Source organism: Hyalella azteca, unplaced genomic scaffold, assembly GCF_000764305.2.
Source record: "Hyalella azteca isolate HAZT.00-mixed unplaced genomic scaffold, Hazt_2.0.2 contig17967, whole genome shotgun sequence".
Lineage (NCBI taxonomy): Eukaryota > Metazoa > Arthropoda > Malacostraca > Amphipoda > Hyalellidae > Hyalella > Hyalella azteca.
This window is the reverse complement of record NW_025947728.1, coordinates 399,164-520,956: the sequence shown is the minus strand read 5'-3', so window position 1 is coordinate 520,956 and position 121,793 is coordinate 399,164. Positions and strand designations below refer to the sequence as shown.

The window sequence follows — 121,793 nt, the reverse complement described above, 5'->3', positions numbered from 1 at the left end:
CGTTAAAGAGGTGAAAAGATGGCTGCTGATTGCCTAAAAATTATTCATACCATATGCGACAAATCTGATGGATTAGTTACACCACACGATACCATGCCATCAGAAATGTAAATCATTCGAGTGTAACATAATGAAACGTTCCTATTTAAAACATTGGCCCTGCTCCATATACTCAATCGTAAATTAGTATTAAATCTCACCTTTCAGATTCAAGTAATATTAACAACGAAGCTCATAAATCACAAGTACACATAAATAGTTTCCTTATTCGTTATGGTTGAAACTCAAACTACCGCAGAGGGAATAAAAGTGTTCGTAGTACCGCTGTTTGTTGCCACAGTCGAGGCTTTAGAGCAGAAAACGTTCACTGTTTTTCAGCTGCAACAACAGTTCGTCTTCCTGGTACTTAGCAGCTCCTTCTTGAACTGCTGCACGTGGAATTATAAAAAAGGGTTGCGTACCCACCTATACATGTCTTTGTCTTTATGTTAGTACATTTCTGAATTGATCATATTGATGTTACTTTTGTCCGTGACTACAGACCCAATCCTTATCCCATTACCAGATTGTCATAACGAACTGGTGCTAATACTAGTTTAAAATTTCAAGCGAAAACAGAAGTCTATAAATTACTTGAATTATAATTGAGATAAGGGATGTAATGAGGATCTTATTTTTGAAACCTACATCATATTATTCTATCACAATTAAATCTCCCACTTGGGTGTGTTATACTGAAATATTTCAGATATAACGTCCGCTGTCATAAGGGAAATTAATAAAATTAAAATGCCGTCCGCAAGGAAATTAATAACCCGTGACGGCATGCACGGCTCTGGTTTGATATCCTGAGGAATGGTCGATCGCAAGTCAGGAGGTGGCATGAAGTTTGTGCTGACCTTGAGCGAGTCGTGGAAAGAAGAAGCGGCGGTGCAACGTAAAGGTCGGCTAGGTTCTGTAGACATGCAGGCTCGGCAACCTATAGGCACACTCGTTGCTTTAAAAGTAGCATACGCATACGTCTACGTTATTTTGATGGTTATTTTGGCGACTGTACAGATCGAGCCAACGACTACAACGAAGACAGCATGTTGCTGCTACACCCTTGAATATTTTTTGCGGTACATATAATAGTTGAAAGTTCTCGACGAATACTTCGAAAATGATGTATGCATTATGATGAGCAAATTATTCGCATTACTTATGAGATGTAATATATTTTATGGTCAGTTGATTGATCGGCACTATAAGGTGCAACATGACAGAAAAGTGTTCTGGTGCATTTCTAGAATTTTTTTTTTTTCAGAATCGCCTGAATGTTTCAAGTCTTTTTTTAGAACATCTATTATCTTACAAGAAAGATAATTTGAACGTATTCCGTTAATGAGATAATGGAAATTCAAATGATCCGCTTCATCATGTGACAAAAATAATATTTGAATCTATAGAAGGTGTGCAAATTTTATATTTATCAGGGAATTAGTTATCGACCAGCTTGAATTTTCGAAAAATTACTTCAGTATCAGATCTATTTCCTATGGGGCGGCCTTTATAAATAAAATCCGGAATCCAAGAAAGATCTCTACCTGTTCAGCGTTGAGGCTCCTAGTCCTGCATATTCGGCTTCAGCGACTTTGGCTTGAGACTGCACGATAAAATTTTCTTGAAGTAACCTCCGTTTACATATTATTATTATAATTATTCTATTAAGCAGTTATGAATTTCGAGTGCACGTTACACATAAGCTTAATAGCAAGCGAAAAATAAATAATCACGAGAGAGGATGAGAACGGATAACAATGACTAGGCACAATAACGCTCTTTTCGTATATTAAAGTTTTGCGTTCGCGATTGAAAGGCTTTACGGGGCAATAGACAAGAGATTTTCTTTCTGATTTGCGATTTTGATCTATAAACATATTGAAGTATATTGAAAAATGTTACATATATCGCACCGTACCTGTTCAGTGTTCAGTCATGTATTTCAGTCAAAACTGAAATTCTGGCCTGCAATTTTTTATCGTTATGAATTTCAGATAATGACTAAACATTTTATACTTATATCATTGAGTCCATTAGTCTGCAGCTGTGAAAAACAATAGAAATAAATCCGTGTTTTGTCAAATTAAATATTTACACAGGTTAAACATTTGCAGACTGTACTTCAACATGGATGCATATATAGAGTCATGCGAGCCTTGCTCTGTTCTTCTCAGAAGGCTTTGTGAAAAAAACGACTTTGCTGTACTGCCTAGACGCACTAGCAGCCGAGAGCAGGACGCGTACTGTAATTTTCTCGAGGCTGGAACTAGAACTCTGGACACGATGCACGGCTTTAAACACAACCGAGAAATCTAATTTTTAATGTTATAACCATACTGTGTTCAATGTTATAACACTGTGTTATAAATATTGTGATCAATGTCAATGTCACAGTTTTGAGCTGGCGCTGTGAACAACATGACTACAAACCAGTGACACAGCATATATTTGTTGGAACGATTATCATTCTAGATGCGATATCTGCTAAAAAAATTATCATAAGATTAAAATCAGAACATTTTAAAATATTTGAACGTTTCTTGCGTGAAAAAAAAATTGATCAAAATTTATTTTCGTTAAAACGTAGTGTTATTCTCTATGAGCCTACACGATTCAACCTATCGCGTCCTCTGGTTTGGGTGCATCGACCCACGAAAGTCTTGTACAATTTACAAAAGTTTCATCCTAATTAAGATGGCTGACATTCCGGTGAGTCTGCAGCAGCGTCTTCCTTGCCCTGCATAGGCAAAAAGTGTCTGCAGGCGCCGCAAGGCCGTCAGTGGCGGCCTCGTGTGGTGAATATGAGCTCTAAAGGGCACCTTCATTTCGTGGTAAAAAATTAAGAATAATAATCGATGGTACCCGTCGACTCATTAAAAGCTTGGTGGAAATATTGAATTGTAATATTTCAGTATTGATGAGTGAAAATATGGTAGCTACAACAATGAATTTGTTTTTAAACGTAAGTTAGTCGTAATTTCTTGAATGATATATGAACATTCAAAAATTGGTGCTTGAATTAATTATTAACAACGGCTTGAGCAATAATATTTTTAAATTACTCATCAGATGGTTTTTTGCCAATAAAGCACCCGTGTTAATTCACAAGTTAAAGATCCTTTCTTACTTATCGTGTAATAGAAAAAAGTGCATACACATTTTTCTTTGGTAAAAATAATAATGGCATTGACCAATCTCGGCGTCAACGGACTTAACAAGACCGTGTTCCGTTTCATCAAGACGAGAAATATTAGCTGTTTGGATTATATTGAGAGCCATTCTTATCATTATCATCTCACATTCTCAACATGAGACAGAGAAGCAGGAATATAGCCTTTCAAATAACATTTACCGTAATAAACGATATGGTATCACAAAGAATCTTACTAATAATTATCGGTAACTTTCAGCATTTAATATTTTACTTTCACAATTGAAGGATGAATTTTGCGCATTTATCCCTTTTTGCGATTAGTTTAATTTCATGCTAGTACCTATACGCAAAATAGGATAAAGCGCCATTTATTTCATAAGTATTTCTCTTATCAATTTCATTAGCTCCCCTTACATGCAGCTTGAGTTCGGCAGACAACATTTTCCACATTTTGTATTAAATTTTTACACCTAAAAAGCTAAATTCATCCTGTTATTAATTATGTCTTATTGTTTTAGGAATTAATTCGACACAGAATAGTTTAAATTTTCATTGCATCGCCCAGGCGCTTGCAGCCTTGACTCCACCACCAACTAAGTCACATGACCTTGACTCCACCACCAACCAAGTCACATGACCTTGAACCAAACAAGTTTGAGCTGAAGTTTGACTGCTCGGGTAGCGCCAGGCCTCTAGCCGTGCTATTAAATGCGGCTCAACAGCCGCTGACCGACGGTCTGTCAATTAACTACACCTCAAGTTTATGAATTTGAAGTTTAAACTTTCAGTAGAATGTTTCTTGCCCGATAATGATATTAAATTTATAGTGGTTCTACTTATCGAGAACTATTAAGGAGCTGATAATTATTTAAAATTTTTCAATATAGTAGCCGCAATAAGTATAGTAATACTGTCGTCACCAAAAATGCAAATCAAAATGAAGAATTTGCCCCAAATTGTTTATTTTCGAACGGGTTCAAAAATTTCTATGCTAGTTCTATTCCTACATATAAACGTTTGTATTCAACATGCATAACTGCATCGAGTTAGTGGTCAAATCTTCAGTCGGAAAATTTATTTGAAATTTAAAAAGATCAAATGTTTACGTGAAGTTTTGGGGGAATAACGTTGGACTGTGAATTAAAAAAAAGATTAATTCAAGTAAGTAAATTCTATTATAGTCCGTAACAAGAAACAGTTTTTGAACTTAAAACCGGAAAATGTAACAATTGCATGAAACTTCATGTAGTAGCTCAGGCGTCAATTAAGCTGTTTTCATTGAAATATATTTAAAATATATCGTTTCTATAAAGAGTGTATGCACATCTCAATACACAAGCGCCATCCTACTTCTATAATGCACCACCCAAATTATATGCAGCATAATCTCACACCCTTATCAAGATCATTAACCTCTTATCAGTCAACTGATCATAAGAGTCGCTGCACTCAAATGTTAATCAAACCACGAATTAAGAATAATGTGAAAGGATTTCATATACGCAGAACTCATCATAGCAATTTTGTTTTGGAGAGAGTTGTTTCTGACGAAGTATATGAATTTCGTGATCAAATACGGATATATAGAAATAAAAAATGAATGTTCAGATGTTTGACATAACGGTCATAATAGTAAATTTTAGAAGAAAATCAATTTTGGGAGTTTTAATTGTTATTTTTAAAGTGAAGAATGCAATAAGCAAGTTTTATTAGATGCAGCTTAAAATACACAGGAAATGTATTTCAAAATCCAATAGCCTGCACGGCATTAATGGCAATTTTTTCAGTAGAAGACATAAAACTGAATGAGGAAAATGCTTCTATATTTTGCAATGCGGCCAAACCATAAAACACGAACTACGCAATAATAACTTTGTTGAAGGACATGGAATTTTGTGGGAGAATAAAAAGTGTTGCGTTAGCCGAAGATTATATGGTTAAATGACTGAAATACTCAATCGTAGGATTGGCCATTTTGGATTGTACTTCAAAACGTTGAGGCCTATTGATATTTTGAACAGATAGTTTGCACAGTACTATGAATTTTTTAATCAACGCCTCTTCTTGACCTGTCATTTTATTATCAATCTTTATAATGTTGGACGTGAATGAATTACAATGATGCAACGAATACAAGTGGATCAACCATGAAACTTAAATCCATGATAAATGCATATTTTATTGCAATCTATTTCAATTCCACGCTGAATAATGCATACAACTAATTAATTTAAGTCCAAATTAGGACACGACATAAAAAATTTAGTTCCCGCTCTAAATACGCGAGTGCTTCTTCACTGTGATTATTCAGCCTCTACAGTGACCGCGTAAATACGCTTCGATCGGCGAGCTATTAAAAAAACATACTTCCGTCCATCACTACCCAGACACTTGATTAAGATTGAGTTAACAATGAGGTCGTGGGTTAGGTACACTTTATGGTGCGATTTAGTTACGCATTTCCGCGTTACCTTAAACATTTGAGCATCTGCGAATAAGTCGATTATAAGGCCTACTTTTAAATGTCGAGGTTCTTTGTTTACCATATCAGCACCCGGCGCTAATTTATCAGGGCCGAGGCTGTAGGATGAACTCGACGAATTCGTAATTTACGCATCCGTAGATAACTCTGCTTATTTAGGTAGGATTTTTTGCGTTCGTAGAAGTGCTATGCAATATATACAAATAAGAACTTCTGAGCTAAATATCATTATAATTTTTTAATAAAAGTTAAAAATGAACTCTGCAGAAAGCCAGCATCAACTTATTTAAGGCTATCGATTGAATTGTTGGCAAAAAAATGTATCAACTGATTATCATAAACATACTCGCTTCGCGAGTGGTACATCAGAGCATTTCACTGATACAGATTTTGATTACAGCAATTTGTTCTTTGTTGCTTATTTACTCGATCTTCCAATATTTAGTAGGAAAAAACTATTGTTTATGTGCAATATGGCAACATTAAAGATTGAAGCACCAAATGAACATTACCTTAATGTGTGACATCGAAAAAATAAAATTCTACGAAAAAATAAAATTCTTAAATTAATGTTGATTGGTTCCGAGCTAATTAAGAGACTCGGCCATCAGCAGGCAAGTCTAACAAATTAGCAAGATCTCAACAATGGGCCACGAATGCCAATTATTTTTTTATTGAACGCTGGATGCAATAATTATATACGAGACTTTTTGTATCCCGGATATCTTTATTACGTATATTGACATATGATTCGGACGCAACATATCTCCGTAACTACGCAGTCGCATTTTTCCTTGGATCCCTAAACTCAGAATTGATATTCACATAAAATAGTGCCACACTTCATGTACGTAGTACCTAACCTAATCTAACCTAACCTAGCCGAACCATACCTAACCTAGCATAACTTAACCGAACCTAATCTTACCTAATCTAGCCTAACCTAATCTAGCCTAACCTAACCTAAGCACTCTTTTACTCACTTTTACCGGTCCCTACCGGTCTGGAAAACAAACACGAGGGCAATGTGCATCGCTATTTTGACAGTCAATAAGACTTATAAGACTTAATAATATAAGACTTATTTCTCTGAGTGCACCGGTGACATCGTAAAGGGTTTATGACTCTCACGTTCATTTAATGTTCGAGTTATCAGGTGGGCGCCTCCAGGTTTCTTGCACTATTTTCGTTTTTTCAGTTAACTGAACTGCGCATAATTGATCAAAATAGATTCTCATCTTTCCTCAATGTCTTCATGAAAGAGTCAATGTCTTTTTTCAAGTCTTTCTTATTTTTACCATATCTAATAATTTTAACCGCCAGCTGTTCTTCGGTGATGTTGTATTTTATGTATTAGAAAGTTCATAGAATGAAACATGTTTTTTCGATCTGACTATAAATTAGACAGCCTTTTTTTACCAACAGGTTAGACGCACATGCATACTGACACAACTAAATTGATGCTTTTTACTGCCAGAGACGTTGAATTTTCCGGTACTTTGCCTTCTATGATACAATTTTAGATTGAGTTGATGATTTTAGACAGCTTGGCCAAATTATTGACAAAAAATACAAAAATAAAGGCTCATAAAGTTCCCCTGACGAGGGTTGAATATACATACTGTAGCTCACCGAGTGTTATTTGTTCCACCATGTGGACCTCATTTATCCATTTAGAACGCATTTTCCCCCATTATCTTCTTTTATATTTTCAATAAATTTGTTAATCTGAGATCTGATCGTGTACCCTTTGACAGAAATTAATTAAAAGTACGTTGTCATCTATGTCTATGATTATTTATGACGTCATTAACTTTTCATTAAAGCTGACTGACGAATTATGTGGACGATCAGAAACTAAAGCAAAATTAGTGAACCTGAAGTTGCCTTCCTATTTGATGTTTCAAATGAATAAATATGAGCCTCTTTCTTGAGTTACATCCTCTAAAGTCTGAACAATATTCCTCGTCAGTAAGTGCGTACGTTCCCCGGATACTGAGAGCTTACGCTTCACTCTGCCCTCGCTTCGTACAAGAAGCGGAACTGTTTCTGATGATGTCAAGCTTTTCTACGCAAACTTATCGACTCAAATTAGCTTCTCTAGGCTAGGTTTCTGAATAAAAATTCGTGATTTTTTCATTCGTGATGTTTTCCCGTTTAATAAGTAAAACTTGGAATAGTGTTATAGGTTTCCTTCATACAGACATTTTGTTTCCAGTTTGTATACCCGATTTGACAAGTAATGTTGGCATGGATGTTAAGTTTATACAAGCGACTTCCAGGATATCAGTACTCGTATTTCCTCAATCCATTTTTATGCGATGCGCATACCTAAGCGAAATGAAACATGACTTTAGTCTCGTGGGGCAACAACTAATATTAAGAAAAAAATCACTTAATTTGAATTGAATTTGGACTTAATTTGAAGCTTAATTTAAGTGATTATAGTTGAAATATATTCGCGTTGAGTAGGAGAGTGTCGGTGGCTTCTTACGTATTTTATAACAATTTGCTGAAACTTATAATTCGCCACAACAAATGCTGAAATTTCAATGATTATTGATGGAACGAATCAAAATAATAAAAAACATAAACCCAAGAACTGGCAAAACTGACACCGTTATTACGGTCATAAGAACTACGACGAAAACACGATTTTCTACGAGAACGGAGAACGAAGGTAAACGATTTGGCTGAACTGAACGGTTTGATTCTGCTGAAACTGATGTGTTGGTGAAACTAAAGACTTTCAGTCATCGTTAAATAGTTTTACCATGGTCGACTACTTTATTCGTTAATAAGGACCTGAAAGTTCATGTATACCACTGGTATTCAGAGCTGGTACAGAAATACTCGTACGTTGGAAGCCCAGCAACAATAGGTGCTCAAGTGAAGGAACCGTGTAAGCTACATACATGCGCCTCCTTCAATTTTTCTATGAATAACTTCAGTACGAATTATAACATAAAGATTTTTTCATTGTGTCCGTATAATTACTTACCGTATTTATTTACTTTTGAAGTGGAATCTTGCAATAATCTAGCACTCTTTTATAAATATCATTACATGAAGGTTGATGATGTATGGTCGTTACGATTTGAAGTATAATACCGGATATTATGAAAATGTTATAAGATAATTTATTGATCCGGAAAACCAATCGCAAAACATGTGGCTTCACGTAGAAATATGTTCGTCGCTGCGATGAGATGAACGGGGAAACTAAATTGCCAAACGAGAGGAAATATATGGCAGTAAGATAAAGAAATTAATTAAAAAAACACACAAAATCAATTGCAATAACGGGAAGAAGTGAATCGTAATAACGGAAAGAAATGGATTTTAATAACGGGAGGACATTGCTCGCTATAGCGGCGGGAGATACGCATGCTAGCTCTGCTCCTTCACCAGAATAAGAACCACGGATTTGCTGCACTCACACCGCTTCAAAGAAAGTTAATTGTGTTACTAGAACTACCAATATAATGATTTTTTTTCGTGATGACTCGAAGATGCGAACACAATTCGAATTATATGATGATAATTTCTAGATATATATTTGCATCGTTCACCGACAGGAGACAAAAAGTTTTTTGCAATAGATAGAATTTTATTCGGATATAATGAACTGTTTTCACATCATTTAGGTCTGGCCTAAGTCTGACAACACGTTTGCTTCTCCAGTGACGGAGACATAGAGAACGTCGTCTATAAACCACCTCACATGGCGACGTGCCAGTCGCAACTGACAGATCGTACGTCGCACTGCAAAGAAACACTTCCAGTGTCTGAATAATTTTACTATTCTCGGAACTGTGAAATTTATTGCACCGATCGAGTTTTTCTGAATAAACAAGTGAATTTAACGAACTACTTTGAGAAAAAGCCACGTAATTCCATCTGATAATTTTTAAAATTAATATCGTTACGATTTTAAACAAGTCATAATAATTAGCGTTGACGAATTGCAGCCCGTACATTTTTTTCGGAGATTTCTTTTCCAGCGAGAAATTTTTGCCGTATTTGTGATAGAACAAACTAATGTACTCAGGTTAATTCATTTTTCATTTTTTTTAATTAGTCGCATTAGTCTTTCAGATTGAGGTCAGCGTTTGCAATAATTTTACAATTATTAATATATATTTATCGTTTTCCTCATTTCTGAGAGAGGCTCGTTTGTTACGAAATCTTAATAAGTATTTCCGATGAAATCAGGACTGGCGGGTTCAAAAGAGCCTGGTTTTTATTTTTCTTTTTTTATCGCGCCAGAGGCAAGGAATTATACTGAATTTTTTTTTACATGGATGAAATTGGATTCTTCACTGGATTTTTCTTGCAACTTAAGTAAAAATTCTCAATGAATTCATGTACGGAAATTTTCTCATCATTAAGTAAGGAAGAGGACCGCATTGCCTGTTAATTATTACGGTCGATGCCTGCACTTGGCCTGTTAATTAATATTTTCGATGTTCGATATCGAAAGACCCAGAAAATGAAGACTCAAAATAAAATCTCGCTATTTGGCTTTGCATTTAGTTATTGACGAGGCGCTAAAGTAGCCTTCTTCCATTACAGTTTCATAGCTCAAAGCTGGTAACAATAGCAACAAAGTTGCAGGCACTAGAAATTATTTAAATACCCAGTAATATTTTATTCACAGTAAATGTTTGAAAATTAGTCTCAAACGACCGAAAATAGCCTCATAGATGCAGTACAATGAAATTACAAATTACAAATTACAATGAAAAGTAATAATTATCTCCTACAGAAATTATTTGTAAAATTTAAATGCTCTTGTTAATAATTATACAATTTCCAAAATATAATTTCAAGGTAATAGTTAGGAATTTTTACGAACATTTTATGTTTTTACAGTTTACCGATTTACCTTACATCGGTTTTGTTCCGATTTAATTTCTTTTGATCTAATTTATATTCTTGAATTTAATATACGTGTTTATGAATCACAAAAGCTATATAGTTATGTTATGATGCAGGAAAATGGATGAAAATTACTTGCTTATTTTAAATAGCCAAGATTAAACGCAAAATTAGCATTTTATTTATTTGACCTGACCACAACCACGTGGTCTATGCCAGTCCGCAATATGCGGTCTAGTTTCGATTGAATAGATTGAAATTTAGAATAATAGAACAACATTTTGTTTTAAACATTAGAACATTGATTAGAACATTGATCAATAGAACATTTATTGAATAGAACAACATTTTGTCCCTCTCTTTCAAGATCACCATTAGAATTTTTTTAACCTCAACTAATTTTTTATGTAGTACACCGTTGAAATTTTTCAAATGAAAGTGTCATTTTCTTCCGAAAGTTTTCCTCTAAATCATTAGAAACCAGAATGTGTTCCACTTCCACAATTTTGCGCAACCCTTGCCTCTTCTGTTACAGATTCTAAATCTCATCCTGAAAGACAATTAACTAGAATCTGAACTCAACATCTTTAATGATGATTTAAATGTCATTATGATGATTGCAAGAGCCCATGAGCAGATTTTGCTATCAAATTAGCACGTTAACTCTCATTGAGACTATAATGACCACTGCGGCTCGTTTAATGAGCCTAGCATCTAATCAACCCTGGCATTAATACTTCCGTGTTGATAACTGTAGAAATACTGACATTATTATCAATGTTGTGATAATGAGTTTTAAGGAATAGCAAAAACTCTCGCCTTATTTTGGCGAAATACGTCTCGTTTTTGGCAGGTTTACTCATTTCAAAAGGGCTTGTGTTTGGCAGGTTAACTCATTTCAAAAATTTTATATATATAATTAAGAATATATCTCTAATAGGCCTTACTGTAAGAATATTGCTAGGAATATGTCTCAGGAGTACAAGTAATCATCTAAATTTCTAATTTTACAGCAATTTCAGACCACGGCCCTTTTGAATCTCAGATAATTGTCAACACGCCGTGTTCTACTGAACACACGCCGTGTGCACTGAACAGTTTATTTAGCTTCTAAAGGGATATGAATTAAAAAATTTGTAAAGAAAAGAAACTAAGTTTTTTATTTAATAAAAATTGTGAATGGCTCTGTTATCCTTATTTACATCGCATGTCAAATACTTGGAAACTACGTAAATTGCCTTAAGCGATTTTCTAAGCTTAGTATTCCGAGACGTTGGAGACAAACATTTTATGCTACATCAACCAACATCTGTCGGAATACTACCAGACTAAATAAAAAAGCGTACGGATCCGCTATTAATCAAGACCCAAACTGGCATGGAAACAAAGGTAGAGTATTATTTTCTTGATATGCTCCCTCTACTAGTCGAGAGTTTTGATGGTTTTCCGACATCGCCATGATTCCGCAGTATCTCTACTAATCATTTACCTATATACGTATAACTTATTATTGTATAGTCTATGATCATTGTCGTAATATTTAAAACATTTATTGGATTGAGAAAACAGGGAACAATTAAGTATGCAGTAAACTATTCAAATTAAAAGATATGCTTAACATTAAAGAACAAACATTTACTTTAACACTATTTACATAGAGAAAAAATGTTACAATTGGTGTCAGGTTAACAGAGTCGTACAATAGATGCTCTCCTTCGTAACAAATGATGAACTCTTTGAAATGTTATCATTTCTTGGTGACAATGAAAACTCAAATCATAACCATCACACTGCCCCGGGAATGATATACTTGTACCTCCTGTATGACGGTAAATCATATGGCATTTACTGATATGAAGACAAATACTGTGGGTAATACAAATGGTCCTGTTACATGTTAAAGACTGTAATCAAGGTTAATTGTATTTATTGAGCGCGGTTTGGTAAATAAGAAGGATATGAATGTCTTTATAGTTACAGTTTTCCGGGACACGTCCACGATAATTCAGAGAACTACCGACAAAAAACTACCGTTACAATTGCTGTAGTACTATTATTATTAGAAAAAAAATCAGGTTACCATGACACTGGCTATTATGCAATATCATTCAGTAACGGATGAATAGTTAGGTTTAATTACATTTGCCCCAATCTTCAATAAATTATTAGTGGAAGGGAAAGAGCATGAATTTTTTTCATAGTGAATCAAACATTTGTCGGGTTATGACATTGCGAGGATGGCTGACCACCGGTGACATATAAACTGATATCAATCAGTTGATCAATCTCAGAACACGCAATGTGAACATTTCGATGATTTTTAGAATGTGTGAAGAAGTTAACTTTTCACAACTTTGCATTTAAATTCTATGGGATAATCTTTTTTGTGGAACACGTTAGACCACATGGCAGACGCTGTTTGAAATTTCTTGAGAATATAAATAATTGAATGAGCAGATTTCTTGAAAATTAGGATATCACATCAAATAAATAAGGAAAGCAGATAACGATATACTATAATCCATTTCTTTTTTAATATCCACAATTATCAAAACCAGATATTTAATTCCTGTTCATGCGGTAATATTCAGCACTGCAGACAGGGTACGGTGTATGCAGGCGGAGGGCGGGTGCGCAGACAACTGCTTGGCCTGCTCCCGTACTGAGAACTCAAATAATACTTTACGCCTCATTCAACCGAGATACTTTAATCCTTTTATATCTATACATTCAGCACTGCAGACACGGTACGGTGTACTCAGACGCAGGGTGGGTAAGCAGGCCTCTGCCTTCGTTGTCCACGTACAGGCACGGTACATGAACTTTGTGCAGCAGAGACCGCCGATGCTCGACATTAGCACGAACTTCTGATATCCTCGCGCCTCCGCCACCGTCCTCCCCGACGTGGAGAACCAACAACTCTACGGAGGCCCTATGACAGATTTAAGCCGAATAAATCAGTTTTGTATATTAATTTTGTGTTAAGTAGAAATGTATCGATGCGACGAAAACGATGTTTCATTTACTGATTTATAAACCGAGCGGTGCGAAATAGAGATAATTTCGAGTCATCAAGGTATTCATGAAATTATAATAATAGTATTCAAAATAGTAATTCAAATAACCCAGTTAGGCAAGAAGTTCAATACCGAAGAATTTTGAAGAAACTACAAAAAAATGCTGTAATAAATTTCATTATATATAATATTTAAACAATTTAACGATGGCTTTCATTATATTTCATCTAATTAATATCAATAAATAAATGCACTCATGACTGAATTGGTTAAAAAAAATTCATGAATGATGGTCACAGATGAATGTAATTAATTTTCATGCAATCAGATGGAAAACAAGCCAAAACTCACTCATTCGGACCAGGCTGCATGTTTAGCTGGGAGGACCGCCGACTTGGGGACGTTGATTGCTTTAATGTTACCGTTTTAAAAGCAAACTGACCTGCAGAAATTAAGAAAATGAGTTTAGCATTGAAATGAAGTTAATAATAATTATTGTGAGAAGTAGAGGTGAATGAAAATATTACTAACCATTCACTGAGCCGGTACGGTTTCATATCTTGAGTATCTAAATCTGTCCAAAATTAGAAAACATATTTACATAGAAAACAAATCCACAAACTGAACACCAATTGCTAATGATCAGCGCGAAGAGATAATTTTCATATATAAACTGGCCATCTATTGCCAGCAAGGTACAACCATTGCCTACAACACAATTTAATGAAATATACTTCTTTTTAAATTTAATTTCACGCAAATAATATTTTAGTTACTAATTTAAATTCAATAATTTAAACACGTCATTACAACAGGTAATTGCCAGTTGCTGCTTACCAATGATGCCTGTGGTGAGAGGCGACAGGACATTTTGTTAATTTAAATTTAATTACATTTTCCTCAGATAATATTTAGTTATTAACTTAAATTCAATAAGTTAAAAACATCATTACAACAGGTAATGGCAAGTTGCTGCTTACCAATGATGCCGGTGGTGAGAGGCGACAGGACGTTCTGCTCCTCAACGTAGAAGCCGAGGAAGTGTTGGTCGTGTCTGTTCTTGGTGCGCGTGATGGTAAAGTGCACCTCCAGGTCTCCCATCATGATATTCAACTTTCGGTTGTTCCGAACCCTGAATACGACGTTATCAAACCTGCAACAGCATCAGTCTGTGGTGTGAATAGTTGAATAAGGTTCGCTGGGAGCAAAATCACACTGAAATCCATAAAGTGATTCAAATAACCAAGTTGGACAAAAGGTTCAATTCGAAAGAATGCTGAAGAAGTATGCAAAATAACATTGATTTAAGTGAATTTAGTCTCAAGGAGTCATGGTTTCAACTGAGAATGAAAAATTTTCTCGAAAAATGAAAAGTGAAGCATCTTGACAGTTAGTTTTAGAAGTATCGAAAACTGGTAACAATCATATCATTATGTAATTGTTATCAATTGGGTAATAGTAGGACAACATGGGGCAGCGCCCCCCCCTCCCTTTTTTTAAACTAAAATTTTGATGAAGTTTTAATTGATACGAGGTGGTTCTTTGTATTTTTTAAAGGTACAACTAATGAGGAATGTATGATGTGAATTAGACGCCTATATGTTGATTCAATTTTTAATGAAACACTATTTTGTAAAAAGTGTCAAAATGGGCCCATTGCCTCACCCCTGGGGCAATGGGCCCAAGGGTTTGGGGCAAGGCTCCCACCCGTGGTCCCTTTACCACAAATGCATATTTTTCGTTTAAAAATGAAAAAAAACAACACTTTACAGTTAAAAATAAGGAAATGTAATAAAAAATAGGACATTAACTCATTTATCAACAAATCAAAAAATCATATCATTAACTTGAAAAAAATATACTCTTGGCTTATAAAATCTATCACTGACGTGAAGAAAAATATTTCATTGACATAAAAATATACATCCTTGACTTGAAAAATATATCCTTGCGATAAAAAATTCGTCCTTGACATGAAAAAATGTATCCTTGACTAGAAAAAATATATTTAGTTGATCAGAAAAAAACTTCGTTCTAGTTTCGTCCATAATCCAGATATTACGTGCAGAGAATTCGTACCTAATCGTGATTTCAGCCAACACCATAAAAACTCATCAACTTTTGGCTCATTGGTGTTGGCTGGAATCAACTTTTGGCAAGGCAAGAGTCAATAATTCGATAAGGGGTCATAAATAAGCATAAATAGAAACTAAACCTGCTGCCTTGAGGCGGCAAATCAAATAATCATGCAATTTGAAGTGTAATTTGTAATTCAAAAAGCTAGTCATAGTTTGAAAAGGTCATTGAGACAAATCTTATGATGTATAACACAAGACTTCACCATGGGCGATTTGCCCCGTGACACGCGTAGGCCCGTTGCCTCACTAGGTATCATTTCAATTTATATCGTGTCAACATTTTATTTTAAAAGCTAATAGTCTGAACTTGATCTCAAAATTTTCCCTATAAATATTACTGTGAAAATATAATTCACAGTAATTTCAAAAGCTTCATCTACAGTAATCGAAAAAAAATTTATTTAGCAGCAACAAAATTTTTATCTGGACTAAAACAGTTATTCACAAATAAGTTAATAACGCAAACACTTGGCAAAACGTAAATCCGTACACTTCATCACAGTGAAACTGTCGACCGGCGGTAGAGAACACGGACCAATATCTGCCATACTTAGCGAGAAACCCTCTATGGTCCCATGACCCGCAGTGGGCTCGCTGCCCCATGTTACCCTATAACCTATACGGATTATGAAATATATCGTTCAAAGCATCTCTTGCGGCAGAAATTTATGCTAACGTACGAACCCACTCATGCTAGGACCATTCCATGCTAAAATCTCTCGTTACTAGTATGCAAGCAACATTCACAACCTTTAAGATAAACAGACTCACCTTCTTCCTGATATTTCGTCCCACGTCAACTCCTGTTGACACTTTTCAACTAAGTAATCCAGAATTTTTGAGTCCTCGTCTTCAATATCGTTGTCGATAGAAGTCGAAATGTGCCGCGACATCACAGGAGAATCTGTTCGTTTATAGTGAATTTCCCCGTCAGAATAAATACTTCCTGCTTGATCATCTTCTTCGACTGAAAACTTGGCCGCATTAAGTGAATTTTTACGCTGATTTTTGTTCGGAATATGGCTTTCAGAACCCAGCTTGCCATCAAAGCGAGTGTTAATCTCATTTCTAAGCTTAAAAAGCTCTTCGTCGTTCTCGGGTTCCTCGCCTAGCTTTTCTAACACTGAAGTGAAGTTCCAAGCCCGAGAAACCATTGACGGACTGAAATAATGGAAGTGTTCAGGCACAACTGCTTCTGGATGTTCATTGTTACCAGCTGTAGGATGAACGTGTTGAGCCTTTCGTCCTTCGGATAAACGTGTTGAGCCTTTCGGAGGTTGTGAATTGCTATCCGAGGAATGAGGATGAAGCTCGAGTACTGAAATGGGTGGAGAACGATCGGTCAGCGGAGAATGTCGATCAAGTTCTGGCGTGGAAAGGGGTTCATGTTTGTTGTTCGTATGCAAGAGTGGACTGCGATTTGGGGAATAAAATTGATCGTGCTGATGCCTAGTAAAATGGGGATGGATTTCCAATTCGTCGAAATCTCCTTGCTCATCAGTCTTTGAAAAATGCGAGTCAAGTGCTGCGGCAAATTGCAACTGTGGGTGGCGATGCTCAGAAATATGTCGAGGACGGTCAACGAGGGATGATATTTTTTCATTGTGATATGCATTGGCGAAGAGAATCTGCGGGTGAGGGTTAGCGGAATAAGTGGCCGATGGAAGTGATAGGTGGCTTCTGTGGTTTCTTTTGTGTCTGCGGTGCTGGCGACGGTGACGCCGGTTGCCTGCGTGGCGAGTTCCTCGGCCACGATTTCGGGTCCTTTGGTGACGTCGACGCCGGTCGGTAGGAGCAGGATCTGATGAGACCTCCGATACCTGGGGAGTAGTGTTCATTGCGAAAAATTATGTTATGAACTAAAAGATAGGAAAAAGTTAAAGTGATGATCTTAGAGTTGAGAAAAATTGACAGTCCTGTGATGAGAACATAGTTAAAAGAGAATTTCAAGTATTTCGGTGAAATAGTTCAATTTGGTGGGTGAAATATCATTCTTCAGGTAATGGTCAACATGATGATAGTAGCCCTTGATTGAAGGTTTCGTTGTAACTTACGGTCGCGATGGAGCCGTTACGGAGGCAGTCCACGGTGACGGTATCAGGCGTCACTGTGACGTTGACATGGCCCAGAGCAACGAAAAGTTTCGTGAAGTACGTCTTGCCTTCCGACCCCACGACCGCTGTTACCACGCCGCTCACTCGGATACCTGTAACGAAATTCTCATCATGCCTAAACTTTTCTACACGAATACGAACTCAACTAAAAACTGTATGCGTACGACGCAAATACTTGTAAAAAATATGAGAAGGAATTTACTAAGGTAACGCATAGACATTAATATAAATACTTCTGATGTGCGAAAGTATGAGGGTGATCCGGAAAGTAGTACCCGTTTGGGAATTGAACAAAAGGAAGTAAATATTAACAAATGTAAACATGTTTACTGAAAAGAACATGTATTACACTTCTTCTCTGCATAATCTCCGGACAAATTTAAGCATTTGTCGTATCGTGTCACGAGTTTTTGTATACCAGTGTCATATTACTCCGCCGCCAGTGTTTCTGGGATCGGCAATGTGTACTGCTCATCGATTTCATGACTCGTGGAGACACAATCAATGCCAATGCATATTGTGTAACATTAAAAAATTACGACGGGCAATTCCAAATCGACGGCGAGGTTTGTTGTCTACTGGCGTCATTCTACTGCACGATGATGCCAGGCCGCATACGGGTTGGATAACACAACAACTTCTCCAAAAATTCAAGTGGGAAATTTTCGACCATCCAACCTACAGTCTGGACTTGGCTCCTTCAGATTTACATCTGTTTACGAAACTCAAGGACTTCGTTGCAGTGACAAAGATTCAAAATGACGAAGAACTGAAAGAACACGTGACTGCGTATTACACTGGCGGCGGAGTAATATGACACTGGTATACAAAAACTCGTGACTCGATGCGACAAATGCTTAAATTTGTCCGGAGATTATGTAGAGAAGTAGTGTTATACATGTTCTTTTCAATACATGTTCTTGTTAATATTTACTACCTTTTGCTGAATTCCCAAACGAGTACTACTTTCGGGATGACACTTTCCAGAAATGTCATCTTGAATTAGGTGTTCCTTGATAGTAAAATATGATACCATTTCTTATAAAATTCTTCACTCGTCAATGAGTTGTTGAATAGTTATTAATATTGTAAATAGTTCTCACAGTTTTTTTTAATTCAAATGCGTCAATCAAAATTGAACATTTTATTTCTCCTAGAAATTGTTAGTTAATAATTATTAATTGTAGCCCTAAATTATATTATTATATAATAATTTTATTATTTTTAGCCCTAAATTAATAAAATTCTATACAATTATGAACTTCGTTCACAACTATGGATTTGTGGTCTTTCACCATGACTGACTGCGTAACCGACAACCAACCAAAAATGAAGGTCTTCAGAAGATTGTCCAGACCAGGGGCCATCTCGACCAGACTTATTGTCGCCAACAAACAATTCAATCGGACTTTGGGTCGTGAACAACAGATGAGACTGGGTTTGTCAGAAAATGACCAGACCTGAGGTTGTCAACAAGCTGACCAGCCTTGGAGTCTCCAACAAACTGACCATAATTGAGGTCGTCAACAAACTGACCAGCCTTGGAACCTTCGACAAACTCACTAGGCTAAAGTTCGTCAACAAGCTGACTTGCCTTGGAGTCTTCAACAAACTGACCAGAATCGGGGTCGTCAACAAACTGACCAGACTTTGGGTCGTCAACAAACTGACCAGACTTTGGGTCGTCAACAAACTGACCAGACTTTGGGTCGTCAACAAACTGACCAGACTTGAGGTCGTCAACAAGCTGACCAGCCTTGGAGTCTACAACAAACTGACCAGACTTGAGGTCGTCAACAAGCTGACCAGACTTTGAGTTTTCAACATACTTACCAGACTTGAGGTCGTCAACAAGCTGACCAGCCTTGAAGTCTTTAACAAACTGACCAGACTTGAGGTCATCAACATACTGACCCAGCCTTGGAGTTTTCAACAAACTGACCAGACTTTGGGTCGTCAACTGACCAGACTTGGGGTCGTCAACAAACAGACCATACTTTGGATTGTCAACAAATTGACCAGACTTTGGGTTGTCAACAAATTGACCAGACTTTGGGTGGTCAACAAATTGACCAGACTTGGGGTCGTCAACAAACAGACCAACTTTGGGTTGTCAACAAATTGACCATACTTTGGGTTGTCAATAAACAGACCAGTCTTGGGGTCGTCAACAAACTGACCAGACTTTGGGTCGTTAATGACGCTGAGGATATCGCCATGTTGGCCATGGACGTCAAAGCAGAGTGGGAAGACGAGGCCTGGAACCTGAACTACGAAGTGGGGGTCGTTGTCGACTGCACACGAAATAGATAGATAAATTAAATAGATTAAGATCATCGTGGCAATAGATTACAAAAATTCGAATGGAAAAATAATTTATTTGCTTCATTTTGCCGCCCATTATAGTTTCGGAATTAGGAATAGAGAAATATTTTTTGGACTTAGGGAACAAACCTCATATTTGGTAGCACTATTATCAATGCAATAAAGTTCTAAGTGCAGATTCAAAAGGATACGAATAAGAAAAGTTGAACAAATTCTACTATTTTCACATTCAGAAGCCGTACCAAAAGAGAAACGCCGATTCTGCGTGGCGCCAAGAGAGGCTATGAGGCCAGACGGCAGCGAGGCAGCGAGATCCTCTTTGCTGAGCAGCGTCACGTCCCCGGCGGAGTGGGGCAGAGCTCTGCCCCCAGACTCCCCACCGTCGTGGGGATGCAGGGGTAGGGGGCGGGGAGGCAGTGGGGGAGACCTCGCGGTGGTTGTCTCCGAGGATGGTTCGTCGTTGACTGCATCGTCGCTGTCGTCGTCGTTGTCAGGAGACGACGAAGGGTGCATGGCAAGCCCCGTGAACTTCGTCACGAAGCCATTCTAAAAATTTTACGACGCATAAGAATATGGATCGAAATGGACAGCAATAATATTTGTAAGTATTCGTTTAGAAACATATTAGAGTTTAACGGATTCATGAAAAATGTTGCAGTCATAAATAAACTACACGAATACAACATTATTCTACTTAACAAGCAAGAGTTGACAGAGGACAATATCACGTCCATGTTCATTTTTGAGGACCTATTTTCTATAAGAAAACATGTATGAGTTTGAGCAAGGCAATGATGACCTAACTAAATGAATGTATAAATGAGCATTTTAGATTTTTTTGGAATTATCTCAGTAAAATTACATTTGGTAATAAATATGAATGAAAAATTGTGAGAAGGAATAAGGGTTAACCATGAGGGCGATGTGCAGAGCTCTGGCGCGCATTTCGCTGCGCAGGTTTGGGTCCTCCACAACATCCTGCGAGTCCAGGAGATCCTGCAGGGCAGGCAAACATTATAGTGTTAACAACATGGTAAGCTAATTTATTACCTGGTAAAAATGATGATTAACTTCTATCTTGAAATATTTATTAAAATCGCAAAGTTATTTTCTGAACACTAATTTTATTCTGTATCGTCTGCTAAAAATATTCACTCGTACTGTAGGTCAAGCAGGTCGTACCTGCACTGCAAGGTAGGCCCACACGCACTGCAGGTCAAGCAGGTCGTACCTGCACTGCAAGGTAGGCCCACACGCACTGCAGGTCAAGCAGGTCGTACCTGCACTGCAAGGTAGGCCCACACGCACTGCAGGTCAAGCAGGTCGTACCTGCACTGCAAGGTAGGCCCACACGCGCTGCAGGTCGGGGTTGGGGGGAGTCGGGGGGGAGGAGTGGCGGCGGGAGACTTTCAAAGTCACGGGACCGTCGGCCCCCGCCCCCTCTATGGACGGGTCCAAAATGTCCTCCTCAGAAGCGAGCTGGCCCGCGAAGACGATCTGTAAATAATTTATTTATCAATTTCGCTGAAAATTATTTTTTAATTTCACATGTCACAACTGTTCTTTATCGAAAATTTTTTGTAAATTTCAGAGGTAGTTCCTCCCACAGTCATCTTCAAAAAAGTTGAACACCTTCCATTGTGGCTTGCACGATGTCTGGCCCGCAGAAAATACAAGCAAAATTTGCAATTGCGATTTCGATGGTCAATATTGAGCTAACATGCGTCCAGGTCATATAATGGTTAAAAATTATAATGGTTATAATGGTTTAAACTTTTGCAAAACAAACAGTATGTTACGCTTTCATATTAAGGCAGTCTTATTTAAACGCCTACTGTCAATGACGTATTGGTCGCCAATCGGCAGCTAATGCACTTAACTCGCCGCTCGTCCATTAAAACCGTTTAATATGAGGAAAAAATAACAAAGAACTCAAGTTTCGGTTAACACATAACAACTACAAAGCTGCTTCGATATCGGTAGAAAATTCCCCTTCAGTTTTGTTTATGGAATTGATCGTTTTAATAAAAGACTTTGAAGGCATTTACTTACATTTCAAGTACTTTAGTGAATAGTATGTAATTATTTATATGTTAGTATCAGAAGGCAGAATAGGCTTGTTTCAACACGGGTGGTTAATGGCCAGAGAATTCGTCAATTTAATTTTTTTTTTTCAGGGACGAACAATATTCTTCAGATGACATTAGTTGATCGAAATGCAGGTTCAAGGGAGTATTATCACTTTATTAACGACGTTTCGAATGTAACAACATTCATTTTCAAGTTACAGGAAGCATTGAATACAGAAATTTTGATGGAAATAAGTACATGATACAAGTAAATAGGATACAACACGAAAATTTGGAACCATGAAAATAATTCCATTGGAATTATTTTCATGGTTCCAAATTTTCGTGTTGTATCCTATTTACTTGTATCATGTACTTATTTCCATCAAAATTTCTGTATTCAATGCTTCCTGTAACTTGAAAATGAATGTTGTTACATTCGAAACGTCGTTAATAAAGTGATAATACTCCCTTGAACCTGCATTTCGATCAACTAATGTCATCTGAAGAATATTGTTCGTCCCTGAAAAAAAAATTAAATTGACGAATTCTCTGGCCATTAACCACCCGTGTTGAAACAAATTATTTATATCTGACCTTTAGGATAGATCACCCGAGCAAGGTCATATATTTTTATAAATGATTAACCCTTCTCTTCGATAATATGCAGTTTTTGTACTGCGACATCCTCTGCACGTTGGATGTCGCATCCCGTGGTTTAGACTCGTATCGCATCTTACGTACATATAGGAAATATTATTTTAACTTGGAAAAATTAATCCGCAGACTTTCCCATAACTGAAATTTATCCTTTAATAAAGTTCTAGGTTGCATTGAACCACATGTGTGAATTACGAAAAATCAAGTAAAGTGATAACCCTTTGATTTAGAGAATTTGCTCAAGTTTAAATACCAAAATGGTAATAAAATCCCCCCCTACAGTTGAAAAATGATTATTGGTTTAGGTTCTCTGGTTCATTTCATTGTTCTCGGAATTAAGGGAGTCTTGTGAATCACTCGAGCTGGATGAACATTTGACATATTCCCCAGCTTTTCATCTTTAAATATCATGGGAAGTAGGGTGATCTGTAATTAATAATAATGATAAATCGAATATTTCCAGTTTTATCACGTGTTCCAAGCCTATAAATGACAATTTGTTCGATGTTCAATTATTAAAACGGCGTTCTAGAATTCTAGAAACCCTCGAGTCTGAAACTGAACCTGAAACACCAACTGAAAACAATCCACGACCACCAGACCTCGTCACCAGCGTAGTAGGTGTCCTGCCCCAGCTTGACAAGCGACGATTGGTTGAGTTGTCCCTCTGGGAAGCGTATGGCGACGTCAGAAAGCAGCGGCCGCGACACCTCGTCGAAGAAATCCTTGATCTGTTCTGCGGCGGTGCTGCGGTCGGTGATGCGCCGCGCAGTGCCGGTGTTGTCGGCGCAAATCTGGCGCAGGAACCTGCGCATCAATTGCATCGAGCGGTATGAACCATGGAACAATATCAAGATCAAGGATATGTATTTATATTACGACGCAGCTCAAGTAAGAATAGTTGAAATAAATAATTGTCGGTCACACCAATTGAAATATGTTACTTCTTGAAATTTTCTACTGAATTTACTTTTCTAGAATAAATCGGTGGCACCTCTAATCTATTTTTAATCTGACAGTCGATAATTAATACTTAATTTGTAACTCACTTCAGTTCAGCGTCGGGCCCAAAGGCAAGTGCAAATATAGGGAAATGGTTAACGTTGGCCTCCCTGACGTTGCGGCGGATGACGTCCGAGTTCTTCTCGCTCACCGTCGGCTTGCCGTCGGTGAGGAACACCAGCTGAACGTGAAATGATCATGAAATGAAATTCTCTTGTCTAGGCAGTGATCAACATTTTTACGACATAAATATTATCACCACTCCTTAAGTTAGTTGCCTCGCCAATGTAGCCTAAGAAAGCTCACTATTCTACAGTAATATAAATTTCCTACGTCAACATTTAATAACGTTAAAAGTGGCATTAATTTTACTTATACAAGCATGAGAACACATCGTACAGCCTATCACGGGGCACCTTATAAGTCTGGTACTATGGATAAACCAATATTATATCAGTTCCATTGCTGATCCGTACTCAGCTGGCAAAGCTGAGTATCCTATACGTATATCCTTAACCGTAACAGCTGAGTATACTATAGGACAACTGCATGGGTATCCTATATACGTACGCAGTACATCACAGTCGTATGCATACCAAAAAACATGCAGGGTTAACCTATTGAGTTGTGTTAGAGAAGTAAATTTCTGAGGTTGAGATAACTAAACAATTAAGTGTAGGAAAAAAGCTTATAAGTAGAAGATTAAGTGGATATGGCCATGCAGACGGTTGAGTGGGTTTAGAAGGATGGGTTTCACGAGGAATAAGTGGGTATGACCAGACGGTTAAGTGGGTTTAGAAGTCTTTATATTATATGATCTGGTCATGATCAGTGGTATTTAATACTTTGAACTTTATATTATATGATCTGGTCATGATCAATTGTATTTAATACTTTGAGCTCTATATTTTATGATCTGGTGCAGATCAGTAATATTTACTATTTTGAACCTATGGTCTATAAGAGCTCAGTGGTGTTTAATACTTTGAACTTAATATTAAATGATCTGAGGTAGAACAGTGTTGTTTACTACTTTGAACCTATGATCTATGAGTTCAGTGGAGCTACTTAATACTTTGAGTTTATTATCTGTTTGAATCAGTGGTATTTAATATTTCGAACCTATGATCTATAAGGGTTCAGTAATATTGAATACTTTGAGCTTATGATCTGGTGGAGATCATTAGTATTTACTATTTTGAACCAATGATCTATTAGAGTTCAGTGGTATTTATTACCTATGAGCTTATTATCAGGTGAAGATCAGCGGTATTCACTATTTTGTACATTAACTAACGGAAGAGGAGGCAGGTATTATGGTGTGGATATAAATTAACAAATGAGATGCGAAGTATCATATTTTTATAAAATTTCTTTAATTCTAAACTCGAGTCAATTCATTTGTAGATTACTATTTTTCTTTTTCTGCAATTGCAGTCAAAATTACTGAATCAACGCGTCATCTAATTAAATAACACTTATAGTGAAAAATCTATCTCATAATATAATTTCGTATTTTATCCATAAATTCTTAATTTCAAATCACACCAAATTTAAACTTAGTGCCATTGTAAATTCTACTGCGTTTTATCTGCGTGATCAACTCAACGTGGAACAATCTATATATTGATTGACAACGCGATTCACATGAGGTTTGGAAAAAGACGTGAAAAGCATATACCTGAACACGAGATATAATTGCAAACACAAGAGTGTGGTACAGAAACACGAAGGAGTTTACCTCAATTGAAAGCTAAACGTAAGCAATGAAATTGAATAATAAATGGTCAAGAATAAATGTAAAGAAGTTGAGATAAAATATTGATAAGGAGAGGTTTTATTTAATTTTCTTTTACTTTCAACGCAGCTCCTTCTAGACGTAATTTTTAGGTGACCTTTTAGAATGGGAATAAAGTCATTGTCTTGAGTCGCGTGGCTTGAAGTCATAGCGCATGAAATTCACATATATTTCTTGCCCTGTTTAAACTCGGAGCAGAGGGCTTCGACGATTGTAGCCACGGAACAGAATTTAAACCAAAATAGTACTCTATTTCGGTTTTACAAACGGTCGCCAAAAGCGACCGTTTTGCAGCATGAATTTCATTCATTAAATATATAATCCTAAAAAATGGCATGCCTGCCAAATGCCTGCTCCCTTACTGCTTCTAGCCTGCCCTGCGCTGCGCCAACCCGGCTCAAAAACTGCGTCAAATTTTAGCTGGGATGACCGACCTGGAAGGAGTCCTGAGTTTTGAAGTCATTGAGTATGGCCTTCATGGCTTCCTTGAGGTGATCCAGTTTATTGTTGTCATCCATGGAGCCTGAGATGTCGAGCACGAAGACTGTGTGCTTCGTGAGGCCGGGTAGGCCTTCGGGGGCGAAGAAAAGCACGAAATTTGTTCCTGACACCTGCACGCAGGGGATTTTGAGAACAGATTTATGCGAAACACCTCTGACAATTTGTGTCAACAGAAAGTGTTTTTCAACTCAAAATTAAACGGAATAATTAAAGATGAATTATCTTAACTTTTATTGTCGTTGGTGACCTGGAGGATTTTTAATCTGTTGTTTGAGTGATAACTGAAATATTGTTAAATGATGGAATCTATTCATACTCTTTCCATGCATCTCTCATGCAGCGATAATTTGTTTTTTTTTTTTACATTTTCAATGAGTTTTTCAAACATTTTCCGTACAGATTTCAATTATATTTAAAAATTTTCTGTGAATTTTCAGCTCATTTTCATCTATTTATCATACATTTTTATTAAATCATTACATTATTAATTCGTTTTCCATAAACTTTAAGCACGTTTTTACAGATACAATCTAACTGAAGGCATTTTAATTTCATCGAAATGCACATTTGATTTGAATCTAAAAGGAATTTAGTTTCCTTCATATTGAAAAAAAAGTTTAAAAATGATCTTTTGAAATGAATGTTCTCCATTTAAATTTGTTATAATGTTATTTCCAATATTGTTATTGATACATTAAAGGCGACTGATCGTTTCCCAGCGAAGATTAATGAAGCTCTATGTCGACGACAATGCTGGCCAAGTCCAATGATCACAGCATTCGTTCGAGTTAATTTTTCATGTTTCATGAAAACAAGAATTTCATGAGCATTCAAGTTATTTTCAAATTTACGATCAATTGTGGAGTAACGAGTCGTGATCCATAAGGTTATCCAACATCCAATAATAATATCAATATTATCTTGATTCATGTCACAAACGACTGCATGAATCGTGATGCGCCTCGTCAGAATAAGTATGTGATAACAATTTTAATTGTCATCAAATTAATAGGTTTTTTCGGCGGCAAGTAACTGTTCTCAAGTGGTCCAATTTAAGCATTTGTACCTGAAAGTCAATTGTGTTTGTTCGTTTAAAGAATATAGTATAGAACTTGATAAAAGGTGGATCACAGCACCTAGCAAGCTTTCGTAGCTCACAATATGATCAAGATATCTCCGGGATAATTTTCTTAACAAGTACACCGTTTTGTTGGCTTGCATCGTATGTAATAAAACAATAAGGTTAATTACCATCCGTCTTGAGCAAAAAGACGCGTTGTCTAAGATTGCAACCGAATAGAAATAATGAATGATAAGATTTCCTAATAACCTTCACTACAAAAATACTATTAATGTAGATTACCTGGAGTTCTCCACCATCGGGCTTGCGCTCCACGTCGTAGGAGAAGTGGAAGGGTGGCAGGTCGCGGGAGGCGCGTGTGAAGAGCGCGTCACTGGCGCTCGAGTAGGACACGAGCGCGAAGTTCGAGCCCGGGATGTGGGCCACCACAGCTGTACAAAGTGGGGACTAATATGGCTGTGGGATTGATTAGGAGGGGAAAATACAACAGACAAAATTCAGTTGGGAAAAAATGAAAACTTACGTGAATGGAAACGACGGATATGAACATTATTTATTTTCAATTTCTGAAGTTTAGGTAAAAAATTACATTCAAATTAAAAATTTTCGGAATAGTAGTCCATGAAAGAACAAGAACAGATGACGATATGAACGCGTCTTCCGGTTTCAAATCGCTAGGTCATTGATGAATTAACGATAATGTTTATCTATCCGTTGATTCATAAAATTTAGTTAGATAAAGTGATAAAACAAACTATATAATGAATAAAATTGCAACTCCTGCTGATGATGTAGAAATTTTTTACCCGAATGTCATTCCAATACAATAAGTCTATTCCAACGTAGCTTAAAAAATCTCTATAAATTGCAATAAAAAAATTCAATTTTAGTATTTTACACCTCGAACTCAACGCTCTAAAGAAGACCTACCATTCAGGAGGTTTTATAGCTTAAACTTCCAACACCGTCAAAAAATATTCAGGATTAATATTCGAAATTGATGAGGAAATTTAGATGTCTTCACTGCGGGATTGAGCTGGTCCAAAATTCCCATCTTATATCCGGTCAAATGCAAACTACTCTAAAAATTTCCCTTGCAATCAGCTTGCCAAAAAATGTACATCAGCGGGACGCAATTCTCGCGATTGGGGAATGCAAGTGTTATAGAGGGGAAGATTGAGCTTATAATTAGGGGCTGAAATACAAAAGGCAATCAGCTGCATTTATATTACACATGAGGAAGTTTAAATCGTTTGAATTATGTTAGCTCCCTTCATTTGATTGCTGAAGATTTTATCTTAGTTTCCAATGCTCCGATGTCCATTATTGTCAATAAAAATGATCAGAAATGCTATTTTATTACAAACTTTAGAGAATTTTTAAGAAAAGTCATAATTTTAAATCATGGGTAGAAATTGATGTCTAGGAATTCGAATCAAAAGTAATCATTTCAAATCAAATGGAAAAAGTACAAAATGTGTCAGTACTGTTTTTCCGTCCAATTTATGAGTTGAAAATTAATTTTTATAATATAATAGGATTAGGCATGCATGAATTATATTGGATGTATTAAATTCACAAGTTTTTAAAATATTTAAAGGCTGTAGAATGGACATCTTTGGCGTCAAATTCAAGTATTTTGATGTTAATTTAAACATAAACAAATGAAAACTTTTTGAGGGAGAATTCCGATGAAGCAAGCTGTTTAAATGTGCAAATAAAACTGCGTCGATGAATGAGAACAGTTTAATTTCGCAAGGCATAAATTAGAGGTATTTGTGAAAATGCCCACTTAAATGAAGCCTGAAATTTATTCGGTATTTCTTATTAAATGAACATTATCGACATCTTTATATAATCATGAGTTGACTCTGTAAAATGAATCATTATTGAAGAGCGATTTAATTGCAATTATTTCAAAAGAATTTATGCCCAAATCAAAGCGTTTTTTTTATTCTAGTAAGTTTTTTACTGCGTGTGTGTTTGAAACCTATAACTGTATATTAGTGGGGGCTGTTCGACCGCGCAGCCGCAATACCTATACTGTGTCGGGATAATATTTGAACCCAAAATTTAATTTTGAAAATTGGCATCGCGTCGTACAGAAGAACTACGGGTTGAATTTTTGTCCATGAAATAATTCATTTGAACGACTAAAAATATTATTGCCGCAGTTATTTATTAAATTAAATATTTTCATTCACACTGAACTCTATATATTACAATGCATTTATTGTACATTTTGTTTCAATTATCTAGCATGGACGAAAATATGTGAACACATGGGAAAATATTGCATATCGTGCAATTTAATTCACATGTTAAACTTCTAAAAATATATCCTATGTCAAGATATGAGCTTGTGTTCTAATGATTTTTCTCCCTGCTGGGTGAAAAAATGTAATTTTGCAGATTTTTTTTTTGCAGAAAATGACTAAATCGCGGGAATAAATCCCTCCGCAATTATGACTTTGCTTCATAACGAGTCCACTAGCAGAAATATATTTTTTTTTTCTGAAATAATTTGGTCGCTTCTGAAAAGCTGCCAAATTTTTCCGATCTTGATTAAAGACCGTTGTGGAGCAAGAAAAAGTCGCTCATTAAAGATATTTATACATAATTTTGCACGATTTTATGAATAAACGTTCACCATTTGTCTTTGCACTTAGTTATACTTTTGCCCTCTAAGAGCCTAGGTTGGCATTGAGACGGAATGCAGCGGTAACAGCTCGCTGAATGCCTCGATTGCCATCATTTGTCACCACGAGCAATCGGGGGACAGCTTTGAAAGTCTTCATCCGATAGCTGCCATCAGGACTAAGCCGCGCACTAACAGGGAACTCTACGGAGATTCTCTCCAATATTGGGGATTCATGCTCGCCATTTGATAAATGCTAACTTTTTGAAAAATACACGATGAATTTGTTACAACTATTTTAGTCTGTGTTGTGAGTTAAAAAGTTTTTTTAATAATGAATGCGAGTCGTCACGGTTATTCAGCATGACATTTAAAATAAAATTTAACGACTTATTTAAGATGATGATTAAGTATATACAATTTGGGTAACTGCCTAAGAAAATGCGCTATAAGCTTAATAAATTAATTAAAGGTGTGAAATTTGATACGAGTTTCTAATTTTGATATTAGTAGTAGAACTTTCTTGGCATCACGCTCAGAAAAATTGAGTAAACCATCTAGCATTCGCTTGATTTACATACCGACACTCCCAATTTTCAATAACTATAATCGATACTAATTTCGATATTAGTACCTAGTAGAACTTTCTTGGCATCGCGCTCAGAAAAATTGAGGGAACCTTCTAGCATTATCTTGATTTACATACTCACACTCCCAATTTGTAATAACTATAATCGATACCTGCCGCAGAATCGAGGGCCTGGCTGGAGGAGGCGTTGCTCGGCACGGAAAGGAGTTTGGCGAATGCCAGAGGCTCGACCTCCTTAACCATGAGACTCAGCGAAACTTCGACGACTCGCTGTAAAATAAATGCTATTAACTCTCAACTTTCCTTGCGAGCAAATTCTACCTGACTTCAAAATCCTCCCTATTACCATAATTTTAAACAAGCCGTTCACGGTCTCGCAGCTAAATTTCCAAATTCCTGCTTAAAATCTAATGAAATGAAATGAATAATTTTTATGGACGTTAAACTCGAATTTTATTAACTTTATCAACGCCGTCAAAAAACCCTCTTGGAGTTTGAGGATGGCAAAAGGCTCGACCTCCACGACCACGAAACTCAGCGAAACTTCGTCAACGTTCAGCAAAATGAAGCGTCCTCAAGAACTTTTACGCTTACTGATTGAATCTCACAGGAACGTCAGCGAGATATTGGATTTCTTCTAGGTTGGTCAGGCAAGCTTTAAGAGCTGGGTGTAAAAATTAGACGTCACTTCTGCAGCGGCACTAAAATAAAGTGAGGAGATCGGGAACTTGGAAATAAATGATCCTGTAGGAGTTGAAAATGGCAACGCATTTAGCGTCGCTTCAGAAGAATTATTGATCCTATACTATTTGATGTGAAAATCGGAAAATTGCAGGAAGTTGAATTAGCAATTTTAGAAATTTATACATCGATTTATATGTATTTGTATCCTACAACTCGAACGGATGAGCATTTTCCAGAATGTGTAATTAGCGTATTCAATGTCCTTATCAACTGACAGATTTAAATCTTTTAATTGAGTAAAACAGGATATGAGTAATGACCAATGAACATAACCAATAGCACCTATAAATCCATGTATGAGAAAATACTAACTTTCCTAGAAAACAATATTATTATTTCTAATAAAAAAGAATGTGCAAACAATCATACATTGACTGCTGTAAATATGCCTATTGCAAATAAATCGGACCACCTCAAAGCAGTTCTAGTCAGGAGAAACGCCAATATATTGAGCAAAATATTTCATTACAATTTTTTTTTGCTTCTGCATAAAGGAAATTGAAATCTACAAGACTGGGGGGGGGGGCATAGTAACATTTTTCAGTCGAAACTGGAAGCTATAAAGCATAAATTTTTTTAATCAGTTTTTCATGACCAATCTGCGTTGCGTATAATCTTATTGAATTCAAAGCATAAGCAAGTAAAAAAAATCTCGGACAAGAATGACAAATGTTAATCAGTGTTAAAATTTCACTGAGTAATACATAAATAATAGTGAAACACATGCCTTCAATGTTTTCAGTTATGGTTATTCATATGAGAACATAGAATAAATTTGAACAATATTGAAGCAGAAAGATAACAACACTCCTTTCAAGTCACAAATCTCTATACAATGTAGAACTCGTAAGAATGTACTCGAAATTTCAATTTGACTAATTGAGAATTAAGATGGTCCCTCATAGCATTTGATTCGGATGAACAATCCTGCGACGGGGATGAGTACAAGCTTGTAGGGGTGTAGGCGCTCTTGTTCCTCTTCAGAACTCCCTGGTGGTACAAACCTGCACCGGTGGGAAGAAAAAGGTTGGGGCGTAGGCGCCCTTTTGTTCCTCTTCAGAACTTCCATGTGGGTACTAACCTGGGACGGTTGGAAGAAAAAGGTTGGGGCGTAGGCACCAGTGTTACTCCTCAGAACTTCCATGTGGGTACAAACCTGGGACGGTGTGAAGAAAAAAATTGGCGTGTAGGCGCCCTTGTTCCTCTTCAGAACTTCCTGGTGGTACAAACCTGGGACGGTGGGAAGAAAAAAGTTGGGGTGTAGGCACCCTTGTTCCTCTTCAGAACTTCCTGGTGGTACAAACCTGGGACGGTGGGAAGAAAAAGGTTGGGTTGTAGGCACCTTTGTTCCTCTTCAGAACTTCCTCGTATGTGAGGTAGAACTTCACCTCAGACTTGCCAGCCACGGTAGCAGTTGCACGAAACCGTTGCAGTCCACCCTCACTGTAAAAACGAATAACAATTTCTCAAATTCAATTTAACCAATTAAAAAAATTACGTTTTGTCCTGGATCGTCTGGAAAAGACATGCTCAAAACCTTTGAAGCCAACTTTATTGCAATCGTTTGGCGCCCTAGAAAAATTCACCCTAATTCAGACTTAAGTCTAGAGCTAACTCTGTCCAAAGTGACTAGCACTCACACTGATGACTTAAATGACTAGCGCACATCTATCGTAAGTTACTGATGTTAACTCTATAGCTAAAGTAACTAACAATAACTCTGAACAATGTGACTAAAGATAACTTTGAGTAATGCGAATAACAATTACTCTGACTAAAGCCACTAACGATAAATATGACGGAAGTGATTAACGTTTACGATGTCCCTTATATGCAAGGTCATGGTAAACAGGTTCCTAAAATCTATTTCAAGAAAGTTTTGCCAAAAAAACACCTACTGGGTTAAAGTTATCAATGAAGAATTTCTTAATTTAACTGTTATTAGCACCGAAAATTTCTGTCTTCAAAATTAGACTGCCAGCATAAGTGTCTTCAAAAATTCGCCAAGCTCTTTTCGTAAAAACACAAAACTAATTTTTAAGTCGCTGCAGCAGCTTCATTTGTGAGGGAAGAAGCCATTATTGGGAATAAAGTCAGCTCGCAAAAAGTCAGTAGAAAACACTGAGACCAAGGTTAGGAGGAGATCACAAAACACTGCGCAACAGACATCACATCAATTGACATTTTTACAAGGTTAGGCTACCTTCACTCTATCACATATCTTAGGAACAGGAGCTTAGACAATAAAATAGTTGTGAGGGAACAAACGGCTTTTCGTTGGTTTATGTTCGGCCGCCCCTGATTAGCGAATAACTTTAATTAGGGTCGTAAACTGCTGCCGTATACGCAAAGTTACTGCGTCGTAGCAAGTATATGTGCATCAAGTAAGGACAGCAAGCAGTGAAGGAATTTGCATCATGCAATACTCGGTTCTTATTATCGTCGGACGGACGCGATTGCCATCTCAATCATTGGAATGCAAGACTAGTTTATGTTCTTCAGGGATTATTATAAAGAGTGCTTTAGACTTTAGTTTAAGTACTACGATTTTGATGGTAATTTTTGGCCCTAGAAAATAATGTTCTGATTTGATACTGGATTCAGATCAAATTTGAAATTCTAATTTGAAAATTGAATTAGTGGTATAGTTAGAAATGGATGCACTTTATTCCTATGGCCTGTAGCACCATTTCGATTAGATAACAGATCAATTAACGATAAAAAGACCTGAGACCCACAAATATTTTCTGGCGGCACAGTTAAGTGATTTTTTATCGATGTTTGGACGAAGTTTTGGAGGGAAGTTTTAGGCGAAGTTTTCTTACCGTTTACGGATGGAAAAATAATTGGCGAGTGAAGCCTCGGGCTGCGTGCTCCCGATGCGCTTGCTGCGACGCCCGCGCTTCTGCACGGAACTCGTGTGATTCCTGCCGCCGACATCGCTGCGAAAAGCGGTCGGAAAACGATAAATTATTTGATCAATGATATTGATGTCGGAAAATTATGAGATTAGTGACAGCGACACGGAAAGTGATAATATAAAAATGATTATCCATGATTATCTATTGATTATCTTTGAATAAATTAAAATAAATAAGAAACCGAATCTGTCTATAGTATCGAACAAATTAATAACATGCTAGAGTTCGAGTTCGTAATTAAGGGGCATTAAGAATTGTGATAGCTGCATCTAAGCCGAATTGAAGTCACTGTATTAACGTTCTTACAAACAAGTTCAATTAATTTTACATACCATTGATTCAGATGCAGAAAAAACCGTTTTCAGAAACGTTCGTCGAATAGAACGAAGGAAATATGGATGAGTTTTGTATGTTCAAATTATCGATGAGTTAAAATTGAAATACGTTTAATATTACAGTAAGGTTTACGGTTTAGTTCTTTGAAATACATATGAGCTAATGTGATGTGGCCGAATTCATTTAGGGTATAAAATGATGAAATGTTAATCGCGGCTTTGAAGTTTGCAATAACTTTGATTGACGATTTTTTTGAGTTTATACATTTAAACACATTATAAGATTATTCGAAACAGAAAATAAAGCATGGCGTAAATAGTATCTGTATACATGAAAACTGAGGGGCATTACCATCATTAATAACTCGCCTAACCTAGTAACCTTTTCAACGCATGACTGGCGTGACCTTGATGACCCGAATAACCTACAAAGTAATTTACACAAAATATTTATAACAAAATATATAATATATAATATAATCGCGATATTATAAATTTAATATACCCTATCGAAACTTTTATTCCTGTCAGCCGCTGGCACAAGGACGCCCCAAATTCTTGTTACGGTGTAAATTAGAAGCTCTATGTCCGCTTTAGGTTCCGGTTGCCGGAGCGAAATAAGCGCCGAAATGGAATCTTGTGAAATACCCGTCGAGCTTGGGGCGATCGTGGGGCGCGCGTATTTGGTACCTGATACGTTCGGGACAGACACGGCCGAATATGAAAAATGCGTTAAAAAAATGCCCCCTCCCTTCCCCCCTTATGGGGGGAAGGGAGGGGGCATTTCAATCTATGTACGTTATATATATGTGCGGTATATATAGTACTACTCGCTTAGTTTTAAGATCAGAGCACAGTCTATCAGAGGCTCAATTTCATGCAAAGACGTTTACAGCTAGTAACTATTATGACTGTCTCTTATACACATCTAGATGTGTATAAGAGACAGGGGTAAGCCAATGGTGGCCTGACCAGCCACTGATTTCGTGTGTCATTTGACCCTTATATTTTTTCCACGAAACTACTCAAAATAGCTCCTATTTGGCGGCTAAATAGAAGAGGCGGCCATTTCGCATCTGATTCATCTCTAATCCGAGAGTCGCAACCGAAATCGGAAGGATAGCCGCGCGTAAATTTTGACAGGGTAGTCCCGCATAACCATGAACACTTTGATTTGTCTCGAATAATCGTTAAAAGTACAAAATACTCTATGCCTCACATAAGATTCGTAACATGGGCTCGAATGGGCAGATCTATTACCCTAAGATCTCTCTTTCTCAAATAATATTAGAAAAAAATCATATAATGCGTAATAATATATGCCTCACATAACATTCGTAACATGGGTTCGGATCGGATGGGCAGATCTATAACCCTATTAGTTATTTTTTCTCAAATAAGATTAGAAACAAATGCATATAACGAGCAATAACATATGCCTCACATAACAAGATTTGTGACGTAGGCTCGGGAAGGCAGGTCCAGCCGGCAGACAAGCTCCTGTTCTGCCTCGCCAGGGTTGACGAGGGTGGCGGTGACGGTGGTGGTCAGATGGCGAGAATTGACTGTCGTCATCACTTCCACGAGACGTAGCTCGTCACCCCGAGTCTGGGGGTGGACAAATTGAAAAATAATAAATATTTTATCAGTATTACTCCTTACAACTAAAAAATAAAAATTCATTGGAATTGTATATTCAATTCCCGGCTTTGGATTAACTGAATAATTATGATTGTACTTAATGTGTGATTATATTTGTCTGTACGGACTTGTGACTTAGCTCCATAAATGGCTTCATAAGTGAACTTCGCATGGATGCATCAATCACGCAAAATATTCTTTAGGTATTGCATTCAACAGCTTCTGCTACATTTTTATTAGTAAAAATTCTGTTAAAAACCGTATTCTTGCTCGATATGAACACAATAATAAAGACTCCAAGATTTATCTGGCCACAAAAACTCCAATTTAAAGTCTTGCCTTTACAGAGTCCAAGTTTTAATGACAGCAGATAAGTTTGGCGGAGTAAGACAAGACATTCAAAGGGCTTAATCAAGAAGAGAATGACTGTTTAACTTGCGTGGACGTACAAAACTGAAATAAATAAAATTTAAGCGAAATTCGTAATTATATTTGTGGGAATTTTTGAAAACAGCTCGTGCAAATTTTTTATACACATTGACGCTTTATAGCTAAAAATAAAAATGTAATTTATCGCCAAAAATATAAAACGTGGCAGATATGGAATACAAACTGTGCAATCATTTCATCTCATTTTAAATTGAAGTCTGACTGTGTTTGGTGTTTTCTGTATTGTTTGTGTGTGGTTACTTTCTATCCAAGTGTGCTGGGCAATTACAAGAGATCGTTACAAAATTTACATCTGTCGATTTAAAAAATCAACGATCTCCGAAATTAAATCTGCCGAAAAAATAAATCATTTATCATTTACATTATCAGGCATAGACTAATGGATAATAAGTAAACATTACTAACGAAATGAATCACTCGGTTCTCATAGCAAATCGAATTAATCTATTGTGATTGATCTCGATAAAATACCTGGTATAAAATTATCTTCGGCCAATCGTCGGCCATTCAAAATTCGAAGCTTTCCTCTGACTATTTCATGCCATAGTCAGTACTGATTATTCAGACGCCATTGATTTGCATAGGTCTTATTGAGATTAAAAAATATTATTCATCAGAGCAGGGAGTGCATGTCACTTGAGTAGGGCGCTTCATGTGATCGCACTACGAAGCTTCCTTCAAGGCGTCTCAATATGCATAGAGTATCAATGATGAAACAACAAAAATTATGTTCAATTGATTTCATTTTATAATTATGATGAAGTTTTAAAATTTTAACTTTTTAATTTCATCTTGCCAAGATGATAATGTGTAGTCATTTTACTTTGTAGTATATGATGCAATGTTGTATTTAACACATAATAATCTTCTGATCTTCTGTTTAAATATTAAGAAATTTATAATTTCTGCAGATGGCAAATAATCATCAGTAGTTGCAGGTATAAAAATTATTACTACTGATGTGAATAATTGGGTATAACGGAAATAATCCGAGGAAGTGGTTTTTCGGATAGATATCCGAGGAATTGGATATGACATACCATCCACATACTCCAATATCCACTTACTCGGATAGTTCCTAACCGATAAAGTGGATATAACGGTAAATATTCAAGGAAGTGGATATTACTTGAGCTCCCTAAGGTGTTAGTAGTTAAGGATACTACAAGAACTCTGCGCTGAAGTGGATATATTGCGGAAACTATTAGAGGAAGTTGAATTTATAAGCCAAATAATTTACATTTATTCAAGTAGATTATTTGTCACTTCATCTCAGAATGTGCTGAACTTGATTCGATATATATCTGTAGCAATTTTTCAATTGTAAATAAGGATGTTGCTCTACTGTATGTAGAAATTTAGTCTCCTTGCCATCTGTGTAAAGCTTTTAGAATGAATTCCATGGTTGAATAAAATTTTTTTAGATCCCTCAATGAGATTCGCGTCTAAAGCCATTTTATTGGAAGATGCTCATCTTAATTCATATCATTTATCAAAAACATATCAATCAATATGCTATCTGGACAAATGGGAAATTTAACGAATAAATATTTCAACACGTAATAGTTAAGATTGTTAGTCGATATTTTGCTCCATCCGACATTTCTCACCAATAAAACTTGAGAATTTTGAATGTATCAAAAAATCAGCTTGAGCTTAATAATTGGTCCAATTTTTGTTATCACGAGGATATATCTCTAGGCTGACGAAGGAGATTCAATTCCTCCCTTAGAATTGTTCCCTATCAATGTTACGAAAACTGTTCAAGTCGGATCTATATATATATATATTACTATAAGATAGCAGAATAAGCTAATTTAAGCACGAGTAGTTAATGACCAGAGAAATCATTGATTTAAATTTTCACGATCGAACAATATTCTTCAGTGGACGTTGGTTGATAAAAATTCAGGTTCAAGGAAGTAATTTAATTTATTAACGACGTTTCGAATGTGACTTTAGCGGAAATAAGTACATGATACACGTAAATATGATACAACACGAAAATTTGGAACCGCGAAAATAATTCCGAAACAATCTCAAAGTTCAGAAAATCCGGTAGTTATGAGACGAGTAGCAAGTCCAATCCGTAGAGATGAGGGCTTCAGCTATCGTCGGTCGAATCTGGTTTCTGAACTTTGAGATTGTTTCGGAATTATTTTCGCGGTTCCAAATTTTCGTGTTGTATCATATTTACGTGTATCATGTACTTATTTCCGCTAAAATTTCAGTATTCAATGCTTCCTATAACTTGAAAATGAATGATGTCACATTCGAAACGTCGTTAATAAATTAAATTACTTCCTTGAACCTGAATTTTTATCAACCAACGTCCACTGAAGAATATTGTTCGTTCGTGAAAATTTAAATCAATGATTTCTCTGGTCATTAACTACTCGTGCTTAAATATATATATATATACATGTATATTGTTCTGTACGAACAATGTCAACATTTGATTTCGATAAAATATCGGCTAAAAAATGTATGACAATATTGTTTTTTTTTCCTGATTGGTTCATTTAAAATCGACGGTTGTTTTATAATATAAATAACTGAACCAGGCCATAAAATAACAGATTTTTGACAAGCAACAAACAACGGAACAATAAATCGAACTCGATATTTCTAAGTGACTACCAATAAATGTTCAGTGCCTCGTTCTATACTGTGTGAAACTTGCTTCGAGTAAAGAAGCTGCGTTCTTTATTTACTAATGATATGATTTTTCTTCTAATCATTCGATTTACCCCCTTCTATAATTGAGAAATTGGGGAGGAATTGAATTGCTTTAATTCCTATATGGATGAAAAGTTATAGGGGAAAGAAAGCAAGTTGCTTTGAAAATCGAGCTGAGGCATTTAAACTTGTACAACGTTTTAAATGCGTAAAACGTCTTAGAAGTTTGATTTATTTTAAATAATGCTGATGTGTTTACATAAAAATCAAAATTATCATTCGTGATAGCAATATTTTTCTGTTATTTCAAATGTAATGAAGATCATCGTATCAGAAAGACAATAAGTTGTTCAAATCCACAATCAAGATATTGTTAAGAAATTGTACTACATATAGTGAAAGGCATACTCGTGCGTACTGGAATTCACTTTGATTGGAATATTTAGAATTATTTTGCTAGCTGAAAAATTGCTTAAATTACGTAAATATTCTTTAGTTTATATAGTTTAGTTAATATCAAGGTGGAAAATTTCCAGTAACTATAATGAAAAATGTTAGAGTTACGAATGAAAATTCCGTACTTTTCAGTGTTATTTTAATCAAGATATGTACAATATGCGCAACATAATATCATCACATGTATGAGTAATGGCAATATTTTTCATTTATTTTCAGTAAAAATCAACATATACAAATATTTACACGCTTGTTTATAACCTCTCTGGAGCATCAACATTTCAGGATTTCTTTATTCATCTCTCAGAGTCGAGATTAATTTCTTTCAAGAGAAAAATTGCTCATCAAAGCGCACACCCTCGGCAATATATATTTTGCCAGCGGTTCAAAACCTTATATTTTCAAATAAATTATTCAATTTTGATCATGAAAGGTTTTACGCGTTCTTTGTAGTGCTCGCGTCTTTGACCTCTAGCTTCTCTGATGAAAATTTTTGTTTGAAATAATATCGACAAGGAAAGATGATAATCTCCAGATTGATGAAACGATATAAATTGCGTCCCGTTCGTTGATATTTTATTTTATTCATATTAAAGCATTCGGCTAAAAATAGTATAGTCCAAACGAAGAATAGGCTCTTTTTAATCCAATAAGCATTTCTACAATTTTCACATTTTTAATACATTTTTACCTGTAATGTGCCAATAATTATCGAATAATTAAATCTACTTCTTTTTTTACTGCATGTTATCGCGCGGTAAAATTAATATAAGAAATAACGAAGCATGTGTCACTACATGTTTCCTCGATCGCGGTCTATGAGAAAAAAAGATAAAGGAGTGTCACAAATCTAATGTATATATCAACAAATAGATTTCTACTCCGCCCTAATTAAGAAAGATAAATGCTTGTATTTTAGGGGTATCTTGCGTGCAAGCGTTCTTTCAGCAGTAGGCGGCATCTCATTATCAGGGACTAAACATTTTATGTCTTATGAAGAATGTTCATCCTGCTTTCTGGCGCCCTCTTTAAATACTTGTAAACATTCCGCATCGAGCCACGTCGTTATTAAGCCCTAGAAAAGAGCGGTCATTATCATGCCGGCTATCTCAAGTAAGTTATCGAGTTCCGGAAACTTCAATACATTCGCCCACAGGCAAGTCGCTGAACTATGTTAAGTTGTGGTACAGGGCCGCCGTTGCGCGAGTGATGACAGTAAAAAATTCTTAATAGTTCGCAATAGATGTAGAGCATCATATTTTTTTGATCGTTTAAATTGCACTATACAGCTTCTTTTTTACGTCGAGTGTCGTAAAAATTACAAAAAATTAATTTAAAAATAAATTATGTTAAAAATTTTTGATTAACTTATATGTTGTTGATTTGTAAGTGAAAATCTGATTCAACAAATTTTTCCTAAATTCAATCTCCTTCTATGATTATAACCGAACCAACCCTGCTCACAGGATTGTTGAAATTTATATCCCATATAGTGTTGAAAGTTATATTTTTCGTATTTTAGTGATAAAGGAAGTAAAATTGCTCCATCTTACGGCCCATGACTTAAGGATTACCACATTTCAACAAAATGTCTTTGAATATATACCGCTGTCAAAACTTGCTGCTTTGATGTAAGAAACTCCGAATTATGGATGGCTAACCTTTGCGCGCTCAAAAATCATTGTTAAAATCAAATGATCGATAAAACCCAAAATTACCTAAGAGGATGACGGCAATAAGAAGCCTGAAAAATGTACAAACTTTAATTTTAAACAAAAATTTTGAGTCGTAATGAAATTTGTGTGAAATGGACGTTTCAATTACAATTTGATGAATTTTCATGGCATTTTCTTTGCTTTTGAATTATTATATAACCTATATAACCCATGCACTATACGTACCATCAAGCCATCGTAATGAAAAAAAAGTAAAAAAAGTAAGTGACTGTAAGTACAGTCACTTTGTTTCCGTAAACAACAATGTTTGAATTGAAGCTCGTCTTCGAAGCACTTGTGAATTACATAAAAGGGAATATTTGCTACCTGAATGTGAAGCATGGAATTTCGGCCATCAAGAGTTAGTTTCCGTTGTCAGGTATAAAGTTTAGTGTCCGTTGGTATGAGAAGTTCCCCCACTAGGAACTTCTCGAGTGCGGAACACCGGCTGCAGCTGCAGGATACCGCCGCTCTCGACATTGCCTGCTGGAGCCCGCGGCACGTAATATATCGACGTCTCCCAGACACGGTCCAATTAGAACACCTCATCTCTGATCGCGGACTGGCCACGAATCAAGTCTTGCACAAGCTGAGGGAATTGTTATTTTCGCTTCCGTTGTTTGCGTTTAAACGCAAATGTTGGGCGTATATACAGTGGCTTCTCGAAGAAAAGTAGTGAAAATTACAGTTATCCCTCGCTATATCGCGCTTAACATAACGTGGATTCGTTTCATCGCAGATTTTAAGAAACGAGAAAATACGCAGATCTTCGCTGGGTCGCGGGTTTCTGAGGAAGTCTATCGGCAGGTTCTTCAAAAATCATTCATATAATTATATGAAAACAGGTTTCATTGAAGACCAGAGAATTTGTTTTATTCGCAATTTTCTTATTAGTTTTTTCAATATATCGAACAATATTTTTAGTTTGAACTGGCAAATCGAAAATCAGGTTACCGATGGACATTTTATTACTACGTTTTTCTTAGCTCGCTTTCGTGTCTGTGATGATCAAATCTTGTAATCGATATTTCACCAACTTTCCCATTAGCTAGCGCTCTGAAACTTTTAGGGAAGCTCAGCTCCCGATAACAATACAATAATCAATAATTTGTTGCACGTTTCCAGGCGTATAAACTCTAAAGGAACTCACAAGCAGGGGTTGGAACCTTTAATGCACGTCATCCTCGAGAAGATATTCGTGTTTAGACTGCGTATATCGATGATACGCTTCGTATCATCGATATCTAATAAGAAAATTGCGAATAAAACAAATTCTCTGGTCTTCAATGAAACCTGCTTGAAAGAAGAAATTCTGTCAACCTATACTAATTATATGATAACATGGACATTTTTAAAACGTACAATTTAATCCATTCTTTAAAAACACTGAAAATTTTTCGTTAATATTTTAAAAGTTAAGAAAAATGTGGGCAACCTAAACCAAAAGAATTCAAGCACAATTAGTGGATAATATTTGCATAGAAATTTATTTCAAAACTGATGAAGTTTAACGGACGAACGAAAAATTAGGCTGCATTTTTTCGGTCAATGTTACAAATTTTACAACCGTTACAAAAATTGACGCGTTCAAATACTTGATAATGCGACATCAAACTTAGTAGTATAGTATAGTATAGTATAGTATCGTATAGTATAGTATAGTATAGTATAGTATAGTATAGTATAGTATAGTATAGTATGGTATAGTATAGTATAGTATAGTATAGTATAGTATAGTATAGTAAAGTATAGTATAGTATAGTATGGTACATAATAGTATAGTATAGTATAGTATAGTATAGTATAGTATAGTATAGTAAAGTATAGTATAGTATAGTATGGTATATAATAGTATAGTATAGTATAGTATAGTATCTTTGGCAATGAAGAATAGGCCTGGATAGGCTTGTCGCTGATTCTTGTATTTTTCTTGACCAGACTGGCCTTTTGATCCAATCTTTTCAACGGACGGTAGATTCAAAATCGTTTCTAGGTTTCAGTTGTTCCGTAGTATACGACGGATTTCAAGACTAAACATATGCTCCTGCATGGCCTTGTCTATAGTCTGTTCATAAACGCGTTCATATGCATACTCGGAGCGTCAACAGTATCTTCAGGGAAACTTATTGATGGTGCTCGAACATTTTTATTTGTATTTAACATGAGCACATTTTTTAATTAAAAGCGAACATATTTTCAATTTCTCAAAAGAAAATTGTAAGTAAAATATTGTAGATTATTCTCAAGGAATCATCACTTTTTTCAGGACTAATGAAAACGTCAAATCTCCAACAACGACTTAAAGATGGAGATCAAGATTTTTACACTTAATACAGACCTAAATGCTGTTTTAGGGCAACTTTTATCTGCTGTTGGGCCACATGGTAGAGAATTTCAATAAACATTTTGAATAAAAAGATTTTGTAAACTCGACATTATTTTGAATTGGCATGCTAAAGAAACATCTACGGTACTCAGAATAACATTTTGACGATAATGAACGAAAAATATGAAGGGAGTAGTAAGTTTCAGTTGGAAATAAATCGAAAACAGTGTTGCGTGCTACAGCACAACGCCCCAGCAATTAGCGTACCTCGTTAGCGAGAACCAATACAAGCATAATATCTTGTGCAACATTAACATGGCTCGCAGAACCGAGTTAGTAATTACGCCAATATTGTAATTACTGGATATGTGCCACCCTTGCAGAACTTCGAAAAGATCTTAAGCACCTCGCAGAAATTAATTACTTTAACGAACAGTACAAATCTAAAGAGTTTTTAAATTTTTAATTTGGGTTTGTGCATGGGTCCGTATTGCGAGTTAATCATGTTCATGAGCTATAGGTCCTATAAAAATGTAATCAAGTTCTTGTATTAACTTTTTCGTGCCATACTCCTATTTAGTAGAGCTAGTGAAGTTGATCCAAGTTCTTGTATTATTTTTTTTTTCATACCATACTCCTATTTAGTAGAGCTAGTGAAGTTGAAACAACTTGCTGTTGAAGCACTAAAACGACGAGTGCAAATTATATTTAGATCCAGTTTCAAATGCAGAACATCACAATGTCAAATAGAATTTTTAATAGTTGATAATTAATTGCACTCGAGTACGGTTCGCTCCTGGTCGTGAACGCAAGGGAGAGATTATTTCTGCAAAACGAACAGAACATGCAAGTGCCATAAATGTTAAACATGGGGAGAGTGTTTTACATGTTCAGAATCTGGAAAGGTTGTACAGGTTCGTGTCATACACTTATTCTTTCTTGACTGTATTGTAGATCTTCTACCATCCACGACTCTGGAAATTCACTTGTCAAATCATATACATATCCTGCAAAATTCTTGCTTCGCATAACAAAAAAAGCTTTCGGAATTCTCAATTCTATCTGCAGACGGAGAAGCTGAATTGTAAGGCTCTCAGAAGTCCGTTTCGCCTTGCTCAGACATGCGATGCTAAATTCGGGCGACAGCTTTTTGATTCCCATCTGCATCAGTCGTGTATGGAACCCAGGTATTTCTGGGCAATATATTTGAACGAGGCTTCATGATGAATTACCTACAAATACGAGCCGACGTATCTGAAGATGATATATCTTACATCATGATGCAACGGCACTGAAGTGTGAATCGCAGTTATCAGATATGAGATACTGAAATAAGGTGTTTGATGATTCATTCTTGATAAATTATTGATGCTCATAGGTTTTTTCATATCAACGTATTGCAGCAGAAAGCACGACATTATTAAAAGATCTTGATACTCGGTATAAAGCTTCGAATGAAAAATTTCTTCCCCTCGTGCTCTTTAATTGATTGATTTCTTTTATATCGAAAGAAAATGCAATTTGGTTTGATACGAATGATTCGTCTATATGCCTACGTACGTGTGTGCGTGTGCTTTGCTTGCAACGGAAGAAATTGAAATTTCCACAGTAACAATTTTATTGTTTAAATTACTATTTTGTGCATAATATTTTAATGTTCACTTGCCTCTCTTGCCACGAGAAGCATTAGCAACAGAACTGCTGCCCTAACAGATGCACGACGGAGCAGCAGATGTAGCATCTTGGCTAGCAGAGGAGCGCAATCGGTCATGCGATCTGTAAAGCAATAAAAAACATCATGTTATCGCTAGAATCAGTAAGGCAAACATTGCGATACAATCAGTAGAAGAAAACTTGGATAGACTATTGATCTAGGAGCAAAATAACCCCTTCTATAAATACACACTCTTCGCCGGACAAGATTGAAAAAATTAAATAAAGGAGACTGCGGTATAAAATGTAAATCAATGCACAGATGGGCAGGTCTTCGTATTAGTTCATAGAAAAGTCATTCAAAAGGAAACGTTATAGGTTCAAAAGAATTCGATATATAAAAAAATAACACAGTATATCAATGGAATAAATTGCGCTTCTGCTAGACTCTGGATCCGTGGGAGTCTACGTTACATTTACAGCGGGGCTATGAAAATAGGCGGTCGGAGATTAATGTCTCACTGACTGGGCCGGCCAAATTGATGGAAAAAAGTGAGGAATTGCTTACGTTAAGTGGGATGAATGAGTACTTTAAGGTAGGCATTTTTTTCATGCACACAGGAACGAAACAAAATAGAGATTTTATTGAAGGCGAAGTGGAAATATAAAACACTGGTGATTTGGTGATGTTATTAGTTACATATGGTGGTGAGTAGATTGCTTGATAATTTATAAAATATAATCGACGGAATACCATGTGCGATTAAATGCGTATAAATAGTTTTTTACACGCGGCTTATACTGTAGAAGTCTTAAATTAAACGTTGTTTATTTTTTAGGTATTAGGCTATTACTAAATATTTGGTTTAACCATTTATTATTAATTAGGATTAGAGTGTTAGAATGTTTTATAGAGTATGGAAACCGTGGTAGATTGGCAATGGCAGGTAGATAGGCAAAGCAGTAGTAGGAACGTTTACTTCAATATAGCGTTTTGTGTCTCGCGTGAAGCTTGTTTCCAGTTAGCTAATCTCTGCCCATTTGTCAAGCCATGATCGAATGTGATCATGTGCAAAAGTTCTAATATTTGAGCGAACTCTTAATATAATGTAATGTCGCGTGCAATAAAGCAGTTTAATGGAGCCGTGGTTTAATGAGCACCGAACCTGCCACGACAATACAGTAAATTAATTCGGAATAATGCACGTGTAAGGATACTCGGGAAGTACGGGATGGTTCTCCAAACCATCAGATCGAACCATTTCTTGTGGAGTATATTGAACCGCAATTGTACCCGATGTCCAAACCCAATTAAATGAAGCAGCCCATTTAGGACTGTTAGCGCGTAAACCGATGGGGAATTTTTGTTCGTAGTAAATTATGGCGTTATATTAACGTTGCCTTTGCAATCTTCTTATTTCCGTGCACGTTAGTGCGACAGTAATGGGACATCGTGGAACTTTCTTCGTTTTAAAAATTTTTCCTCGTACACGTTTAAAGATACCAAGTATACCAGCAAAGTCACCAATCAATGTTACTGTATTTTTTATTTCATTGAATATTTCCACCACTTTCATGATTTTTGACTTGATATTAGAATATATTCGGTATGTGATACTGGTTTTTAATCTCCTCTATAAACTCACAATCTTATGATGCATATTCGAAATAAGAAATTAATAAATAATGTGCATAAAAATTACTTTAAGAATACAACACATCTAAAGAGGCCAGTGTCTCCGATGTCACACATGTAAGATGAAATTCTTATCGTATTTTTAAATATTAAAAAAAATCTTTATAATTTTTTGTTTATCATTCATTCTGTCAATTGATTCATTCATTGTCTCCGACTTTTCGCATGTGTGCAAAATTTCAAATCGATTGGACAGGTAGAAGTGTGTTAAATATCGATTATAAGATTTGTAGCAGACAAAGAAACAAACCACAAGAAGTGAAGTTAAAGAAAAGTGTTGTAATAGACCAAAAATTCACAAAAAATAATGCAGTTCCCCGCTGTCAAAAAAATTAATATAAATTGAATTGAAAGCTTAGAGCTGCAAACTCCAGGTCAACTGAGATCAAATCTCAAGCCAGATTGGACCTCGATAAAAAAATTCATGGAAATCATAAGCGGATTAGCTGTGGCCACCCAATATTCGATGGCCGGCCGTTCATGACGCAACGCTGCATTTCGTGTGGTTCTGTTTTCAGCGTCTGAACAATATAGGATTAGTTGAACACCATCGGAAAAGCCGATTGGAGGCAACAAAGTTAAAAAAAGTAATGCCTTCTGAGCTTGATTGATTGTAAACTATTTTCTTAGGAACAGCACTTACCATCATTTGAGTCTCGTATGAAAAGTGAACCAGAAAATAATTAGAACACAGACATTCAAATGCCAAAATTAAGGCAAACAATTGCTTTCTGCTCAGTAAATATATAATAATAACCAAAATAAATGAGTGCCCTGGATATTCGAAGACGATTTACGCCTTTGCACGCTCAGTACGCTATATGTAGGCTGAGTTTGGGATAGGCACAATCTATGAGTAACGATAAGACATTATCAGCATTGGACCTCCCACAGTTTGGCAAATGACAGCGAAGAAATGGAGTTAAAACTGGGATATTGCTGATAAATTTTAACAGGAAACTTTTCCCCAGACTGACCATTCATTAGTACACGTAAATTAAAAAAAAATTCATATTCATGAAGCCACCTTGTCAGCCCTTAAATAATACACTAGTTTTTTTCTTACATGGGTGATAAAGAACGTAAGTGGTTTCATAAATTCAGAGTATGACTATTCCAGCCAGATACAAAAATTGAAACCAGCTTGTTGAATGCAGATAACCGTCTACTGAACTCGAGATCGTTATCGCTCTTAGAGATGTGATCGATATTCGCCTTGGAACTCTTCGTTTGCATATGGTAATGAGACGACGTTTTGCATACAGATTGATCATCGAATCGTCACATTTTTTATCACTGGCTTTTAAGTATATACTGTCAAGCGTATTGAACGTATGGCAGCCAATTTTTTTCCAGCCAAGAAATCGAACGACACCTGTGATTAGCGCACAAATTAGAAATCGCTAATGTGCACGGAACTTTTAAATTACAATGAACTATTTCAAATTGAGAGGTAATTACTTAGTATTGGATGCTTAGGTACTGATTTAAGACTAGTTACTCTAATCGACGAGCCACCATTTCCCATTCAAATTGTAAAAGCCAAATCTTGGAAAATTATTCTAGCCTGAGATGCTATTAAATTTGCATGAAAAAATTGGTACAACCTCAAATTATTGGGTGTACTAAACTGATCAGGAATTAAAAATCATTCCGAATAGTAGCCCATAACTGCTCAATATCTTAGGAGCGTTTACGTATTGACATGTTAATTTCTGCTAGAACTTTGTACGTGCTAGTAGCAGTATAGAAAAACCGACACAACGACCATTGTTTGATGTCCTATATAGTACGTACTTGTTGGACTATAGGAACCCCTATATAAATTCCCCTATTTCGTTTATGAGTAATTGGGAAACTGTCGATTTTTAAATTGAAAATAAAAAATACTTTGATAGTAGAAACTGAATTCATTTTTAGCAGGACTTCTTCCTTCACACCATGCACAGCAGCTGTTGAAGTAAATCCTTCTTTGAACTTCAGCGCTTTTCACTCCGTGGAATTTACATTTTAGGTGTGCAAGCCCAGAAAATTTGGGAGCACGATGTTGTTGTTGTTGAAGCTTCAGCAAAGTATTCGCTGGCGTCTCCTCACAAAGATCTGAAATATATTTTATGCAACGCATAGTTTTAGCATGGTAAAAATACTTGTACGGCCGCCGATAATCCAATCATGATTTTAATTTTATTTTATCAGAAGCGCAATTAGTAGGAATAGTTAATTGAGAGAAGTATTCATAATAATTCCGTTACAAAGTCTATGGCGATAAATGGTATATTAATAATAAGGAAAATCATGCGCATTTAAATTTGAGTTGACTACTGTTTTGCAAGATTATACTTTATGTACATGGAAATATACTATCTTAATTAGATGTCAATAGTAACTTACATTTTAAATTATAAGCTATACAATACAATAAGCGTTATATTTTGAATTATGATGACTGAAGTAAAATATTTTGACTTTGATGATATTGGGAGCTTCCTACATAGCCATCAAACTTCTTAAATTTTCTGTGAACAATTTAGTGTCCACTATTCAATTATGACGTATATTAGCAAGTGCGATGAACAGTGATGACTTGGTTGCGTTTTTCATTTGATTTATATTCTGTTATTTGAGTGTTTTGAGCAAGAAAATCACGAATGCATCCCAATCGCTGCCACTAAAAACACACGACTATCCAATCTCGAGCAGCAGCCTTCCCGCCATCTTGATTGGATGAAATCTGTGCGGGGCAAAGAATTTGTTTTCGCAAAATTCTTTGGCGAGACCGCGTGGTCTTGTGGCAGCAGCTCATCTATATCACCTAACCCTGCCCAGCTTGACTTTATTGAAAGCTGAATAAATGGCCTAGCTGGCCACCAACACAAAATAATGAACCATGAGTGCAGGAATGATCGGTGAAAAAGATCGAGGGAGTGATGGTCACTTATGAAAACTCTGTTTACTCGTCAAGCACTTAGAAGAATTGAATTTGAATGAAGAGGTTTATAGCAATCACCATTTTTTAGGTGCACATTTTTTTCTTTCAATAAGCACAGTATTAATATCTACTGAATTAAATGAATTAACAATTTTCCACACCGGATCACAGTACACATCTGGTCCTCAAATCTGACTCACCAATTTTCACATGGAGAGTCAACTTTTACGTGGAAAAATACTATTCCTTTTGACTCGCTGGTAAAATACTTGATTTGCGTACAAATATCGGTCTGCCACCCAGTATTTTCGTTGAAACTTTTACGCACGCTTTTATTGCCACCAGTCATAACGTTCTGGGTCACGAAGCCCTGAAACTTGAAAATAAAAGACCTTTGTGTTCTCAAACTTATAGCGTGGCCAATCTCTGTCATATCCGACTGAGGATTGCAGATAAAATCGTTAATAATTGATCTGTGACTTGATGAAAAACATTCATTTGTTTAAGAGTCTTTCTTTCCTATTTTATCGTGGTTCTGTTTTTCTGGTTTATGTTATGTGGGAACGAAATAAAAACGCTTTTATGCTAACGCAAACTCAAAATTCTGGACTTTTTTTTAATTCTTCATGCCATTAGGACGCATGCACAATTTTTCAAAAGAGTCAGTGGCAATATCTAAATCGCGTCACTATGAATTAATAATACGTATCAATTTCTGCGTACCTAATCTGTGAAATGCTGTCAAGATCAAAATATATCCGATGTAAGGCCCACTGCTTCGACGCCTTGGTCGTCGATACCTACTTCACTTTTCAAATCCTTTTAAGCAGCGCTGCCATTATTAAAATCTTAGTTCTTGAGGAATAGAATTGATAAGCATCTTCGTGTGAACCCCCAATCAACTTATTATTATAGTGAACAACAAATACACAGGATTATCAATCATATCAAATACGAGTCTCTTACATAGACTGTATTCGCTAAATTATTGAAAAAACGTGGGGATTTTCGGTCTGTTCAGTAACTATGAAGAACGTGACTGCTATTTGACTGCTCAGAAAGCTGATGGTTTACTATTTGGGATTTGTAAAAAAGTATTGAAAAACGGCTGCCATGAAATTCTGAAAAAATCTTCAGTAGTTAAAATTGAAGCCGAATTGATACAGAATTGTAACAACTACTCAATTAAGTTGTGGTATCGAAGTTATGTGTTTAGGTGTTGAATTCCGAGGCTCGATCTCAAGGAATACGACAAAATTAATAATGTCTTGGCAACAAGTAAATCGTATGAAATCAGTGAAAAGCGTAGAATAATTTGGTCCCGAGAATAAACTTCGAATCATACGCAAGCCAACATTTTTTCATTATGTACATTCAATCCGATTCATGCATCCCACATAACTTAAGAATACAACTTATCCGTGAATTCTGTCATAAAATTTGATTTTGCCAATCAAAAATCAAATTATTACACAAATTTTAGGAATAAATCGCAAATTTTAGAAAATAAAATAAACAAACAATGAATGTTATTTTTTTTGTCCCTTGCTTCAAAATTTATTGTTGCACCATCGGGTGATGGTGCAACAGCGGCCTCCGCTATCACTCAAGATATAAAAGAATTTACTATCGTCAAATTGGCATGATAATCTTTATAGATAATAATTATTACCACGTTTATTGAAATTTATTTTAAGTTCATGGGGAGCTAGAATAGCTCCACTAACTGCTGAATTATGGATTGAGGGGAAAAAATAACGTCAACGAACGCATCAAGTTCAGTCGAGTTTCCATTTGCTGAAAAAATACCTTTTTACAGGTTCAGATATGGCAAAGCAGGTAGAAGTAAAACCGCTCAATTCCAATTATTTACCATCATCTTACTTTCCATGTGGTTCAATAGGCAAGATCCTGCTCATACCTCGTTCTTGAGAATTAACGTGTCGGTTAGATTTGTGTTAGAAAAATTCAATTCGCAGTATTCGAAATACCGAAACTATTATATGCTCTGACACTTTGATTCGTTCTCTTTGAGCTGGCGATGAGCTGCTATAGCGAGACTAGTGCAGACGGTAGCAATAGTAACTACAGATGGACTTGAGTGAAATAATATACGTTTAAAAATTACTTTTTAAAGACTACACTTCCAAAGAATCCAGTGTCTCCAATCTTACAGATGTACAATGAATTTCTCATTTAATTTTCAAATATTAAAAAAATTAATTTTTCATTTTTTTAATATATAAAATTTTTGAATATGTATATAAATTTTTTTCAAAATTATTTATTCTGTTAATTGATTCATGCATTGCCTCTGACTTCACACAAGTGTGCAAAATTTCGGATCAATTAGACAGGTAAAAGTGTGTCAAATATCAGTTATAAGATTTGTAGCTGACAAAATCATTTATTTAATTTTTTTAATATTGAAAAAAATGTTATTTTTTATTATTTGAATAATTTATTTTGAAATTTGATTCATGCATTGTCTCCAACTTTACACTAGTGTGCAAAATGTCAGATCGATAGGATAAGTAGAAGTATATTAAATTTCGATTACAAGATTTGTAGCAGACAAACAACAAGAAGTGAAGTCCAAGAGAAGTGTTGTAAAAATGACCAAACAACGATCAGTTCAAAAACATTTCTAATACTGAATATTAATCAGTTCTAAAAAGAGCATAGATCATAATATATTTTCAGAAATAACCGACAGTCCTTATTTGGGATTTCGAAATGGAGCTCACATTATTAAAAATATTTTACAATCATGATGATGTCGATGAGGTTGATGGCGAAGAATAATTTACTGGAGGTAATGGAATGAATATTTTCTCTATCATCTGCCATATTGCATATGCTTAAGCTTCTGTGTCGACCGCAAATGCATTTTTAATCCTTAAACTGGTCCAGACTATTGAATAGCCGAAAATCCAGTAGTGATGATGGTATCGACGAAATCCGGCGTAACAGGACAATTCGCAATCTTTTGTTAGGTCATGCCGTTTGTTTCGCACTTTTGAAATGCTTAGATTTCTGATAGAGAGATGAATAACAAAATCAAATTAATAAATTTGGTGAATCTTTAGAATTCCAAGCTGGAACAATCTTTTTGGACGTTACGATGAATTCTTAAGCACTCAATAAAAATAAAAGTCTTTATAGTGAGCTGAGCTAAAAAATCCTCCGTCATTGTTCTACCTTCTAGTGTGACGAAGGGACATGGAAAAAGGAAATCCTCACATGCAGTGGCGTTGATTTAGTAGCCTATTGATGTTGGCCATCTACAGTAACGAAGAAGAAGACAGCCCTGTTTATAACATGTTAAATGGTCGCCATTTATTAACTACCGGCTAAATTACCGATCTGGACCAAAATTTTCACAACTAGTCGTGGGTTGTGAAAGGCGGGGCTTCCACCTTTCTGCACCAATCTTGGTCATCTTAACCACTTGGCCATAGCGAGCTATGAGCAAGCATCCGCATTGCATAGAAAGAGACGCGTTCCGATATAAGAAGAGAGGCGTTCCGATATAAGAAGAGAGGCGTTGCGATATAAGAAGAGAGGCGTTCCGATATGAGAAGAGAGGCGTTCCGATACAAGAAGAGAGGCGTTCCAAGAGAGGCGTTCCGATATAAGAAGAGAGGCGTTCCGATATAAGAAGAGAGGTGTTCCGATATGAGAAGAGAGGCGTTCCGATATAAGAGGCTCGATGTCTTTAGCAAACAGTTTGGGACATGATTGGTTATATATGAAAATACCTTGCATGTCACTGACAACTGAGGCAATGGACCTCAACATATTGAAGTTCAATCAATGGCGCAATTAAAGATCGAGGGCCCTGTAGTGTGGGTCTCTGTTTAAACCTTGGCCAAACTTTATCTCGTCCTAACTCTTTATCACAAAGAGTTAAACAATGGTAAATTTATTCATACTACTAATGATAGTCTCGTGAACGAAATAAATTATTCAATATTATTTTCGTCTTTTATGGAGGTTGGAATATCTCACTCAAGAAGTATAAGAAGCAAACGATAAGGCCTTATGCATAAAGTCTAAACTGGGTCTAAGGATAAATTCTGGCCACAGCACAAATATATCAAGGAGGTCAATAAACAATGGATGCAATAGCAGCAAACATTTTCGCAATTAGCACCATAAGTCCCTCGTTTCCAGCAGGCTGAACACTAACAATAGAAACTTAAAGTATAGGTATTGGGCATCAAGCTTGTACACGATCCGACCAATATAACCTCCTAATAATTTCAGCCAACCTCATATATACGTGTTGAACACCATACGAATGTACTTAATGTTCTGACATTAAAGAACATTACAACATTGAATTGCAATATAGTACACACCTGGTCACGGTGGTGTCGCAGGCCACATTCAGGCTCTATAGTGTTAACCGTTCCGCACTGCTGGCGCACTCTGGCAATTATGTATTATTACTCGCTCAGTCATTTAATTTATTGTCATTTTATGCCTGAAACCCAACTTATCTATGAACCATCTACAACAAAAGAATCGATTGGCTTGTGAAAAATTGTCGACACGTTTTGTTATGGCTGCAACTTATGGGCGCGATAGAGGAAAACTAAAAAACTGTCTAACATGACGAAGAATTTATTTACTATGTGAAATTGCACTCTTATATTAGAACTGGAAAATAAGAATTCATAAGAAGATACGTGGTATTCATTGTTTACAGCAATCTTTTTCTAAGGAGCAAAAAAAGATTCCCATTTTCAGAACCAATCAATTAGGCCACGTCAAAGTCACGGTCCTTTAAAAATTCGGGAAAATTTTCCGTTTCTACGGAGGAGTTTACTTTTTCCGAGGAGTCTCCTTCGTCGGATGGTAAGGATTTGTCTTCTTACCTCACAAGAGATCAGATTGCTTCCAGTTAAACTTCGTACAGCTTTCATTAAAGCTGTTTCTTAATTCGGAAATCTATATTTACTATAGTCCTATAATTGCTATAGTTATCAAGCCGTTGCTTCTCCTTAGTAAGTTACTTTCCGTTGTATATATGAATGATACCGTTCTGCAGAGAACAGTATGATTGTTCACAAAAGATCGGATTGCCTCTTGTTAAACTTCGTACAGTTTCATTAAAGTTGTTTCTCGATTCGGATATTCTATATTTGCTGTCGTTCCATAATTACTATAGTTATCAAGCCGTTGATTTTCCTTAGTGCGAGTAAGTTCATTTCTCTTGTATATATGAATGAAAACGTTCTGCAGAGAACAGTATTATGCTTGTTCCTTTTAAACTACTTATAAGATTCTCACAGTATGAGGATATGTATTCTAGATAATCATTGGTTTCTTCTTCATAACATTTGATTGTTTCCAATCAAAACATCATCAAGAAGTCAGAGTTTATGTCGGAAACTAAACTTTCGAGCGCTGCAACTGGTCTAACGATAACAATGTTAATAAAGAAATATTATGGAAACCTTTACCTAAGCTTGACCTTTTTAAATCAGCAAACTTGATTAGACATTACATATGAAGAAATATTTAATTAAAAACAATGGATTTAAGACGTTGCTAAGCCTAAGACTCCTCTGATTATTTTACCGCTCGAATGAAATGAATATTACTCTGAAATTAACAGGAATACAACAACTGTATACTTTCAAATAGAGAGTTACCAATCTCAAACAGTTAGTTGCACAATTTCTTCAATAGATCGACACCTTGTAAAACAAATAACATTCAGCCGACGTCTCACGCCTCAGCGGGACACTTGATCAACAAAAGAAAGCTGAACCTCCCAGCCTCAGTACGTTTCAGGTGTACAGAATGGTTCAAAATCCGGACATTTACGTTGAATTCTCGATTGATTTCCGTTAAAATCTTTTTACTTCACCGACAAAATAGCTGATCGGATATTTATTTCAAGAAACCGTTTGCATGCCGATGTTCTGCAATATATTTTTGTATTTCAGTGGTATTTTTACGCGTGCAATGAGTTAAAGAAGATTGAAGTTAAACACCTGGCCTGATGGTGATTCCTTTTCGTAACCGTTCATTTTCTTATTATTTCAACTCAACAACTATTCAGTGCCGTACTAACTACCTAATGAGATCTGTCCCTTTTATATACATGTAAGTCTAAATAGTTTTAATTTAATAATTTTATTAATAATTTTTTTCATTTTAATTAAAGCAAAAAAATAAAATTACCATTTTCATTTATAAGCACTCTGTTCTTAAATGTCATTTTCATTTGTATCGATAATTTTCAGCAATAAAATGAATGTGAAATAATTACAGTGCTCTTACTTATTTGGTTTATTTCGAGGACTTACACGCATTACGGCTTTAATGAATCGTCAAACTTTTGACAACGACGATGAAGCTTAAAAATAGTATCAATCTTAAAGCATGAATACCTGTGGAACCTGAATATCCGCTTGAATAATTTTCTGCAATGGCCTACACAAGTATTAGTTACTTATATTACTCAAGTAATAGTACTTATATGACTCAAGTGCGAAAGCCTAATCTCAATTTTATTTATTGCTCAAATACGATTAAACTTTTCATATAGACTAGCAGGTAAAACTAGAGCTAAATGATATGGCATACGATGCTGTAGGTCCATTAGGTGAGGGTGTCAGCTAGAGAATTATTATGGTGATCAAATACTCTAAATAAGCATGGGAGTCACGACGAGCGTCCTGTAATGGGCAGCACTTAGGCAAGCGTTGTTCTACATACAACACCTCGGCGTCGATATAAAAGCTACCAGAGGGTATACATGCACGACCGGTTCCGATTCCTCCCACAAAGGCCATTATGAGCTCAGGAAATTGCATCGCGGCACTCCATTGGTTTACAAGACCATTTTCTGAAGTTTATAGCTCATGATAAGTCAAGTTGAGTACACGTGGGTACGTGTGACCATAAGTATAAAGCCTGTGAAAGATATTAGCCCGGGTATCGGTAGAAACATGCATCGGCCTTCAGTCGGCCACCGAAACCTTCATTGTAATAACTTATTAGGAATGAATGTTTGTATCTTCTCGAGCTAGCTGGTGGGTGGTCAATGGTATTTACAAAGCGAGTTTAGCAGAGATCTGTTGAGCTCATCTAGAACAATTGTTTGTATTCATTAACAGCAAGGTGATTAAGTATTTAGAAGAGTTTTTGACACTTATAACCATATCAAATGCAACTACAAGAACTAAAAGTTCTTACTTCATACAAATGAATTTGAACATAATCACAAATAAACATCAAATTGTATTCCTCTATTTCTTTAACCAACTTTGATAAAATTTGGCGTCATTGTTCAACAGAATCCACAGAAAATAACACAGAAACGCTTTTTATTTAGGGAAGAATAAATTTAACTACAATTCACCTCAACTAATTATAGCATACACACATTACACGTACAGCTCTATGTGTAATAGTTCAAAACTCAGCTCACGTCTCAACAGAACTCTTTACATATTATGTTCATGTATTGTTCAACGCTATTTTCGCGTTTGAATACATTTGTCGACTAAATAATATTGTTTTTTTTTGGTCACTTATGACATATGACAGAGACAATATAATCATCGTACATAGGTAAAAAAATTGAAGCGTATTATGACTAAAATTTCCTTCCATTTTTAATAGGCAGATTACAAGGTGTACAAACAGAACACAGCCGAATTAATGGGCCTTCACCCCCTTTAGTATTTGTCAAAATATTCTCCAAGCCTTGAGCATGAATTCACGTACCAGAAATTATGATTGTCTGGTTTTACTTTAACAAGAAATTGAAGGTTCAATAGTCCTGAGAATGCCTGCTTTCCCTTGGTAGCCACAACCAGCTCTCACTAACCGAGGTTCTATAAAGAACGGCCGACCTTTCATTCTCAAATCAGCTCAGATCTGATGACAAACTTAGCAGTTGAAGCACGACCTGCACACGAGGCCGATCGAATACCAACTTGAAGCGTTCATTGAGTCACACAAGCTGTCTGACGTGCACATTCGGAAGCTCTATAAGGTGACGCTATAAGTGGTCACATCACACAGAAGGATGTCGTTTATAAGCTAGGCATGACTAGCAACGCCGGGCTCAATTGATTTAAAATTCGCAACCACCTTAAGAGACATCGAGAGTACATAAGCCCAGATGGAGAACGGTCTCTTGTTCATAGATTCTGATGCGGAAGAGATAAGACGTCTCTTTGTCAGGCAGAGAGTTAAAAGCAGGCGAAAGGTGCAATGGAATTCGCGGAAGTTCATAAGCGTCGACATCAGAATATCAATGCTAGTCAATGTTTAGATTTCAGAAGTAGTATGGGACTTAACACCTGAGTGAACCACAGTTTCTCCGATCTAAAAAAACATCCAATTGAATTACCATACCTGAGGGCATAGATATTATTCAGATTTTTTAATAGACTGTCTTCAGCGCTGGAGACATTGCACAATTTCAGCTATGAAATTTATTTAATTTCAGTAAAAAACGATTTACCAATATAATCAATCTTAATTTAGTTTTGAGAGACTTATTTCGCTACACGAGACTAATTTCATTTCAAGTGAGTAATTTAAAAACAGGAGACCGATTTTATCGTCATGAACTTTCTGTAGATTATGAATACTAAATATATAACTGTTGTGTCATAAGACCATTATTTTGTTGAGGCTAATATTACGTATTTTCCATAATACGTGTTCCAATTAAGAGACGGTCTTGTTGAGATTGTTTATGTTACTTGAATAAGTGAATTACAGCCCTAATGCAAATTACCATTACGCTCTGACTCCCAAATTAAGAAAGTCAAAGCATCAAAATTCGACACTTTGTTACACGAGTTTCCATCTAATTACGACTTTCTTGTTAACTTTATCGCTCATTATAAACGACGTCCCTTCAGACCTGTCAGAGTTGGCCTCTCCATCACAACTCTTGAGAGCTAACCGCGTCCCGAGATTTAATAAAGTGACTCAGGCCTGCTGGAGATGGCACAAGCCTTGCCGCGCAGACTGCCACTGCGGCCCGGTATATGCAATAACGCAGGCACAACTGCGATGGGAAGTAACGCAGGCACAACTGCGGTAGGAAGTAACGCAGGCACAACTGCGGTAGGAAGTAACGCCGGCACAACTGCGGTAGGAAGTAACGCAGGCACAACTGCGATGGGAAGTAACGCAGGCACAACTGCGGTAGGAAGTAACGCAGGCACAACTGCGGTAGGAAGTAACGCCGGCACAACTGCGGTAGGAAGTAACGCAGGCACAACTGCGGTAGGAAGTAACGCAGGCACAACTGCAGTAGGAAGTAACGCCGGCACAAGTGCCATAGAAGCGTCTGGACTTTCCCAGCATCGATCACAAGTAGCTGGGGAATTTCAAACAAGGGAATTAAGGCAGTCTGGGCTTAATTGAGACGTAAAGAGGGATAATCAATTTAAGTGACGTAGAGTTGGAATATTCAATTTAAGTGACGTAGAGTTGGAATAATCAATTCAAGTGCCGTAGAGTTGGAATAATAAATTTTACTGACGTGGAGTAGGAATAATCAATTCAAGGGACGTAGAGTTCGAATAATCAATTCAAGTGCCGTAGAGTTGGAATAATAAATTTTACTGACGTGGAGTAGGAATAATCAATTCAAGGGACGTAGAGTTCGAATAATCAATTCAAGTGCCGTAGAGTTGGAATAATAAATTTTACTGACGTGGAGTAGGAATAATCAATTCAAGGGACGTAGAGTTCGAATAATCAATTCAAGTGACGTAGAGTTGGAATAATCAATTCAAGTAACGTAGAGTGAGATAACCAATTCGCAACTACAAAGCTCTGTTCATACGTTGAATTACACAATAGTGAAGAGTGGTAGCTACAAAAAATAAACGCTACGTGTTAAATTATTCGAATAATCTTCTTGCACTGAAATATTAAAAAACAAGTATTTATTACCAAGCAAATTATCATTATGATTTATGATTATTCTGAAGAATTACATGCATGTGCATGAACTATGAAATGTTCCAAAATAAAACTAATAATTCTAAATTCCATATATTGTTGTAGGCCAAGAACCATAATATACTGATGAGACAAAATAATTGTAATGAACGGACGCCTCAGAATTCATTTAAATTCTGCTATGTATTTTGAGCCTAGAGCTTCAAAATATTCAAAATTAAAACACATTATTATCGTGCCATATGAAATTAAATCACTTTTTAATAACATAAACTCAAACATTTTTAATGGTATACACAGCCATTTTAAAAATACAAGAGACGAATAAAAGCATTTCAAATCTTCATTATCAAAACACCTTCATTTCCGCGAGTTTTCATTCATTCATGCAGAAGCAGCCGAGAAAAGTCGCATTTCCAAGTCCGCATTAGAAGCTCATATACATGCAGAACCTCATAATTCACGGCGTCCGAAAAAGACGCGGATTCGCTTTTACGGCGCTTTAATGAGGAGGCTTAAGGGGAATATTCTGGCAGACCCAGGAATAAAAAATTGCTTCAGTCCACACATTGTTAAAGATCCCGAATAAAATCTAGTATTTTTGAAAATGGGTACAGTTATTGCGAAGACTTTTGGGAATAGAGCAGCTGCCCGTGTCATTTAGAGCGAGCGAAACAAGCCCAATTCTTCGTGAGCACGATGCTTAAAGTCCATTATTCACCTGACATTTGAACCATTGGCTACAGAAACTCAAAAAATACTAAATAATGATTTATCGCCCTAAAAATGTTGCCGTGAAAAATCATAAAAAAAAACTTAAAATATGACAGTGAATGCTGGATAATAATTGGTTCAGAATAGTGAAAGCCATTTTATGGTGACAGATTAAATACGGTTTTGCAAGAAGCGACTTGTGTGCCGCAGCACATAAAATGCGCTGTTTAGAAAAATATCATATCAGAAAAAATCTTTTCAGTTAGGTCTCCAAAATTTGTTCGAGTCATTGAATGTTTAAAGTTTGCGAAAAGTACACCACAGCAAATTAGTTGCTCGAGATGCAAAAACTTTTGCAGGTGCATGAATAGGAACTCCAAATGCAACTCCGCACACAACTTGGCAAACGCCAAATAAATTATGTCCCTATTTCGGAGAGTTTTCTTTTCGGCAAATAACTTTGCACGTAGAATAAATTTTAGGAGCGGGAGCGCTTCCTTGAACATTGCAAAGAATGCCGAGTTGCGGCTTTCAGGGATATTTCCGGCTATTGGGTGAGGTTCTACGTGACGTGATCTTGCGGTGAGAGCTGCAAAATATCGTGAGAAACTCTTCACAAAGACATGAAGTATGGACGCGGTACAAGAAATATAGCGAATTACGATTAGAAATGTTGTTGCTAAAGATACAAGACATGGATGTATAGTACCTATATATCGCTCACTCACATTGCTCGCTCACACTCGTTATATCCCACCTTATTGTTCACGAATTTAGATAAAGATTAACTTCTACAGTGAGTGATGTTAATTTTACACGTGAATGCGTTTTTTCAGGTCACTACCTCGAAAAATCAGACTAGAGCTTCCAATAAAACGTTCTACTGAGCATAAGCGATGAGGCCCGATTTTTTAACAAGAATTAATTGCTGCCTGCAAAATGTATGAAAAAAGATTATATTCTCAGGTGACGGAAAATCCATAAAGTAAACGCAGTAGATATTAGAATAGAATGGTTATAATATTATTCACGAACATGAAAACATATTTTCCAGGAATGCTATTTGCACCTGATATAACAAATGGATTTACCAATACAGTGCGTGTTGGTAAATCCATAGTATCGTATCTCACGAATAGTATTTCGAATCTGGAAAGACCAAGAAATCTTCAGGAAATAATTTTTCTGAGGAAGAAAGGGAGTTCGAAAATTCACAAGCTGTTCACTAAAGACGGCATCTTTTAATTGCAGGTAATTCTTTTTATAATTGTGATTATTGCTTCGTAATTATTGCGGAGAGATTCATTATTGAATGAAAATGAATTCATTATTGATACTACAGATTTCAAACCAAAATCTGGAAGCACTTATATGTAAATGAACTCCAAAACTGAGCAACGTTACTCTATCATACTGCATTATAGTTACCAAATTTCCACGCAGGTCCTATGAAAAGATTATATTAGCGCAAGTATTGGCACATTCAACGAATAGGCGCTGATTTCTTATTCATTCTTTCGTTTTGAATCTTTATGACGCACTCGGCAATCTTATAGCTGCTTCACAATGCTTTGCGATAATTTGAAACTGAGAAGAAAAACATAATCTGCGGTGATGTTTTAGTTGTATATAAAGGAACGTTAAAAAATAAAATTCATACTTTCAGCAGTGCAATTTTTCTCAGTGAGATGAGATTTTACTTCATCCGCTCCTGCTTTTGAGTTGATTTTTGAGACTCGCAGGCACTCGGGCCGACATTCCGCAGTTTAAAATTTGAGTTCTTAGTTACAAGGTCAATTCTCAGGAATTAAGGGCGGTTTATTTAGTGATCAGCATTCATTCGCGGGACCTAAATAACAATATGTTTTTTTATGTAAAGTATGAACATAATTTCTGAAAATCACGAGCATGGATCGCATGAGTTTTAATAATTCGCATTAGTATTTTTTTCCAACAAATAATTCTTACCGAGTTTTAATAACGCAAATGTTGGGATGTACACAAATCTATACAAACTTTTGTTTATGGCTTTTTAATGTTTGAATGTCAAACTCATCGCAAACCTGATAACTTGAAGTCAAGATCAAAATTAGAATTTACTGAAAACCTCTCACGTACTCTTCCCAACGCTTCTTGTACTCTTCCCAACGCCTCTCGTATTCTTCCTATCATCCTTCTTACTCTTCTCAACGTCTCACGTGCTCTTCTCAACGTCTCACGTCCCCTTCCCAACATCCATCGTATTCTTCCCAACGCACAATCGCAAGCTTCTCATAAAATCGCTTTGTACGTAAACAAAGTTCTTCTCTTCGGACAGAGTAGACGGAAGTGAGACCGCAAGATCCCTTACAAGGAACTGCTGCACCGGTTGCTTAATCCCTCATTGTAAATCGTCGACTGATTAAGGACGGCCAACATTGCCGGCCTGAGAGCCGTGGATAAAACTGCAAGTTTTTGAGCGAGTTCAACACGGAAACACTTGATGTTCTCATCTGCAGCAGCATTAGATGAGATGAATGTATGGGTGTCGAAAATGGGTTGGAATGGTACGGTCTGCAACGGTAACTTGGTCAGTACATGGAACGGCTTTAGACAAGTATTCATGTATCGCTATGATACTCTAGGAAAGACCAATTGAGAAACAGATGACACACTCAGAGATTTCTTCATAAATGTACAAATTTAATTAAAATTAAAACTGGGACGAAATTCGCCAGTTAATCATTACACTTGCTGTCAGAAGTGAGGTTAGGGAAATGGTAAACTAGAATAAGGCTCTAGTGACGATGTAGCAGATCGCCTTGACTCATTTATTAAAGACAAATAATTTTACGAAACAAGCACTGACGCTTCCTTGCCACATGATGGGGAAGATTGGAAAAATATCCAAAATTCGATTGAATTTAATAGTAAAATGCAAAGGAAATTACACAAAAATTCACCGTATCTTCTCAGAAAAAGATTAAACTAACGTTTTCTTGCTCATTTATCCTGTGAATATTAGTAAATTTCCCACTGTAGTTAACATGTCTGGACTGTATTAACTAACCCAGTATGTATATATGAAGACTAAATAGGCTAGACATGAGAATTTTATACAACATTATAATGAAGTGAATAGGAGCCACATTATAAAGTTAATGAAAACAATTTTGAAATGATGAACAAATAAGATTGACATTGTTAGTTAGGATCACAATTCTAAATTAATTAAGAAAACTGTCAGTTGTAGCAACTGAAATTTATGTGAAACCTTGTTTATAATTCAATTATTATTCGAACTTTAATACAAATAATTCACATTGGGACCTTGCCAAATTCCTTCTACATAATTAGTGACATGACTGAGATTTGAATAGAGACTTGAAATGATTATTATTTCTTGAAAAGAGTTAGTGAGAACAAATCGACTGTCGTTCAATTAAAAATTTAGGCAAACCATAATCTCTCTTTTAGCAAATAATCATAATCTAACAAATAAACAAAGATGTTTAAAAAATTTTCAACACTTCAATTGCTATCCCCTCAATATGCAGGGATTATTGCGCATATCAAATCCTGTACCGTACATAATTAACTTTATTTAAATAATGAAATTCAGTTAAATGCATTTTGAGCAAAATGAAAATAATTATAACGCGTGCCCATTGAAAAATCAATAAAATTCCTCTTAAAATAGTGGGAAAAGGAATCCAATTAGTAGCGGGAATCCTGCTCAACTGAAGAAATTGCATTGAGAACAACGGACCTCGTTGATATCGATTATTCATTCAGTTGACTATCTGAAAGTTGAATCTCTTGATAACATGCATAAACTCCAAAGGTCCTAAGCCCAAAACTTTTATGAAAACTGATGCTGACTTTTTTTGAAAATTGTAGTACTTAAAACGTTCTTTTTTCACTCTTAGGCAATATTTCATACCAATGTCGATTGTAATTATATTTAGAATTTTTCGAATAACACGAGTAAAATAAGTTAACAAATATTATAGAATGATCTGATTAATTGCATGTGTCCTCTCATATATAGATTGAATATTCAAGCGACATTTGCACCACGAGTTGTGGGAACAAGCGCTTGAAAGCTGTGAGAATCCTGCAATATTTCGCTTACAAGCATCGGTCGAGGGTAGCACTGAAAATGTGGACGAGGACGTGGAGTCTAAAATGAATCCTAAAATCCCAGGAACGGCTGGCTCTGCTTAATCAGGAACCTTAATTGGAACAAAACGACACGATCTAAAATTATGGTAGAGTTAATTTTTTTCCGGTTTATAAGTTTTGTAAAATTACATTTTATGTAAAATGATATAAATATAAATTACATTTTACAATCATTCACATAGCGTTCATTCCTTTCTGTGTCTTATCCAAGAAGAAATTCATTTTAGACAGGACCTGGGAAACAATAAAGTTAAATGACGTACTACACAATTGCCTCAAACAAGCATAATTATGTTACGGCAACAATAAGGGTTGATTTATAGAGCAAATATCAGCAAATTTCTATCTAAATGTCACCATGTGATTTTCTCTAGTAATGAAAGCTACTCTATAAAATACTCATAACAGCGATTGACTGAATAAGATCAACACTCTGTCTTCACTTAAAATAATTAGGCAATCATGAACAAACGCAATAGTTTTCAAATCATCAAGTTTACGAAATCACGACACAAGCACGAGCGGATGACGTCAGCGTATTTGCATGAAAAGTAACCTCCCTGCCAGAGATGAATATAATTAAACAATGCCACCCACCAGCAGTCCTGGCAGTTTGATCTCGCACAGACGGAATTACAAATTACTTAGAGAATAATCTGCGTCTAATTCTGAATTCATCACTGTTAATCGTAAGAATAATCGTAAGTAAGAATAGAATCGTATTGTTAATCGTAAGTAAGAATAGAATTCGCAATTTGCACAGTCAATTGTGTCTTCAATTCTATATCATTGGATTCACCTCATGCATGGCCAACAATGTTTAGCTCAGACAACTAATAACCGTCAATAAAACCAGGCAAGCAATACGACATTGAATGTTCTATTTATAGCCTATAACTTTTTGAACGTTACGCACGTAACGCTCGCACGATCGTAATTCATTCAAAGCTTCTGATTAGAAATACCTGATGAAAAATATCCCAGAGAACAGTCAATGTTGAGTAAAAATAACGCAACTTTTAAATAAAAGTTGCCTCAATGATGAGATTTTCAAAATTAAATTTGGCGAGGTCTTGATCGGAGCGGACAAGCTGTCACGGTAAAGCCGCTTACTCGCCTACTTTAGAAAGCAAATGCGCTTTGCATCTTGAAGAATTTAAAGAACGGGAAGCACTTCAAGCAGGGTTATCCTTAGCGACATCGTCAACGCAGGTCCTTAAATTGAATTTGGAGGATTAACGCGAACTGAATCAACTGAATTATTACGACTTGAAGCTATAGTTACGGAACAACAATTGTCTCATAAAATTTAGACGATGAGATGCTTAGTAGAAAACTTCAAACATGACTAATCTAAATTTATTGCAACAATACACACAAATCTGAATGAATCTTAAAAATGTGCGCCCAAATTACGAAAAAAATTGAGATTTGTTTGCATTGTGGTGTCGGTTGTTAGCAATATTCGGTGCGGCAGTATAAGTATTAGACAATTAACAATGGTTTTAATGAGTGCTTTTATTATTATCATGATAATTATTTCAATACTGAACTGTGTAGGAAACTTTTCAATTCAAAAGTGACCAAAAGTCCGATTTTGAATATAATAGGAAAAGATAAGAACTGTCTTCACGATAATAGTAAATCAGAGAATTTTGTTCAGCCACCTATTAAGGAAGGGAAGGTTCTGCTGAACAGCGGATATCTATCTCTAAAATCCTTTAAAGTAATGTAGAGATTATATTTCTTTATATATATGTCCGTTAAACTCAACCTCTGATTTATGCTCTAAATAAATACACATATACTATATATGATCATGTTCTTCTAATTTTTATTAAAAAAGATCAATTCGTATGTCCATTTAAAATTTTACGTCATTTCTATGACTTTTAAAGTCGTTTTTATAGGAATAATTACAAAATAGTTCATTCGGTAAATGCTACCTTCGTTCAATACTACAGCGATTGCCTTCAGCAGATCTTATAACTAACTGACAATTTATCCTTTTTGATCATTTGATTGCGAGTGAACCCTGCAAATCCCAGCAATGATTGTTCCCTTCATGTTCCAGAGTTACAAATAATCTATCCACATTTTACACTGATTTATATATACAGGGTGCGGCGCGGGAACTTACTTATTTGAATTGCGCGCCACGTGGCGGCCATTAGTCCTAGGAAGGTGGCGCCATGCGCAATATGGTGCGCGGGCTATGAAGTTTTTCGTCCACTCAGTTCAGTTGCGACCATGCAGTGGTCGAGAGAGGAGCGCGCGTTCTACAGCATGGAGGTCACCTACAAGATGTAATATTCAAGAATTAAACTTGTAAGTAAACCCAACGAAACTTTAAATGTAGCTCTTTGTAAAAAAGAAAGAATTAAAACGCTATCTTTAATACTTTTTACTTTGTGATTTTTTTAAAAGAGTAAGTTCCCACGCCGCACCCTGTACATGAAACGATGAAACGCTTTCTGCACAAAAAGTATTCTATATATTGTGTCGAGTTGTAAATCGATTTCAACTCGAATTCAAATTGATTCCAAAGTTTTTCATATTAATTTTCGCAAGTCAGTTCGTAACGCTGCAGGCGACCTTCGCTATTGCATAATATCAATTAATATCGCTCTGCATTCACTCGAGGATGGAGCTTTGCAGAAATATTTCGTTCGTCTGCTGTGCTACTGACTATGAAGCTGGTAGTAATTGTAGCATTATAGCAACTCCATCACTTTATATACAATTAGACAATCAATTGGACGAACTAATCTCAGTTAGTATTAGAACCATCATATATATATAAATGAATTCTAGACAAATATTTCGTCTAGTTGACGTATGACTGTTTATTTCTTTTGACCAATCGAAGGCTTCTCGAGGTGGATGGACATTTTCAATTTTATAGCCAACCATGCCGCACTCAGCCTCTCGGTCAACTTTGAATTGGTAATTCAAATGTTTGAATGCTTCTGAGGCATATATGCCAGGAGGAAATAATATATAATGCATTTTGTGCTCGAACTTCAGAGCTTTGCCGTAAATTATAGGTCTCCGTAGCACAGTTCGGCACCTACATATGAAACAAAATCCTGCCGTCCTGACTACGTAATTGACATCGTCACCCCGACTTATGGGTGCAGCTGTTTGGCTTGGCAGCAAAATACGAGACATCCGTAAACTGAGCCCACTTCCAAACACCAAGTAAATTTGATAATAAAACTTAATTATGAGAGTTCACCTGCGTCTTTCTTTCATGCAGGTCCCATAGCCGTCTTCTTTATAGATGTTCATCGAAGGGTGGAACGACCGAACCGTCCACCATATCTTTTAGAGGGTTTACATTTGCATTAATTAATCGTGGGTGCTAGCTAGCTTTATCGTTATGCTCTCAACGAACGCAGGCGCGGTGTTTGTTTCATGCTCGAGCTTTGGCAAGTTTTGGTGCAATCAAGACAGGTTATAAGCGCCTTATGGTGCATGCCCAATGGCACGTTATGCATAACGTGGAATTATCCCTCACCTTCTAAGGGTTTATTGACAGACGGGCAGACGATCTCCGCCAAAACAAAGAGTCGCTCACAGGGATCGTCGCGCCGACGGCGGCGGAATAAATCCTAGCTTACGTCGGCCGGAATTTAGGGTTAGTTTATTAGTCTGCATTGCGATGGTGGGTAGTGATTTTCAGACTATGATTAAACAAATAAAGGATGAAAAGTTTAAGAAGAATTGATTAGCGAACATATAAGAAAATTAGATCACAGATAAGATATGAGGGCATGAATTTTATTATTGAATAAATAGTAGGAGGCCATGGCATGGATGTTTTAAAAATACCATATATTCAAATTGAAATATAAATATTTGACAGACCAGGTTCTGCATTTATAATTGCTCACATCTTTAATACTGAAAGAATGTGCAATTATAAATGTAAGAGACTAAATATTCAGCAAACTTCCTTTTACATTCACTTGCTACTGAAACTAATTTCATTATTGTAGAATCACAAGATTTTTCACTCTAATGTTCAATGTAAAACATTAGGTACAACATTTAATATGTATGTCCACATTAAATGCGCACAAAACTAAAGCTGAACCAATGTTTTCATAAGCTTAGTATGTAAGGTATAATTAAGCCATCGCTGATCCTAATTCGGCTTCGTAAATTGTCACTTATTATTAAAGCGACAATAAATTTAGAGGAGGATTTCTTCATTATGCAGATCACATCAAGACCAATTATTTTTTATTTCGCTCACAGACGCTTGAGCTATTAAATTCCACGCATAAATCGGGCATAAATTAAGAAGGCTTAAATACTCATTATAACAATTAATGTTCTTCAGTCGTGCGTATTTTGCGAGAGAAAAGATTGCATTTGTTCTCGTTCTGTAATTGCGCCGATTCTTTTCAAATGGTAACAATGCAGATAGTAAATTCTTGACAGGACACAAGTTTAAACTCATATTCAGGTTCTGAATGCCTAAATTGTGAAGTGACATTCGAAAAATATTAGGAGAGGAAACGCTATAGCATCTCGTCCAACGCAAATGATCCAGAATCCTTCTTACAATTTATTTTTAAAAAATACTAGTCCTGAAGCGCGTGGTTCTGCTCGACGCGGTAATACGTACATTCGCAAGCTAATTGGCTGGTGGTTCTAATTAGAAGAAGCCACAAATTTGGTTTTCCGAATAGGACTTACAATGCTACAGTGACCAGGGCCAGACAACGCATGCAAAGCAGGTCACAATTATTTCAAGTCAGTGTAGCGACAGCTAATTGAGTTCGCAACAAATGGACCTCGATAGCTTGTTCGTCCGCTCCCAGATAACTTTATTGATATGTAAAGAATTTAGGCAACACAATTAACGGTGTTCAATGTTCATACATTTGCCCTCATGGACTAGAAGGTTTATTGCTTTTGCATTTTTCTGCCGCTAATTTTATCAATTTAATTTTTGAGTATATAGATGCCTTGATGGTAAATCACTTATCAATCAAAATATAGTGCTTAGACTAAACAAATACAGGTTTTACAAGTGGGTAATATTTAATTAGCATGAACAATTTTTAACAAATAAGATCGGCAGCTTTTGTATGACATTTGATTTTCATGACGCGTGACTTGTTTGAAACCACTTAGCAGTTTGAACATGGCCGAATGGTTCCCTGTTTTAGGCAGCAGACTATTTTGATTTCAAGGAAATTCTGCCTGAGCCATGATTCTCATTTAATTATGGCTCTGAAACGCAGTGAGCTGTCATTAAACCTTTTAACTATGCGGGCTCCATCGAACAACCGAAATTATTGGCGTCATAAAGATTTTAGGTAATACAAATTAAATAAGGAGCGCAATACAAAGCTCTTTTTTTACACTGCACTTTATCTTGGAACAGTGTTAGCTAAAGAGACCAGAGCTCTTTAATCTATGTGAATGATTGTTGAAGTTGTGTTGTGATGTTTTCATCGTCATTCAGTTATTATAAAGAAATAATTTGGACTAATGTGGTGCGATAATTTTAATTTTTTCCGTGTCACGAAATTGTTCGATTTTCAATGTAAATAATATACTTATGAAAAAAATTTAGACGTTTTGTACGATGAATATGATGCCATCGTGGACAATTTCAGAGGTTTTTGATGAAATAAAAACATATAACAATATTGCTTGAGAATTTCGCCCTGTTCCTTGAAAAAAAGTTCGGCAAATTAGAATAAGAAAGAAGCAAAATAAATGCCGTGATTGGGAATACAAGTGATCTCATCAGTAAAACTTGTCGCGGATCTGTTACTTTTTCTAGAGCCAGCGTCCGTGGGTTGTGGGGTACGACTTATCGCTTTATATAGCGAAGCGGCTAATAATAACTCGGCTAATTTCTTGTCACTGCAATAATTATAATGAGAGAGTTTTGGCTTTACAAATGCGTAGACAACTCTGCTAATTTCTTGTCACTGCAATAATTATAATGATAGTTTTTTTGGCTTTAATATTGCGTAGACAAAACTGCTAATTTCTTGTCACTGCAATAATTATAATGAGAGAGTTTATGCATTGACAACTCAGCTAATTTCTTGTCACTGCAATAATTATATTGAGAAAGTTTTGGCATCACTATTGCGTAGACAACGCTGCTAATTTCTTATCATTTCATAAATAAATTGTATTAAGAGAGACGCAGCGACAAAATTTTGAATTCTAGGTTGAACGTGACGAGCTACCTGAAAACCTAGAATTTAGTTAGACGTATTTTTTAGGATCTTTTTGACAATACGGTATGGAAGATACGATGCGAGTATTTCGTATGATTCAATATATAGCATGAAGAATACCGAATATAAATAAACATCATGTTATGAGGCATATACATTTGGAGTGTTTAATTGTAACAGTTGCTGTACAAAATTTCGCAGCTATATATGATGAGTAATAAATTCCGAATAGACTGGAAAATGGTAGAGTTTTTTTTATAGATTTTCCTGCTTATTGCCTGTAAAATATACACTATCAAATTGACTTCTCGTCCAATACACGCGAGCAGCAAGGCAGAACACACGACAAATATTGATAATGGACACACGAGGGATTGCGGGCGTACAGATTTGTATACTCGCAATCTAAAGCAACGGCAGTTCAGACAAGACCCACTGGTGCCCACGCACCAAATCCGTCAGTTCCACGGTAAACTTGAATTCGGAGCGCCCGTCCGTCTCCCAATTAACAGCAAGGAAATTGAATTACTTAATTGACATCGCGAGTGCAACCTCCCACAATGCACTGCATTGGATATCTGTCACTCGTACTGATATCGAAATGCATTTGTGAAAGGCGGGTAATTTTGAGGTTTAAATTGTAATACCCTTATTTCAGAGCTGAAATATATTTACAGCACTTATATATTTTAGTTACTCACCGAGTTAGTAAACTTTTCAATCTGTAACCCGAAAGCCTCGTAAATAGTAGGATGCAAGGAACCAAAGTAATTTTGGTTAGTTGAGCTATTCCCTTTACTGATTAGTAGAATTTTGCCCAGCGATTGTGACATGAAGTCTTCAAATAACGTATAGCGCAAATTACATGTACTGAATCTGCATTTCCAAAACACTTTTCTTGTAAAATTTTAGTCAGACTCAAGTTCATGTTAAAGAAATTAATGCAAAAAAATGAAGTCATCATGTGGACGTGAAATAAAAAATAAAACCTCGAAAATATAAATACAGCCTCATGTCCGGATCTGCCTTGAATTAGTCATAAATGGACTTATTATCAGCAGATCACAACATTGCATGAATTTAATGTCACTGAATTTTCTGCATTTCATGAAACTTGCACTTAATTGGGTGGTTAATTTCGTGCACATTTGAAGTTACATCACATTAATTTATATTCTAAAGTATCTTCTCAATGATATCAAGCGACACAATTGATAGGGTTTCAAATAATGAGCGAAATTAGAATCAAGGTTGTCAGATATAAAGTTCGGCGCAGCAAACGAAATGCGTCAGAATTAGCGCCCAAAAAACTCTGGGGAAACCAATGCCTGGAAGTGCAGAGACAATTATTGGCCTTGTACAGCCTCGGCCTAATCCTGAAACGTGAGTTGGCAGCCAATCGCTTGACAATAACAGGCTCAAAATTGGCGCTGAAATGCGGCGAAATCTCTTGTGTGCTTCATAGAACCGAGTCTCGACTTTCCGCCTCGGGGACAAATTCGATCGCGGTTGTACAGGGTGTTTCAGAATTAAGTAACCCTTTTAATTTGTTAATAAATAAAAAACTAAGAACGTTATGAAGTTGAAACTTGTTTTATTTAAAAGAAGAACATTTTCATGGTAATATTGTATCATAGTTACGTCATTATCCTGTATAGCTTGCTAAATTTGTGTTTAATTATCAAGCCTTAAATTTTCATCATGATTCGCTACAGCAAAGAAGAAAGAACGAAAATTCTGCAAACCTACATCAGGACGATGTCAATAACAGAAGTTCAACGCGATTACAGGATCCATTTCAAAACAAGAATCAGTCCTTCAAAAAAAACAATTAAATCTCTTTATCGAAAATTTGCGGATACCGGGAAATTACTAATGAAGGTTATGAAAGCAACGAAGAGAAGAGCCCTATTTTGTCAAAACAATTGTGGTGGGCATTTAAAATATATTATATTTAAAAACTAGGACACAATATTACCATAAAAATGTTCTTCTTTTAAATAAAACAGGTTTCAACTTCATAACGTTCTTAGTTTTTTATTTATGAACAAATTAAAAGGGTTACTTGATTCTGAAACACCCTGTAGAACCAGCACAACCTACACTCTGAAAAATTAATCGGTAATATTATGCAAATACTGACATACTTTCCGCATATATCACTGAAACGTTATCTTTGAAGGGAAAAACTGGGTCAGGATGGAACACATATAGGCAAGAAGCGCATCGCAATTTGGGCAAGGTCTTAATTTCTTTGATTGCACGTTTCCCAGTGCAAGCGGCTTCGAGGAAAAATGACCTACAGTCGGCAGCGCAGTAGAATCACAGTCGACGAGAAGTGAACCAAGTCTTGAGCAACGCCTCTTCTACTGACGTTGATGTCATTGCCAAACATTTTTCCTTATAACTCATAAATAATACTCGTGCTATATTGAAGGATCTTCGCTCAGACTTATTTTAAATGAGATTTACTTTTATTCTGAGACTTCAACTGTTTCTTGTGACTTCTTCTTTAAAAGTTTGCCTTAACTTCAGACTTCTTCAAAAATATTCATTTCGGTTGACGGTATTAGACTTTTTAATATAATGCTAAATAATCAGAATAGATATAAGGAAGCATTGATCTTGGAACTAGACTCCAGTCTTTGGTAATTTTTCAATTCGAGACGAGACGAGACAACAGGTAATAATAAATAAATAAGCAAGCTATTAAATCAAACAAATTTCTTGGAGGGATCACACGCTCTTACGAGTTCCTAGATGCGGAAGCGATGATGCAGTTGTTTGTTGCTGTCGTGCGTCCGAACCTAGAGTTTGCAAACGCATTGCGGTTACCCAGACTTGAAAAGGACAAAAATTTAATAGAGAGTGTTCAAAGACGTGCAACAAGGATAATTCCAGGCTTGAAGGGCAAATCCTATGAAGAAAGATTGAAGATTACGAAGCTTCCAATTAAGCCTCTGTTATCGACGTTTGCGTGGGGACCTCATTGAAGTATACAAGTACTCTCATGGTTTATACAAGGCCCTAGAAGGATTACTAGAATTTGAAACAAGAACCAACACAGGGGTCACGGCTATAGACTAAAACAACTGCGTTACAATACATCCACGCGACAACATTTCTTCTCGCTTCGAACCACCGACATGTGGAACAGCCTCCCCGATTACATCGTTGACGCTCCGAGTAGAAACGCGTTCAAGAACAGACTAGATAAAGCTACGGAAAAAAATATTTGCCGACTTGAAATGCCTAGCATCATATCTAACCCGGTTTAATTAAGTCTAGTAGCCATTTAAAACTATCGTCAGTTTAGAAAAGATCCAGTAGAAGGACATGATTTTAGATCTCCTACATGTGGACAAGCCACAAAAAGTACAAGAATCGGCGACAGGCCACATCAGGTCTACTCTTTAGCGCCGACATCACTATATGTTATGTTATGTTATTTATGTTATGTTATGCTATGTTATGTTATGTTATATTATGTTATGTTATGATAACAGGATTTGTCGCAATTAGCGATAAAAAGCAGAACGATTTCCAGCACTCCATGGGAATTCCGGGACAATTCCGGGATGAGACGTCCCGGTTAAAATAGGAGTTTTAAAATTTCCAGGAATCTAGCGAGACATAAGGAGATACACACTACTTAATCTAGACACTAGTTAATTCTTAATTTGTAATTAGAATAGTAAATTGTTTCATATATTATCTGATCAACATTTTGTCTTACAACGTTTCAGGTATATTACTATGTAAAATGACATCGCTAATACCCATCTAGCAAATTTGAAGGGCCAGAGTGAGATAATTGTTACAAATGCGCAGCGGGAAGAATTATTACAGATCTCTACGTCATTTCGTTTTCGATTATAATGAAAAGTAAAAAAAAATTCACGCAACTGATAGGCTCACAAGTCCGTCAGTTCTGAACGGATCTACATGAGATTTAAAACATTTAATTAATAACCAGACTCGGCGGTAGGAATCGACGCAAATTTTTGCGTTGCAACTTAAACTAAGGTCAGTAATAATCGTCATTAGTTACTAGGCTAGTGGCCTTGTGTATTGCATATGTTATAGGGGTTAATAGCGAGTAGCGGCCAGTAGCTCTGCCCGTTGTTAGCCAACTTCGAGCCAACAAGTTTTTACAAGATATATGCCAGGGAGACAATAATGCTTATTTTCAACAATCTATGGTGTAAAATTAAATGTCCGAGAGGTCATACGAGCAAGCTCAGAGAGCGATAGGTTGTACGTTTTCCCCTTGGTTGGGACCAATTACTCTCATCAGCGGTAGCCTACAAATGGTGATGGCATTGCTTTGCTTGGGCGTAAGCTTTGTCTTTGGTTAACCGGCATAAAAACTTACGATGTATGCATCTATTATTCTCATGTAAGTATTGACTTTTAAAATTGAATGAAGCCTCATCTTCATTGTAGATGTTCATTCGTCATTCGTTCATTTAGACCGGCATTATATTTCTAAAGCCTTTGAGCTAAGCAGCTTCGGCACGGAAAAGGTGTCTACCTATGCCCGGTCTGTGGCCATCATTGAACTTGTAAATATCGCCTTGTAAATATCGTCTGAACTTGTAAATATCTTTGTTGAACTTGTAAATATATATAAAAGTTTGTGATGACTTTTGGCGTGGTTAATACTTCGGCCTTCATGGGTCTCGCCTGTTCTTTGCTCCTCAAAATAATTCCAGTTACCACTTCTGATTCGTGGAATCTTGAAGGGCTTGAGAAAGCCCTTCCGCATTATTCTAAGCGGCTGAGCGATCGACACTGCGTCACCGACTCTAAACACTGCGTCACCGACGATGATATCAATCATATCACTAAAGCGTGATGAACTCGTATGTTTATCGTGGCGCGTGATTAAAAGCTCAACAAAAACATCATTCCCTAAATGTTCAGTCATACATCGGCAAGTCTGCCCTCTAATTTATAAGCCAAATTAGTTTCGCAGCCAAATGTAACCGAATCTGCCCATCAAAAATCATGAGTTAACTTGACATTGCTAAACCGCGCATTCGGAATGTTCAGTTTTTTTGTTCGTATAGGAAGGAATATCTTGTTTTGCCTTGAATATGTAAGACACGTTACGGCTCGTTTTGTGTCTCTCTACCTAAAATCTTTTAATAATTATCGGGACACAAGTTCTGAAGTCTGGGATACAAGTCTTGTCCCGATTCATACGCTAATTCTGGGACAAATTTTATTCTCTGTCCCGTTATTTTTTTCCCGGTAATTTCTCATCTCTCCCGGTTGTCTTGGTTCATTTCGAGAAAATTATTCTGTGAAACGGGAGTCTGGTTGGAACAATTCTTTCAAAAGCCGGAACATGTTGCTTATATATTTTTCCAAAACTTGTTTGGTGCCGCCGGTTTTCAATAAACTTCACATTTGTGTTTGAAATAGTAATAAGAATACCTTAGAGCAAGAAATCCAACTTGGCTCTCTTCAGTGCGTGAACAGTGAGAAAGCTTCTACACACTCACAGCCCATCATGAAATTTTTCATGTCAGGATGCTTCGGCCAAGAGGGCGCACCAATAAAGAAGTCATAACAATTGTTTCTGATGACACACGAGGTTACATTCGCCCCGCAATCTTAACGGGAATCACTAGTAATTATAGATTTTGAAGTATCAATGGAAAATGTTCATGAATATTTAAAAGCCAATTGTTGATTAGCAAAAAAAAAGATGTAATGAATCACATGCCAGAAAAACACGGAAACCATATTTTTCAAATCTTAACTTGATTTATTTTAATACTTGACGCTGCAAGATATCGATCATCTATTAATTTTGCCCTAAAAAAGAACCGTGGGCAGATTTATTATAATTCATGCTGCCGCTAAAGAACAAAATCAACGAAATAGAATCAAGTAAGTGTCGGTTAATAGACACAAAAAAGATAACTCAGTACTCACTGCAGTGAGTGACAGAGAGCGCATTTTCTCGTCGACGAAAACGTGAAGTCAAGACAGACAGACGGACGGACAGACGGACATGGCGAGCACAATACTGAATTTTTCTATAAATGAGAAAATGTGCTAAAAACAGATAGTAGCAGAAAAGGTATTATGCGAATTACACATAACTAGCAAACAGTGCTATTCAATCATGGAGAAGAATTTTATTGTGATAATCATTCTATACTACATGAAAACAATTCCTATAAATTATACAGGTTACTAACCTCAGTAGCACGAAGCATTGAAAAGCCGCATAGTGAAAGAGTCCATTCTTCCGTACGTTCTTCTATCCAGTTTATTGTCAAATAATATTCTAGTGGAGCTAAATGATTGATGGTTTGAACTTATCACCTTAAACCGAAAGTCACGAAGATGTCAAAACTTTCACTTCAAAATTGTTTTTCAAACAGGTTCAAGTCGAAAACCAAGTATTTATTTTGCACTGGAAGTTTTCAATCCGGAAATAGTATAAATATTTGAAAACAAGGTTAACAAGCTATTCACGTGTTCAGTTCATTAAAAGTCCAACACACCAATACCTTTAGAAATTTTCTAAGATACGTAATATGTATAGTTTTAAAAAGATAGAAATTTTCACAGAAATGGTTCGATTTTTCAGCATTTAGTTTACACAATCTGTTCCATTTATAATAACCAGCGCATGTTAATTAACTTGCTAATAAACTTTTCAGCAACAGCGCATAGAAACTCTCTAACTACAGCTCATCATTTGACGATGCTAGGTTCACAACTCATTTAAATCTTAAAATTTTCTATTTCCTTGAACGAATTTCAAAACTTCGCGGGTCGGTTTCAGATTTAGTGGATGAAACTGGGAAAGACACACACAACCTTCTTTCCTCAGTGCCGACGCAGGACTGAGACTCCTAAGTCGAAGGGAGTCCTGAGAGACTCTGTACTCTGACGCGCACACTCGGCTTGGTGTGCGGTGCTCAATGGCGACGTCATCTGCCAGACAAACTGGATCATTGATACCCTTGCATTTGCACTTTGTTGAGGAATACCTAAAAAGTATTTAAAATAATTAATATGAGATAATTTTGACCGATGAATGGTCGAATGAAAACGTTTTTGAAATTTATAAATCAATATACGATTTAATTTTCGCTGTTGATATTGTGTCGTAGCCATTTCCTGTAGGAGAAAGCGCAGTTTTAAATGGAAATCACTTCAATATGGAGGACATTCAATAAATGTTAGGTCAATTCATTAATTTTAAACGGAAATAATGCTAGCCTTCTGCCACCTTTCATAAACCCGAAATCCTCGAAAAATAAAACTAAAAAAGTTACACAAAATTATGGCTACAAAAAAACTAAATTACGAAAAATTTCATTCGTCTCGCGCGACGCCACAAGGACATGATTGCAATGGAATGGCATTGACAAAGACTTACGGAAGAGTATCGCCGACACGAACCTTACTGAGTAGTGTTCAGTTACGGTGCCCATTGCCGATTTACTGCGCGTTAATTGGGACACTGTGCAGGTCAACTGGTATCGCGCCTAGTCGAATGTAAGGGAGAGCTGTGAATTCGATAGATCTATTATTTAGTGATAACCTTGTCATGGGTGAAATAAATTGTTGGCGTTAGATCTAGTGCGTATTAAGAAATCGTTCATATGTTGACGGATTCAACTGTTGAGATGGGTAGTACTGAAGGAGTTGCCTGGTAATAGATGTTTATATCGGTGTAAGATAGCCTATTACAGCAAATTTTTCACAGACAAGGTGAAAATATTTATTTGCGTAAGGCGCCGATCAGGCTAATATTCGATTGGCAGTCAGGCCGTCCAGGTTTGGCTATACTAATAGCTCCACATGCAGTCGACACCTGGATAAAAAGCGTTGTAGTTCACCGAAATATTAAAATGCAGAGGCCTGCGTCCTTCTCAATACAAATATAATGATCGTATACTATTTAAACGAATATGTGCTGTATTCTTCAGAGTTGTAATAATCATATCTTGATAATTTGTGAACTTTCATTTTGTCTTTTCAAGTTGCCCCCTCCGTACGGGGATATTTAATATTTGTGCAAGATTGTCTACAATGGAATACAATGCTCGTGAACCAGCTTCGAGAACCTCCGAGTACGGATTTAGAGAGTCTGCTTGGGCGGCGGAAGACGAGAGGGACTGCCGGACGTGTGATATTTTGCTTGTGATTTTACTCTTCTCGCTGGTTGGGACGATCGGCCTGGGGCTGATATTCTACATCTTCGGTACCTTCGCTGGTAAGACTGATTTGCAATAGCATCAGAATCTCATTAATATAATCACAATACGCGTACACGTTTTTAAAATAATCTTATCGTATCACATTAATAGTTCTAAGAAACTAGTGCGGTGCTATTTCTACAAGACTCCTGAATCATTTCAGGAACTAATTGCAGTGCATGCACGGACAGTTAGTTCATCAGATGAAACTAGTTTGATAGGTTGATATTTGTACATCTATTGTCTAAACCTTTTCAGCATGCCGAAATAACTTGACTATATATTTTCCAGACATGAACGAAATGGCAAGATTTCGTCTATCATTCATGATGAACTGCGTTTTGATTATCATCGGAATCCAGTTCATGTTCAGTATAGTTGGACTAATAATCCTTCTACTTGCAAGAATCCTGAAGCGCGACCAGAAGCAAAAGTTTCGTTCAGAAAATATTCGGCACACCCTACCAAGAGTAGCGACAACTTCGACGCTATGTTCTGAATGCCAATGCACACAAACTCATGAAGTGCGTAATTTTCCTAAGATTTCTCAGATTGATCTGGAGGCAACTGCCAGAAGTCCTGATATTCGGATAGTGTACCTCAAGGAAGATTGCACCCAAACTGCATCTGAACCTGACGACGAACTGCCGGAACTTGCGACGGTTGATACAGAATTAGCAGTTAACAGCAGCGCGCCAGAGGAGATTGTTCCTTCTGAATTAGTGTAACTTGCAGGTCCTTGATTATGAACCTCTATTCATTTTAACTAGAATGTTAAGAAATTCCCTCTGTAATTTCTTGAACTGTAGGAGCAGTTACCGTTATCGTGTGAAGTTCATCAATCATCAACTCTAACATATTTGGCGGTAACTGTTTAGTACAATTCCCACAAGTCTCTTTTCCGTCAAAACGCGTCGAAATGGGTATGACTACCTTACGGCCTCAATCTTAATTGGAAAATATTAGTAAAGGTTGTGATATCTTCTGAAGAATTTTAAATTTAGGTTATGCATTTATTTGTGATTAAAGTAGATATTTTTAACCGTTTTTAGACTATCATTCAATAGTTGCCCTCGAGGAGGGTTTTTAATTGTAATTTGAACAAGCGCACCTGTGCTCTGATGCCATGAATTGTGCTTAATAATTTTATTAGTAATCGTGTGATGATTAATCCTACATCAGTTTTGTGCTGTGCACGTGTATCTCCTAAAATACCGAGATGTTCACCGGCTGAAGAAAATAAAGCCGCAATTAGCCGAAGTAAATAAGTTGCATGCCGGAAGAATAGCAAGATTATGATAATGGTTCACTGGCAGCAATGTATTGGCACTGACCATGCATCGAATGGAATAAATCTGGTAGATTTGGCGTACAATGAATTTTCTCTAGAAGGCAATTCATGGTAAAAAGGTTCATGAACATGATATAGCCGTAACAGAGGACACAGAGTTCAGTGCTGTGGTAGTGGCGTGGTGAGAGTCTGTCTCTCGCACCCAGCGCCCGGGTATAGAGTCCCACTGATGACAAGTTCTACCGGGAAGCTCGGCTCATGGTCAACTCAGCCATTCATCCAACTCTGGCTGATAAATGAGTACCTGGCTTGTCCAGAGTGTTGTGTAATGCAATCAAATGGTTCTGGCGTGTCAGCGAGCCAGTGATGGTCGTAGAACTACCAGTGACACCCGAGTGCCCGGAAAAACTGACCTATCACCCCTCCTCCCTAGTCGCCACTGCCAGGATGGGCAATTACAACAACTACAACACAGAGTTCAAATACCTCCTGAAGAGTCTTCAGTTGGAAATTAATTTAACCCGTTTGAGAAATCTGATAGAGGATGGAAAAAAGACTATTACCTAAATATGCGGTCATCCAATATACTGAGAAATGGGGTTTAATCAGCTCGGTAAAATGATGAACAATCTGATGGATCTTTGAAACTGCTGAATGAACCGTTCCGTAACAGACTTGGAAGGTTGAACCGTAATCACCCAGAAGTTTAGCATCGGCCTAATCCTGATCGTATGCATTATTGTCCCAAAATTTAATTCGTTGATCGTCTAAGTTCTTATTCTGTGGCTAAATGAAGTATTCTTACGCTGCTATGAACCGAATTTAGACAAGAGATCGTACAACAATTAGGGGTGGAAGTCGGATGCCCCGAACTTTAGATCAGTTTTTTGTGTTCTACGAAGATTTCGTAGCATTGCATGTAGAATTGGTTAAACCTTGAATGTATTTCTTTTGAATTTCGATGACTGTACTTTTTCACGTTGCCTAAAATTCATGATTGAAAATTTTAGTGGTCCTGATTATAAGTAAATTTTTGAGTTTTCGAGAAGTCTTGCATATATATTTTATTAAATGAAATTCAAGTCTGCTGTACCAAACGTTCTGAACATCGCAAAGCTTGCATGTGGGCAGCAGCGCATGACCTGCAGCAACACCCATTATATTTCCACGTAATAACCAAGCGACTTTATACTATATCGTCTATCGCTGACTGGAGACGGAGACAATGTTACTTCCTCCAGCGCATGCCCAGACCACCGTCTGCACGCGACCAGGCTTAGAATCTCAGGGTTGCACCAGATCTATTTTACTCTCGGTTGACATAATTGAACAGAAAAATTTTGCTCGCAGTTGACTTTGATGAACAATTGAAATTCGCTCGCAGCTTACGCTTTTGAGCAAAGAAGCCACCACTACCAATTAAGTCTGTAAACGTGCACCTATCTAATAAAATTATTGCTGGTTAATTATCAAAGCATTTAATATTACCATAGGATCACTAGTAATTGGAGGTTGTCTAGGTGCCTACAGGCTGAAGATTAATTTGAAGATTAATAATGAAGAGTTTCTTATGCGACAAAGGCTCAGTAGCTGTAAGTAAGATTATATGTCAGAGCGATCATAATATATGAAGTAATCATTCGTTCATGGAAGCGGACTGTACTTCTCCAAACTTTCCCTTTTCCCAATAAAATTCAGCGCATAGACTCAATATTATTCAGCTTGGTAAGTAGAGCATATTATCGAAAAGTTGTTTGAAAAGCTTTCGATAAACGAAAATTCAGTCGTAGGATAAATGATAGTTTAAAATAATTCATTTCGTGATGCCGGCCACAAACAATCTACCGTTTGCCTGTGGCTTATTTAGGGACGAGCGAAGCCCCTCAGCGAGGCACTTCTCATGCACTTGAGACGTGGAAATATTTGCCATGAAATGTTTACCTTCACGCCGTACGGCCCCACAATTCCCATTTTATTATAAGCTAAATGCCAGCCGCGGACACAAATATTGTCCAGGCTGTGAGACAAATTCGAAAACCCTTAACCCTCTACCGCCGAATGTCACTCTCCACGAGCATAACTTTCAACTTGAATCATACGTAAACTATTGAGTGTAGCAACTTGAGGACGTTTGTACGCAACAGAACATCTTCGAGTTGTCGTACGTGGCCACAACCATCAGTGCAAGTCATTTTGTGCTCACTAACGTATCCTTTTTGTGAAGTAGGCTTGTGACAATATTGCTCCGGTTGCTCATGTCAGGCGGTAGTTAAAAGAGAATTCAATTACAAGCGCTTCATGAAAAATTGCCGATGCATTCATATTTACAAGGATTCTGCATGACAATAGTTTCTCTTTGTTAAGATTATAATCTGATTCGCTCATTATAGAAATTTCTTTTTCCTATGTAGTATTATTGCGTCGATTTTGAGATTTTCTCAGTTTTTTTTTCAAATCAATCATTGTTGCATGATCGACTCAATCCGGCACTGAATTTTTTCCTAAAAGGAAAGCAGTAATTATGCAGTGGGAAAATCTTGTGAAATTTTTCTAATAAGTGAGCTGAAGCAAGATTTCTGTGCCAGTTTGTTACTCAAATTATTGGTGACTGGGAATTACTTGATTATTTATTAATCGTGTAATTTTATTGTGATTGCGATTACTCTTTGATTAATGATCTTGCTATCATCCCTTTTTTGTCCGTTAAATTCCTGTTAAAATGAATGAACATTTTCATCATGAACATTGCATGAAGTTTTCAGCTGTCATATATTTTCTGAGATCTTGAATGCTCAGCGCTCAATCCTTTCTTCTAATCTAATGCGTTATTTCCTAAGCGCCTTTTTTGATGTTGCATGCCGCCATTCCATAATGACTGCGATGTTACAAAAAGCATGATGTACTGGCCGCCTGTTTTGTTCTTACCTCGCAGTGAATTTTGTTTCGTCTACGCATATATAACGGAAGAAAAAAGCGGCATTTTATACCAGCTAAACTATGGGTTGGTTTTTCCCCGCCTGCCACTCATCAGTGCAGCTTGGCTGCTTATTAGTTTATCCCGCGTTCCCAGTTTCGTAGATCCTAAAACTGTAGGTTAGCAGGCATCGAATAACAAGTTATTTTTTTCATCGGCACCCAAAGCCAGACTGGAAATCGTAAGCAGTAAATCGGAGTCCGCTGAATATCGATAGACTGGGGCAATCAAACTGCGAGAGGTGTGCATACGGTCGGCCGCCGATGATACACGCTTGAATATTAATACGTAATTGTGGTAGGCCTCGTACGGTCGGCCGTCGATCACACGCGCTTGAATATTAATACGCAATTGTGGTAGGCGTCATACGGTCGGCCGCCGATGATACACGCTTGAATATTAATACGTAATTGTGGTTGGCGCCATACGGTCGACCGCCGATGATGCACGCTTGAATATTAATACGCAATTGTGGTAGGCGTCATACGGTCGGCCGCCGATGATACACACTTGAATATTAATACGTAATTGTGGTAGACGTCATACGGTCGGCCGTCGATCACACGCACTTAAATATTAATACGTAATTGTGGTAGGCGCCACACGGTCGCCCGCCAATCACACGCGCTTGAATATTAATATGTAATTTTGGTGGGCGTCATACGGTCGGCCGTCGATCACACGCGCTTGAATATTAATACGTAATTTTCGCCGAGCTGGCCGTTGGCGGCGCCCTCACCCTGCCATTATCTGGCGGCGGCGGCGGCGGCGGCGGCGGCGGCGGGGAGAGGCTCGCTGATCTCACCTCGGCGCCAAGTGTTCGTTTCCTCCGACGCGACGACGACGAATGCGCGCATAAACAGGGCGTGATGCGTGCGCTCCTTCACGCATAGCTATTCTTGTGGATCTTGTGTTGATTATCCAGTCATTTATTTTCATGTACGAATATTCCTACAAGAGAAATTCATAATAAATTTATACAAGGAATTTTCCTACAGGGGAAATGTGAGGATCATTTTTTCTCAGATCGACGGGAATTGTTTTTAAAGTCTTCAACAATTATCTCTGTTTTGTTCCAGCTCAATTTCCGCCACGGCTGCGCAGCAAAAAGAGAGCTGTTGCACCAGGGCTCTACCGTATGCGAAAATTGTGATGAACTATTCAGAACGTGAGGACAGGGATACCTTGATTTCTTACTCTCTATTTTAGACTTAAAATCAACATTCTCCTTTAAAAATTGTCTTCCTTATTCTGAAACTTTGTTATCTAAATCCTGATGCAAACTATCGAGTGAAGGGAATAATTTTCTCAGCCTTGTACCAAAAATATTAAAAAAAGCTCCGTCGAAGCAAATATTGCTACTAAACAACGGCAATGAACCGTTCACGCTTTAATTTCCAGTTCATTATCAGCTTTACGTCTGTTACGTATCATGAAACTGAAGCATAATTAAACCGAATCAAAGGATGAAGGCGCATTTATTTAGCTCCCCATTGTGAAGGTATTTACAATATTTGTTATAAATTAAGCAATATAAGGCTACGCTCTAGCCTTCAAGGCCATAAAGACATTTCTTCATCCTTGATAGCTTCAGCTTTTGTGGGTTGAATGAATGCACAGGAAATTCATCGTGACGCAGAGGTGCGAGCATCAGTGAAGTGCATTGAAGGGCGATGAAGAAAGCCCGATATTTCGTAAGACCCTGGCCATTGAAGTGTGAAGTGAGCGATTTCTCGGACTATTTTTTATGCATAATTAATTATTCATGCAATTTGCAGCATTGATCTTGATTCTCACTACAAACTAGCTGGTTAAGTCAGCTAAAATGATTGAATGCTATGACATTTTATGCTAACTTATTATATTTACTTCAGTTTTCCATTAGGCTGAATTTTTTTGTTTTTAAAATTTAATTAAGTGTATTAGGTAGCGCATTGTTCAAAATATTAGAGACGATAGAGCTGGATGTGGGCATAACAACACAACTGGTAAATTTATTGGCAAACATGACTAATTTGCACACTCAATTATCCCATGATGATAGTGTAATTAAATTAATGTGTGATAGCGATGCATCTGTACACTGACGATCTCAAGCTGCATCTGTACTCTGATGATCTCAAGCTGCATCTGTACTCTGATGATCTCAAGCTGCATCTGTACACTGATGATCTCAAGCTGCATCTGTACACTGACGATCTCAAGCTGCATCTGTACACTGACGATCTCAAGCTGCATCTGTACACTGACGATCTCAAGCTGCTTCTGTACCTGATGATCTCAAGCTGCATCTGTACACTGATCTCAAGCTGCATCTGTACACTGATGATCTCAAGCTGCATCTGTACACTGACGATCTCAAGCTGCATCTGTACACTGACGATCTCAAGCTGCATCTGTACTCTGATGATCTCAAGCTGAATCTGTACCTGATGATCTCAAGCTGAATCTGAACTCTGAAGATCGATCGTTAAGTAATATCGTTAAGTAATAGGGTTTGTTCGTCCGAGTATTGTAGATATGCCGCATCCGTCGACCTGGGACACTGTGGTACGCGTTATTTTATGATACCATCGCCATATATGTCATGATCTTTTTCTGATTTTTTAAGGATATTTTTATTATTTTTCACGATATATTCTTATGATATTGTATGATTTTACGATACCCGCGCAAACACGGAGCAAGAAACGATCGAAGCTGCTGAAGCGTGTAACGTTGTGCCCTGAAACGATGTAATCTACCGCGGCAAATTTGGGGCTATTTTCATCACTTAGAAGTAAAATATCCGTCTTTACCTCTTATGAGATTCATAAAAAATCCTCGAGAGTTTTTAGTGCCCCAAGGAAACTTATGGATGACTTGATCGTAGATCAGGCGTTTTTATGGTCGTAAATTGTACAGTGATGCGCAAGATCATTTGCATGTGCACTTGCATTTAAAAGCTGCACATCTGCATCGCATTGCGCAAGGCATGTTGTTACTTATGTTTGAGAAATTTTTGTCCAAAATTATGACATCAGTTGTTGGGAGTGGAATAATAAGTTCATGGATTATGCAGAACTATGACTTTTAAAATTTGTGACTTTGTAGGCAGGAGAAACCTAGAGCAATAATATTTTGCATTTCATCGATCAGTACCTCAATTGATAGATCCATTCGTGCATATTCCGTTTTTTTTCGGTCAAAGATCCAACGAAAGAACTATTACCGCAAAGATTATTTATGGGCCATTTGGACAGTGTATCGTATTGTTGAATTGAAACTTGGAGAAAAATACATTTAAGATACCTATATAGTCAATAGCGTTCCGAAAAATGGATGGATGAATGTTGAGTTTGGGATATTTTTCTAACTACAATGAACTCATATTGCTTATTCACTCTCAAATTGTTAGTGTTCTGCTGCATTAAGAATTTATTCTCGCCTATTCTACAAACTCATTTATATTTTTTCCTATGAGCCTAGTGTTAGAAAATTTCTAAGCTCATAATTGACTCTAAATGTTCATACCCGACCAGTCAAACCCAGCCTTCGATCAAGCCTTCTTTCCAAGACATTTTTTATCCCATGAATTATCGCTCAAGTGTAGGCGTATCTTCCAGGAAGAACAATTTAGAGTGGCGAGCTTATGCTCATTGGGCATTATTGCTATAGACTTCTCTTTCTGGAGACTGTCCTTTCCTGGCACATATAACGTAGAATATTTATTGCAAATTTCATGGAATTTCTGGAGAACCTATATCGTGCAAATTTTTTTGTGTTTTAGCCTCAACCCATACCTGCTTCGGACTATACGCCAGAACTAGATAGATCGATACACCAGAACTGTGATCGATACACCAGAACTGTGATCGATACACCAGAACTGTGATCGATACACCAGAACTGTGATCGATACACCAGAACTGAGATCGATACACCAGAACTGAGATCGATATATCAGAACTGGGACAGATACACCAGAACTGAGTCACATGCGCCCAAGTGAATCAGTTTTCTCACAGAAAAACATGTAAATGCTGTCTGTCCTTCCTCATTTCGTATTCTTCGCTACCTTTATTATGGCGTTCACAATTCTCCTTACTCTATCATTAATACATTAATACTTGCATCAGTGTTGTTATAGTTTCTTATATTTGTGTCAAAACTTTCGATTTAATTGAACATAATTATTGAAATGATTGATACGAGTGTCAGGCGAGCAACATCTCTCAAACTCGCATGACTAATTAACAAACTCCCGTGAAATGCAAAAAAGGCTCATGCCTCTCTACTGAAAATCTACAAAAATCGTACAATGGCATGGTTAATACGCGGTGCCGAATATATCTATCACAAATATTTGTAGCTACACTACTTAACTTAAATCTCACTCTTCCATTCAAACGTGTGCAGCCAAGGCACAAGAATTTACAGAACCTAGGATAAAAATAACCTACTAACGTATTTTTATGGTATTTTCATTTCGAATCAAGTGAATATGAGGGCTTTGAAACACGATTTAAATGAGATATGATAATTTTTTTATATTACAATAATTAGACCATCAAACTCAAGCATAGACAATACAGCAGATGTTTTTCGTTCAGCCGTGGTCGAGAGTGGACGCACTTGTTTGTGGTTCCAAATATTCAACTTTTACTGTACCGTTTCGGAGCTCTTTTCGCATTTTTTTATGATCCGTGTCAGTGAATGATTGAATTCCAGTGAAGTAAGTAAATGAGAGTGCGATTAGAAGGAACAAATTTTAAATAACGCGGGCATTAAGAGTCGGCGCGGGAAGCTTGCTGCAGCAAGTGAGGGTAACGTACGTGTGCACTGCCTCACCAGCGCAGACAATACAGCCTATGTTTCTTGTCCATGCTCTTCCTATCTCTCCCCTGAACACCTTACCGCCGCTGGCATCGCTGCTTTCTGAAAGCCGCTTACTCTCAAGTCTGTCACCGAGTTTTGTTTACAGCACTTTGGAAATCTGTACAATTTTTGCTCAACTGGATTTCGGTTTTTAACTCGTGTTTTTTTAGCTCTTGTATTTCATGATGGCTTGTCAGAGAGGAAAAAGATTAATTGGTAAGGCCTCCAGTTCTGTTAAACCGAATGCGAAAATCAAATCGCAAAATAAGCGAGGGGAAATTTGTAAATTTTGCAAGCTGGTTTCGCTTAACGCCAATGGCGCTACAGTGGCCTGTGATCGTTGCGGAGATATCATCTGCAACAATTGGGCAAAGTTGAGCAAGACAGATTGCTCGGTTAAATATATATATATATAAATATAACTCAGTACTCACTGCAGTGAGTGACAGAGAGCGCATTTTCTCCTCGACGAAAACTTGAGGTCACGGACAGACGGACGGACAGACAGACGGACGGACGGACGGACATGGCGAGCACAACAGTGCATTTTTTTCATAAATGAGAAAATGCGCTAAAAAGACTACACTGGTATAGCCAGGACTGCCAACAACCTGCGCTAAGCGCTGTAAAAAGCGAATAGATGGTGGAAGAGAAGTACTCTTCTATGTTCTCTGTCTTTAAGGCCGAAATGGAAGAAACCAACAAGAAAGAGTTGAGAAAGAGAGCCGAAATGGAAGGGAACCACAAGAAAAAATTGAGCTTGTTGCGTAGCGAAGTAAACGCGTTACGAAACGAGCTGGTGGAAATGAAAGCTAATCTACACAAAACAGAAAATAGCGATAACACTGAAGGTAAAGGCCGCAAAGAGGTTATCTGATCTTGCGAGAGCACTCGTGAACTGCTGGATAGAGAGAGAAGAAGAAGACTTGACCTTAAACCTTGTTTGGTTTAACGTTCGCGAAGGCAATGCTTCGGACGCTGAGTTTATTACTGATTGTTGTGTCAAAGCACTTAACGTCGATGTGAAAAAATAACGGCATGCAAGAGGCTGCGATTGAAAGACGCTACCACCAGTAGACCGCTGCTGGTGACTGCAGGATACAGCCCAGGTCGGACATGGGCTTAACTAAATGAATTTCCAGAGTTTAATTCAGTCGTTGTTAAGACGAATGCTACCTCTTTAGAGAGAGCGAATTTCGCAAGAAATGTCAAGAGAGAATCAGGCGGAAAAGCACGGAAACCAAGGTCAACCTCTCTCACGATGTCAAGACAACACCGGCCGCTCACGGTCAGTCAGCGGAGCTGGAAGACAAGTAAGAAGTCATGTCCATAGATCCAAGCCTGTGAATAATGTAAGAACTGAACGCATGCATCAAAGTAGAGGTGCAAAAAATGTTTTAAAATGTTTTTACATGAACTCGGATTCCGTTTCGAACAAAAAAAGTGAACTGTTAACTGTGATCGCAAACGATTGAGTGCATAGACATTATTGGTATTACAGAAACACTCCCTAAAAATCACGGGGGGAGGGGGGAAATTGTACCTGTTGAATTTCAGTTGGCATGTTTTCATTGTTTTCATAACTTAAAAAAGAGCAGTGCAGTAGAGGTGTAGTTTTGTGGGTTAGAACCTCTTATTAAACACAGCAAGTCAAGTTATCTGCAGAGCATCAATCAGCTAGAGAGTCAGTGTGGTGCGAACTTTCTCTCACCACATAGGCGTCGTGTATTAGATCGACAAACAGTTCCTTTGAGAACGATAAAGTACCAAATAATTTTTTTACCGAGAATTACTTTCCGGTCACACACGTTGATCGTTGGTGATTTCAATCATCCAGAGCTAGACTGGACAGATGGATCCTCTTCAAGGGATGGGAATCACCCAGCATCCTTGTTCATGGAGTCTGTGAGAGACTCCTTCCTAGTTCAGCACGTTACCAAGACAACCCATTAGAGAAGAAAAAAGACTCCCATATTCTAGACCTGGTGTTTAATAGTGATGAATCAATGTTAGATGAGCTTTGTCACGAGGCTCCATAGGGCAAAAGCCATCACCAATCATTGTTTTTCCGTCTTAAATGCTGTACAGGAAAGACTCGAAAGCGTGAGCCTTTGAATTTTGCGAAAGGCGACTATGATAAACTCCGTGAAGCAGTGAATATTTTGAACTGTATTATTTACATGAATGTAGCTGAGTCACGGTCATTTCTCAAGGACACGCTTATGTCTACAGTTGATGCGTGTGTACCTAAAATTGAGCTCGATGGAGCCAAAAAAACTCATTGAATGAACAGTACAGTTCTAGCTAAGCTGAAAACAACGTAGGATGCCTACTTGCGTTATTTACAGACTCGTAGCGACGCTGACTATAACCTATACGCAAGAGCTCGAAATCAAGCTAAATTAAGCTGTCGCACCGCAGTAAAAACCCTAAAAAAAGATTGCTAAAAGATGCAAAAAAGAACCCGAAAGCCTTCTTTTTGTATTCTAGCTAGAAGTGCAAGATAAAGGACGGTATTTCTGATTTGAGAGTAGATCAATGAAAGATATCCTCTGATTAGGGCAAAGCAGTATTCCAGCTATTGAGGAGCGCGCAGTCGGCTCTGAATTAACAAGTTTTGAACTACAAGGAGAAGAGGTCCTCAAGCGCCTGTTTGCTCTATATCCAAACAAGACATATGGACCGGACGCCTTCCATCCCAGAATCCACCCCAAAGACTTAGCAACTGTCCTACCCGGCCTTTTGACGTCATTTTTTCGAAAAACTTGATCGAAGGGATCTTGCCGGCTGACTGGAAAGCTCAAGTGACACCATTATTAAAAAAAAGTGACAAAAGCTGCCCGGGCAACTATCGCCCTGTCAGTTCGACATGTGTCGTTTACAAGGTAATGGAATCTGTTGTGACGGATCCATTGATCGATCAATTGAATGCTATTAATCTCCTTTCAAACTGTCAACATGGCTTTATTGCCAGTAGATCCTGCATCACTAACCTCTTGTCTACTCTGAATGAATGGACCCGCTTGCTGGAAGAAAGGGAGCCAGTAGATGCAGTGTACCTCGATTTTGCCAAGGCATTAGAGTGATTTGACAGTGTCCCAGATGAGCGGCTGTTGCGTAAATTGAAGTTTTTGGGAATTGAGAGTAATGTACTCAAATGGATCAGAGATTTTCTGGTAGGGAGACGACAACGTGTCAGTATTAATGGGTCCGTATCAGACCGGGCTTCAGTGCGCAACGGCGTACCACAAGGAAGCGTTCTCGGGTCTGTATTATTCGTTGCGTTTATAAACGATCTGCCAGAAGATGTGCCTACCCAGTTAAAATTTTGAGCCGAGACCGGCACCGGGTTAAGCCGGGCTGGTCGCGCTTTAGCAGGATGGAGCCGTGAAACTATAACCGGCCATCTATCCCTAAAACGGCGCTGCTCCATGGCTAATATAGAGACAACTTCTATACAGCTCGGCAGGGCCGGAACTCTGCGCTGTTGCAGCGCTGGTACTTGGATTGCCCGGCAGGGAGCCGAACAGAGCAGCTAAGCAGGCCGTGCATGGGGGGGGGGTTGAGAGAGGGAGGAGGGGTTAGGGTTGGTAACAGTGGCGGGAGAATGAACTTCATCCATCATCTAGTTCATTCGCATAGTACGATATTTTGGGTCAATTTCTGGTTGCAGTTATGATATTTATTTCACGTCAGTATTATAATACTTTGAATTACGTAAGAATTTTGTATGCTCTTCCAGTTTTAACACGCAAACAGAAACATTTACGGTCATTCACGCGTTGCCAAAGCAAGATATCAATCAGTTTATCATGAGAAAGTTTTCTAACTTGGATTTACAGAAAACGCGTTAATAACAGTAAATGTTAGAGCAAAGAAAATACCAAGGAAATTCACCATTTTTTCAATGAAAATGTGTAAGCCGGCACCATCATCAGTTTATAAAATTGATCGAATTTCCCTGCGTTTCGGTGCTGATTTCCGAAACGTTTTCATTGAAGACATGGTGAATTTATTTGGCGCTTTCTTTGCATTAAAACTCTTAGAGAACTTGCTATTTCAGCAGATTAATGATTTGAGTGCGTTGTTAATTTTCCTATCAAACTATCGAATGACATGAAGCTAATGCAATAAGATAATTTACTAAACAAATTTAGCTCTAATACTCACTTATATCTACATAACTGACGGGATCATACGAATGGATACTTTGTTCATTTTTTTGAAATTAGTTCATTATGAATAATATCTATCAAGTTGAACCACAAAGATAGCTATTCCTCGATTTGCTAGATGATGGCGAATCATTTGTTCCGTATTATAGTTAAGTAGTTCATAGAGCCTAGGCTGGTAAGGTGTTCGCGTGGCCGAGCTGGTACAGGCGTGGACTACGACGATGAGGGTCTGCGTTCGAGTCTCGGAGCAGCCATCGACGTTTTCAGATAGTTCATAGCGGTGAGTAGTTTGATATGTATATTTCCCCGATAATTGAATGTGTTAGTTTCTAAATACCGTTGCTAATGTCAATACGATATGAATGTCAAAAACCAATGCCCATACAACCTGTCATTGCAAGAGAAAAGTCTAGATGATCTCAGAGAGAAGGTAAAATTTTTTAAATCGTTGACAAACGGTAACGTGTACTGCCGCGTACACTGCCAGAGCCGCCCCAGAGCAGGCGTTGGGCTGGTTTGAGCAGGCGGTGCTCAGTGAGGGCTGCGTGTTGGCAGGACAGAGCATGCCTGGGCAGGTACTCTACTCAGAGGTGAATTAGCGCTACTACGCGGCTGGCGATATCGTCTCTAATGCGGACATTTCTGCTCTATCGCGACCCTGTCGCGTCCCTACGGCGGCTCTACAGCCGGCGACGGCCTGCTCTATTCCCTGCCCTAAATTTTAACTGGGTAGCGTGTGCTCGATGTATGCTGACGAATGAAAAGTTTTTATACAGTGAAGAATACGTCGCAAAAAGTACAGTTGCAAGGTGGTCTTGACAGGTTGGTTGACTGGGCTGATAAATGGCAGCTGCGTTTTAACGCTGACAAATGTAAAGTATCCCACCTTGGCAGGAATAATGAACAGCAAGATTACAGTATGAGAAGACACGGGTGCAATGACAGAGTGATGATGTCGAAGTCGACAATGGAAAAAGTTAATGTCGACAATGAGTAGAAATTTTCTAAGCATATTGAAGCTCAAGTTAATAAAGTTAATAAACGACGTGGACTGATCAGACGCTCTTACGAGTACATAGATGCTGAAGCGATGAAACTATTGTTTGTTGCTGTCGTGCGTCCGAACCTAGATTTGAGAAAAGCCGTGTGGTTACCAAAACTATAAAATGACAAAAATTTAGTCGAGAGTGTTCAAAGACGTGAAACCAGGATAATTAAAAGGCAAGCCAAATGAAGAAGGGCTAAAGATTATGAAGCTTCCAAGCCTCAGTTATCGACGTCTGCGTGGTTAGTTTAGTGACGCTATGATTACTAGCGCTTCAGCTGCTAAGCTATCTCGCGCCGACGTCTGCGTGGTGACCTCATTGAAGTATACAAGTATACTCACGGTTTGTACAAGGTACCAGAAGGACTACTAGAATTTGGTGCTAGGCATTTCATTTCGCTATTATTTTTTTTAACTGAGGTATTAATTTTGGTGATAAGCAATGGTTTCAAATACCGATTCCCCATCGAATCTACATCTGTTTACGTGATTTTAAAATGCCTCCACCTGGTAAGAATCCTGCCGACTGCAAAGTGCATGCGTATGTCTGTGTTCAAGGCTTTAAATCAGTTGACAGTCTGACACTTATAGCCAAATCAGTTAAGTGTATGGTGTAAAAATTAAGAGTAATGGATTGCTGCAAAAAAAATGAATTTTGGCTTATACATGTTTAGATGGCCGCACAAACATTCACGATGAGGAACGAATTGGGAGACCTTCAGTCATTACCGATGATCTGATTCAAAAAGTGGATATGATTATTTAATCAGGCAGCAAGTTTTTGATAATGGTATACAAAAGCTGGTCTTAATCTGTGATAAATGCCCAAATATTGTAAGAATTGTATAGCAAAGTTGAGTGAAGTAAGATCTTTAAAGTGAATAAACTATTTCTGAAGAATTACTTGATGTTTATTATATCATAATTGTATTTACTTTGCATACACGCTACGCATTACCTCGTGGAATAAATATATGCGATCTTAATGCAGTATGTACGAATTCTATTACTACAGTATCGTAATAATGACCAACTTTAGTTGATTAGAAAGTTATCATATTTTGAAATTCAGTATCCTGTAGTAATTGAACACATACTGCATTAAGATAGCATGCAATTAATCTGCGAGGTCTTACCTATCATGGCCAGTTGGCCCCACCGAGCAATTATTTCCTCGTCTTTTTGAGAGTAGCAGGAGGCCTCAGCAGGAAGATGAGATTGTAGTCTCCTCGCGCTTGTCCCGCCTTTGTAAAATATAATTTCGATCACGCAGAGACTGGTCAACTTAGGGAATGTTCCTTTATACCGTTATACGATATCATGCATGGCGATTATGATATTTTGTCATCTACTGAACGCATTGACGACGACGTCTAAAAACAGGCCCTTCGATCAAATCTTTTCCAAACTGACGATAGACAATTTGAAATAGCTACTAGACTTCCACCGGGTTTGATATGGTGCTAGGCATTTCAACTCTGAACATATGTTTCTCAATAGCTTTATATAGTCAGTTCTTGAACGCGTTCATACTCGGAGCGTCAACGATGTAATCGGGGAGTCTGTTCCACATGTCGGGGATTCGAAGCGAGTAGAAATGTTGTCGCGTGGATGAGTTGCAACACAGTTTTTTAGTTTATAGCCGTGGCCCCTGGTGTTGTTCTTGGTTCAAATTCTAGTAATCCTTCCGGGACTTTGTTTAAACCATGAGTATACTTGTATACTTCAATGAGGTCCCCACGCAGACGTCGATAACAGAGGCTTGGAAGCTTCATAATCTTTAATCTTTCTTCATAGGGCATGCCCTTCAAGCCGAGAATTATCCCAGTTGCAAGTCTATGAACACTCTCCACTAAATTTTTATCCTTTTCAAGTTTCGGTGACCACATGGAGTTTCCATACTCTAGGTTCGGGCGCACGACAGCAACAAGCAACAGCTTCATAGCTTCTGCATCTAGGAACTCGTAGGAACGTCTGATCAGTCCAAGAAGTTTGCTGGATTTATTAGCTTAAGTTTCAATATGCTTAGAAATTTCAGCTCGTTGTCGACATAAACTCCCAAATCTTTTTCCACTCTAGACTTTTCAATCGTTACTCTCTTGCTGCAACCTTGTCTTCTCCCACTGTAATCTTGCTGTTCATTGTTTTTCCCGAGGTGAAGAACTTTACACTTGTCAGCATTGAAACGCAGCTGCCACGTATCAGCCCAGCTAACTAAACTGTCAAGATCATCTTGCAATTTCACGTTATTTGACGCACGCGCCTCCACTTTATTATAAACTTTTCTGTAATCGACATACATGGAGCAAACGCTTTACACTACTTCTGGCAGGTCGTTTATAAAAGCAACTAACAAGACAGGCCCAAGAACGCTTCTTTGGGCTGACACGTTGTCGTCTACCTACTAGAAAATCTTTGATCCATTGGTGTACCTTTCCCTCTATTCCCAAAGACTTCACGCAACAGTCGCTCATGCGGAACTCTTGTCAAATGGTTTGGCAAAATCGAGGTACACTGCGTCTACTGGCTCCCTTAATTCCGTCCACCAGTTGAGTCCAATCGTTCAATGTAGACAAGAGGTTAGTGGTACAGGGTCTACTGGTAATAAAGCCATGTTGACATGGCAATAAGCCATATTTAAAGCCAATACTGGCAATAAAGCCATGTTTAAAGCCTGATAGGAGATGGTGAACAGTCAAGTGATCGACAATCCTATCCATCACAACAGATTCCATTACGTTGCAATCAATACCTGTCAGCCTGACATGTTTACAGGGCAGTAGTCACCGGGGCTACTCTTGTCGCCTTTTTTGAACAATGGTGTTACTTGAGATTCTTTCCAGTCGGTCAGCAAAGTTAATTCGTTCAAGTTTTTTTGAAAGAATACTATCAGAGGGCCGGCCAGGATGGTTGCTATTTCTTTGAACAATCTAAGGTGGAAGCCGTCTGGTCCACATGACTTGTTGGGATTTAGAGCGACCAGGCGCTTGAGAACCTCTTCTTCGTGGATTTCAAAACCTGTTAACTTCGAGCCGACTAGGCTATCATCAATAGCTGGAATACTGTTCAAGTCCTCATCTGCGAACACACTGTAAAAGAACTGATTAAAAATGCTAGCCTTGCTCACATCGGAGGATGTTTTTCGTTTCTTTACTTTCAAATCAGAAATAACGTTGATGTCGGGCAGTTCGTTCCGGTGATTCAGGGTAAACGTGGCACAGGTCACAGTTTAGAAGCGTTACGGTTACACTTTCAACACAAAACCATTTCGTGGCAAGAGCAGCGTAACATGCTTCAGAGCTCCGCCAGCGTTTAAATCTCTCTAAAAACAAGCTCTCGAATCAACCCGTGGCTGATCGAAGACACCTCTTTAGTTAGCGGGAACTCCGCTAACTAAACATAAAGACAAAACAAACTTTTATTGAACAGAGAAATTAGAAAATAAAGATAAATATCCAAAATCATTATTCGATGTACGGCTAGCGTGAGACAGGCTAATACACAATACAGAAAGGTTTAATTCAACCTTACAGCACCGTCGTTTGTCAATTACACTTTGAACTAGCGTACAAAAAGAAAAAAAAGAAGGCTTTCGGGTTCTGCTTTGCATTTTTGGCACTGTTTTTCAAAGCTTTTCACTGCGGTGCCACAGATTTTTTAGCTTGATTTCGAGCTCTTGTATACAGGTTATAATCAGCATCGCTGCGAGCTCGTAAATAACGCTTGTAGGCTGGTCTTTTTGGTCTTTAGCTGAGCTATAACTGTACTGTTCATTTAGATCGTATATAAGTACTTATATCATTAGTCTGCTTATATCGCAAGTTCACAAGTAATTTAAAAGCAAAGAAAACGCCAAGAAAATTCACCATATCGATATTGAAAACGTTTCGGAGTCCAGCTCCATCATCAGTTCGACTAAACTAAAAATGAATAAAATCTAAAAGGAACATTCAAGTGGCTAGCAATCTTCCTATAACTTTCTCCTTCCTTCCAACGCGATAGAATTAGTTGTTTTTGGGAACTTGTTAGTTCTTCTTTACCTTTAGCCATTTTTGAGACCTTCTTGTACTACGGGCAGTTGCAGAATGATCTGGTAGTTGCAAAATACGTTAACTATGATTACTGATTACATTACTGGAACGTGCTACACGTTTCTAGTACATTCTGGAATGTTCTGGTGTGAAATATTAGTCAAAAGTTGTTTTGTACGAATACTTTTTTGACCCGAATAAGTTAACATGTTGCATTAAATTTTGTTGCATTGAGATTTAATTTCTATTGATGCTATTTTTGAATACAATGCGCCTCTATACATAATATAAATCACTTCTCCTGTTAAGTTTGTGTACTTACATACATTAAAATATGATTTTTCAAGTGTACGAATATTTATTTCCCCCCACTGTATAAAGAACCCCTATGAGGAGGCTATCCTTAGAATAAGTTCCCAACACACTGATTCTCTCGCTGATTGTTGCTCTGCAGATAACTTAACTTGTTGGGGCCCATAGGAGGTTCTAACCCACAGAGCTACACCTCTACTGCACTGCTCTTGATTTAAGTTATGAAAACAATCAAAACCTGGCAACTGAAATTCAACAGGTTCAGTCCCCCCCCCCCCGTAATTTTTAGGGAGTATTTCTGTTATACAAATGATGTCTACCCTCCTTTGCGATCCCGGTTAGGAGTTCACTTTTTTGTTCAAATGGAGTCCGAGTTCGTGTAAAAAATTTTAAAATTTTTTGTGCACTTCCACTTTAACGTATGCTTTTACTTCTTACATTGTTCATAGGCCTGGATATATGGATATGACTCTTACTTTCAGTATGTCCGAATTCTATTACTACATCATTGTGACCTAAAGCCCTTTCGAAGCCATGCGAAAATCTATTATAGGATTGAAATTATCTGCAGAAGATGTTGCGCAATGCTTACCATACGGAGTAAGGTGTCATTAGTTCCAGGCACTCCCGTCAGGACGGAGGAAGGTGACGTCAGCTCCAGTCGCTCCCGTCAGCACTGTGGATGCTAGGCGTCATCAGCTCCGGCTCCTCCCATCAGCACGGTGGGAGGTGCCATTGTGAGGATCAAGCCATATATAATTAATCGTGGGGTAATATACAGATCTGGCGGAGTCATCTGAATCCACTACCCGGTTTAGACACTCTAACTCTGGGTAGGACCTTAATGTGTGCTCATGATTTGAAATCTTCAGTTGTCATACTTGCAATCATTATATTCTGTGCAACCTTTGAAACATTTAAGGGGCCTTGCTGATTTCTCTTGTGTCCATTCCAGTTCCGGTTGGGGAGACTATCCGGTACACACGATTTACCAGCAAGAGTATCGAGACTACCACAGCATTTTGTTATAGTCAGCTAGTAGACCTATATTTAACTGCTCGGCCTTGACAGCCTTCTGCGACTCTACCGTCAGTCGTCTGTGATTCTACCGTCAGACGTCCGTGATCCTACCGTCAGTGGTCTGGGATTTTATAGTCAGTCATCCGTGATTCTACCGTCGACTATATGCACTCCTTCAAAGTACGTTGCTTTGTTCCTAAGTTGAGTATTCGCGCCTACGTCCTTGTCTATTATATTCAATTAAAATTATTGTGTAACCCGTCCGTTATTACCCATCGATTCGATTGATGCCGTTCAACATCTCCGATACCCTGACAGTCATCAATTCCAGTCACTCCCATCAGAACTGTGGTAGGTGTTATCAGCTACAGTCCCTCCCGGCAGGACGGTGGAAGGATTCATCAGTTCCAGTCACTCCCGTCAGGACGATGGAAGGATTCATCTGTTCCAATCACTCCCGTCAGCACAGTCTAACTTCATTACCAACGATTTTTGGAAATACTTCAATTCCAAGAGTTTAGCGCAATTGATCTTGAACCATTTTGTCGGTTGGCATTGGCAACATTGCCAGGAGTGTAGCGTCCTTTCACGTTCCATTTCTCCCACGCCTCAACACGTGTAAAACCTCCTCGTGAATTTCTATTTTATCTGGGCTATATTGAGGTCTCTGGGTAAGTCTGAATATGACCTTATGTAATAAAAACATACTGTGTTAAAGTGCCATGTTTATTCACATCATGTTATTATTTTCTTCGAAAAAAACATTTATCTTGTTGTCAACGCTCACTAATCCACACTAGGGGCTAGAGTAGATTCAAACACCAGCCACAGTTCGATTGTGCGTGCATACGGTACCATTTTCGCTTATGCGATAATTAGAAGCCAATAATAATTTGTTTAAAATGATTATTGTACTACAAGTGATGATTCATAGTATTGATGGCTGTGCCCGGGGTGCTTGGGTAGAGCCAATGTCGGTATAGCAGAAAGACCCGCAGATTTCGACTTCTTGGGGTATGTTTCTCGGTGTTGTGCCAATGGTAGAGCACTGAAGAGGGTGCCCCGGGGAGCTGTGGTCTGCGCAGCGGATGCTCTGCAGAAACTGCTGGAGGCGGCGTTAAGTGAAGACAGTACTCCATTAGCATGGGGTAGATTCTGTCTCTTATACACATCTAGATGTGTATAAGAGACAGNAAAAAAAAAAAAAAAAAAAAAAAAAAAAAAAAAAAAAAAAAAAAAAAAAAAAAAAAAAAAAAAAAAAAAAAAAAAAAAAAAAAAAAAAAAAAAAAAAAAAAAAAAAAAAAAAAAAAAAAAAAAAAAAAAAAAAAAAAAAAAAAAAAAAAAAAAAAAAAAAAAAAAAAAAAAAAAAAAAAAAAAAAAAAAAAAAAAAAAAAAAAAAAAAAAAAAAAAAAAAAAAAAAAAAAAAAAAAAAAAAAAAAAAAAAAAAAAAAAAAAAAAAAAAAAAAAAAAAAAAAAAAAAAAAAAAAAAAAAAAAAAAAAAAAAAAAAAAAAAAAAAAAAAAAAAAAAAAAAAAAAAAAAAAAAAAAAAAAAAAAAAAAAAAAAAAAAAAAAAAAAAAAAAAAAAAAAAAAAAAAAAAAAAAAAAAAAAAAAAAAAAAAAAAAAAAAAAAAAAAAAAAAAAAAAAAAAAAAAAAAAAAAAAAAAAAAAAAAAAAAAAAAAAAAAAAAAAAAAAAAAAAAAAAAAAAAAAAAAAAAAAAAAAAAAAAAAAAAAAAAAAAAAAAAAAAAAAAAAAAAAAAAAAAAAAAAAAAAAAAAAAAAAAAAAAAAAAAAAAAAAAAAAAAAAAAAAAAAAAAAAAAAAAAAAAAAAAAAAATTTTTAAAAAAAAAAAAAAAAAAAAAAAAAAAAAAAAAAAAAAAATAGTATTGATCAATTACCTATCTGGACGCACTAAGAAACCTAACCAAGTTTAAAGTCTTGCTTCGAATGCCCAAATCAACATTCTACGATTAATACTGTATGTTGCAGCCTCTTGTGTATATAATTAAAGAGTAATGATGCATTAATATTACTCTCTAAGCTCTCTCTTCAGAAATCGAAAGGAAATACTGTTTCCAGTGCATTATGTTTGGCCTTTAGCCCCAAATAGTCCCTAATTGAGCTTTAATTCCAAGTTTGTTTACTAGAATTACCACAATTATCCCGGGAGGTGTTCCATTCCAATTACTATAAATTGTTAGCCGTCAAAGGTTGTGCTTATAGCATAAGGGTTGGTGCCCCTTAACGAGCTCTGGGTAATTTTTACCTGGCGAGGTCTTGTGTTCTTCCGCTAATTTAAAGAAATATTTCAGTCTCACTCTCGGTGTGTCACTGACATAAATCTCACTGTTCATTCGCCATCATTATATATCCTAAAACTTTACAAGAAGCCCCTTTGAAATCCGAACCAGCGCCATTCTCCTAAGTGTCAAACTTTAGCCAATTCAAGCTGTCTCTCACCTTATTACACGTATACGATAGAATATACTGTAAGTTCATTTATTTCCTAAACATGCCATATATGAAATAATTGCATTCATCTCGAGTATCACTCTCTTTTATTTGATGTGTGAAGGTCTTACGTCGGAACATGAGAATGAAGAACCATCTTCACTACTTGTCGATCCAGTTGTAGCTGGTCTTCTAGCATGTAAATTTCATAGTACCAGAATTGTATATTGAATTTTATTACTTTTTATTGTTATTACAGTTGACACACGTGATTACAATGACAATTTCTTGCGTTTCAGCATCGGCATGCGTGAGATCGTGGACAAATAAAATTAGTGTAACAAGACGTTCATTAACAGGACATTCATTAACAGGACGTTCATTAACAGGACGTTCATTACCAGAAGGCAAATGCTCGAGGAAGTGGAATTCTCCAGTGGTCAGTGAGTTGGTCATGTGTGTCGGTCGTGCTCAACCATGACAATAACGGACAGCCATGACAATAACGGGCAGCCATGACTTTAGTGGGAGGCCACGACTTTGAAAGGTGGCACATCTCGCGAACTATCATCTGTAGGAAAAGCGTCCCTTCAACATGGTTGTCAGGGACGCCAGTCAATACTCAATCATGCTTGACAGTAGACAGTATATCACGCTTCGTGGATGAAACAACAGCTTGGTTCAGCGACACTCAGGATACCAGGTTATGACATCCTTCAGCGGATTGAGTGATCCGGCGATTTGGGGTGAGCTGGTCTTGAGGTAAACCCTGACAGGCGCACCCACTGTATAGGGAGAGAATTAAAATTTAGAGTGGTCAGCTGGAGGAAGAAAGAAAGATCAACGCCAGCACGAAAAAGAATGAATTTATCGTTACAGCAATGCCAGCACGAAGAAGAATGAATTAATCGTAACAGAGATGTTAGCTGGAAAAAGAAGGAATTAGTCGTTACAGCGATGTCAGCTGGAAATATGTAGCGGTTGCTGGGGTGCGTATCCAGGATACTTATCGTGTCTGGATATTACCTTTAAATTTCTATTTAAAAATGGAACCGGAAATGGAGTTATGGGAAAGTTGTATATAAATTTAAAACGGATTTTTACTCTGAAAAGTGTAAATTGTATCCAAGACTATAAAGTTCAAGTTACATCCAAACGAATCTTGCCCTAGCAAAACTCGGAGACTGCCTATATATAGGCTTCAGCCGAATAGTCGCTACAGTCGGCGCAACCATTCTGGTCTGCTTGGCCACCCGATCGAAATCAGTTTCTGGTCAGAATCTCCTTTCCGACTTTATAGTTGCCTGAGAGTATGACAAGAGTTGTCCGAGCCGAGTCATACCGAGCTAGCACGCTGCGCAGAGGCTGTCATTCCAACCCTGAGCAGAAGTGGACATTGAGCGGCTGATTTACGTGCGCCTCGAGTCCTGGGCCCTCACGTCTAAATTTTGTTAGGATGGACTGGAGTTCTTTGTTAAATAGGGCTTTGCTCAGGTCTTCCTTTAATTCTGGTAGTTTAGTTCTAAAATAGTTAACTGAATTCGGGATGATAGGGCCCAGGATGACGGCTTTGGAATTAACGGGATTCTATAAGCTGTCATTATTTTTAGCACGAGTAACGCTGTGTTAACTTGCTTGCTTCAAATATACCTGCAGATAGACACTCTTCACTATCAGAAACGCTGATCCAGTTTTGCTCTAACCTATCCAGTCTATTCTATTAACCATTGACCACTATATTTATTCTATATCAATTAAGGCAGCGTCTCCCTAAAGTCGATGAAATTACGTTTTCCGTGTATTTATTTCATCTCATTTTCTTGGCAGAATTATTGGAAGTCGAAAGCAAAAACACGAGGCAATAGCAATCATATTTTTTTCGTAAAGCCGTTTGAACTTTTTCGCAAAAAGATCATTTTATTTAAATTATTATATCAAAAAAATCACATTCATGGCTTATTATTCGCGTTAAACTGGACAAGAAGTTTAACGCGATTATTTTTTAACATTTCTTTTATTCAATAAATTGCATTTAGTTGGCCTCCCTGAACAATGAAAATTCCCTTAAAACGCCAACTTAAAATCTATCTCCTCCTATAATTTCCAAGCTATTGAAAAACATTGAAAGACATCATTCGATTTGTACTGACAATATCTAGCTACTCTAGAAGTCCTTTTTATGATTTATTCATGGATTGGATTGTACGACTCTGGACTCTGTTGATACCGGTGACCTGGGTACACTACACTCTTCTCCATACACTTGACAAAGTTCTTCGTAAATTTCCTTCGCCGATTTGTTCTTAGCGGCCAGAAAACGAATAAGGGAACGCAACACGCAGCTGGCGGGAGACGCAAGTGAAAACTCCATCGCTGACGTCTGCTGAGGCAAAACTAGACACTAATCACGAACCTGGCCAGTGGACGAGAAACGAGAGGCAGTCGTTCTGGCTGCAGTACGCAAGCGCCTCGGCGTAGAGGGCGTCCTTTTCGACCAAATCGTAGTTAGGATAGTCGATGTCAACGAGGCTCTTGTACACACACCCTGCACACACACGGGGGCTTTAGAACTGATCGTAGCCAGGATAGTCGATGTCAACAAGGCTCTTATACACACACCCTGCACACACACGGGGGCTTTAGAACTGATCGTAGCCAGGATAGTCGATGTCAACAAGGCTCTTGTACACACACCCTGCACACACACGGGGGTTTTAGAACTGATCGTAGCCAGGATAGTCGGTGTCAACAAGGCTCCTCCACACACACCCTGCACACGCACGGGCCACGGGGCTGTGACCAACACATGTTCAATGTTTGCTAAATTAGTCAATAATATTTTACGATAACTCACCGTAATGATATTAAGACATAATAAAATCCTCAACAATATTGTTACACTATTAGTTTATGTAATTAGTTGTATGCAGTAGACTCACTGGTCTTGTTCTCGCTGCGCCGGGCGAGGAGCCACTGGTGACCCGAGCAGACGTAGCCCGGAGAGGAGTAGTTGAGGGACGCCATGATGTCCCGGGGGACGTAGGACGGGGGCCAGTGCTGTACACACACCTTGTTAGCAGGACACGGGCTGCTGGCGCATGGGTCCTGTTGGCAACAGCGTGAATAGGAGGCATTCTGCTCGCATTTTTGTGTGCTATAATCATTCAAGTTACACCTAATCATATAGACTGACAAATAACAATAAAAATAATGAGAAATGGTGGGCGACACCCACCATAATCCTGGCGGTCGGCGGCAACAGCATCCTGAAGCTGCGCCAGCCCGGCAGCACCGCGCTGCCGGCTACCGCAGCCACGAGCTCGCACTCCCTGGTCACGTCTGTACGAGGATTTTAATATTTTAAAACAAAAATAAGTTTTGAAAACATTCTCTTCAGCAATGCAATGCAATAAATTTCTTGCTGCCATACAATAATCCATTACAACTATAGAAGAAATATTGGCTTCATCAAATCTGATCGTAACTTTATTCATTGGCTCGTTTTACTTTCGCATCTTAATTTATTACATCATTCAGAACACATTTCCTGTACTGTGGCGCGTCGTAATTGCATTTGAGTGTCTCATGGCATTTCGACGATACATCATCTGTGACGTCGTTCGTCACTCTTTAAATTCAACGCACTTACAAGTTATCCTATCCTTTTCTATTATTTCCTACAATCTTCACTCATCCCGGCGTGCACTCAACAAGTGCGTGGAAAATATCGCAATGATCAACGACATTATCATTCCATGAACGCAGCGAGCCCCCAAGCGGTTCCCGGCGCCAAGCCAGCGCCAGCGTGAAGCGTCACCGCACCAGTGCCATAATAAAGCTCGAGTGCTGCACCACCACCGCAGCTCTGTGTAGCCAGCAGAGACGCCGTTCCGTTTTCTCCTACTCAATCTTAGAGAAAAGTTTTAAGGGAGACTACTTTGTTCTCCGCTTACCGGATAAAATTTGAAAATTTTCCCTTAATTTGAAGCAATTTAGGTAACTTTAAGATATTGTCCTCGAAATTTAATATTTTATCTCACGATTCCAGGTATCAGAATCGTAGTTCAAGCTCAACCGCAGCCGCTGGCACTAATCGTAATCAAAGCTAACCCAGCGTCGGCATTGTAATACCTAGTAATCAATTTCAGAGCTCAACCCAGCGTTGGCAAATGCTAGCATAAGCGAGGAAACGCCAGTAACAGCCTCTCCTTCTTGTCTGCAAAACCACATTGTACAAGTAACTGCGCAATTGACCATGCTTGTGACCTAAACAATTCCCTTCAATCCTGTCATCGAGTATCAATTAACAACGCTCAGTTACGTTATTAATTAAGCCTAAACAATGGGAGTCCAGCCCCTGTCTAGAGTAAGTTTCATGTATGTCTTTCTCGGCCTATTACCCAATATTAAATATTATTTCCAGCTTACGTCACCAAGCCATCAAATCACTTACGTCACCATTGTCGCCAACGATAGCAAGTAAAAACTACCAAAAGAAAAGCGTCGTTTCTTCTTACCCACCAAACCACATCCGTGTCGCCATCAGCATAGGATTGTGCAGCATAGGATTTACTTTAGTGGTCAATTAAATAGCACCTCAATAATTTAAGTAGCGACTCAATCAATTAGGTAACGACTCAATTAATTAAATAGTGCCTAAATAAACTAAATTGCGCCTCAATCTATTAAGTAGAACCTCAATCTATTCAGTAGAGCCTCAATCAAAGTAGTGTATCCTTCAATTGTGTAGCTAAGGATACAAGTGCTAAAATGTATTTATACTAAAATATTCATGTAAAAAAATCTACCGTTGAAGTTGAAGGCGACGCAGGCAGGCGCCCCCCCACACAGCTGCAGGCAGCGCTGCGGGTTGGTCACCGCACCTACGGACGCCCCTGACAGCAGCTTGCCGGCTCCCATACAGTGGAGAATACAATAATTAATGCAATAGTAATAAATGAAGAGTAAAACAATGTTTTATGTTATATTATGAGTACAATGCCGAGACCGGCTTCCTGAACCCTATCCAGTGAAGATTACAGTAGTTCACGCAAAATAATAAATTAACTGATATTTACAATCAATAAAGTCTTATACTGTTTTATGAGTAAAATAAGTCCCATTTAATCAATGAGGAACTGTATTATTTGCGGCAAACAGGTGCGCCCGACATTGCTAAACATAGATTGTCCCCAACCCAAACAAAAATCGGGTAACGGATACGCTTCAATTCAGAAGTCATTACGTTCGGCTTATTGTTACTTCGCATCTGCTTGGTAACACGATCGAAATCATTTTCCGGTCAGAATCTCCTTTCCGCCTTTATAGTTTCATGAGAGAGTGATAAGGGTTGACCGAAGCCGAATCGTGCCAAGCTTGCAAGCTGATAAGAGGCTGTACTTCCAGCCTCGCCGAAGTGGACATTAGCGGCTGATTTACGTGCTCACCGAGTCCTAGCCGGCACCTGCTGATGCAGAGTTAGGCCCGCATCGATTTTTTATCAGAAAATCGGCCTTCAGGATTCTATTTAATATCACACAAATGAAAAAGAAGAAAAAGCTGTTGCAACTCTTACATCGGGTTAAATTTTTGATGAACGGGTGTGTGTGTAGATATGATTAACAGTAACTAACTATAAGTGGGGTCATAGCCATGATATAACACAATAATTGTTCAATTGAAATTGTTATAAACAAAATTAATATTAGAATAAAAGAGTTGAATTTCCACTCTATTTTTGAGACACTAAAATCGTAAACGGTGCTTCGATTTATTCATCCTGCTACTCAATTTAATCACATACTTTATTGATTCATCTATTCTACATTGTACATGAATACATTGAAGCTAACGAGGGAAGACATTGAAAACAAAAGACCCTATGTCTGCTGTTTATAACTCCCGTTCCCTTGCCTTTACGGACAAAGAAAATGTAGTATTCGTACTTAAAAGTATTGACGACCATTAATGAATCGGATGACAAAGGGGTAGCAGTTTCAAAACATTGGTGCGAGCATCGCTAGTGGCACAGCGGGGTCACGAGCGATACTTAGTTAGGTATTTGTTGATAGACAATAAAGTTTACTGCCCAAAACCGGTCTGCTGGGGGGTAACTATGCGATATAATATTTACATAAGAATGTAATATTAACATACAAATGCGGCTAATGTTAACCAATGAGAGAAGCGATACGTTCCTATAATCTACATGGCGGCAAAGTAGGTCGTGGCGGCGATCGCAGCCACAGTGCTGCTCGCGCGTGCACCAAGCCTCCCAGAAATACCATGATGGCTAGCAGCACAACACCAGCCACCGCGCTACTCACCCCATGGTGGCGGCTGAGTAGGTAGTGGCGATCAGCCGACCACAGCAACACCACTCAAGTGTACCATGGCGACCAGGGGTAACCACGGTTGCTGGTAGCACAACACCAGACGCCGCGTTTTACTCACCCATGGTGGCGGCGGAGTAGGTACTGGCGACAACCGCAGCACCACTCAAGTGTACCATAGCGACCAGGAATACCACGGTTACTGGTAGCACAACACCAGCCATCATTTGAACAAGCCCTCTCTGCTCCAGCGGACTAAGTCGATACTTGTTTACGCAGATGTTGTTGACGTGGTTGAAAAAGGTAAGAGATTGAACTGAATAATAATAATTTCATTAAGGCCAAGCACGAGTGAGAAAAAAATTTGGTGCTCTGGAGTGAATGAAACAAGAACTAAAGGTTTGCAAAGTTCATGACTTATGTCGATTTGCCCGCAAAATTATCAAAAAGTTGAAGAGCAACGGCCTGCACAATTATAGTTTGAACCATTGAGGACGTAAAATATTATAATGAACTTGGACGAGTGAAACTTTCAAAAATGGACGAGTGAAACTATCACTCGTCACTGAAACTTTCAATCAAAATGGGCGGTTAACTACAATATTATAAAAAAATTGAATGATTCAGATATAATATTATGACAAGCAAAAGCCCAAAGTATTTTTTGGTTTGTTTTTTCTTCATTTTATGAGGCTTAAAAAAGAGTTTCTATCTAATGTCGGAATATTGGCATCGATGTCAAACTACAGAAATGATTAGCTCGTTTCCCGCTGAAGTATTTTTCTGTTACAACCTTCAAATTCAATGAACTAAATAGGATATCATGGAATTGACTTGTATTTGTGAATTGATGAATCAAAGTTCATGTTTGGATTACAAATGCATCAGCTCTCTTATATAGGGACATTGATGAAGGAACAAATAGCACACACCATTTCAAAATGACTGAATGCATTCAGCCCAATAGATTTAGTCATAAGCTCAACCTTCGAACTAAGTAAAAGTAACATTTATAATGCAGCGTCGCTAACGGAGATTGTATTGGTACGTGTTTATGGGCTACAGTCCCACTCACTAGTTTTTCCAATTTATTCTTAACTTTAGCATTTAAACTATGAAAAATTAATATCTAAGTGCCGATACGCTAACGGATATTGTAGGTAACGTGTCCGTAGGCCACGACTCCACACACTAGTCTCCTGACGACCGGCAGGGCGCCGCATTTTTGAGTAACTGCAACGCTCGATAAATGCGACTGAATTACCCGGAACACCAAACGAGATTCTCGCTAGCATGAAAAAAACTGAACTGCATGCGATCCAATGAGGGTCACGTCATTCGGGCGTTAGTGTATTTATGGCACACCTAATTAAGAGCTGCAGATATTAGGCCCACTTAGTATAAAATATTACATTTTTTATCCCTGAGCAATAGAACAAAGTTTGATCCAGGCAATGATAGGAATGGTAAATGCGGGGAATGATAGCAATGACGAACAATGATGGGAAAGCAGACGAGGGGTGAGCGGGAGCATGGCATGTCACACCACAAGTAAACGTTTCAGATCAACTCTTCAATCTTCAGAATGACTCTTCATTGGAATGACTCTTCATCACGACTTCATCATTCATCAGAATACTACTCCGTATTAAGGTCTTCAGTATGAACCCTGTATTGATCGAGAGGCTCGTCGCCTTATGTCATGTTTCAATTGACCCTCGATAATTCCGACGAAACGAGTGCGCGAGTCCATAATGAGTGCGACGACGTCTAAACGACTCTATTAAAAATTGTATTTGCAACCAACTGATTTAACGTGATACCTTTACTGGTACCCTCACGGCGCTGCTCTGATGGCATCAAATTGTTTTAGGCGCACTGATATTTTAAGATTAATATTTACTTGGAATTGTAGACACCCATAACGAACAACTTTTATACATAAACTGCCCGAAACACGTGCTTTGCGGAATTGAGATCGAGCATCTGATTAAGAATTCGCTAAGCCATCAGGTTTGAGAATTACTACACCTGATATGATAGAAAATTCAGGTCATTCATGGCATCTAGATTTGAGGTGAAATGTGCCTGTATAATAATCAATAAGCTATTAGCAGAAGAAGAGTCAAACAGCTTAGAAGTCATGGTTCCAGCGACTCAGAAATTCATAGTGATGATAAGTGCCTTCACTAGCATACTTCACGTACAAGTAAAACCGTCGTGATGGGACAAAACATGCAGAATAAGAGAATATGTTGCTGGAGGTTAGGCTGGTCCCATCATATAGAACAGTGGTTCCCAAACTTTTCAGACTAGCGCCCCCTTTGGCTCCCTAGTGAATTTCTAGTGCCCCCCACAGACATACGCCACTTTCTTGAACTTTAGTACGCTGTAATTTTAAAAGGTAAAGGTTAAACACAAATGTGTATTTCACAAATAGAACCCCATTTAGTGAACCAATATGTTTTTCAGCTGTTTTAACTGTTTCAGCACTAGAAACCTAGGACGTCGCGGGCGAATTTCCGGCCGGACTCGTGGCCGGTCTCACATCACGACCAATCTCCAAATTCAATTATCAAGTAGTATCTCCCAAACAAATGAACGCAGCTCTATGAAACTTGGAACACGTATTCATCAGAACCTAACGGTGATGTTTAGCTCGTAAATTTTTTAAATTACACCTTCATTCGTGAGTTGCGCGTATATTGCGAAACAGGCCGAAATTCGCATTGATCAAAGAATTTCTTCCAAACTATTGAATAGATTTGAACGAAATTTTGAATATACATTCCTAACTACCAACCGGTGATTTTTTAGCTTATAAAATTTTTTCGATTTTACCTTCGTTTGCGAGTTTTTTTCATTTCACCGTCATTCTTGATTTCACACTTCCTTATATTCGGCCCGTATCGCCGGGTAATTTGTCGCTTACTCAAATTCGCGGCGATCAAGAAATTTCTTCTAAACTACCGAACAGATTTCAACGAAACTTTGTATATAAATACATAACCTCTCAACGGTGATGTTTAGCTCGTGACAATTCTTCCATTTGCTTTCGTTTGCGAGTTATACAGATATAGTAGGAACGACCGGCTTTTCCACCGGTCGATCGAAGGCTTCTATAAATCAGATTCAGTATACGTATAGCCGTATAACTCGCAAACGAAGGCAAAAAGAAAAAATGTAAACATCACCGTTGCTGAGGTTAGGTATTCGAATACTAAGTTTCGTTCAAATCTGTTCAGTAGTTTGGAAAAAATTTCTTGATTACTGCGAATTTAAGCACGAATTGCTGTTTAAATCACGAATGAAAGTGAAATGAAAAAAAAAAACTCGTGAACGATAGCACAATCGAAAAAATTTTCACGAGCTAAACATTACCTTTTTGTAGTTAGGAAAAAAACAAACGATGGCAAAATTCAAACAATTTTCACGAGCAAAACATTACCGTTAGGTCCTAATGAATGCGTGTACCAAGTTTCATAGAGTTAAGTTCATTAATTTGAGAGATATTCCTTGATCATTGAATTTGAAAATTGGCCGTGAGACCGGCCTCGAGTCCGGCCGTTAATTTGTCCGAGACGTAAACCCAGGAGAGCTAGGTTAAAAAAAAAAAACAGAAAAAACCATCGCTGGGAGTCATGTGCTGCACGTGTTGTGTACAAATCGTCAAACAAACGTTCGAACTTCTGACACTGACTTCGGACTACCGCCCCCCTTTCGCCCCCCTACCGCACCGCCCTCTTCTTCCTTATCGCCCCCCAAAATCTTTCCACCGCCCCTAGGGGGCGATATCGCCCACTTTGGGAACCACTGATATAGAAGTAGATGGTTGGCCCCAATTTAGATTGGGTCAATCAAATCGAAGCAAATGAAGTTCCTTTAGAAAATCTAGGATTTCTAATGGAAACTCAAATGACGGATGTTCAAATATATGTACGGCGATGCGTATGTAACTTAAATACATGAACTTCTGGTTTCCGTTAATATATGCATATTTTAACGGAAACCGAAGACAGTTTTTATGTGCATCGCAGATCTTCTTGAGGAGCGCATTAACGTCCTGGATGGCTTTAGAGCTCTCCAGTCCTGAGTGACATAAGAAGTATTAAAATTGTGCCTAAATTACATGAAGAGGAAGGCCTACCTGAGTTTAATTGCTTACTTTCGCTCTCGAGGGAAATGGAGGATCATGTGCTACAATGAGGGCGCTATTACGTACCAAATTGTCGAATACAAAAAGCAATAAAATTATTCGTACACCTCTTTCTTTTCGATATTTTCTTGCATAACTCGAAAATCAATGAATATATTAGCCTAAGATTTGATTGAACTATGCAACATGCAATAAGGAAAATAACAATACATTTTCTGAACAAAATGTAGGTAGTTTCAAAACGCTTGAACATGCAAAATTCCTCAACACCTTAAGACACAATCATTCGTAGAGTTGGAAAATACTAACATAGTTGCAATGTTGATAATATAATCAATGGCATGTCCTTGCATCTCTATGACCTCCAGCAGTCTCCTTCTATAGTTCTTGATGAGATTCGAAGTGCTATCCGGTTTGATATTATCCCATTCTTCAATTGCAACTTAATTGTTTCAGTTTCTGTTGAATCTTGGAAGCTCGGTTATTGAATGTAACGTTAAATGCTTGCCAAAAATTCTCAATCGGGTTCAAATCGAGGATATTTGCTGATCATGGACTAACAGTCGCCTTCGTTTAATTTAACCAAGTGGTCGTAGCTTTCGACGCATGCTTCGAATCGTGGTCTTGCTGAAAGATCCCTCGTCGTCGAAGACCCAACTACAGAGCAGTTGTTTGCAAATATTCCTTCAAAATCGGTATAGAAAAATCTGAGTTCATTATTTCATCAATTGGAACTAACTTCCCTGTGACACTTGAGGAGAAACAAGCCCGAAACATATCATAGATCCACCCCCATGATTGACTGTTGGGTATTCGATAATGTTCTTTGGAAGGAAAGTATCACTCTCTTCCACCAAATCTTTTTTGTGTTTATAGGTCCAAATTGCCTAATTTTTGTTTCGTACTCAGTAATACTTGGTTTCAAAAGCCATTCTTTTTATCCACGTAAGATCTTGCGGATGTCAAATGAGCAGCGACATAGGTGTGTGAAGTGGGACTCGTCGAGGTCAGCGTCCATGCAAGCCATTCTCGTTGAGACAACGCTGTGTGACTCACGCTTGTTCCCGCACTGGCTAATCTAGTGACCATTAATGTCCTTCAACACCACTCTTGGATTCATATTCCAGACCTCTGTTATCGACGTCTACGTGGGGACCTCATTGAATTATACAAGTAAACTCATGGTCTATACAAGGTCTCAGAAGGATTACTAGAATTTGAAACAAGAACCAAACCAGGGGCCACGGCTAGAAACTAAAAAACTGCGTTGCAACTCATCCACGCGACAACATTTTTTCTCGCTTCGAATCACCGACATGTGGAATTAGAGCCTCCCCGATTACATCTTTGACGCTCCGAGTATATACGCGTCAGACTAGATAAAGCTATGGAGAAATATATCATATATGTTCAGACTTAATATGCCTAGCATTATATCGAACCCGGTGAAAGTCTAGTAAATATTTCAAACTATCGACAGTTTGGAAAAGATCCGGTAGAAGGACCTGTTTTTAGATCTCCTATGGACAAGTCACGAAAAGTACAAGAAACGGCGACAGGCCACATCAGGCCTATTCTTCAGCGCCGACTTCACTATGCTATGCTGTGCTATGCTAAGAACAGACTAGACGAAGCAATGCAGGAGCATTTGTTCAGTCTTGAAATGCCTAGCTGCCCTATATAGCACCTTACGGACCAGGCAATAAGTTCAGCAGCTATCTCTATTAATCGTCTGTTATTGAAAGGTCGAGTTCCAAAGGCCGTATCCCTTGCATGTGAATCAAGTCACGAAAAGTACAAGAATCAGCAACAGGCCATGGGCCCATTTCTTCAGTCCCAACACTTCTATTCTATTCTATAATAAGTTGCATGGTCAGATCTTTAACCCAACAGCAAAACGGGCATAATATTTGTAACGTAATTTAAAGACTGGTGATCTCTATAACTTTCATTGATAGAAGCGCTGACAGATATAGATCGTTTTTGAAGTTTTCTAAAAAGTTTGCGAGTCAATTTTGGCTTTGAATATAAAAAAATGAGATAATGGTGTATGATGTTATAGCAAAGAAAATTAGTTGCATAGAATTTTCCGGAAAACAGAAATTTAAAGGTATGATGATTTGAATGATCATTTTGTGTGATAAATATCAAAATAAATAAACTGAGAAGTTAGGGTAATTATGATTACATGTCTGTTTCAATTTTTAGCCTTCCATCATATCCATCCGTGACACGTGTTACACAAACGGATTCAAACATCGAATCGTCGCTATCGTCCTCACCGTCGACCGCGACCGCTTCGTAATCCGAGTTTAGCGTGCGGCAACGGTACATAGGAACCAAACCTGCTGAGCTCTTCTCCGACTTGTCCTCCATGCAAGCAAGGTTCAGCAGCTTGTCAGTTTCATTTGAGCCTTGCAAATCTTTGGTGGGTTCTCCATCGCGTTTATTGAAGGGATCCGCCGAGATACTTTCCCGGTAGTTCGGGAACTCTACCTCAGTGGACCAGTCGCTGCTGATTTCGTCCTCGGAATTATCATGAACTTGGTCCTGTTGTTGTGCAGTCATGTTCTTCTCATGGATGGTGTGCAGGAATCCTGGGACCGCGTAAACATTGGCAACTTGCATCACCTTTCCAGTTTTGGCGAAATTATCCGCCATGCATTTTGGGATCTCATCTTGGCTGTAGCGAGAGAGGTCAAGTAGTGATGGTTTGAAGATCATGAGTCTAATGCAAGCATAGCATCGTGCAATGACCATAGACATAATAACGAAAATGCAACAAACCAAAGTGATTAGGAAAAGAATTAAAAGTTCATGAAACCCATTCTTGGCAGGATCAGCTTTCTCAACTATTACATTGTTATCATCAGGGAGTATCACACGAAACTCGATCTCTGTTCCATCAATTGTAAAATTACGGCCTCTAAACAACATCAATTCATTGTACAGTATTCGTTCACCTCTATAAATCGGCAATGAAATTACAATTTTCAGTCTATAAAGGCAGCTGATCGAGACGATCCGTGCTTCCCGAGACAAATTGTGATGCAATTCCCACAATATCTTTTTTAGGTGGCGACGTAGATGTTCTGGATGCATTCTTCTCAGAACTGAACATCTTCCCTTGAACAAAAGCGTCGTGAAGTACTCGGTTCGCGCTGTCTCGCGGTAATCTTGCGTACTATTCTCTATTCTGTTGGGTCTGCGTATTATTCGCTTCATTAGATATCCGATGGGTTTTTCTTGTTCTTTGGTGAGCGGTACGAGACGTTCAGACGAGTTCAAGTCAGTCAATAAGTTCCTGCTCTCTCGGTCTGATGCTAACGTCAGCAGTTTCCGTGAACCCTGAGACTTCTCAATTGGCGCCTGGAAAGTTAATGCAGAAAGTGAATACTTTTTCAATAAGTGATTTAAGTCAATCGACAATATGATTTATAAATATAAATACTTTTTTATTATATATGAAAAACATATATATTTATTTGTATATATATTTTTTAAATTTGGTAAGTCGATAGTGGAATCTATATTAAATGGGTTACACAAAATTCAAAAATTTATCCCATAAGGTTGATCCCCGTTTGCAACATTCAACTTTTATTTTACATTACGACAGGTGAATATAATTATCATGCTGATTTCTTAACGTAATAAATGAAGCTTTATAACTTAGCTGACTCCAGGTAATACATACGCTTCACTTTACAAGTCATCATCCAACTTACATTGAAATCCTCCGCCACCTGAACTGTTGCCTCACTAAGCCTCAAGTTGTAAGCTGGTAACAAGCCTGCTGATGAAAAACAAATGTAGAATTAATTGAAGTAAATTCTGTACATTCTTCAATCAACGCACGCAGTCCATCTACGATGTTTTACATATGTGTTCAGGAACAAAATTGCGAAACTCAAATATTCATACAAGAAATTCATACTCAACTCATAAATATTTACCTACGTCTCCGATTATATCAGCAAAATATTTTCTAAGTCTGACACAAAAAATTAATACACGCAAATGACAGAGACGAAAATACGATCAATGTTCTCAATTAATTATCAATAATACAAATGGAAATCAAATAGAGATAATTGGGGAGTTTTAGTCATAATTTCGATTCCACCAGCTAGTAGGATAATTTGTAGAATGCCCATTACATTAACTTTGAAAATGACACAGAGGTTTGAGGCTGTAAAATTTGCGGGCTATTTATTATTCTTACCTGCAATTGGGATGCAACTTCGGAATGAAATTTGGAGGCAGAAAAAAATTGAGATCGAAATAAAAAACGTCATTTTATTGCATGAAGTTTGTCTTTCCTGTCGATAATGTACGGCGGACGCCAAATGCCTGGAGTAGAGGGAAGGGGGAGGTGAAATATGCTTCACAGGGTCTACTGTTAAAGCACATCCAATAGTGAAGCACAACGTACAGCGGATCACAGCGTGCAGCGATGCACAATGTAGTGATGCACAGCCTACAACAAAACACAGCCTAATGTTTAGCACATCCAATAGTGAAGCACCGCGTACAGTGAAGCACTGCACATAGTGGAGAACAGCTTGCAGTGCTGCACATCACGACGACTGCAGAACAGTGCATACTGTACAGTGAGTACGTGATTCATTGTAATATCACTGTAATTTGACTCTTGTGTTGCAGCGGAGGGAGTGGACGGTTTGGCGTTACCGTGCCTATACATCGAACAAAGCATTTTGTTTGTGCCAAACCACATAAACCTTTCGATCTTAAATGAAATATTTGAAAAGGCATTTTAATTAAAGAATACATGAGTGTATGGTATATGGTGTATTGTATGCCTTCGGAAATTCTTCCGTCTCTGATGGAACGTTTCCTGGTGTAAATTCACATCAAGGTGGGAAATTTTCAACTCGATCATTTTTGAACGAATTTCTTTGCTGGAGCTTGTGTTGACATTGGACATCTTAATCCTCCTTGCATTATTTCTTTTCTTACAAAAAAATTTTTACGGAAAATAAACTTTTTTACCGGAAAAAAACCTTTCGCCGGAAATAAACTTTTCGCCAGAAATAAACTTTTCGCCGGAAATAAACTTTTTACTGATAATAAACTTTTTGCCGAAAACTTAACGCCAAGTTATCAATTTGTTTTTCTTCTTTCTAACTAGGTTGCAAGAATGATATTTCCAATGTTTACATTAAACTCAAGAGCTATCGTTTTTTTATAATTTTTAATACAACCATAAATCATGTTTTTTTTCTTAAGTTTAGATTATAATGCAAATGAATTATATGTTTATGTTTCGTTTCAGGACAAATTAAGTAGGTAAAAATTCGTTGCTGTTTTTTTTACAAAACAGCCAGGTTTTAAAGAATTAAAAATTATTCTTCATTGATTGCGGTTTTAATTTCTACAAAATAATATTTCATTTAACTTTATTTTTAAGTACTTTTTCATTTTTTTACGCTGACGAAGAAATTCAGGGGCGTCTGCAGGAAAATTTGGGAGCAGTTGAATTATTTAGAATCTATTGACAAGTTTTTATATGGATTTTTTTCACTATTTAGCTTATCACATTAGCATTACAATTTAGACAGGGAGTTACATAGTTACAGACTTACAGCTCAATAACAGTGCGATACGTTTGTTGATGGCTTACCAAGAAACATTTTTTGTGAAATTCATAACAAAAAAACGAACTTAGATGCTAAACTAAAGTAACTTCACGGAGTCGTGTTTTCAACAGAAAATTGGCCATTCGATCAACGACGCTACCTAAAATTATGCAATAAATCAAGTATTTGCATGATGTAATAATTAATCGCTGCGGTACAGTGAGAATTAATAGCGTAAAATCAAACATTTAAAAGCTTTCAAGTAATTTGCGTTGAAGTTTATCGATATTTTATTTTCCTTTACAACCTACACAAACCTGTCCTCGAAAGTTATTCTCTGGCATATTAGTTACTTCTACTTGAATTCCTTTTTATTTCATAATAAATGGCCCGGATTATATAATTTTGATGCAAATCAATACATTGCAAAATGAATTTATGATATCAAATTTACGTTCCGAGAACTCAGAATTTGATGTATAGATACATGATAAACACAAAAATTCAAATGACTAATAAAATAATCAGTGGTTGTCATTTCTCATGATGATGGACATGAATAATGAACGAACAACCTGAGTCTTTCGTGTTGTTGAATTCAAAATTAAAATCGCATAATTACTATACCCAAGTATCTCAAATAGTTTTTTGATAGAATTGTATTTTGATACTTGCCTAATCGAATACAAAATGTGGCGTTCAGTAATCCCATATGGCTACTGAAGCATGATAAGAAAACGGTTATATTGTATCAGTTGCACGCATGGTTGCGCTCTGATGTAATTCTCGCACAGATTTCAGCCTCATCTCCAGCAGCTACGATACGCCGGGTTGGCATGCAAAATAGAATTGCTTGGTAAATGCGAATATTAGCCTGTTTTCCGGTTAATTTCCTGCCTTATCATTGGTGGAGATGCAGCCAATCATTGGACTCGGGATCTTGCTAGCCTCTAGGCAGCGTGTAGAGAAGTCAACCTCCAAAAAGTGCACAGGTACCAAACTATTACGAAATCTGTGGTCAGATTCAAAGAAATATATTTTTAATGCATAATCATTGGATTTTTCACCTAATTTATTGCAAACTAATTAAAGAAGCAAAAGTAAATCCAATCATGGTTTATTTCTCAATGGCATAGATCGTTTCGAGATCGAGAAAGTGGCAATGAAAACTTTTCCTTATTTTTCAATGGAAAGGAATTCATTCTAGACATGCATCGGTGGGGAACCTCTAAAAATATTTACATCAATTATCTAGTGTAATGCTTAAAAAATTGATATAATTTATGTAATTTTCGTTTCTTTTAAGTTTTTTATTCCAGCTAATGATCAAGGTCCTCTGTTTAAATCGTAAGAATCCTCCTCATATCATCGCCTTACAAATTTTCCTTTTATATATAAGTTGCTTTAACATGGTTAACTGTTTTTATAAGTTTAGTTCGCGAATTATTTTTCATAATCTTGCTTCCCCCCCCCCATTTACGAAGCTTCAGTTTTTTGCGCCTTTTATTGATCAGCCTTTCGATATTAAAATAATGTATCTATATTGATCTAATTGAATCTAATTGAGCAATGAAACGGAACTGGTAACGCTGGCCAAATTTGATTTCAGTAGATTGAGCGATCGAAACACCGCGCAGGAAACGCTTCAATAAGCAAATTCATCGTGTTTAGCTGGAAGAGTTCTAGAAAAGTTTTTGATTCGAAACACATCTATAATAATAATTATAATATTTATTGACACAAAGACGCTGGCAACTTGGCCATCGAGCGAATTAGTTATAAGTTAGATGATCCGCAATTATATACAATGATGTCAGCTTGCTCAGGCAAGGCTTAACCTTGCCTAATTAAGGCACGAATCCTAATTAAGAATCCTTGCTCAGGATTCTCAACCATTCGCGTCCACCTCGCCTATTTCGACCAGAATTTTAACCATTAGTTGCGAGCTCCGTACCCCTCAGCTGCTCCAATCTTGATGATTTAAACCGCTGGTCACAATAAGAGCATATAGAGCACGCTAAAAAACCTGTTACATCGAATAACAGCACATAATAATTAGTGTTCAAAACATCTACGGGCGATTACATTACAGTTTTTATAGGTATACAATTTAAAACCTGTGTCAACATCCCTAATTGAACGGCGAAAAAAGTATAGCGGGAAACAATGGCTGAAACAGAGGAGTTGCTATATATCCCCTCAGATTATTTAAACGCCTATTAAACCATAGGAGACGTTCAACACGATTCCCACGATTCCCTATTTTATGACCGATTAACAGCGAAGAACGAGGAATAAATGGTAAGCGTAGAGTGAACCTAATACTCAAGTGGAGTTTAGGAGTGTAGATATATGAGAGCAAAATGAACTTAGTACAAACAGTGGTGTAGTGTATGGAGATTGGTAGTCGTAAAATGAGCCTCCTGTTAGAGTGAAGTAAGGAATGTATATTTAAACTAACGTAACCTAATCAAACCTAACATTACTAACATCGAGACGACCCAATTATGGTATTTTGTGAATACTTATAACGCATAAAGAACTCGAAGTGAAAAAAAAAACAATTATTTTTTATTGCAATTTACTCCACTCATAAAGTTTGTCACAATATTACACACTTTAATTTTCACCAGTCTCTGAACAGTGAAGCCTGAATTTAAATTCAACAATTTACAATAATGAAAGTAATGAAAATTATATTAAATTATTTGCTAACACTTTTGAATCTCATCTAAGGCACCAACTAAAGCTTAAAAAATCTATGGAAAAACATTTCACTTCGTTAGATGCTAACCTCAATCTTAAGGTACAATGTAAGTTACTAGCCTCAGAGAATACAATAATCATAATATGTATTCATTATTATTATTCCCAAAAAACTTTAGATCACACTTTTTCCTTAAAATAATATTCTAATATGTACAAAGAAGGTGCAATGTTAACAATGTACGTCGTACGTACGTCAAATATATTTTGGAAGTTTACGAAAAATGTTCTGTAATACATGGAGGATGTCATCGTAAGACGTCTAGCCTCGAGCGCGCACACTTCACAGACGGAAGGCTCGGGGCGGTCGCAAAATGACTGTCAATAACCGAGTTTGTCGACGGGATACGAACGCCTTTAGGCTTCAGAAGCCATTACGGACCCTGCAACAGCCTGCTCAACGGGTAAGTCGGATTCTCGAAAATTCGGAAATAATATGAATGCTTTCGCTTATCCCAGCATATATTTTATTAGAGAAGGTCAATCATACTGCTGACCGGTTTTAGGCTATCGTCAAAATTTTGATAGATTTTCATCGGATTTCTGACTTTCATCGGCTTGCTATGAAATGAAATCCAAGTAAAGCCTCGGTTTGCATTCTCCACCAGCAACGGTGGAGAATGTTTGCCTCATTACACACCCATCTACCATTCACTATTTATAAATATGCAGGTATTCGATTGCAACATCGGACCACTTACAATCCCTGATAATATTACCACCAGACCCTTAATTTGAACTATTTATAGTGCACTTGCAATTTCGACTGTGGTACTTTTTGCAGGTGTAAATGATGAAAAAAGTTTTCAAAATAAAATGTCGAATCATGGCACTGCAATTTCACACAAAAACTTTTCCGCTCGTAACAACAGAATATACATGCAAACTCTTGCACGTCTTGTTCTCATATATTGTCTCCCGGGGGCTTCAGCTTATAGGGCCTGCTAGGCCATTCAGAGCTGCGTCGTCTAAAAGCTTGCCAGGAGAGCGCGTCTGTGATAGCGACTCTCAGCTGTAACACGATCGTTCAGACCTGCAGTTTGGTGATCAGAATATATTTTGTTGCCTAATTACCATCATAGATTATAATAAACAGAACTCCCTACTTGGGTAGGTTATGGCGCAGCACCGACGACGGTATTAGTGCCAAAGCAGAAATAACAGATTAGTTATTGCACAGTAGTCGAAGCTGCAATAAAACCGGAGAGAATACATGAAGTACAAGCAGTATTACTGCATCAGTCTCCAGCAGTATAGTTAGGGCAACTGTGTATTGTTGTTGTAGTCTTAGGAGTGTTATTATGTAAGTTAGAGCTCGTCATTGTTAGCGTTGTTGCAGTTGTAGTTGCCCTAAAATTGAAACTTTAATAATTGTCGTGAAACTTTAATAATTTATTTTCTATTTGTTGCAACTTATCCACGCGACAACATTTCCTCTCGCATCGAATCACCGACATGTGGAACAGCCTCCC

The 121,793-nt window shown here is 37.4% G+C and overlaps 4 protein-coding genes across 4 annotated transcripts; 1 reads left to right on the top strand and 3 right to left on the bottom strand.

The window, feature by feature from the left end:
- Nucleotides 1-11,701: 11,701 nt before the first annotated feature.
- Nucleotides 11,702-77,939, bottom strand: LOC108673427 (inter-alpha-trypsin inhibitor heavy chain H3). The gene is made up of 19 exons (XM_018161253.2): nucleotides 77,299-77,939; nucleotides 45,425-45,534; nucleotides 35,936-36,099; nucleotides 34,061-34,177; nucleotides 32,540-32,678; nucleotides 30,644-30,761; nucleotides 27,547-27,695; nucleotides 26,117-26,293; nucleotides 23,932-24,065; nucleotides 23,485-23,689; nucleotides 21,483-21,650; nucleotides 21,066-21,149; nucleotides 20,396-20,699; nucleotides 20,009-20,122; nucleotides 17,769-17,920; nucleotides 16,486-17,534; nucleotides 14,557-14,729; nucleotides 13,928-14,018; nucleotides 11,702-13,491 (listed from the first exon to the last, which is right to left on the bottom strand). The coding sequence occupies exons 2-19, from the start codon at nucleotides 45,527-45,529 to the stop codon at nucleotides 13,290-13,292; spliced, it is 3,645 nt and encodes a 1,214-aa protein (XP_018016742.1). The 5' UTR covers nucleotides 45,530-45,534; nucleotides 77,299-77,939; the 3' UTR covers nucleotides 11,702-13,289.
- Nucleotides 77,940-78,568: 629 nt separating this feature from the next.
- LOC108673429 lies at nucleotides 78,569-80,470 on the top strand. Its single transcript, XM_018161257.2, has 2 exons — nucleotides 78,569-79,331; nucleotides 79,606-80,470. The coding sequence occupies exons 1-2, from the start codon at nucleotides 79,148-79,150 to the stop codon at nucleotides 80,040-80,042; spliced, it is 621 nt and encodes a 206-aa protein (XP_018016746.1). The 5' UTR covers nucleotides 78,569-79,147; the 3' UTR covers nucleotides 80,043-80,470.
- A 21,278-nt stretch (nucleotides 80,471-101,748) lies between these two features.
- LOC125179484 lies at nucleotides 101,749-108,151 on the bottom strand. Its single transcript, XM_047885444.1, has 6 exons — nucleotides 107,921-108,151; nucleotides 106,276-106,380; nucleotides 104,703-104,806; nucleotides 104,407-104,572; nucleotides 103,881-104,012; nucleotides 101,749-102,252 (listed from the first exon to the last, which is right to left on the bottom strand). Exons 1-6 carry the CDS (start codon nucleotides 108,024-108,026, stop codon nucleotides 102,149-102,151), a joined length of 717 nt encoding a protein of 238 aa, XP_047741400.1. The 5' UTR covers nucleotides 108,027-108,151; the 3' UTR covers nucleotides 101,749-102,148.
- Nucleotides 108,152-113,644: 5,493 nt separating this feature from the next.
- LOC108673434 lies at nucleotides 113,645-116,515 on the bottom strand. The gene is made up of 3 exons (XM_018161263.2): nucleotides 116,181-116,515; nucleotides 115,684-115,751; nucleotides 113,645-115,324 (listed from the first exon to the last, which is right to left on the bottom strand). The coding sequence occupies exons 1-3, from the start codon at nucleotides 116,251-116,253 to the stop codon at nucleotides 114,140-114,142; spliced, it is 1,326 nt and encodes a 441-aa protein (XP_018016752.1). The 5' UTR covers nucleotides 116,254-116,515; the 3' UTR covers nucleotides 113,645-114,139.
- Between the last annotated feature and the right edge of the window lie 5,278 nt (nucleotides 116,516-121,793).

Bases quoted from the DNA above. Each gene is read 5' to 3' on its own strand.
- LOC125179484 (XM_047885444.1), bottom strand. From the start codon at position 108,026: ATGATGGCTGGTGTTGTGCTACCAGTAACCGTGGTATTCCTGGTCGCT. The intron at 104,807-106,275 runs GTAGATTTTTTT...ATCCTCGTACAG, and splicing joins CGTCGCCTTCAACTTCAACG to ACGTGACCAGGGAGTGCGAG. The intron at 104,573-104,702 runs GTGGGTGTCGCC...TGTTGCCAACAG, and splicing joins CGCCGACCGCCAGGATTATG to GACCCATGCGCCAGCAGCCC.
- LOC108673429 (XM_018161257.2), top strand. From the start codon at position 79,148: ATGGAATACAATGCTCGTGAACCAGCTTCGAGAACCTCCGAGTACGGA. The intron at 79,332-79,605 runs GTAAGACTGATT...TATATTTTCCAG, and splicing joins CATCTTCGGTACCTTCGCTG to ACATGAACGAAATGGCAAGA.
- LOC108673434 (XM_018161263.2), bottom strand. From the start codon at position 116,253: ATGACGTTTTTTATTTCGATCTCAATTTTTTTCTGCCTCCAAATTTCA. The intron at 115,752-116,180 runs GTAAGAATAATA...GTTTTTCATCAG, and splicing joins AAGTTGCATCCCAATTGCAG to CAGGCTTGTTACCAGCTTAC. The intron at 115,325-115,683 runs GTAAGTTGGATG...TTAACTTTCCAG, and splicing joins AGGTGGCGGAGGATTTCAAT to GCGCCAATTGAGAAGTCTCA.
- LOC108673427 (XM_018161253.2), bottom strand. From the start codon at position 45,529: ATGACCGATTGCGCTCCTCTGCTAGCCAAGATGCTACATCTGCTGCTC. The intron at 30,762-32,539 runs GTTTGTACCACC...TTTATTTTACAG, and splicing joins TTTTCTTCCCACCGTCCCAG to CGAGTCGTCGAAGTTTCGCT. The intron at 21,150-21,482 runs GTACGACCTGCT...CCTGCCCTGCAG, and splicing joins GGGCCTACCTTGCAGTGCAG to GATCTCCTGGACTCGCAGGA.